Raw genomic sequence first — 139,111 nt, forward strand, 5'->3', positions numbered from 1 at the left:
TGAGAGCATCGGCCTCGAGTTGCTCGTGCTTCTCAACCTCATTGTCGGTCGTGCTAGCCACCAAGTCGGCCATGCACACCACCTTACTCAGCATGCACCTGCAACAGTCGAAGGTACTGGGATCCGTGCAGGACAGACATCCTCGCCGCGCCAGCACCGGAGCCGGCACGACACCACACGAGCAGCGGTGTGGGTGGTGGTCGGTGCTGGCGACCAAGTCGAGAGTCAGGACCAACATGCCAATATCCATCAATCCCTTCGCCTGATGGTGCATGCTCATCGCAATGGCTGCACTGCTTAAACTGGATGGGAGCTGGTAGCCATGGTCGGCCGACGTTGGCGTTGTGTGGGGCGGGCTCTTTTAGGTCTTGCTTTGGTGAGCCTTTCTCATGGTGTTTGGCTATTTAGATTTACTGAATGTTTGATGAATATTTTTGCTCATGTCTAGTGAGATGAGCACATTTGTGCTACTCAAGAAGCAAGGAAAAGAGAGCTTGTCTATGTGAAAACGAATACGCGATCAACCTCCGTGTCGTGTACGTTTGACGAAAACGAATACATGGCCATCCGATTGTGATTTCCCTAGCTGATTTTAGTTGGGACTAGTTTTCTGCCTGTGTGTTGCAACATGAGTTAAAAATTTGTTAAACAAAAATTTGTAGAATTACCACGACCAATGGACAGAACTAGAACATGCCGTAGTCTAGCAAGTTCAGTTCGGCAAGTTTATCATAGCTTGCATATTCATTCCAACCTCAATTTCTACATTGCATTGCACAAGCAAATTAATAGCCCAAGTTACTAAGTAGTCTTATACATCAAATTAGGAAAAAAAATATTTCCACATATTCAAAAGTCTTACACATCAACATACAATTATTTCATCATTTCGAAATGTATAGCTAGGCAGACATCGAGGGAAATGATTGTGGGCGAGGTGAATATATGTACAAATCCATGATCTAACTGAAGCACAATGATGGTAATAACACTACCAGTCGTATGTTCATGAAAAATAAAAGCTACAGGTCACCCCTACCATTTAGACTTGGAACAATACTTCTAAAATTGACCAAACATTCATTAAATCTGTTTTACACTAACATTCACTAATTATTTTCAAATCAGCACAATATTAAATGAGAGCCATCCTCAATTTGAAGCTAATGAGACTTGTTCACAAGCATTTATAGAGAAAGAATGGTATACTTGATCCTCAAGGGAGAAAATGGAGATTCAGCCTTAGAAGTCAAATCTCTCGGTAACAATGAAGTCCATATATGAATAAAGAAAGATGAGACACCAATATAGTAAGATAATATCATCTTTTCAGATATCTACTAACTATTTTCATTCTACTTTTCGTAATTGATTAGTATAGGACAGCAAGCATCAAGTATTCAAAATCCAACAATTAGAACCATTATCAATGGAACAACTTTTAACAGGAGCCTTATTTAATTTTTTATTTGACCATTAGCTTATGCATGTGCTTAGCCAAATTTGCACCAGTTGATCAACAAAACGTATAATATTTTATACTATCACACATACTTTGTTTCCATACATGAAAAAAAACACATGATCCTAAGTCACCTTTTTTTACTCTCACCCTGCACTTTAGCTGAGACTTAATCACAAAGCAAAGTGAGCGTTAGCCGTGGCACGCATATACAATATTCAGATATAGCAGAGGAAATATAGAGAAACAGTGCAAAAGGTGCAATTATGGACAGAAACTTGAGCACAACTAAAGGCTCAATAAGGATGTGACAAGGGTGCACATATACATTGTTGAGACACGTCAAGGAACACATATATGCACATCAGATAAGTTAACTATAGACTACGTACATTACAATTGTAACTTGGAAATAACATGAACAAAATATCATTTACTGTAAACAGAAGGAGGAAAATAAAATAAGCAGTGCCACATGCATGTCCATATAAAATTCAAGCTTGTAAATATGTCAAAAATTAAAGAAGACATGCATATGAACATAACAAAATGGTATCAAGCACTCACACAACCGAGACCAAACATGTACTGAAGAATTTTAGAATTAACAAATCAGAAAACGTATATGTGAAATTAAGAACCTAAACAACATGGAAGAAACAAATCACCACTCATCGGGAAATGCAAGCTCCAAATCAACAGATCTGCAACAATGCCTCGAAATGCTACCAAATACCTGCATGAAGAACAAGAAGAACAACAAAAAAAAAACAGACAAAAATGGGGATTCGACAAAAAATATTCCAAAAATATGGAAGTGCTACTCACTTGAACAAGAAACCCAACAGGAGAAGCAGAGTCTAGGTTCAGGACTTCCCATCACTATGTGACTTATATCCAATCTATATTTTCTAAGAAACATTGAACCAACACACCTAGCAGTAGATAGATGGTAGCTGAAACTGGCAACTCAAACAAATCGAAGTAACGAACCTCGTAGGAGCCTGTGATGAAGGCACGCCATTGCCATTGATGTCTGAAAGTGCATCTAGGCCCCCTAAGTGGGTTTTAGTTTATTGATGACAAAACGATTAAGGAACTAACATGCTTTTCTAAGTTATGAATATGTTTAAGCATTAGTTGTAAAGATAAGTGACGTTTGACGCCCGTCGAAACAAATGGAGAATCAACGAAGAGTACTCAATAGGATTTAAATTCTTTTATTTTTGAAATTGAGTCTAGAATAGCCGCTCTATTAAGAGGGTTGCATTTGATTGCTTGGTTAGTGTCTCAATGCTCAAGATATCTCTTAGAACCAACTAGTTGAGAGACACAATCACTCACGGACACCGAGTTCATTCTGAAAAAATTCACTGAGTCCGGATACTCAGGTGTTCACCGGATACTCCGGTACTCAGTATTTAGCCCGGAGTCTCCGAGGTAGACTCCGGCAGAGAGTCTCGGTTACGGTTTATTTTTATTTGGAAAAAGACCGGAGTCTCCGGTGTTCACCGGACACTCCAGTAATTTATGGGTCAACAGATAGGAGTCTCCGAGGGAGACTCCGCCAGAGAGTCTCGGTTAGGTGTTTATTTTAATTAAAAGGGGACCGGAGTCTCCGGTGTTCACCGGATACTCCGGTAAGTAATTTAGTGTTAACCGGAGTCTCCGAGGGAGACTCCGGCAGAGACTCCTGGTTAGCTTTTAATCTTTTTGATAAAAAGAAAAGAGAGACCGGAGTCTCCGGTGTGCACCGGATACTCCGGTACCTGGAGAGGCCGAAGGGTCCGGCTAGTCTCCGGACTTAATGTTTTTGGAAGCCCTGTCAGGACTGGAGACTCCGGTGTTCATCGGAGACTCCGGTAATTTAATAGAACTGTAACGGCTAGTTCTGACACGTTCTGTGACCGTTCTGACGCCGTTTTTGGATTTAGAGCCGGATACTCCGGTGTACACCGGATACTCCGGTCAGTTCTGACAAAACAGTAACGGCTAGTTTTTGAGAGAGGGCTATAAATGCTCCCACACCCCATGGCATTTAGAGCTTGCTGTTGCTGGTGAACTTTAGACCTCTTGAGCACTTTAAGAGCATTCAAAGACCCTCCAACCACCTCTAGTGCAAAGTTTACAAATTTTTAGAGAGTTTGTGTTTGGAGAGAGTTCAAGCCACTTGAGCATTGAGTTCTTCATCAAGCATTCGCTGCGATCATTTCTCTTGAAGCTTTGTGCTTCTAGACGGCAAGGCGTCGCCCGTAGAGCACCCAAAACTTGTGGAGTGCTACGGGAAGTTTGTAAACATCCTAAAATTGAGTAAGAATTTCTAGCTTGATCTTGGTGGTCGCTAGAAGAGGATAGGGTTGGAAAAGACCCGGCTCTTTGTGAGCTCCTCAACGGAGACGTAGGCACTTCTTTGTGAGGTGGCCGAACTCCGGGATAATCTCTCGTGTTCGTATTTGTGCTATTTGCTTTATTGTGTAAATTTTGTGATTAGTCATATAAATTGCTCTAGTGATCATCTTGCTAGTGTTAAGTGTTATTCTAGCTCTGTGATATCCAGTAGACCTAGCTTCAACATTAGATTCTAGCTATTAGCTTTAATTCGTAGTTGTTCTAAAATTCCTGTATAGACCGGATACTCCGGATCATACCGGAGTATCTGACCTTCACCGAAGTATCCGGCAAATTTAATCCTCTGTTTTAGTTTTAATTTTCAGAAAAGCCTATTCACCCCCCCCCCCTCTAGGCACTTTGAATGTCAAGGTTATTAAGTCGAAGGAAGGTACTCTTGTTGGCTGGCATGGACGCCAATGCCGACAGCCCTGCCACCACCCTAGTCACCCCCTTGCCAACACTGTCGGGGGCGTGCTACTCGTTGCGACTAGACGGTGAGCTAGCGCTCCCACCGCTGGTGGACGTGGAGTGTGCACCGCAAGAGGTCGTCAGCGTGCCTTGGCGATGGTCGATGATGGTCTAGATTACCTTGGTGTAAGCATCCTCGGCAATGGAGTCCGCCTTCATTTTGATCTCCTTGGGCTGCTGTGCTCGCGAGGGCGCATGCAGCATGCAACATTGGGTGGTGTGGACACATCACCTCAGCTGAGGGGGAAAAGCCATGGAAGGCTCAAATCGACCTCGTTGGCCTCCTCTGTCAACTCGTCCGCCTTGAATCGACCTCGTCGACCTCCTTTGTTAACCTCGTCGGCCTCAAATTGAGCTGTATCGAGGTCCTCCCCGTTAGATTGATCAACTTGTGGCACAGACCAAACTTCTCCTTGTCGAAATCGACCCTCACGCCTGAACTACCACCATCCCCTACTGGATCGAGCGCGCCGCAAGGGGGGACCGCAGTGGTGCTGTGCGGCTGAGGAGGCAGATGTCGTGACGGGGTAAAGGATGCCATGAGGCGCGGAGGCGTGGTCTGGAGGGTTAGGGTTTAGCGATTGGCCGATGAAGAGCGGGGGAGCCCGGCCCACGACGGGGCGGGGGCGGAGGTGGCGAGAAAGGCGTGAGGGAGTGGTTGGGATGCTGCAAACCGATTTTGTTGTAGCTCGGCTCGTCCTGGTAGCTTGAATTGAGTGAGCGGCATCCTAGGGTTAGGGGCGAGAATAGCGAGGGAGGTTTGGAGATGGGGGCCAAACGAGAGGAGTCGAGAGATGGGAAGCGAACGAATGACACATATGCTCGCTAGCTTGGTCCCACATGTTGGTGCATGTGGACGGACAAAAGGAATTGACAGAGGATTGGTAGAGGATAGATGCGGATGAAACATGCCTTACGGCTTTTTAATGTAGGGAGATACATACATGCATTTGTACCTGCGGCCATACACGATGGTGCAAGTGCAGCTGATGACGTAGAGGCCATGTATTGGAGACAAGCTGTCGCTGTGCAGGGTCTCCAGATAAGCATGCATACGGATGTAATATGCTAACCGATAGAGTTCAATACGTTGAGGGAAATAAACAAAACTGGTTTAAACAGTGTCGAGGGCTCTATCTCAACCAGCGTTGGGGCTTCCTTGGCCTATATAAAGGACTGAATACACAAACGCAGGGAGAGATCAGAGGAAGCCGCCAGAGACGATGCCGCAACTCATACACGCACACGCTAATTAGAACAGTCGCCCAAGCCTTGTTGCTAGCTTTTCTCATCTACAAGCACGCACAATGGAGCAGAGAAGCGCACGCTCACACAAGGCCAGAAAGGAGGACATGGTTTCTTCCTTCGGTTGAAGTAATGGTTATACTGGTCTGTATTTCCGGTTTAAATTATCAGTTCACAATCGATACCTGTTTGGATTAGTTCGTTTTTTATTTCTCAACATTCTCGAGTTTGTAACTGTTTTCGATTTTCCTATTTTTAGAAAAAAATGAAACTAAAAATAGTTAAGAGGATTTTTCGACCGTTCCGGTCTATTTTCAACTCTATACTCAATACTTTTTTAGAACAATTAATTTTTTTAATGTGAATCAATATATACAGATAGAAGGCAGACACAATTGCAATGGAAGCTCCTCCTTTTTCTTGAAAGTAAATTTTATAGAATTCTATTCAGAAAGACACTTGTAAGACATATACATGCTATTAATTCTGTGATCTAATAGCTAGTTAAAAAGAAAATAAAGAAAATAAATATTTATAATTATTAAAAAAAACTTTTATCAAATCAGATACTATAAAATTTATTCAACTCTTCTTTTCCTTTCTGTAGCCCAGCACAGTCCAGACCAACAACTGCCGGGCCGAAAGGGTCCGACCCCTCCTCGAAGGAAGAAGAAGAAGAATCGCCGAGCCGAGACTAATCCAACCCCGTGTCCCCTCTTTCTTTCCCCTCCACGAACCCAACCCCCTTCTCTCTTCCGCCGCAAGCCATAGCAATTGGATTCCTCGCTCGCCGGGAGAGGAAGGAGGGAGGGGTACCACCATGAGGTCTTCCGAGTCGTCGTCGCGGTTCCTGCAGGAGCTCATGCTCTACGCTGCCAGCGCCGCGCTCAGCTGCCTCGTCCTCTTCGCCGGCCTCCGCCAGCTCGACCCTAACCGCGCCGCCTCCCAGAAGGCGCTCCAGCAGAAGAAGGAGATCGCAAAGCGACTCGGCCGACCCCTCGTCTCCACCACGCCCTACGAGGTTCACTACTTTCCCCAATCCCCCCCATCCAATCCACATCTCCGCTTCGTTGGCCTCTCCTCTCCTCACCGAGCCCCCAAACCCCAATCAATGCTTTGCAGGATGTGATTGCGTGCGACGTCATCAACCCCGATCACATCGACGTCGAGTTCGACTCCATCGGCGGCCTCGACCACATCAAGCAGGCGCTCTACGAGCTCGTCATCCTGCCCCTGCGCCGCCCCGAGCTATTCACCTTCGGCAAGCTCCTCAGCCCGCAGAAGGGCGTGCTCCTCTATGGCCCGCCCGGCACCGGCAAGACCATGCTCGCCAAGGCCATCGCCAACGAGTCCGGTGCCGTCTTCATCAATGTCAGGATATCCAATCTCATGAGCAAGTGGTTCGGGGATGCTCAGAAGCTCGGTAAGGGACCTTTTTGATGCTAATCCTTTTGCTAATTGTCCATTACATATCTCAAATTTACAATCCATGCCGATTCTAATTTCTAATCTAATGAGCAAGTGTATGATGCATTGATGCTGATGTTATTGCTGCTGCAGTGGCGGCTGTATTTAGTCTTGCTCACAAGCTCCAGCCTGCTATTATCTTCATCGATGAGGTTGACAGTTTCTTGGGGCAACGACGGACAACAGACCATGAAGCCATGACTAATATGAAGACTGAGTTCATGTCCCTTTGGGATGGTTTTACCACTGATCGTGAGTGCTCTTCGTCTTTGGTGCTGGAATGATAGATGATGTATGGCATTTGTTAATTAGGATGCAAAAATCATTGCTTAGGCTAACAGTATGGATATAGAGCTCAACACTTGCCCCATGAACATCCATTATGAATGCATAACCCTACTTTAGTAAGCGCCCCATAAAAACCAGTGGTAACATGGATAATATTTGATCTGCAACACCATCTAAAGTTATTTCCTTTTAAAATAAAAAATGAATTATGCCCACTTGTTGCATCAGTTACAGGCCTCTCGCTGGTGTTCACCCACATTTGTAATGCCATATATTCATATAGCAGTTCGCTTGTCATCGACAAATTCAACTTCTGTCTATGTATAGTGCTGCTAAACGATGCAACGCATCTTGCATTTTTAAAGTTATAAAATAGATGTGCTTAGAATGTTTAATTGAATCCACCACATTCCGAAACTAATGCTTTAGCAGCCAATAACAATGATCCCATAACAGCATACCTGTTTCAATACTTTGAATAAACTCTTATGGTACTGCCTGGAGTTTGTTTGTGTTTTTAAGTTGGTATATCTGATACTTCATAATATCAAACATATTTGGAGATGTGTAAATGTGTTTTCTGTAATTTCATGACTTTTTCTGATTTTGTGTATCTGATTGAACTTTTTAGCCTTGACATTCAGCAGAGAATATCTCTAGTTAAAATTATATAGTAAAGGAACTTTATGTTTCTTTGCAAATCCAGGATAAAAGTTATGTTACAATGGAATAACTTTGCAAAGAAAATGAGGAGAATATAGTGTGACACTACTTACTTTACTAATATGGATTTAAGAACTGGTTCAGGGAAAATATTAGCCCATCAATGACCGGTTCCTGATACGCTTTTCTAATTCTTCACCTGTTGCTGACTGGTTTTGCTGTTCATCGATTTGAATTCGTTTTTATTATTATTTTGGCTTATTTTATTTTCCTGGGTCTAGCAAGGATGTCTGATTGCAAGTGTTGACCGTCTGGTTACTGTGGGGATTCTTTTATCCCTTGTTATGCATCATAGTTTACTTCATTTTATGTGGTAGGCACCTATGCCCTTGCTAGGACTCGCATGGATGGTCATTATGGCTGGTCATGTGAGATGCCTTCAATGAACAGGGAGCAACTAACGTGCTGTCATTGATGAGCTAGCTTACATGAGAATAACATGTTCATAATCTGCTTTTTTCCACACCATTTTTTAGGAACTCTCTTGATGTGATTAAAATTATTATTGAAATCAAGATATCCGTATGGCGTATGTTGCACACATGTACAAGCACGTTTTAATAAGGTTTAGATGCTGAAAGGATGTAACTTCAGATAAACTAAACTAATAACTGGATAGCCTTTACCATACAGTTATAGTTTTTTTTAAACTTCTACATGAAGTTATATTATGTCTAAGGCGGACATGGGAAATCAGTTTACCTTTGCCATGATGTGTTATTCATTACCACGTGAAATTTTCCTTGCAGTCTGATGCCATTTCTGAAAGTGATTGTTATTCCATATGGATATGGAAACTATTTACAGTACAAATTGACTTCGCTAGATATTACTGAGCAATACTTGATTACAACATATATATCTTTGCAGAGAATGCTCGTGTGATGGTCCTTGCTGCTACAAACAGGCCTTCTGAGCTAGATGAGGCCATCCTCAGGCGCTTTACTCAGATATTTGAAATTGGAATTCCTGTTCAGAGTGAAAGGAGCAAGATACTTCAGGTTGTATTGAAGGGAGAAAATGTTGAGCCTAATATTGATTATGATCGCATTGCCAGTTTGTGTGAGGGCTTTACTGGATCGGACATCCTAGAACTGTGCAAGCAGGCAGCATTCTACCCTATCAGGGAGCTATTGGATAATGAGAAAAACGGGAGAAGAGCAGATGTGAGTATTCCTTTTATTTCCACTCAGTTTTGAGTTATACAAGATCGCACGTTGTTGTTTACAACATTCATTTCCACTCAGTGCTAGACTAGACTACACATTGCTGTTTACGACATTCACTTCTGACAATTCAATAGTATATGCTACACTCGGCTAACATCTCTTCAGTAGCGTTTACCTTCAATGCTAATTATTAACATTCCCTGAACAAGGTTGTTGATTATTATCCTCATGCATGAATCTATTTGTGTCTCGAATCTGCTAATCGTATATGTTAAATTCATGGACAAAATTGAAAAGTACTGTTGTGGACTTTTGATTATCTGCTCGCCAATTGGGAGTCATGCTGTTTATAACTCACATTGGTTTTAATTCTTGTCTTCCCACTTGCTGTTTCAGAAACCTAGACCCTTGAGACAATCAGACCTGGAGAGAGCTTTATCAACATCTAGAAAGGGCAAGAAGGCTGCAAGTACGGGACTACAGTCACCCTTGTGGCTTCGGCCGTCAGATTCAGAAGATGATCAGGTACAGGGTGCAATTTTTGAGATATCTAAGCTGATGTCCCGAATAGTTCAGAACAGTCAGTCAGAAGCGCAAGAGCCTTCTTCACCTTAATTTAATCCTTTTGCTAGATCTCGTGAAAATCTGCAGTGGAGTAAACGCAAGCATTACCTCGATATCGCTAGGTTTTCTTATGCAGCTTGCACAGGTTCAGCATATGTATTAATTCCTCTTGCGCGGCGTGGCTGCACTGGTTTTTGAAGCTAATTGCAGCTGGCAAAGTGGCAAGCTTTCGCTGATGTTTAAGTTTACGTAAAATTCTATGTTTGTGTGGCAAAAAATTCAGAACTCCATGGTTCTCTGGGTAAAATATTGGTCTGGTTGCCTTGTATTTTTAATTTAAATACTTTAGGGCAGAGGCTATACATAATGAAGAAAGGGTCCCTTCCATTCCAGGATCACAAACGTGCTTCGTTTTTGGCCCCTTTTTTTATCTCTGTTAAGAAAAATTCTTTCAGAGCACAACTGTTGAGAGTTGAAATCAATACTATGGTAGTTACTCTTGTTTTCACTCTGGATATTGTTGAAACTTTTCTTTTCATACCTTTACCCACGCAAGTTTTCAACGGTTGATCCGATCGAAGCAGTTTGCTGTGGAACATTTCCAATCACCTATGCCTATCAGATATGCGGCACCATCAAGACGATCACGAGCAGCTCATGGCGCTCGTCTCCATGAGCCCTTGAGCATCTCTTCAGACGAAGACTTCCTGGACGTGGATCTCCTCGAGGAGCCTGAGGAAGGCGCGCTCGACGTTCTCCCCGCTGAGCGTGGACGCCTTTGAGAAGAAGAGCCCCTGCTCCTCGGAGGCCTTGTTGCCGATAGGCACCAGCATGGCTCCCAGCGCGCCCCTGTAGTAACAGCCTGATTACGTCTCACTAGCTCTCATCTTCTTAACGACTCCAGAGTCTACGTAGCATGATGAGATTGTCGTTATGCATAAGTGTGGCTAGTGCATCACGTAATTCAATATTTATTTTGGTTGCAAGCAGCAGTTGATCTGAGTTCTGACCTCATTTAGATACTCAAATTCCAGGGCATGATTAGTTAAACTGCTAAGAAGAAACTTGTCTGGTCTCGCCACTAGCTTGAGTTGCAGATTGGGCTCTGATAGATAGTATTGCTGAGCAGTGAGTATAGCAGGTTTGCAGGTAGAAAGCGGGATTTTTTTTGTTCATATAATAGAAGAAATACTAATAGTGTAGAAAGCAAGATTTTTTCATATAATCAAGAAGGACAATTACAAAATGCAGTAGCACCAAACATGCATGACGAGCATGATGAACGAGGCAACAACCTTGGAGTGTATCTGAAGAAATACTAGAGCAGAGGCACAGTGCAGAGTAGCAGACACTACTGAACTACTAGTCGGCGTGGGCGCGCGCGGGCAGGGGCAAGAGCTGGTCGCAGATGGCGGCGAACTCGGCCATGACCTCGGCCACCATCCCGGCCTTGCCCTTGCCAACGAGCATCCTCACCATCGCCGCCACCCGCGCGTCCAACCGCCCCGCGGTCTCCTCCTCCTCTGATGACGATGATGATGACTGGTGCCGGAAAAGGAGGGCGCGCGCGTGGCGGGAGGCCCGGCGAAGCGTGCCCGCGCGGATGCACGCGTCGGCCAGCGCGGCCGCGTACCCCGTGGTGGCTCGGGTGGATGAGTGAGCGGCGACAGCGGCTGGGACCGCGGGAGCCGAGCGCGCGGGCGACGTGGGCCGCGCGGCTACAGTTAGACGTGCTGCGGGAGCCTTGGACGAGGAGGAGGAGATGGAGGGGCGTCTCGGCTGGAGCGGGAGCGCACGGTGGTGGTGGTGGGGCGGCGGGAGGGAGGCGAGGAGCGGGAGCGCCCCGTGGTGGTGCAGGGAGACGGCCGCGTCCATTGGGGCGCCCAGGAGGCCGGAACGTGTGGCTGGCGCGCTGTTTTGTTGGGTTTTTTTGGTCGTGCGCCGCGCGTGCTCCTCGTCCACGGAGTTTCAACTTATCGTGAAAAAATATCCTCGTCCACGGAGTTTCAACTTACGGATCTTACCGACCGCACCGTATTTATAATTCGAATGGTTTTTAAATTTAAATTTAAAAAATTCAGAAATTAAAATTAAAATTAAAATTTTAAAAAAACTAGATAATTTTAAGATCTTCTGTGAAAAAAATAGTATCGTTTGCATCATATTCTATAGTGAGAAAGTTTAAAAAAAAGTTGAAGCATGCAACTCATTTATTAACTTATATTAACAAAATAATTTAACATGTAAACACATTTTTTTTCTGATGTATCTTAAGATGGTCTTAAAAATTGGTTTCACTTCAATTAGAGTTTTATTAATTTTTTCATAATTTTTACAAAATTCATAAGCATAAAGTGAATATGTTAAGAAGCAACACTGTAATTAACTTTTTCAGGTCTATTATTATTTTTTTACATAAAGAATAGTATAAATAAACTAATAAAAGTGATTTCACTAATTTTAGAGGTGTGATGGATTAGTTATGAATTAATCTATTTGTAACACATTCACATAAGCCTGCATGTTACAATAACTATTTCATGAGTTCATGTATTTTTAAAAGATATAGGATCATGTAAGAAGACTAACAAAATTAGTTTCATGATTTTTGGATTAGCAAAGAGTAAACTATGCATTTAACTTGTTTTAGAAAATATATTTTCTCACATAAAATATTCAACTTTTTTATGAGTATAAATGCTTTTATCATGTATATCATGTTACAAGAAAACCAACAAAATTTGTTTCACTTGATTTGAAGCTCAGATGAATTAGTTATTGATTTTACAAGATTAAACCATTTTTTAGTTTTTTTTAACTTCACTTAATTTCAAGAAACCCGTTCGATAAATCGTTAAAACCGAACTGTTACCGACAAATTCGAACGGTTACTGATAATGCAAAAAATACGAAAAATTCGGACGATAAATCATCGAATGTGCTCGGTAACCGGTGTAATTCGATCGGTTACCGAATATCGATTTAGTCAATTTTTTCTCTGAATTTTAAAATTGACCGAGTGAATTTTGAGTAATTTTCACGAAAACCATGAATTTCTGATTACCGATGAGACCGATTTTTGAGCTCCAAACGGTTTTGTGAACTTGCCACGGACACGGATAGGATAGGGAGGGTGTGGTGGATGAGGCAGACACGCGCGAGGTGGACTAGACGGACCCTCCGCGGTGAGCAAGCGTGACAAGATGACGTCTGACGCGAGCTGCGCGTGCAGGCGGCAATGGCCAATTATGTGGGCTCTTTAGTGGGCTTTTCGGGAGTGTTACCCGCCGTGCTAGCGAGTTTTTTTATTCCAAAAATTGCAGAAATATGCATCTATTTTGGAAATTTATAAAAAATAGGTGTTTGCAAGGATTGTCCATTCACTGGGATTTATTTAAAATCATACAAATATTGTGTTTTAATGCTCTCAACCTTTATAACACTATCTAAATATTTATGAAAAATTATAAAAAATTCATATTTTGCAATTTTTTTTAAAACGGATTCATATTTCTGTAATTTTTTAATTAAAAAATCCGCGCTAGCTGCCTGCCTTGTGAAGCACGCGCGCTGGTCGGAGAGAGAGGATAGCCCACCGAAACGCAGCTGCACCTCAACCGGATATTTATTTTTTAAAATAAATAAATAATTTTTTAAAAAAAATAGTGTAATTGATTGAATCAAAGATGAACGATGATATACTTAGGTTAACTAATTTGCATCCCTAATTAAGCTGCACCTCAACCGGTTGCGGTATAAAATAATCAACTCCAGTTCACTGCACGTTTTCAGGGACAAGCATGGAGCTCAAGTGTTAGTGACCCTGGGCTGGGTATCTGAGCATGCAGACATGTCCAGAACAGTACACTAATAATCAAATGTTTATCGATGATTAATTATATCCCTTGTCCCTTTCAAAGAAGGATGGATCTGATTATCGAGGCATACAATACATACAAATCAACTTGCCGCTGCAGCTTCGACTAGATTAATCCCCCCAACCACACCCAGCCAACAGGTTCCATGACACTGCCCAAGCTCTGCTACCCTACCACCCATGGTTTTGCGTCCGGCCTACACGAATCGAATCAGCGTGGCAGTGAGCGCATGTGCAGACAAGCCAGACACGCACATATATAGATAGCTAGTCGTCCTTGGATGGACAGTTCCGTCTACCAAACTGGAGGTGAAGGAGAAGAGCACCAGAGCACGCCCGAGGCGGCGGAGGCGGCAGTGCCGGAGATGGACGAGGAGGAGCGGTACGTCAAGGTGGCGTCGAGGTTCTTCCGAGTGAAGGCTTGCGGTGGTGCCGCCATGGCACGTCTCCACTACCTCCAGTCCTGCTTCCTCTGCAAGAAGAACATCGCCTGCAACCGCGACATCTTCATGTACAAGTAGGTGCATATATCTGTCTCGATTCTTTCCCTTCCACGAGCCCCACAGTTTCCATGCATATCTATCTATATATCTATCTACCTTGGTTGTGACGCGGCGAGCTGATTTGCGTGTGCATGGAGATGGTGCAGAGGGGACGCGGCGTTCTGCAGCGAGGACTGCAGGCAGGAGCAGATGGACATAGACGAGGCGCTCGACGCGGTGGCGCGACGGCACCGCCTCCTGCGCATGCCATCCTCCTCGCAGGAAGCTGCCACCGTGCGGGCCGAGGCGGCGTCGAGGCCACCGATGATGCGCCGCCGGCCGACCATCGCCAACCTCGCAGCTCGCAACCCCCCCGTGGCCGCCAGCTAATGCTAATAATCAACTTCGCAGCTGGCGTGCAGCCCGCAGCACCGCACGCATCGATGATCAATCCGTGCGTGCGTCGCAGGAATCAGTAGGCGATTCTTTGCCCGGGATGAGTTGCAGTCAAGAGTAGCAGTTACCAAGCAAGGAGCACTTAGGGATCGATTACTTGGCCTTGTAGGCATGTAGTATTGTTCTCTGGGGATCTTGTTGCTGCATGCATGGTACTGGTATCCTTTGCATGCAGCATGATCTCCTCTCTCTCCTCTAGGAGAGGAGGTGAGAGAACTGAACTGATGAGCAAGCTCACTAGCTAGCTGCTTAGCTAGAGAGAGGGTATGAATAATCGAAGCTGTGGGCATGGTAGCTTTGTGATGGATGATCCATCGACATGCATGTACAAACCAAAAGATTATCAGAACGCGCGTATGTACAGATTGCTGTGATGTGCAGTGACCAGTGAGTGTCTGATTCTCAATTAGTTTTTTCCTGTCGTTCTTGCGCTTTCCCACTTCATTTCCTCTTCGTTCTTGCATTTTTTTTCCGTGAGATATGACTTCAGATATGGATGGATGGGAAATTGATAACAAATTGAAGGATTGAGGTGGCACGACATGCACACTTGTCCTTCAACTAGGCTGCAAGGCGATGCTAAACTTTATCATAAATCAGTTGTACTACCTGCCTACTAGGCTAATTTATTCCCGGGCTAAGGCTGAAGATTTCAGCCTTCACTTTTGATGTTCTATGTATCTTTACTTTCAGATAACTCATCTTACAGGCCTTCTCTATTTCTGTGATCAAGAGGCTAAAACAATTCATTTTTTGCCTGCTCAAAAAATCATGCTCCTTCACTTTGCAGCAATCACAAGCACAGGAAAACTGCTAACCAGCCATTTCTGTTCTGAAAAAAAAATGGTAGGCCTCCTTTGGTTCATGGGAATTTCAAGGAAAATTGTAGGATTCTCATTCCTGTAGGAATAAGCACTGTAGCTTCCTTTGGTTCGTAGGATTCAGCGTAGTAAATTTGGAGGAAATATTCCTTTGCAACTGATTTCACAGGAAAAATCACGGGAAAACAAACATCCACTCCGACCTCAGCCTGCAGCTCGCCGTGCGCGCTTGCCGCCGCTTGTACTGGGATGGATGGATAGGAACGGACTGAAACAGGATAAGATACTAGAGGAAGATGATTGTTTGATACATCTCTGACGGTGGGACATATGGTTTGATTAATCCAATGTCAGTTAGCTCATATGATGATTAACAGTGTGATTATCGTTCACTTCCACATATCTTATAAAAATTCCTACATTTTTCCTGTGCCTCATCCAAATGACAACCTTGAAAAATTTTCTCTGTTTTTCAATCCTCTATTCTTATTCCTGTATTTTCTAATTCCTACGTTCTAGAGGAGCCCGTAGTGTTTTGCTGACAATCAAGGACCTTAGCAAAAGTGAGCATGTTTTCCAGATGCACTTTTTCTTTCCTTTGAAATCATGTGATAATTAGACTAGCACATATGTCCAGTTTTCACAAATTAAAGAAAATACTAAAATCAAATTTTCATTGATTTGACGGTCAACATGATATATCATCGTGCCAGATGTTACATTTTACAAAAAATAACACACACCCACTTTTGACCAGTATGATCCATGTTGAATATTCTGAGCAAATGAGCAGCCATATATCAGCAAGAGTGGTAGTAACTATCATAGACACCCAAGCACACCCATTGGCACTAATTTTTCTGGGATCCAAATTTACAAATGAATCACAGGCAATCCAAAAACCAGTTTCTAGACTCCAAGAGATATATTCTAGCGACTGATGAGTGTAGCCAATGAATGCTTAACACAAGAACAGAAAAAAAAAACCATAATTATAACAGGCCTTGGATTCAAGTCGATACAATATATGTACGAGAATCCGTCATGATCATGGATGCTTCGAGGTATGTGACGTTAACTTAACATGCAAATAATACGATAATATCGTGCCACTAGAGATATTCCAAGAGCTGGAGAGTGACTGCAACTCTGCAAGAAGGACAAGAGGTCCTATCAAGCTTGGAACAAGTGCTTGCAAAAGAGAGGAGTGCACATCATGAGAGAGAGAGATACAGATGGAAAGGCAAGTGATTCCTATAGTCGATAGCAATGTGCTCTTTATTCTAACCTTCTCCAACTCCAATGAAGTGTGTTGATCTTTGGTTGGTTTTGCTCCATCATCACCTCAAGAGAGGGACATACGAGGAGCTTTTTAAAAAAAATATTATTATTTTATTGGAAAATTGCAAAAACAATATTTAAAATCTGATATTTACAGAAATAGATACATACCGACACGCAGAGTGCCGACGAGACCTGTCAGCACTCCACGTGCCGACATGTCTTTTGTTCCGTAGAAAAATTCATAATTTTTTCATATGATCTCAAATGGAGATGACATTCATATAAAAAATTATACCTATCGATTGAATTGTTTAGATACCCAAAAGTGGCTAGAAATTCCAATCTAATTTTTCAGATATCGGATTTTGGTATTATTTTTGCAATTTTCTAATAAAATAATATTATGAAAAAAATTGACATTTGAGAGCCCTCAATCTGGTACCAGTCCCATTCTGAGGTCTACTACTACTACTAGGGCTATGTGGAGGAGCTACAGGTTTTTTGTATCTCCTTACCCCTTCTCTACAAACAAAAGTTCAGTGAGGATCCTTCTTACCATTCCTCAACCTTTTAGATACATGACATATAAACTCTTCGCAGAGTACTTAACAAAAGAAGTCTGAGGGGACGCTCATGTTATGTACAAGATTTTCCGAACTATGAGGTAATATGGTATATACAGATCGAACAAAAACACATATTGATAACAGAGGAAGAGAAGAAAAAATAATATCAGATCAAGAGGATCAGATGCATTTGGAACAGCGTTGGTAATATCAAGTAACTCTGCGCCCAACTAGGAACAGGATAGGGCATGTTAGAAACAAAAAGGTAAAAGTAAGAAAGGAACACAAAATTGCTATACTCTGTAGCAATCTAATCCTATTATGACCCAGTTTTAGTCCTGCCCAACCCCAGAGTGAAAGATGGCGATGAGCACGTCAGTCAGAGTGGTCGCTTTCAGGCAAGTCAAATTGTCTGATTTTGTTCAAAAAGTGCACCTAAACAAACTACTGAATTATCCGAGAAGCGTAAAGCAAACTGAGTTTATGTAGTCAGGATTACTCAATATGGCCCCTTTTCCTTGAAATGTTGTTATGAGTCATGAGACCAAAGTGAACAAACAATATAGAAGCATCTCAACACACAATAACACTACATATTGTGCTTCCTATTTCTAGCACGTTATATATGTAACTGCAAAGATCTGCTTGGAAGAAGAAAAAAACTTTTAAAGGACTAGGTTTCTTTTCCCCACTAAATTCATCAGGAATTGTTGTTTTTCAGGTGGGTCCAGGAGGTTTCAATGGAGGACAGCAAATAGAAGACTAAAAAACGCAAGACAGCTCAGCATAAAAGATACCAAAAGCCAAATAAGTATTAAAACGAAACTTCGAAGCTCAGCCAGCTACAGAGAAAACTAACAGACAAGAATGAATTATTGTGCTCAGGAAGACAGATGCATTTCAAAGGCATCTATTGACAGGATACAGAAAAGGACAGCTTATATTTCCAAGTTCCAAGATATCTTTCAACCTACAGATAGTTTGTTCATAGTTTCATACTATAGTCATCCTAGCTTGTGCAGGCAATAAAAAAAATCCAACGTGCAGGAGAACTGCGCATTATTATATTAAGAAGCGGGAAAAAGTCCAAAGTGGACCAAGAACAAAAGCACAAACACGCAACTCAAACACAACACAGCACACAAAGACAGAAAGGAAACCAAACCACCACGCCTCTACAGGGTGGTTAGAACGGCATGATCTCATTACCAGCTGGAGAAAGACAACCCAAACTACTTTGGCAAGGCATCAAGGCCAGATACCACTCAGCCTTTTGCACCAGCCATACACCACAACTTGGCCTTGTCTTGAGTATCTTGTAGGATGGAACGGGTACTAGGAGAAACTCCCTCTAACACACACCCATTCCTATGCTTTCACAACCACCAAGCAACCAAAATGACTAACGGGTTAAAACCCTTTCGGTTTTATTTGGTTTGGAAATGGACATTAGCTTCGCTAGGAGTGAGGTGTTGCAAGCCAACAAGAGAGAGCTGAGAACCACACTTCCCTAGCAAACACACATGAAGTCAACAGATGTTTTATCGTCTCATTATCTTGATCCCAATGCGGACAACAATCGGGGTGGTCGAGTCCTAGTCATGCCAGCCTATCAGCTGTCCAGCAGCGATTCAAGACCACCAATGTGCAGGCAATCACAAACAAAAGGAATTTCAAAGAAACAAAAAAACTCACCATGGTAGCATAATTTCTTTAAGTTATTCAGAAGACGTAATGATACGAGCTCAACAATTCATAAACTGAAAAACCTGAACACATATCAGCTTGATAATTTTGATATGCCCAAAGATTGATGGGTAACATTATTATTCAGGGAAAGAAAAGTTATTGACACCACAGATCAAATGTATCATCTTTCATTTTAATTCAAAAGGTAGCCTCAGTAAAACAGAAACCTACCAAACATTAGTCTAATTGCCTTGACCTTCCTCTGACAATCTTCCATCTTGGTGAACTATTCTAATAGCTAACCTTGTCATTTACGATGAACATCCATTCTTGTTCTTGACATTGCAGAGATGGATCTGTAAATACATATACAAAAAAAAAAAACATGTCACATAAGTTTCTATGTAAATTCTTGTTAACTCAACTGATCTGTGCTACTTGTGCGAGAAAACATCACGGCGATATGAATAAGATCAAACGGAACCTAACATGATGAACATCAAATGTCCTTAGTAAGTTCTAGGATTAGGACACTGGCCCAATGCTCATCACCACTAGCCACATTAGTTCTTTGGTTTCCATACATGTTATTGGTAACTAGAGGCTTTCAGAACTTATCCTCCTGGTTCCTAATAAATTATTCCCATGCTTGCCCTAACAACACTGATCTGCCAAACTTAATTTTCCATGCATTTGACATTGTGAACAAAGTCTAGTTTTTTGTTCAAAATAAAGAACAATGTTATCTTTACAACCGGTAGCCTCCTCAGTTCTTTAAGATTCTACCGACAGTTCGTTAAAATCAGTGTGAAATCATCTATTGATTGATGGCAAATACCAGGTTCGAACCAATCACCAACCATAACTGATTGGTCACTGAATAGGCAATGTCAGTGAATCCTACCAGCCATGGCTTCATAAAAAAACAGGGTAATGGGCTAACCATAAATTGGTTTATCACGGATCTCACTAGAAATAAATTTTAGCCTTTTTCCCTTCATCTGAAACAATACCATAAACAATGTGTCTACATCCACACATATTGTTGAATAAAGAAATCAAGCAAAATTGGTCTGAGTGTCTGATTGCATTTACCATGGCAAAAAGGCACCAATATCATATCCCCTTAACCAATCAACTGCATCTTTAACTTGTTTTCTCTGTCTAAATAGATGTTAAAGCTGTATACACATTACAGAAATAACTAGTAGTCAATAAAAATATCTCTAAGACTAGTTATTCCATCTACCTATCAGATCCACAAACCACATTTAGTACAAGGAAACATTATACTCCTCTCTCACAGAGACAGAGACAGAAGGGGGGGGGGGCGGATAGCTTACTGTACTATGGTTTGGAACGAGCGTCGGGTCCAGAGGGAGCGGTAGAGGTGGTGATGGACCTGTTGCTGCGGAGGTCGTCTATGATGCCACCAAGCTCACGCCGAGCTGACTCCCTCCCAAACATGAAGCCATACCTGCAGCATAAGAGGGGTGGGAAATCTAAAACGCTCTGAACAAAGTGTTTGCAGGAGATACTCAATTATATCAGGTTATGTTACCAGAAGGAGACGGCAGAGAAGACTCCTGCAGCTGCCACAGTCTGCAGCAGTGTTAGCTTCTTCGCCTGCATCTTCCGCTGAGATTTGGGAGGGCTAGGAGTTGGTCAGCAGCTAGCTGCGGTTCAGAACCCCCCCCCCCCCCAGTCCCATTCAGTAAAGTAGTATAGGAGTGTGCATTCAATTATAAGATGAATTATACTTTGAGTACTTCAATCATTAACAAGACATTTATTTTGGTTCGGTTACTTGGTGTTTGCATTATACGTAAAGGATACGCTTCGCTCATATAATTCAAAGACCAAGCGCAATTTATTTTCTAATAGCTACCTAAGATGTTGTACTCACAACAGCAGAAACGAATTAGTGCGGCACCAGCACATATCATCATGTGATCATTTTCCAAGACTAATATAATGATTGTTGCAACTGACACACATGGATTCTTTCTTTCTTTTTTTGGTTTTGAAACCATCAGAAGACTGCATAGGTGCAGAAGCAAAAGGAAGACGAAAATGCATATGTGCTAGATGGCACCAGTGAGCATCGACGCGCCTCCTTGCGCGCTAAATCAAATCCATACTAGCACCGCAGGCATCCTCCAAAATCACGCAGAGATGAACAAGAGAAGGCTAAGCGATCTCACCACCGTTCGCTGTGCGACGCCCACACGAGCTCTCCCCACCCGACGCTCACGCAAAATTCCTGCAAAAACAGTAGGGGAAGATGAGGGGACGGGAGCGTCGATGCCGGGAGAGCGAGAGCGAGAAGGAGGGGGGAGTCGGCCGGCCACCTTCGCCGGCACGGCAGATTAGGGTCCGGCTCTAGGGAGCGGCCGCCGACGAGGGGTGGATCTTGCTTGCGGTTCGTAGCCAAGGCCCACGGCCCACGAGAATGCGACCAGGACGAAAGGTTGGGCCTTTTACTGGCCTTAGGCCTTTAATTCTCAAATTTGTGTCCATACAATTTGCTTTTTTAATAATAGAATAAAACATATTTCAGCTAGGCTGGTTAAGGAACCGTCTAAATTATATTTAAATTAAGAGCACTGTAATTTAAATTGATCTTACCTTTTATAGGATAAATCTTTAGCCACACGGCTCGAGTCTATCCATTTAGCCTTTCAGACAACATTTCTCATACACGAAACTACATATTTACGCTTACCCCTATGACACAGAGGTTACCACAAACGTGTATCGGACACCTTTGGCTCCCATCATCTTACTTCTTCTTATCATTTTCTCTTACGTGTTATAGTGCTACAAGTCTAGTGTTAGAACGACGTATAATAATTGATCAATTCATACATTTAGTGAATATATGGTAGTACGAAAAGTACTTAAGCTAACGACAAACAACGGTTGATACTTAATCGATAAATTAATCTATAGTATATATGTTCCTCTCTTGATCTATCTCTAGCTTCAAAGACGTCCTATCTCATTCTCATCAACTCATTCTCTTAAGATCATTTGTATTATGAAATATATTAAGGCAGAGGAAGTTAAACCTGAACATGTTCCATTATGAATTGTCCTCTCTATAGCATACATATACAAACGTGGAAAATGCTCAGCGGACCGCATGCTGGAAACTACTCGGTCGTCGTCACCTCTTGGCCGACGACGGCGGCTTGCCGTCGGCTCCTTTCTTGTCTACGGGCGGCGGCGGGGGCTCCATCTGTAGCACCCGCTCGAGCTCCTCGACGACGTCCCTCATCGTCGGCCGCTCCTTGGCGTTCTTGCCGAGGCATCGGTCGGCGAGCCTGGCCACCTCGCGCGCGGCGGCCATCCGGTACCGCCCGCCCAGCCGCGGGTCCATGATGGCCCGGAATCCCTCGCTGTCCGGCGGGTGCCGACGCACCCACTCCAGCAGCTTCTGCTCCTCCGCCGGCCGGCTCCGCTCCAGCGACCGCCGCCCCGTCAGGATCTCGTACAGCACCACGCCGAAGCTCCACACGTCGCTCTTCGCCGTCAGGTGCCCTGTCTCGATGTAGTCCGGCGCCGCGTACCCGTGCGTCCCCACCACCTGATCCACCCACCATCAGCAGCCAGTGAGCTCAAATGCAATGCAGGAAACAATGCAGTGAAACGCCACGACATTCCTTGCAAGATTCCTGGATGCGTGCGTGCTGAACCGCATTCCTCACTCGCCTACTTACCGCGGTGGAGACGTGTGTTTTCCCTTCCGTTGGCCCCTCCCTTGCCAGCCCAAAGTCCGACAGTTTCGGCTTGAAATCGGCGTCGAGAAGAATATTGGATGCTTTAAAGTCCCTGTAGATTACCTGCCACACTAAAAGGGCGTGGATCAGTTCTTGATCATCTTTTAGTCTTTGCATCTTTCAAACTCTGAGCAGACAAATGCAGCTAAAAAGGCCGTGTGTGTTAACGCAGGGTTTACATGGTTCATTTCAGAGTTTCAGAGAATGCAATTATCCGGCAGACTACAGTTGAATCGGTTCAGTTCAGAGTTTCAAAGGGTGCATATTTTTTTGGGTTCAGAAAGAACAATGCGTTCGAGGAAACCTGAACTTCTGGCACTCCTTCATGGAGATAATCCAGGCCACGCGCGGCACCTATCATGATCTGCAATCTCATTCTCCAGGAAAGAGGAGGATGGGCTCGGTTGAACAGGTGGTCATCCAAGCTCTTGTTGGGCATGAACTCGTAGACCAGCAGCCTGTGCTTGCTTTCTTCTGAATCCACTGCGCAGTAGCCGATGAGCTTCACGAGATTCGGGTGCTCAAGAACGCCCAGGAATTGGACTTCAGCCAGCCACTGCTTGTGCCCCTGAAATCAGATAAGAAAACTCTTGAACCGCATTCAAGATTTTTTTTTTCTTTTGGGAAAAAAGAGATGAGCACTTGAAAATTGCATGAAGTTCTTCTATGTACTTGCATCTAATTTTTGGGCGGATTGGACTCGGCACGTTGTCTATACCGTGATGCTGATTTATATGATTTACTCGTAATAGGTTGACTTGTGACGTTGGCTTGACAAATATTCACGTGGTTCGTTCAACGATTCTCACTGAAGTTGACATCAGTGGATGTCCTTGTCATATTGGTTGGACCAATATTTCATTGAAGCTGTCTGGACAAATATTTATGTGTTTAGTCCCTTTCAAAAAAAATTATATGTTTAGAACTTTAGATTGTCATGGAGCTCAAACTGTCTAATGGTTTCACTGCAAAACAACGATTTTCTGAGTTCTGTTTTAGGCCATGATCCAAATGATGGCACCTAAAGTCATGGATGTTGTTACTTCTCGGTTGTGCACACACACAAAAAAAACTGATTTAAAATATGTAATGTTCATACACCAGAAATGACAAATCCACGGAGATATGGTTATCTTGTGGCTACAGGCCTTGAGGAAATTCAGCTAAAATACAGCTCTTGGAAAATGAAAAGTCTGATGAAACTGCCAGTTCTCTGAAACAAGATGAGCTGCAAATCATTGCAAATTTGTAGGGATTCCACAAAAGTGCAAATTTGTAGGGATTCCACAAAAGTGCTACTCTGCTTAAGTGTGATTAACTACTCTGTGTTAATCCTTAAAAAATTCAAGCTTTCTGATGGACAAACGATATGTCATGAGAAATCTAAGCCCAAATGCAGCATGGCATGACAGATTTTGAGACCTATGAACAAGAGAACAGGGGAGATTTTCCTCTGAAAAAGAGAGAACAGAGGAGATGTATGGAAGCAACTGACCTGTAGGCTGCGCTGGTTGAGGCGCTTGACGGCGAGGACAACGCGGCCGCCGCCGGCGGAGCGGAAGAAGGCGCGGTAGACGTAGCCGAATCCGCCCTCGCCGACCTTGAGCGCGCGGCTGAAGCCGTTGGTGGCGCTGCTGAGCTCCTCCAGGTCGAACACCCGCAGCCGCTGCGCGCCCCTCTCCTCTGATAGCTCCTGTATGCTCCTCGACGGCGTCGACGCCGACGCAGAGGAGGCCTTGCTCTTCTGCCCGCTGGAATCGGAGGCCTTGCTCTTCTGCCCGCTGGAATCGGAGGCCTTGCTATTCTGCCCGCTGGAATCGGAGGCCTTGCTCTTCTGCCCGCTGGAATCGGAGGCCTGGGGCGACTTGGCCGGCGGCGTCTTGGTGCCAACCTTCTGCTGGTGCTTGGACCTGTTCTTGCAGCTCTTGAAGGCGAAGCACCCCATCTGATCACAATAATACAAGATGGGTTACAGATTAAGCCGGAGAAAAGAAGCAGACACCGATCCAAATGGAGCATGCAAATTTCATCGAGAAAAGGGGAAATAAAAGGGACAAGCGAATCTCTGTACCAGCAGTTGTTGAAAAATCAGAATGGCACGCTTGGCCTAATTCTGAAGAGCCCTTGCAGAGGAAAGATCAAGAACTCAAGAGAAAATGAGAGATTTTTTTGGGGGAGGAATAGGAAATGTTACAACTGTCCACGGGGAAGAAACAAGATCACGTTCGCAAGAAACTGATTACGGACACAGCAAAGGGGTCGAGATTGGTTAATTCTCGTACTCTTTCTGCGACAGAGGAAGGAGAAGGACGCATCGGATTGAATCGAAAGGAAGCAGAGCAAGTGAAGAGAATTAGAGAAGGAAGAGGCGGTCGGAGCGGAATTGAACGGGAAGGAAGAAACTACTTAGCTTTGACGAAGAGACTTGCCCGACCGGCAAGTGCGAGGAAATGAGCACGGAGTTGGCTCAGGTGCCCATATTTAACTAACCAACCAGAGTCATTTCTCGTTAATCACGAGTTAATTTCATAAAATTAACAGGACACGCGGCTGGAGATGGTTGGACCTGCACGTGGGCGCCCTGCACCGAGGCAAACGCAATGAGCACCGTAAAATAAGATGACGGATACGGAAACTAGGTTTCGGTCTTACCCTATCAATCTCCATGATCTTGCACTGTACCGTCACCTGTAGCTAGGGTTTACGCTGTGAATTACATTGGTTGGTCATCTTAGGGAGACTTTTTTTTCTTATCTATCGAACGGTTTTTCTCTCTTCTCTTACCAATGGTTTAATCAGATATTCCTTTTTAGATATGCTGATCATAGATCGGTTTGCACCGCTCACTCTCGAACGTTATCCTGGTGCATTTTTACTCCAACATTGGCGTTGACTACATCGGATGACTCCTCATCTCCAACCGTGTGGGGTGCGGCAAGATCAGGCGCGTGATGCCCCAATGGTCACCTTCATGAGCCGTTGCCCCGTACGCACGCCTTCGATACAATCACCTTCAACATCAACCTCGTCCTTCACGATTGCCTTGATCGTGTCATCATATTTTTCGATACATCCTTGGCTCCATAGCACCTCCTTTCATCTACAACTTCACATGCCACTACCTTGTTAACGGCAATCTCTCGTCTACATTGAGAGATTGCCGTTAACATATGTGATACAACAGCGCTCCTGTTATGATTTCAGGTCGTCGGTTCCCCACCTTTGACTTCCTCTCTAATTTGACCATACGTGACGCTTCCGCTATGACTAAGAGGATGTTATAGTATATTGTTATATATGTGTATTCGGTAGTTTATATTTTTATAATCTCGTGATACTTGTCTTATCTTTAAGAGAGGTTTCTGATTCTCTAAGGCTTGTACTCTATATAATACTCTCTCAAGGCTAAGCAGTTCATATACCGAATTATGCCAATTCCTCTAGTTTACAAACCTCTCTTGTTCCGGTCTAATTCCAAAGTTTCGCGATTGGTGGTTGTATCTAGCATATCAAATAAAAAAAACTAGACAAATCTATAAAGAACAAGACGGCTTTAAATTAAGAAAAACGAACACCCAAATTTATGCCGTAGAGGACTCGAAATCGAGCAGGGTAGACTCGTACACCCAAGGCATGGTCAAGAGGGTGGTGTCTAGGTGAGGACACGAGAGAATGGGAAAGCTGAGCTGATGGGATGAGCATAGGCCTAGGACTAGTCTGCTCCCATCTTGCGTCGACGAGGACTCGGCGGAATCCAATAATCCTCGCTGACCTCCGGGGCAGAATTCCATCCTCTCTCCCATCGTGCCGGCACCACAGCATCGAGCTTGTTGCAAGGTCCATGCCGTGGTTCTGCTTCTGCTTCTGCTTCTGGTTCCCACTGCTACATCAAAGCTGATTAATCAGCTACGAGGTTGCAGGTAGTCGCTACTCGGGGAAGGAAGTCAGCAAGTGGCTCGCTTGGAGCACCAGACAAGTCACATCCAGATGCCCCTGCCTGTCATGCATGGGAATATAATCGTCCTCCACCGATGCCCTGCGTACTGCGGTTCTTCTTCTTCTTCGTAGACAAATTCAGAGCTCCAAGTTGTAAAATTGTGAGTTCCTACCAGAAGCAGCAGGAAACAGTCATCATCGATCTGACCGTCTATCTTTTTTCAAGGTGCGTGAGATGTTTTTGACCCTCTAGCTCACATACAGTAGTACTTGTTTAGTGAAAAGATTAGTGTTGGTGGTGCATTAGGAGTAGAAAGTGGTCAAAGAAGCAGACGGCGGGCAGCCTCAATTCAGACGGTGGAGAATATTGCAAACAGAGGAACCGACATGTTGACTTGTAGCCTTGGCACGACTACTAATTAAACGTTGTGATGATCAGATGGGGACTCATGTGAAGCGGGGCACTGATTAAACAAGGGAAATGTAATGGAGATTACGTGGTGGGTACCAATTCCAACGAGGACAATGACTGAGCTGTCGTCATTTGTGTTCCGTGCTAATCCTCTGGAAGCTAAGAGAGCATGCATGGTGACAATTCTCTCTTCAAAGGTTGGCACTCTCCATGTCCTATCCATCGTTTGACTCTCTGTCTTCTCTCTCTCTCTCTCTCTCTGCAACAGTATAGTTGTGAACTTGTGATTATATAGTATAGTTGTAGGTTGCAGTGTCTAACCTACATCTAATACAAACAGCAACAGAAAGTCCGATGACTTAGCGAAAAATTCAATTCCAGCACGATTAGGGAAAAAAATCGCATTCTAAATGGGGCCTATAAAATGTGTAGCATTACTACTTACTTTGTTTGGAGGTTTGACTAGAATGGTAGCAGACTACTTGTCCAGAAGCTCACACTATGGATAAGCGACTGTTAAGTGTCCACTGCTTAATACTTTTACCGGCAAACGGGTACTAGGGGAAGAAGAGGGACGTGGATAAGGTAACCATACGTGATCATAAATTTCATGTAAGATCAAATGAGCCATCTTGATTCTTGAGTCAGTGTTAAGATCAACTACATCACTAAAACTTAATGATATAGAAATCCCATCGCAAAACAGTATTACTCAAGTAAATATTTGTTGTTACAAAGTTGCAATTCAAGTATGTATTATTTTGAGTAATCCATCTGATGTAGTCACTCTTAGTCTTAGAGGATTGATAACTTGTGTACATATTTGAAGGTTTACAGGGAACATGGTTGCTGGTTCTTGCAAAACATAAAGGCCTGTCAGAAGAATAAGAACATACACACATACTGCAGACGACGGATGTATATGTGACAAGATCATAACACTATACCACATGAAGAGTAATAGAAGGTTGAAAATATAATAACTGTTGGAGATAAAAAATAAAGAATATTATAATAATATTAAACGATGCTGTAATAATATTATAAAAAATGAATTTTTAAAGTATCTATTAGAGATTGATCATACCGGACTCTAGCTCATTAGTGAATTGAGAGTTCAAACTCTTTTTTTTACTGGAAGGCAGAGCGAACAAACATGTATCTGGGATAAAAAACTATTTTTATTGTAAAATTTTGATCAGTGGTGATCTGAACGGTTAAAAATCGGCATGGGAATATGAGATGGCCGATCCACGGCCGTCGCACTCGCAGCCACCCAAACCTCATCAACAAAACGGCGCCAAAAACCAGAGACCTGCCGACGGCCATCTCCGCCATGAAGCACCTCCTCCTCCCCTCCCCTCTCCCGCTCCTCCTCCACCGTCCCTCCAAACCCCTCCTCCTCCATCACCGCCGCCACCTCAGCTGCATCCCCAGCGCCGCATCCGACGGCAGCTCCGGCGACCCGTCCCCCGCCACCTCCAAGCCGCCCTCCACCGACACCACACCCTCCAACTCCAAACCCGCCGGCATCAAGAACCGCCTCCGGGAGAGGAACCAGGCCCGCAGGGTCCAGTTGGATGCCCCGCCAGCGCCGGTGACGCCGAAGAAGAAGGCTCGTTCGGCGGCGGCGCCGCGGATGGAGAGGCAGAGGGGGCGGAAGGAATGGGAAGAGATGAGCCTGGCCGATAAGGCCGTGGAGCTGTACGTCGGGGAGAAGGGGCTGCTCTTCTGGCTCAACAAGTTCGCCTACGCCTCCATCTTCATCATGGTCGGCGCCTGGGTCCTGTTCCGCTTCATCGGGCCGTCGCTCGGACTCTACCAGCTCGACGCGCCGCCGCTGCAGCCCTCCGCCGTATTAGGCGGCTAGCTGCGAGGGCCGCCGGCACTGATCTTGATGAGTTGAGCATTCGGTCTAGATAGCTAGCGTAGCGGATAAGGAAAAGATTGAGAGAGAAAAGGATACAAATTTAAGTAAGTGTGTTGCTTAATTGCTCCAGTGAGCTGCTTTGATGTGTGTTTTGTTACAACCAATGGAGGAATGGATTGCACTGCGCAGTTTTGGAGTAAAAGTTTCGATCTTTGCTGGCCATTGTGAATTGTGGCCACGTAGTTTTTGAGCTTCAAGCCACATTGTATAATTACTACTGCACCCTAACTTCCTGATTTATCTGTGCAAACCTGATTGGTTTTGTATAAACAAGTAGTTAATTTTGATATGCTTTGGGTGCAATGCTTCATGATTGAGTTTTGAGAAATTGAGATCAAGAGGTCATGCTGCTGTCCTGTCGTTCCTTTCAGGAAAACAGAGAAATCTTATAGAAGCAATTTTGAAATTTAAACAGACCATTATGGACAGCAAATGGACAACTAAATGTCATTCCTGGTGATTCCTATTCTCATATACAAATCTCTGAATGCTTGCATGATAATACAACACCCTAACACTCATTGGTCAGTTTGTGCTCAGCACTAGGATGCCATCTAATGAGTAATGGCTGATCCGTCAGAAGAGAAAAGATATATCAGTTGTAGTTGCATCACATCCACAAGGAACTGATCAGTTAGAAAGAAATCTAGCAAGATCGGATTACGACAAGGACTGCGCCACATTGGAAGAGGAGATGAGGCTGGAGAGCAAGCCGACGATGAGCGCGCTGTTGTATGTCGTCGCCTCGTTCTGCCTCACATTTTCTCCCTGTCGTCGATGAACGAGTCATTCCTGAACGGCCCGCCCGCCCGCCAGCGCGCCCGTGGCGGCGTTTGGGTTTGGCTTGGATCACTTGAGCCACTCCTATACATCAATATATGTTATAATGCACGAGTACTTAGCTATATCCCTCAATCATGCCCATAGATGCAAGCGCAACCTATAAATACCCTCTTAACAGTTGTTTTCATGATGATTATACAAGATAAGATGGCACATCTCTATGGTTGGGGTGGGATCTAGGTTCCTTTCTTTTCGTAGATTTCCCATGCCCATCGCTATGATTTTCTGTTTGTAGTGATTTTTTTTTCTTTTTCGAGAGCACAAATTTCACGAGGGCCAAAGGCCGACGTACACACCTAACCTAACCAAGGATAGCCAATTTCCTAAAAAAATGAAAAATAAAATAACATTTCGTTTGAAGAGAAAAAGAGAAAAGGGGAGAGGATGGGTAGGGTAAGTGGGGAAGAAAGGGGAAAGGCGAGGAGGATGAGAAGCAACTAGCGACGCGAAGCCGAAGCACCTCCGATCCGCCGCCGGCCCTCCGATCGGAAGGTACAGCTCTCCGAATCCCCTCCATTCCTCGCTCAAATCCGGCCATTTTCTCGTTCGCCCGGTCAAGTAGATCCATTCGTAGCCGACTCGATTCGAATGCATCCCTGTTTGCTTCCCCCCAATCGCAGGGGTTCCATGGAGCAGGGTGCCGCCCCCGATCGGAGCGACGTCCCGGTCGGGGAGTGCGAATGGCGGGAGGAGCTGCGGCAGCAGCAGTCCCAGGTCGACGCGCTGCGCGAGAGGCTCGTGGAGGTGAAGGTCGGGATGCGGTGCTCCGAGGGCGACTCCCGGAGGGAGCTGGAGCACCTGTGCCGCAGGGTGAAGACCATCGCCACGCTGCTGGCGTACCTCAAGTCCAAGGCACGGATCATGGCGATACCGCACCTCGCGCACACCTCCTGCGGGATAAGGCACCAAGACGGCGTGGGATACGTCGACCGGCATGGGGTGCCACTGGCGGATTGGCCCAAGGGCGCCGAGCCCGCGTCCTGTGGAGGTTCGGATGACAGGATGGTTGTGGAGAGTAGTGGTGCTCCTGAACATGGTGATGCCAGCGAGGGGGATGTGGATGTGGACGACATTCTCAAGTCCATCCGCATGGTGACGGATGTGATGGAGTCACTTGTGAAGAGAGTGATTGTGGCTGAATCCGAAGTTGCTAATGAGAAAGACAAGGTGAGGATGGGGTTGGAGGAGGTCAGGAGGAAGACTTTGCAGGTTGAGACCATGTCCTCGAAAGTCGAGGAGATGGAGAAATTTGCAGTGGGTACAAATGGGATGCTAAATGAGATGAGGCAAAGGGTTGAAGATATGGTGCTGGAGACCACTCGGCAGCGGCAGCGTGCTGCTGAAAATGAGCAGGAGCTTAGTCGGGTGAAGCAGGATTTCGAGTCGCTGAGAACTTATGTTAGCACTCTTGTTAGTGTTAGAGAAACTCTTCTCTCATCAGAGAAGCAATTCGAAACAATGGAGAAGCTTTTCGACAGGTACTTTTGCAACTATTCTTCTGTGTTTAGTTATTGTTCTTTTTATGAGTGCGCCGCCAAGGTCAATTTGCTTGTGAAACCATCTATATTCTGGGGTAAAGAGAACTTGAAGAAATGGTCTGGTGATGGAAGACTTATAAGTATTTAATTTCATCTTCCCAATTTTGAACAAAGAAGCAGGACAACTCATTCATTACATAAAATTCCGGCAACATTGCCATGATAGGATATGCAGCTGGTGCTACACAGAATTCTTTTCATTTTTTGTTCTTTGATGCATTAGTGATTCTAAAGGCTTGATGTAGTTCGGGAAAACCCACAAAATGTTGTTAAAAGTCAGCTACTATCCTAACACTGTATTCATGAGTCCGATTGTCTTTACTGGGGCATATGCTTATCTCCCTCTGAATTCCCTTAATGACACTGCATCAACAGTAGTTTCTTCCAAACACACAATGCTAATGGTTTGTAGTTCGTACTGTCTTGTACTATGTGTTGGCATGAGTTCTGATTGCTGCACAGAATGCTGTCTTCTGGTAAAACTTCACCCTAGTATTGGCTAAGTAGGCTCTACCGCAGTATCTGTATTCTATAGGGCTCTGAACTACATCTAGTATTCAAGTTATATCTTCAGCAGGCTTCTCTATCACATATCTTCATCATTTTCTTCACTCTTGATAATTTCTAAAGGTGTTTTGTGAGATTTGCTCAACGCTGATGCTTGCTTTGAATCCGGTTAACTGTCATGCAATCAACGCTGATGCTTGCTTTGAATCCGGTTAACTATCATGCAATGTTTGAGTAAAATTAATACTCCTTGATCTGATTGAGACTGTTATCAGCACTCAGAAAATATGGTGTTAAAATAATGTATTGCGGTAGCACATCCAATTCGGTTGCTCCAACTTCTCACTTGAGAAGTTTGTGTTTTCGATTGTGTCCAAAATGTAATGGATATTCAATGGTCAAGAAGATGCACACGTGAACGGATATATAATTGAATGATTGAGTCTAACAGCCTGCTATTACTGGCTGCATCTGGTAAAGAATGCCAGGTGATGCTGCTTTTTGAATCTGATAGGTCTTTTAGTTTCGGATCTAACATTTAATAAGCTTCCTGCTATTTGTTTACTCTAGAAACTGGACATCTAGTTGACAAAATGCCCCTGAGAGATTGAGAGGTAAAAAACATGGGAAATCACATTCTAGGGGAGAAGAGGAAAAATCATATGATATGTCCATTGTTTTCTTTCTACTTTCTTCTTTTGTCCACCTGATAGTTGATACAGGTGTAATCAGTTCGTAGTGGTGAAATCCTCCTCCTACAACCACATGAAAGAAAGGTCCACGGTCATGTTGCATGTGAATGAACAAACTTGTAAATATAACAGATAGCATGCATTGGTACTTACTTGATAGTCTTCCCAGTATCGGTCTTTACTGCATACGTATACTAGTAATGGCAGATAATTTAGTAATTGTGCCAGGCAAGTCTCTTTATATACTTTTATTTAGTATCAGTATTCGAATCGTTTATCTGTAATCAATTCAATATTGAGCTCCTTGTATTTGCGAACAGGCTAGTTGCCAAGACTAACCAGCTTGAGAGTGAGAAAGCTCAGAAGGAAGCCGAAGTGCAGCAGGTGATGGAGGAGAATGTGAGGCTACGTGGCATGCTTGATAGGAAGGAGGCGCAGCTCCAGGCAATGAGTGAGCAGTGCAAGTTCATGGCGCTGAATCGCCACAACTAGCAGGCGATGGACCTGAGGCGGCTGCACTTACCCTACCGATGTACCTTACAAACTACATTGTTGTGACAGAGGAAAGAAAAACAAGAACAGATGCCGTGGGATGACTCATGCTGCTGTCTGAGTTCCAGGGCTGTGATTCTTGATGTAAACAGTTGTTTCTTTAGGTGTGCTGGTCTGCTGGAGCTGTAACTCTGACATATTGTTTGCTGAAAAATGTGTGTAAGATACTGGAAGCAATCTTTCCAATTTCGTATGTTCACTTAAGGTATAGCTGCCGCATCGTTGTGCTTGTACGTTGCTTTAGCCAGCTACTCCACTTTTTATCCAGGGCGCTGTGAAGATGATATTGCTGGACATGCCACAGTAAAGCTGAACATTCGCTGTAGTGTTTTACTGAAGTTGGTTTCAGCAGCGACGTTGTACAGATGCATATATCACTTATCATTTTTTACTCTTACTCTTTTCATATCTAATAAAAAATCTTTATATTTAAATATTTTATCTATTTTTATCGTTGACTCTCGTCATCTAGAAATATAGAATCCAATTTACTAATAAAAATAAAAAAAATTAAAAGAAAAATTAATAAATAATCTTCAAATTATATTTTAGATTCTACTGAAATCAAACTAGACATCGTTCGATATCGTTCCTGACGTATTCGTTCAATGACACTCTCATAACATATACACATTTTCATATCTTAAATTTATACTTAACATTACTATATCTAATATTTATATTTTTTTCAACGTACATAAACTTAAGTAGTCTTATTTAGCTACGGCCTATGTAATTACCACAAGAATCTAATGCGCAGACTGTAGTGGGCCCCACCTGTCAGGGGGTTTACGCTTTACAGCCAAAGCCAGCAGCTGCGACGGCTTCCTTATTACTGCGTGGACCTCGTGGTGCTCACGCGGCGACTGCTAGCTGCTACTTGTACCCGCACACCCGGTCCTCTCCTCCCGCAGAAACCCACACACAGACACAGAAGCGCGCGAGCCCCTCCGATCCGATCCGGGCCGGACAGCCATGGCGATTAGGGTTTGGCTCCCTGCCCTCCTCCTCGCCTTACTCCTCGCCGCCTCCCCCTTCCTCCGAGGTAACAACAGCCGCGTGCACACCCTCGTATCTCCCCCCACCTTCTCTCTCGCTTCCCGCCGCTCAGATCCGCTCCGGGGACCTCGCGCTCTCGGGAATTCAGCGCCGTGGCAGCGCTAGATCTGCGCGCGTGGCTTCTCCTTGACGTGGAGGTTGAGCTGATCGGGCTCCGTGGGGCTGCGCCGGTGCAGATTGGGGTTAGGGGCGAGCTTGGTTGGTTTAGATCGGTGGTTTTGAGGGTTTTTTGGCAGCGTTGGTGGGATGCATAAGTGGGGTCCTTGATGCGACGGGTCGGGGTCTTGGAGAAGGGTTGGTTGGGAGGGTTTTGGGCGAAATTTGCACTAGGGAACTATGTAAAGCGCATGCATCTGCACTTGCATGTTGAGCTACTGAGTCCATCCGAGGAATCAGCTGCTACTCGAATGGCTAGAATTTTCATTTTAATTTATGTTGGTGTAACAATTCTGCATGGCTAGAATTCAGTGCGTGAAGTTTTGGAACTGCGACCTTTAAGATCGGTTCATTGGTCAAAAATTGTGAACATTATACTGCTCCAACAAGTGGTTAAAAGTCGGGCATTAAGAGCTCAGTTATTTGTTCCCGATAGGCAAATAAAGTGAGTAGCATGGGTTCTTAATTTGAAGTACTCATAACGATGTAGTGCCCACATCGCATGCCTTTTAATCATCTAGGACAAGTTTTCTCAAAGTGGATTTTGTTGCTAATGTTCAAGCATTTAAAGGCTATTTTTATTGTGTTAAAGATGCCTTATCCTGTTGCACGACCTAAGATTGCTAGTGTAGCATTTTCATGCTGAAATTTTGGGGACCTATTGGGTTGACTAATAGAATAGGTTTTATTGTGAATTTTGTTCAACTAATTATTTCCTATTCTTCATTGCCACATTTGATATGACTCCACATACACTATTCTTTTCTAGCATGTCTGTTTGAACTGAATTGAGTTTATCTTGCCTTCCTACAGTTGCTAGAGCTCAGTCAGAGGAAGATGCTGCTACAGCTGAGGTTGTTGAAGGGGCTGATCTAGGAATCGTGGGTGATGATACACAGGTTTCCAGTGATGGACCTTTAAGCCCTGCTCCTGGTGTAGACACAGTATGCATCTTCCCCAAAAATGCTGGCAAAAGTGAGTGTATCATTTTATATTATCCATTGTTTATCTTATAGCTCAACATGGATCTGTATATTTATCACCTACGATAAACTCTAAATTGAATTTGTTCATTTTGCTCACCGGGAAAGAGTTCCATGAATATCTGCAGGATGCGAATTATCTTTAATATTTGCATGTTCTAGGGTAGTATTTTTCGTTCAAAACCTGCATCTTATCTTTCACGAGTTCTGTAACCAATAATGTATTCCGCTTTTGCTTGGTTGCAGTTGTACCAGCAGGTGAAGAAACTGAATTACTGGTTGGTCTGCAAAATGAGGGTAACCTATGATGTTTCCTTCAATTTCTTTCTTTTTCTCTAGCACATCGGTGTAAGCTAGGATTAGTAGTGGGCTTGGGCTACCTCTATTTACTTGGAATTTGGTAAGTGGATGTTCCATGCTCATTTGTTCTGTGAGTTGTTTGCTTTATGTGTAGTAACTTGCTGCAAGTTCATGTTTATTTGGGGTGGTGTGCAGTCTCTGAAATTGTCCCATTTGTTCAATCTTCTGTCCGGCTGGGCTTTTATATAACTGCTTTTGTGTAACCATCATGTTTGTTATCATATCATTAGAAAAACTGGGTTTAAATTGGACCAAATGGAGAACATAGATTGAAAGACATGCTTGGCCCTTGACAGCACTAGTTTGAAGTTTCTTTGGCGATGGATGCTTGTAAAGTGTTAATCTCAAATCAAATTATAGGTTTAATGCATGTTCTTTTGCGGCTAGAAGAAAAACCAAAACGTATGCACTAGAGAATAGAGGCATGGTTATGTGATTGTTCACAGTTCATGTGGCACGTGTACATGAGCAATTTCTCCCCATTTTGGGGCTGTGGGTTCACTGTTTTTTCGCCTTCAATATTTCAGTATCATGCTATTTCCTGTGGATGGTTGTCTTACACCCTTCGTTTACATTGTGTTTACAGGTGAATCAACTTTGAATGTTGTTGCTGTCCATTCAACTCTCCATCTTCCTTATGACCATAGGATGTATAGCCAAAACCTTACTGTTCAGGTGAGGAATGAAATATAGGCTCCTCAATCTTATATACTACCTGAAGTAATTGAAATTGACACTGGTATATATATCATCCAACCATACTCATATATTTAATTTTGGTTGCTCGAGAGATATTTTTATTCTGTTGTAATGGTGAGACGTGATAGTTGGGAGTTTGCTCTTGTTTTGTTGATTTTTCTTTGAGCACCGCTGAATTGGGTTGACCGGGTGAGCCAGGGTTTGGTAGAGGGTGGATGGGTGTGTTTTGGGAGTGTGGGGAGCTGGAGGTGGAAGATGTGGGAGATTACAGGGTGGGGAGTGAAAGTTGGTGAAAGTATGTGAATCCTTCTAGGATTTACCAATATTAAACTAAGAAGGCGCGTGATGATAGGATAAGTCCTTGTGCAGTCTTTGTGGGGCTGCCACATGGTGGTCTTGCTGCCCATATGCTTTAGGACAGCATCTAGGACACTAGGACAGCATCTAGGACACTAGGACAGCATCTAGGACACTAGGACAGCATCTAGGACAGCATCTTAGACTAGAGGACAGCATCTTAGACTAGAGGACAGCATCTAGGACAGCATCTAGGACAGCATCTTAGACTAGAGGACAGCATCTAGGACAGCATCTTAGACTAGCATCTTAGACTAGCATCTTGGCATATGCTTGGCTGGCCATGGGCCTATAAATATGTATCCCCAACCCCTCAGGTTGGTATGGCATTTGTCTGAGAAATAGAAAAAAATTGCCCCAACTCCTAATGTCATCCTCTCTCAATGAGAGTAAGAATTCTTCTACTACCAAGAGTAAGAATTCAGCGACTAACAAGTGGTATCAGAGCCTGTTTATCCTGTAGCCTGAGCATCTCCTGCTCATCTCCCCCCTCAGCCTCACAGCAGCCCCAGCTAAGAGCAGCAGCAGCCCCGGTTGCTCCTGCTCACCCCTCTCCCTCTGCGCAGAGCAGCAGTAGCTCGTCTGAAGCAGTCCTCTCCCCACGCAGCAGCCCTTCCCCGGTAGCGCGTCATGTCCGCAGGGCAGTCTCAGCGCTCGGTCGCCTCGAGCATGCGGCGCCGGCAGGAGGCCGAACTTGCCGCGGCAGAGGAACGCGAGCGAGCGGCGGCAGAGACCGCTGCGGCGGCGGCAAGGGCGTCGAGGCTGGCAGCGGCGGAGCTAGCAGCAGCCAGAGCGGAGGCAGAAGCAGCGGCGGCGGCGGTTGCAGCGCGTGCGGCGGCAGCGGAGGTCGAGGCTCTGCGCGGCAGCACCGGCAGCTCCATTTCTGCTGACGACAGCGCCGACGCGGACCTCGAGCTGCCGGAGGCAGAGGCAGCGCGAGAGCGGGCGGCGCAGTAGGCAGCGGCGCACGCCCACGAGCGGGGCGGCAGCCCAGACAGGCGCGGACGCGCCGGCGGCGCTCCTGGAGGAGGCGCGCACGCCGGCGGCGCTCCTGGAGGAGGCGCGCACGGCAACGGTGGCGGACGGGTCGATGGAGAGCGCGGCCTTTACAGGCGGCGTGGCTCTCTCTCCCCGGATCGGTACCGTGGTCACCACGGGTTCCAGGCTGTTGTCAGGGACGTCGGCCCCGGCGGTGGGTGGCCTACCCTCACTAAGACCAACTACGTCGAGTGGGCTGCGGTGATGAGGGTAAAGCTCCAGGTGCGGCACATGTGGGAGGCAGTCCGGTACGGCGACGTCGACTACGACCAGGATCGACGGGCGCTGGATGCCCTCATCGCAGCAGTCCCGTCCGAGATGCAGTTCTCGCTTACCAATAAGCGGACTGCCAAGGAGGCTTGAAACGCCATCGCTGCGGCACGCATCGGCAGCGACCGCGCCCGCAAGTCCACACTGCAGGCACTTCGCAAGGAGTGGGAGAACCTGGCCTTCAAGCCAGGTGAGGACGTTGATGACTTTGCTCTCCGTCTCAACACTCTGTTGCAGAAGATGGTGCAGTTCGGCGATGACACCTACGGCGAGGAGAGAGCTGTCGAAAAGCTCTTCCGTTGCGTCCCCGAGAAGTACAAGCAGATGGCTCGCTCGATCGAGTCTCTGCTGGATCTCTCCACGATGTCGATCGAGGAGGCAATAGGTCGCCTCAAAGTTGTCGACAGCGATGAGCCACAGTCTCTCTCGGGGCCCATCACCACTGGCGGGAAGCTCCTTCTCACTCGGGAGCAGTGGGATGCCTGCCAGGGTGACCGGAGGAAGGGGGAGCCTTCTTCCACGACAGGCGGCCGCAAGCGTGGCAAGCCGCGCAAGGCGCGCAGAGACGCCTAGGCCGGGGCGCGAGGACGTGCCGAGGGTGATGCCCGCGGAGGCGCCCAGGGCGGCGTCGCCGGCAAGCACAAGCCGGCACGAGACGACACCTGCCGCAACTGCGGCCGGCTTGGCCATTGGGCCAAGGACTGTCGTCAGCCACGACGCGGCCAGGCCCACGTCGCACAGGCGGAGGAGGAGGAGCCGGCTCTGTTCATGGCTCATGCGAGCATAGAGCTACCTCCAGCGGCACCGGCCGCAGCGGCTCTCCTCCACCTTGACGAGCCAAAAGCACACGCCCTCCTCGGCGACGGCTCCGGCAACGACAAGACTGACGGGTGGTGCCTCGACACCGGCGCCACCCATCACATGACCGGTCGCCGGGAGTTCTTCACCGAGCTTGACTCTAGCGTCCGAGGCTCCGTCAAATTTGGGGATGCCTCCGGCGTGGAGATCAAGGGCGTTGGTTCCGTCATCTTCACCGCCGTGTCTGGTGAGCACAGGCTGCTCACCGGAGTCTACTACATTCCCGCGTTGAGGAACTCTATCATCAGCTTGGGACAGCTGGATGAGAACGGTTCGCGCGTGGTTGTTGAGGATGGAGTCATGAGGATTTGGGATCGCCGTCGTCGCCTTCTTGCCAAGGTAACCAGAGGCACAAATCGACTCTACGTCCTTAACGTGCAGGTGGCACAACCCCTCTGTCTCGCCGCTCGTCGGGACGATGAGGCGTGGCAGTGGCACGAGCGCTTCGGACACCTTCACTTCGAGGCCCTGAAGCGGCTCAGTGCCGCAGAGATGGTGCGAGGCCTGCCGTGCCTCGACCATGTGGAGCAGCTCTGCGACGTCTGCGTGTTGACGAAGCAGAGGCGACTCCCCTTTCCCCAGCGGACGAGCTTCCGAGCCAAGGAGAGGCTCGAGCTTGTGCACGGGGACTTGTGTGGCCCGGTGACACCGGCCACACCGGGAGGACGACGCTACTTCCTGCTGCTCGTCGACGACCTCTCCCGCTACATGTGGGTGATGGTCCTCGGCAGCAAGGGAGAGGCTGCGGACGCCATCAGACGCGCGCAGGCTGCTGCGGAGGCGGAGTGCGGCCGCAAGCTGCGCGTGCTGCGCACCGACAACGGCGGCGAATTCACGGCGGCTGAATTCGCGTCGTACTGCGCTGATAAGGGCATTCAGCGCCACTACTCCGCGCCGTACAGCCCGCAGCAGAACGGCGTCGTCGAGCGGCGCAACCAGACGGTTGTGGGGATGGCTCGGGCCCTCCTCAAGCAGAGGGGGATGCCGGCTGTCTTCTGGGGAGAGGTGGTGGTGACGGCCGTCTACATCCTCAACCGCTCGCCTACCAAGGCGCTCGACGGCAGGACGCCGTACGAGGCTTGGCACGGGCGCAAGCCGGCGGTCTCCCACTTGCGGGTCTTCGGCTGCCTCGCGTTCGCCAAGGAGCTTGGCCACATCAGCAAGCTCGACGACAGGAGCACTCCGGGAGTGTTCATAGGCTACGCGGAGGGCTCGAAGGCCTACCGCATCCTCGACCCGAAGACACAGCGTGTGCACACGGCGCGCGACGTTGTGTTCAACGAAGGGCGAGGATGGGCGTGGGACAAGGCGATGGACGACAGATCGGCTCCGACGTACGACGACTTCACTGTCGAGTACGCCCACTTCGAGGGAGCTGGGGGAGTAGGCAGCTCTTCTTCGACGAGCGTGTCTACCCCAGTCCCCGAGCCTCCACCGACCCCGGCGCCTGCTACTTCGACAGCACCACGTTCTCCGGCCAGGACCTCGGCTGCGATGAGTTCTTCGCCGGCTCCACCACAGCCGGCAACGCCACGCACTCCAGCACCGACAGGCACCTCTCCGGGCACGTCTACTCCAACACCAGCTCGTGTCGAGCACAGCCCGGTTGAGCTCGCTACTCCGCTCTCTCACGACGAGGAGCGCATCGACGCGTACCACGACGGCGAGCCGTTGCGGTACCGTACGATGGAGAACCTTCTCAGCGACCAGCCGGTGCCGGGACTGGTGCCTCACGATCTGGAGGCGCAGTTGCACCTTGCGTGTGACGACGGCGAGCCTCGGTCGTTTGCAGAGGCCGAGAGACACGCGGCATGGCGCGCCGCGATGCAGTTGGAGATGGATGCGGTTGAGAAGAACCGCACCTGGGAGCTTGCTGACCTCCCTCGTGGTCACCGAGCGATCACCCTTAAGTGGGTGTTCAAGCTGAAGAGGGATGAAGCCGGCGCCATCGTCAAGCACAAGGCTCGCTTGGTGGCACGAGGTTTCGTGCAGCAGGAGGGGGTCGACTTCGACGACGCCTTCGCTCCCGTGGCACGGATGGAGTCCGTGCGACTCCTCCTTGCGCTAGCTGCCCAGGAGGGCTGGCGTGTTCATCACATGGACGTCAAGTCGGCGTTCCTTAACGACGACTTGAAGGAGGAGGTCTACGTGCACCAGCCGCCGGGATTTACGATCCCCGGCAAGGAGGGCAAGGTGCTCCGCCTGCGCAAGGCCCTCTATGGCTTGCGGCAGGCACCGAGGGCGTGGAATGCCAAGTTGGATTCCACGCTAAAAGGGATGGGCTTCGAGCAAAGCCCGCACGAGGCGGCCATCTACCGACGGGGCAGTGGAGGAACTGCTCTGCTGGTGGATGTCTACGTTGACGACTTGGTGATCACCGGCATCAAGGATGCGGAGGTGGCGGCATTCAAGGAAGAGATGAAGGCCACCTTCCAGATGAGTGACCTGGGACCTCTCTCCTTCTACCTGGGGATCGAGGTGCACCAGGATGACTCCGGGATCACGCTTCGACAGACCGCCTACGCCAAGCGCGTCGTTGAGCTAGCTGGGCTCACCGACTGCAACCCAGCTCTCACTCCGATGGAGGAGAGGCTGAAGCTGAGCCGCGACAGCACGACGGAGGAGGTGGACGCTACGCAGTACCGGCGTCTTGTGGGGAGCCTTCGCTACCTCGCCCACACACGGCCGGACTTGGCATTCTCCGTCGGCTACGTTAGTCGGTTCATGCAGCGACCGACGACGGAGCACCAGCAGGCTGTGAAGAGGATCATCCGCTACGTTGCGGGGACTCTCGACCACGGCCTCTACTACCCTAGGTGCCCTGGGGCGGCACACTTCGTCGGGTACAGCGACAGCGACCACGCCGGCGACATCGACACCAGCAAGAGCACGAGCGGGATCCTCTTCTTCCTCGGCAAGTGCCTCGTTAGCTGGCAGTCGGTCAAGCTGCGAGGCCGAGTACATAGCGGCCTCCACCGCTTCAACTCAGGCGCTCTGGCTCGCTCGACTGCTTGGTGATCTCCTCGGCAGAGACACTAGAGCGGTGGAGCTCAGGGTGGACAGCAAGTCCGCTCTAGCCCTGGCAAAGAACCCTGTTTTCCATGAACGGAGCAAGCACATCCGGGTGAGGTACCACTTCATCCGAGGCTGTTTGGAGGAAGGGAGCATCATGGCGAGCTACATCAACACCAAGGATCAGCTTGCGGACCTGCTCACCAAGCCTCTTGGGAGGCTCAAGTTCCTTGAGCTCTGCTCCAGGACCGGGATGGTTCAATCTTCCCACAAGACGACGCACAAGACTTAGGGGGAGAATGATAGGATAAGTCCTTGTGCAGTCTTTGTGGGGCTGCCACATGGTGGTCTTGCTGTCCATATGCTTTAGGACAGCATCTAGGACACTAGGACAGCATCTAGGACACTAGGACAGCATCTAGGACAGCATCTTAGACTAGAGGACAGCATCTAGGACAGCATCTTAGACTAGAGGACAGCATCTAGGACAGCATCTTAGACTAGCATCTTGACATATGCTTGGCTGGCCATGGGCCTATAAATATGTATCCCCAACCCCTCAGGTTGGTATGGCATTTGTGTGAGAAATAGAAAAAAATTGTCTCAACTCCTAGTGTCATCCTCTCTCAATAAGAGTAAGAATTCTTCTACTACCAAGAGTAAGAATTCAGCGACTAACACGTGAGAGGAATGGAGGTGCAGGAGTAATAGAGCTGGTGCTTGGGAATCAGGGGGAGTGAGGTGAACAAGTTAAGGGATCATATAATTTTTGAAAGACTACTAATAACTTCATTATTTTATGGCTTCTTTCTACAGAATTTCTTCAATGCATCAGTTCCTGTCTCTGTGCAAGCAACCTTCCCATATACATTCGTTGTGAGCAAGTTCTTGCAGGTACGTCATTCACTATTTTAATTTTTCTGTTACCTTTGAAACAATCTGTCAGTCCACAGTACTAATGTTTCTTTTACCTTGAAACAACTAATGTAAATGATGATGCTCGCTTCTTTATATCCTTGCAGTCTGGAGCCTATGATCTAGTTGGTTACATAGTGTATGAGATCGATCAGCACCCTTACCAGAATGTATTCTACAATGGCACCGTCGAAGTTGTTGAGGTTGGAGGCTTACTCAGTGTTGAGTCTGTGTTCCTTATTACCCTTGGAATTGCACTTCTTGGTCTCTTCGGATTGTGGGCATATGGCCAAGTTCAGCAGCTCTCAAAGGTAATCACTTCGTCTTACTTCTAAATTTCCGTAGTGGCATTTGTCTCCTTTCTTCTGGAAATATGAGTTGTTTGGCATTCAGTAAACCATAAACCATCGGAAACCGGTAATCCAGGTTGTTTCTTAGTGATTTAACTGAATCCCAGTAAGTTCAAGTAGCTGAAAAAAACTCGACTAGGGGGAGAGACATCCACCCTAGCATTAATATGTAGGAGGTGAGATTGGAATCCTGGTTAGCTGGGTGACATCCAACCCCACTAGCCAATATATCTCAGGGTGATTCTCAAGTTCAATTATCTGAGAGGCTACTGTTAATGCTTTCTAGTTTCTTGAACTCTGGTGTTGCTGGATGTTCATTATAGAAGGGGGACTAATACACAAACTCACACAGATGCTGTGTGGCGCATAATATATTTTTAGCCTCAGCCTAGAGTCATATGCTCCCTCCGGTCACAATTACAAATACATGACCTTTTGGACAAGGTCCCGTCAAACTTTTGAAACTTTGACCATCAATACTTTTTGAAATATTTAGTTTCAAAACATGAAAAATTCTGTGTGGGGTTGTCTTCAAAAATACTTTCATAATATCATAAACTTATTGGATTGTATAAATATATTCTAGTTGAAAATAGTGGCCAAAGATATGCATCAAAGACCGTGCTATATCCAAAACGTCAAGTATTTTTGATTGGAGGGAGTATATTTTTATCATCAACCTGTTTCTGTGCTGACTAATACACAAACTCACACATGCTGTGTTCATTTGTTTAGCGCTCGTCTTAGAGTCATGTATATTTCTCTCACCAACTTGTTTCTTGGCTGTAGAAAACAAAGAAGGCCCCCAAGGTTGAACTGGGTACTGGAACAACTGATGCCAACATGGATGAATGGCTCGAGGTGTGTTTCTGCTCAGCAAATATCATCTGGAAATGAGACCCACGCCAAGGACTAACATGCATTCCCTTTTTACCTTGCAGGGCACTTCGTTTGCACAGGGAAGCAAATCCAAGAAGAAGAAATAGATCTGACGCTCCTGATATTAGTAAATCATTTTGGGATCTAGAATGAGGCAATTGAGGGTAGCCCTTCACAAGTGACTTTTGCAGAAGATAGAACGGAGGTGTTCAGATTGTAGTTTCGTGCCTGCACATCTTTGTTGACACCATTTTCGACCTTGTTGTGTACTTTACATGGAAGTTTTCTTGAAACAAAATTTTGTTAAAAAGGTATATGCTATCGCTGGTGGGATTTCTGGTCTTATTTGAAATTTGAACTGGGAGCTGACAAACTTCACATTCATCTATCATTATGGCCCTAGAATTTCCTTTGCATCACCGTGTTTGCGTTTGCTCCTTTCCGTCAGTGGCCGCTTATTCCATTAATTACAGCGCATTTTTTTTGCGAAATTAATTACAGCGTATTTATGCGTGACAGAAAGTTGGACAGGCAAAAACTCAGGCCAATAAGTGGGCCCCACCTTGTCCTCCATCCAGCCTGACTGCACCTCCAAATCCAATCCCGCTCGCCTCTCTCTCTCATGGCCGTACACCGCATCCATCCTTTCTACCCACGCCCCTAGCGCCCGGGCCCTAGCCAGGGGAGCGGCGGAACCCTCGTCGCCGCCGACGCCTCCCTCTGCCGCCGCGCGCCGCTTCATCGAACCGCCGCCGCGCGGGTCCTCCTCTTCCCTCGGGGTTCCAAACCCTAACGAAGGGGCCATGGGGAAGGAACGCGAAGACCTCTCCGCAGGGGAGCGCCTCGCCGTGGTCGCGGCGCAGCAACTGGCGGGCCAGAGCGATGGCGTGTGACGCTCCCGCCGCCTCCCTCCCCAAACCCCAAGCGAGCGATCGGGAAGGAGACCACGCTGACGTCGAGTCCACCTCTCCGCGCTGCTTCTCCGTACGCCGCCAACCCTAACGGAGGGTCCATGTGGGAAGGCGCCGACCTCTCCGCCGCCTTGCCGTGACGTCTCGCCATGGGTACGTTTTGGAATCCCGTGTTTGTTTTTGTTGAGGTCATGCAATTTGAGGTGGTGAATTCGTTACGGCCGTGTTCAGTTAGGCTCAAAACCATGCTTGAATTCGATGCCTGTGATGTGATCTGTATAACCTGCTGTTGTGATGGGCTGCCCAATGGGCTATGGTTATGTTAGGGTTCGAATTGGTAAGGACAGTGTTAGGGTTTCCATGAGGCGGTATGCTAGGCCAATCTTCTGCTCCCATTCCATGTTTGTATGCAAAGTTTTTTCCATGTTTGTATGCAAAGTTTTGTAATGTTGTTCTCGTGAGTCCATATTGACGTTGGGCTGCTGATTTTGTTGTGGGTACTTTTGTGTTGCCGTACTACTGTGTTTCGTTGCTCGCTGCTATTGTTTTCTGGATTGGAATAGGTTGGTTGTCTGTTGGGATGGGTTATGGAAATTTTGTGGTGCATTTACTTTTGTTTTTCGCTGGTATTATTTTGGATTTTGTATATATTCGGATAAATTTGGAGATTCATACAACTTGTACGTACATTGTATATATTGGAAAAATTCTGGAGATTCATGCGATTTGTATGTATTTGGACAAGCATAGAGATTCATAAACTTTTGCACGTGATTGTATATATATGTGTGGATGATCGTGCACTTTTTATGCTGTCTTGTTTATTCTTTGGGCTGATTTATGGAGATTCGTGCACTTTGTATGCTGTCTTGTTTATTCTTTTGTTTGATTTATTCTCTGCATTTATAGATCATGGATCTTAAGTATCTTTCATATGGACCTATGGTTTTGCTGCTTGCCATTTAGTTTAATGATTTTATATCAGCCCTGGATTGCGTGATAGATGAATGGTGAAGGCTGGGTGGAGCAGAGAAACAGATCTTGTAATCATTAGTTCCGATGCTATAGTGATGTTGCAGTACACATTCCACAAATTAAACCTAGAATGGATGTATAAACCATTTAATGAGAAGAGCCAAGTGTTGCTGAGAAATAGCCTGTTTTCTATAGGTTTATGAGAATATACCACCACCTCTAGTGCTTCTGTTGGTTAATGGTCATCATGCGTGGTGGCTTGGCTACCTTGAACGCACAAGCACCTCTGAGTGAATGGTAGGCTGTAGGTTTTGGTATATGTGGTCCTTGTGGCATTACAGTAGTTATATTTGTGTGGTTGAATAATATCTGAAGAATTAGGCTGCAGTGAAAGGATACTTGGTACTGTGATCTGTAAGAATTGACAGTGTTCTGCCTGTCAGAATATTGAGATTTGTAGTGCTTAAAAGTTTCTATATTGAGATTTGTAGTGCTAAATGGTTCATTTAGAACCTATTGGGATTTAATTTATAGAATATGAAGGTTTTATGAGTTTAAGTAAGGGTACATTTTTTCCCTTCCTGTGATTCAAATGTTTTTTTGATACATCCAGGAGCATTTTCATGCTTTAACAATGTCTCCAGCTCTGTCATGTGCGTTATGTTATGTGTGTTGATGCCTTTACATTTCTGTCAAAATTAACAAAAGGAATTGGCATTACACATCCAGAGGGCAAAATTACACTGTTGGAGTGGCACCATTTATGGAGTGCCACCCATTTCGGAATGTTATAGCAAGACAACTCTCACTGATGTCATATTTTCATTCCATGTTCTTTTATTGCAAAATGAGTTTTTCAGAGTGCATGTATTTGAAGTGAGTTTGGCAGCAAGTATGTCTGTATCATGCTTCTCAGAAAGTGACGCATCATTTCCTAGTGTACTTCCATGTAAAGTATACAACAGAATTGTGTCTTATGAAAACTTTGATGTAAAGGGCACTTAAATGAACCATGTATTGATGGCTTCGCTGGTAATAATTTCTTTTTTTCTTTGTTTTTTTGCTATTTATTCTGCTGACATAACAATAAGTTTTTAATGCACTATTTTCTTGCTTTTCCGCCATTGGATGCTGGTTTCTTCATAGAAAGGATGATAGATGGACCCTTCCTTGGTTGTTTTAGCCTTTTAGGTATAAGAACTATTCTGCCTATTTGTAATTTTGCATTTTGCAGCTTATGTTATTCAAAGCGTTGTGGACATCAACCCGAGACGAATTTTAGCAACTCTAGAGGTTTTAGTCAATAGACGGTCATTTTTTGAAGTTTGCAAAACTTTTCTTAACTGCGAATATCATTTTTTCTGTATGTAGCAGCAGACTGATGTTATCAGTTGAGTGGAGGGTGGTGACTGGTGGCCAGTTGTGCAGGTATCAATCGCCCATCCCTATGTTCTGGCATGGTAAAAATTTTGTTGCCTTTTGATCTGGTATTTCATATTTTAGTTTGATCCACAGTACATTCACGTGGAACATTTCCTGTCATGCTTTCACAGTGTCTACAGCTCTGTTGATGCCTTTATACTTCTGAGAAAATGAACAAAAAAATTGACATTATATGTTTAGGAGGCAAAATTATCTAACTTAATAGATGATCTGTAGATTATCATTTAACTCCGCATTTTATACCCATGTTCAGATAGCTAATAGAATATGGATAATGTGACCTCGCGCTTGGGGTCATGACGCAGCCAGCGAGGTAATACCGAGGCGCGTCAATTTCTGGAATTTGGGTAGTGTGCATGAAATGCTTATAAATGCAAAACCTGTTAGTCTTTTATCTTGCAAACTTACAAAGTTGCAAGTACTTGCCTATCTGAGTTTCCTTTGTGCTGTGAATCTTGTGGGTCTAAATTCTGCTATCGACTCTAGCATAAACTGCATTTCTTTTAACTGGCGTAAACTCATGTGATCCAGCGTGTTTTTAAACGTTTTCTGTATTACACAGGGAAGGCTGGTTGATTGCAACATTCGGCCTCAATGGCACCGCATTGAGGCCTCAGAAGTGTTAAGCGTTCCTATTCACGCTCCATAACCGTCGTTAGTGAACCTAATGATACGGACCGTTCTTAGCCGTATTACGGGACACCAACAATCTAACGTCGAGGTCCACGCCCATTTATAGAACAAACTAACAAACTAATGATAAAGAATCCTAATATGGATAAACCAATTTGTCGGCCCATTTAGAACGCAATGACGTACCTGGCCCATATCGTCGGCCCATATAGAATGCAATGACAATCCTGGCCCATTTTATCGGCCCATAACGGCCCACAAACATAATAATGGGCCTAAAGAATCCTAATATGGATAAAGCAATTTGTCGGCCCATTTAGAATGCAATGACGTACCTGGCCCATATCGTGGGCCCATTAAGCATGCAATAACATATTAATGGGCCCATAATGTCGGTCCTAAACGGCCCATTTAGAATGCAAATGGCGTTTGTCCATTTCGTCGGCCCATGACGGCCCACTAAGCACGTTAATTCGGTCCAATAAAGGGCTTTAAGGCCGACAGAATAGTGGCCCAATTTTCCGGCCCATTTAGGATGGAAAAAACCTGGTCCGTTTCGTCGGCCCATGACGGCCCACTGAGCATACAGGCCCGTTCAGTCGGCCCATAGACGCCTAGTTCTTATCGGTCGTCCTGGAGGCCCATTTAGCTGGCCCATCAAGAACCAGATCTGAACTTACTGGTTTGGTCTGCCTAAGTAATTGGTAATGGTCCAGTGTTGAAGAACCGGTTTTGGAAAACGTTGTCACTTTGGAGGACATGTTTGGGCCCATTGATAGCCATATATTTTGAAACTACACTCGAGAAGCGAAAACATACTTTGCTGGATTATCTACTAAGTTATTCGTGGCATGGGCCAACTATCGCAAGTTTATGCTTAACACTAATAAAAACAAAAGCACAACAAGCACTGCCCCGCGGAACCACGAGCAGTAGTTAAAGGCCCATTACAAACCGATTACGGACCAAGGATGGCCTAATAAAATTAAGGTGCAGCCATTTTAAACTCCTGGAAAAAGCATTCCTGCAAGCATCACACCGTTATAAGGTTAAAATCTGCTGGAAAAGGAAACCAGGTAAATGCAGAAAGCAGAATACAGGGTTAAAGACGAAAAGAAAAGTATGCAACAAATCAGAAGGATAATTTTACACTAGAAGGAAAACATGCAAAGAGAGAAAAACTCTGATATCAGTACCTCAACATATAAGATCAGAACCAGGACAGTGTACCTCAACCAACTCATGTAAAGATCAGCTTAACTTACGCAAATTAAACACGAGATCAGGAACTCAGTGCTCCGCATGCATTCCATCTTTGCTGATAATGGTACCTTAAGACTTTAATGAATAAATAATATGCAAATGCATGGGCTAAGATAAGAGGTTGTCTTGTTTGTCTTCATCAAACAGTAATTTGACGCTGAAACTCAAGCGCAAACTCGATTGTGCAATTGACCAGTTGATTACAGTAATAAATGTCATTAAAACAACATTGATTGCAGTAATACAATACAAGCCCCAATCAATGTAAAATTTGTGTTCCATAATCACTTGATTTTTTCCCCGAACGGAATAGTCACTAGATTGAGACTGGAGCAATTTGGGCATGCATCAAAACAATGTCAATTACAGCAATTTACCCTAGTGGTTTCCCAAGGCCCATCCCCAAAATTATACTGACGCCCCAAAACCCTAGTTTCTCTGTTAGCCCTAAAAATCCTAGTTCCTCTCTATTTTCCCAAAAGGCAAGTCAAGGCAAACCAACTGAGAATAACACTGGTTGACAGGATGTTCCCATCTCAGTACAGGTTTGAAATAAAAGCAGTAACTCAGATTCAAACTTCAGAATTCAGAAGTGATGTTTTGCAGTATTAGAGTAGGTGTAAAAATCATGTGTTCAGCACAATAATTTTTTCACTCCAAATCAAAATTAAATAATCAGAGGCATATGAACAGAAAAGATGATTTTCATCCTTTCAGAAACCAATAATTTTCAGAAAACAATCTTAAAATCGGATTTTAACACTGAAAAATTAAAAATATATAGGAAAATGGCTGCAGACTCTAACCGGATTTTAAAAAGTTTGCATAGGAATTAATGGTAGCAACCAATCTTTCTACATAAATTTCAATCTTTGTTCAATCCAGATACACACGACAATTGAATCCTTCTTTATTAGAGGTAATGCACCTACTAATGACTGCAGGATGAACACGCTTAGCATTGTTATTTCAGCCACGAACCCAGTTTAGCATGTTATCAATAAAAATTACCTAAGACATATAAAGATTGATATGGAACATGCATTCTCTTTAAATAGTTTCTGCCTGCAATGCACCTGACTTGACATAGTGTAGCTGTATTACAGGTTAAAACCTGGCAGTACATAAGCAAACAGGTCATTTGAATAGACTTTCGAACTAGGCGTCCAAGTTAACAGACAATCAATGCTATCATTTTTTTTAAGACATGAAAGCTTGTTTGGTCGAGGAGCGAAAGACAAATCAGGACCGAGGGGCATGAATGAAGCACAGATTAAACAACAAGCACATTCGACATCAAATCTAATCAACATTGAATGATCGCATATTAAACACCATTATGTGTGATCCAAGTAGACCTATGATACCAGCGGGTAGGACAAACAAAAAAGGAAGAAAAGAAGCTAAAAGCAATTGTTTATCGTAGGCGTTTGATATACCTGAAACTAAAAAAAATGAATTTATCACACAGTGAAAACATCAGAATACCTGTTCACTTATAGGTTCTTATTAAAGGAGGATGATCAGCTCACTACCACACATGCTGATCCCTCCAGATGTTCCTGCATAGGAATTCAACATGCATTATGGTTTCCGATACACGTACAAGATAGCATATCTCAACGATTAGGAAAATTTTAACTAGTCATCTTCCGTAAAACGGAAAAAAAAAATGCAACAAAAGGGAGTTTGCATATGTATATTCATAAACATATTACGAGCATGAGACAAAACAAAAGTAAGTTAAACAAAGGACCCGGTTATCTCTCCCTATTCTAAGCTCCCATAGGTGAAGATTCTAAAATCGTTAATTCTTTAGAGAAATAAATGATCAGGGTCGCTAAAATAAGGTGCTGAGAACACTGTTCACAAAAGGCCTCTATTATATCATAAAAGGATTACAATCACGTGCAAGAGAAAAACTATAAACTGGGGCAAGAGGACATGGCTGCAAGAGGATTAGGGTATCAGAAGAGGAAGATAAGCTCAAGAGAACTTTAGAGATCAATTGAATTAAAGAGGTATCGAAGAACTACACATCTGCTCTCATGTTTGTCATCACACCTACATGTGTCGCAGGCTATTCTGCAGACGCATCTACCATAGAGGCCTAGGACAACAGCAATGGGTTTACATGTTTCTCTGTCTCTGCCCTCCCGTCCTTTCCTCTATCCTGCCGAGAACTACTTTTTCCTGGTCTTCTTGCTGCTTCCTGACCAATCTACTCTATTTTGCAATTCCTACCTCACCTACCCTTCACAAAGTTAGACCATGACACCACAACAAAAACCAACATCGGCATTGGCAAACTCACCACCTATCACCACCCACCACTCAACTGATAACATCAGTCTGCTTGAACAGCAAAAAGAAGCTGATATCGTCAGTCAACAAAACATGGCCATATTTGGTGGACATCTAGAGTTTCTAAATTTTGTCTTGTTTCACTAAGATCAGCTATGCTTTGAATAACACAAAAGCTGCAACATACAATATTAAAAATAGGCAGAACCGCAGAATCATACAGAAAACATCCAAAGAGGGGTCTTATATCACCCCATTTATGAAAAACCAATCATCTAATAGCAGAGAAGCGTGGATATAGTGCAAGATCAACATAAGAAAGGTTAACTAATGGTAAATTCATCAAGGCATGGTCATTTGAGTTACAAGCAAGTTTTCATAAAAGTAAGACAAAATTTTGTTGTGTACTTTACATGGAAGTACACAAGTGCTGCAGTACTTCCGATGAAGTGTGATATACACATTCTGCCAAACTCAATTGCACTGCATGCATGCTGCTACATTCGTTTTGCAACAAAAGTAAGCAGGAATAAAAATAATTAAGATTCCTAAGTGACACAACTCCAACAATTAAACACAACTAGTATTATCTCCTAGAACCTTAAATATTCTATCAATGAAAACCCAAAAAGTTGTAAATGGGACATTTTAGAAATCTCTGGTCTCAAGAACTTTCAGCAAGTAAGACAACTTCTACTGTAGCACATGGAACAGATGTCTTTCATTATAGCTCAGTTCTTCAGATATTATTCAGACACACAATAGATGTTACTGTAATGCCACAAGTCCCAAATACATCATAGCCTACAGCCTACCACAACATGTGAATGGTTTATACCACAACTTGAGAGGGGGGGGGGGGGGGAGGGTGTTCAAGGTAGCCCAGCCATCGGCCACCGCATATGAAAACAGCTAATCGGCAGAAGCACTAGAGGTGGTGTGATCAGCCTATAGAAAAGAGGTTGCTGCTCAGCTACACTCAGTTGTGCTTGTTAAAAGTTTTATGCATCCATTCTAGGCTTAATTTGTGGCATACAGATTTCTATGTGCTACTGCTACAGTACAGTTTACACAACTTGGGCGGGGGGGGGGGGGGGGGTGTTCAAGGTAGCCCAGCCATCGGCCACCGCATATGAAAACAGCTAATCGGCAGAAACACTAGAGGTGGTGTGATCAGCCTATAGAAAAGAGGTTGCTGCTCAGCTACACTCAGTTGTGCTCCTTAAAAGTTTTATGCATCCATTCTAGGCTTAATTTGTGGCATACAGATTTCTATGTGCTACTGCTACAGTATGGTATCATATCCGGGTTCACAATCAGAATTACATGATCTGGCTCTCTCCTCCATCTAGCCTTCATCATTCATCTAATTCGCACTCCAAGGCTAATATGAAATTATAAAGTTAAATGGCAAGCGGCAAAGTCAGACGTCCAGATATAAGATACTCCAAATCAAAGAACTATAAACGCAGAAATAACAACGTACCTAGTAACCTGCCTCATGGAAACCCTAACACCATCCTCAACGATTCGAACCCTAACACCACAACAGATGATTTGCAGAGTACACAAATCACAGCACAGACATCAAATCGAAACATGATCCGGAGTCAAACAGCCCGCCGTACTGGAAACCTAACGCCATCACAACAATTTCACCACCATCGCATGGGCTTGGCAATTAGGGCTTGAAGCAGACGTACCTGCGGAGATCGAGAGACCTCACGGCAAGGCGGTGGAGGCATCGCAAGTCCTCGCCACAGCCCCTCAGTTGCATCGCGACGCATCTGAAGTCCGCGAGGTCGCGTCACCGTGGTTCCCCAGTTGCGCCGCGACCACGCATGCCGAGGCCTCCCTCGGCGGAGAGGTCCCCATGGCCAGGGGCGGATCTACCAGAGGTAGCCGGCGGAGCAACAACACCCCGAGCAAGCGGCGGCGACGCCGGCGAGTCGGCGAGGGAGAAAACCAACAGAAACGAAGTCTCTCACGAGCAGCATCAGCGGCGGCGCCACGGAGAAGCGAAGTTGGGCGAACTTCGGTGGCGAGCGGCAGCCTAGCATGGAGCCATCGTCGGCGGCGTGATTTCCTTCCCGATTCGATTACGACGCTCCATTGCTAGGGCCCAGGCCGAAGGCTCTGGCAGGTGGCCCTGTACGGCCGAGAGAAAAATGGTTTGGGTAAAAATTTTAAAAATAGCTAACATACGATTGTACTTATAAAATAGATAGTATATTATTGTATTTATAAAATTAATTTATTCGGTGAATAAAATGTCGAATATATATACTAAATTTATAAAATATAATAATATATTATTTATTTTAATAATACAACCGCGTATGTTAGGTATTTTTAGATTTTTGCCGATGATTTGCATACTAGCAAGCTTCGATCCGATTTGCTAATTTGGAGCGTGGGTAGAGGATCGGGCTGTGGGCCTCCTTGACTTGGTTTGAGATTTTCTTCTGACTCATTTCGATTAATTTTTAGAGAAATTTGTTCAATTAAATTTTGGTCCGCACATAAACGCGTCGTTACTCGTTACAAATCTCTCTCGGACTAAACCTATGGGACAGGCTTCCAGCCAGTACAGCAAGAACCCGTGATCCCAAATCATACATGCTTGGACACCCAATTTATTTTTTGATTTCTCTTTACAACGAGGCTAATTCGTCTTAAGGTGCAAGTAGTCAGTTGATAACTATAATTATTTCAAAACACAATTTTCACTACCACATTTTACTGTAATCTATTATTTACAAATCATAGTAAAAGTATATTATGAAGATAGTTTTCAAAACAAATCTAATTGTATTATTTTCAAGGTTAAATTTCTTATATGTTATTGAACCTATACTTTTCCCTTATGTACCATTCAAAATCTACGCTTAACTTCTCTACCGCTAGATCAACAAGTGATGGGAGTGGCATATAAGAGATGTTATATTTGATCCAGTGGTGACACATAAGGAGAGTATAGATTTTAATGGCATACAAGAAATTATTTTCATTTGTAAATATTCAAACCCAATACATAAACATTAATTCGTAACTACAGATCAAAATGGTTGCCCGTACTCAAAACAAAATATGCTTATTTGTGACCTGAGGGGATATTTATTATCAGCACTACATGATTGAATCTTGTGAGTGTGTGACTCTTCGCATATACAGTACTCTCTCCGTTCAGAATAAAAGACGTGTTTTTTTTTCGGTTTTCAAATTTGTATTTTGACTAAGATTTTCTCACAAAATATATCATTTATAGCTACAAAACCTATATAGCGTGAAATTATTTTGAATTGTGAAATTGGTTATATAATTTTTCTACACTAGATTTTTTTAGAATTTGATTAAATATTAGTCAAAATATAATTTTTTTTTACTTTTCTAAAACAAAATACATCTATTATTTCTGAATGGAAAGAATATATGATGTTCTAAATTCCAACACAAATTCTGCATGTGTGCGCCATACTGCTGAGCTTATTTATGACCACAGCCTGCATTATGATCTCTTCAGTTGGCCTCGGTTCTGCTTCATGTTTCTAGTTAATTCATTAATTTTTACTACTACCTGGACTCTTCTTCAATTCAACATTTCTTCTAGACATCAAGGTATTTTATACACACATGGCTGGTATGTTTCACGGCCTGCGGATTGTTTGATTCAATCTGAACTCAACATGGCTGTACCAAGAACAAGGCTCAGACGTCTTTCAGCTTTCTCTGTCATGAATTCTCAGATACAGAACTGACATTGTAAGCTTAAAAGTTGCATCATCACAGCAAGTCACGCATGGAAAAAAAAAAGATACCTATGAGGGAAGGATAAGGAGTGAAAAGAATAATTTCTGAAGGCATGACTTATATTAAGAAATTCAACCATTTTTTCCCCTTTGCTTCACGGGTTAGATCAGAAGCGCGGGTAAGGTCATATCACTGCCATCGACCAACCACAAGATGCTTTCATGGCCTGCAACACTGAATGGCGTGGCTGGTGTAGCACAGGCATTGGGGCTTCCATCTTCAGGGTGCAGTGATGATCCGACAAGCCCGGGGTTAGCACCGTGCAAAAACTGATTCATATGAAGGTATTGATTCATATGAAACCGATTATTTTCTTAATTCATTCATAGGTTCGGTGTTTACTCGTTTTTTTTTGCGATTAAACATGAGCTTTGTTACTTAATTTGTGAAAGTGTTAGGCTCGGAAAGCACCATGTTATGGATACAGTTTGGCATACTTGCCAACCACACTACAGAAGTACATTGTCGACGATTTGATCCCGCTTCAGTTTAAACACTCTTACTTCTCCTAGTCTTTCCATGAGATCTAGACGATTCTGAATTATTGCAACATACCCTTTTTTTTTTCTTTTTTTAAGGACCACATCCCCTTGCTCTGAGATCTTCTTTGGAGACTTTTTAATAGTATGCAAACCCGAGGTTAGAACCTGGACCAGTGAAGACGCGCCTTTATGTCTTACCGGTGAGCCAGGTGCTCGTTTGCATTGCAACATACCTTGATCGGTTGTGAGAATTGGTCAGGAATAATAAAAGTACATGTAGCTGAATCAGTTTCAAGGATTATTGGTTGGTGCGTCCATTGTATTGCCAAGGATAAACCTTCCTTACGGGCTAGTTATTCTGCCTCTAGTCTAGAGCTAAAGTGCAATTGAACAAGAGACGGTAGGAAGATAGAAGGATCTAACCTCCACCGTTCCGTATGACAACTCCTGCACTAGCTTGTTCGGTGTTTACTCGTTTTTACTACTGCCAGCACCCGAAATTCAACATTTCTTTCAGACATCAAGGTATTGATTCAGAAATTCAACATTTATTTCAGTGTTTGCTGTTCATCGGGTTTCTTTTCAAGTTATTTTCAATTTCAGTGTAAAATTCTAAGAAACTCGAAAAATGAGCAAAATTTCCACTAATATCAGTAAAGAAAGAGAGACAGATTCTAGAGCCTCCAGGACTAGCAAGGTGGGCAGGCAGAGGGGGACTAAGGGTGTATTTGGTAGAGCTCTTCTAATCTAATTTTTTAGAAAGCGATTATCTAGAGAAAGTGACTCTCTAGTAATTCTCTAGTGTAAATTTTATAAAGAAAATGATTCTGCGAGAGAAGTGAATCATGGAGAAGTTGATTTTTTCAGCTCGTAACATCTAGTTCATTTCAGATAATCACTCCTACAAAATCAACCTGAGAGCTAAAAAATTGTAAGCTGCCTGTTTGAAAGAGCTCTATATAATTTCACTCTGAGAACTAATATAAAAACTCCTTCAAACATGCTCTAAATTAGAGCATCAGAGTCATAAAAGACGAGCAACACGGCTTTGCCTCAGCCCCCCTCCCCCACTAGAACCAACAAATCATGTCAAATCAACACAAGATCGGATCACATAATAAGTCCGCAAGAGTGCACTAAAAGAAGCCGCAAATTGAACTAAAAAGGATGGTTGGGGCTTGGGGCAGAGAGGAGATAAACATTTGAATATATGTAGGAATGTGATGTTTGAAGTGTCTCTTTTCGGTAGAATAGGTCTTTCTATCATATCCGATCGGCGCTCCGGTTGAATCTTTTTTTGTTTCTTTTTTCTATCGATTTTGTAAACATTACTTCATCTTATTAATATAACGGACAGTTCTCCTACCGGTTCGTTTCGAAAAAGAACTAAAAAGCACGTAAGTGGGTGTGTAAAAGAGAGGGGAAACAGAGACGCAGGTCGGTGATTACTACCTAGTATAATACTGTAGTAGCGACATAAAACATTCGAGCTCTCCGAAGAAGAAAACATAAAGAATGGAGGGAAGGTGGAATGAGGATAGCCGGCGGCGGAGCGGAGGTATTTGTGGAGAGTGCTGGGGTTGAGTGCCCAGAGAGAGATTGGTTGTTCAGGGTGGCATCTAGATCCCTACCAGCCGTCTGATCCGCAAGGCTGAACGGCTGAGACTGTGCATCGGTTGTGTGCTCCGTCCGTTCCGTTTCACACAGCGTAACATCGAAGGTGCCATTTGGAGAGAGAGAGAGAGAGAGAGAGAGAGAGAGAGAGAGAGAGAGAGAGAGTCGAATCGTAAGCACGGAAAAGCAAAATGTTTCCAACTTTCCACTGACACTGTCAGATGCATACTTACATAGTATGTACAGTAGCCATCATCCACATCTACAAGGTGAAGAAGAAACTGGATTGCATTCATCACAAACAATCACCATGACTATAAACAGATCTACAGGGCTGGAAATTGGAATCAACCAACAGTGCTGCTTCGCTTTGCTTTAGTGTACACGTCTTACTTGCCAAAGAGAAGCGCAGAGATGTTCTGCTTCGCTTTGCTTTAGTGTACACGTCTTACTTGCCAAAGAGAAGCGCAGAGATGTTCTGCTTCGCTTTGCTTTCGTGTACATGTCTTACTTGCCAAAGAGAAGCGCAGAGATGTTCCTGATAGAGCAGCAGATGGGCACCGGTGGTCAGTCAACGATTGCAGTGCACAAGTGGACACAGAGGCACCTGTTGCTGAGAAGGAAAACTAACTTCTTCAGAAATCACCTCAGCAACTACTTCTGCTGAGTGATAGCATCACTGCAGACCTTCTTGAAATTCTGGCACTCGTCGGTCACGAAGTCGCTGCAAATTTTGGCAGGAGCAGAGCTTAAAAAAAGATTCTTGAAAGGTGCGCCATGGAAACACTACGGGTCAACCATAGACTTACTAGATCCGTTCCACCATTTCAGTTGGATCCCATCTAGGACTCCAGGGATAGCCATTCATCGGAGGTGACATAATGGGTAACCCATCGGCTTTACAGTGCTGCAGAGGAATAAAGAAAAACTTATTGCACAGTGGCCGTGCCTAACTCAAAACTACATGTTTACTTCTGTAGTCACTTTCAGAACAACAATCAAACAAAACCACGGAGGAGGGTGACATGGAATAGGGTAAACCCTGAAACAGATGCTGGCTACAATAAAACGAATAGTGTCTGTTCGCTATGCAATTTTTAATTTTATAATAAGTTAACTCTACCGCCCAATTCTATATAAAGAAGCAATATCAACAAAAAAGAACGAGACCACTGCTCAACCATGTAAATTACAAATAAGCATAAGCAATGAGGAGCCAAGTAACTACCTGACAACTCTGCAATGTGAGGACAGGTTGTTGCTTTGGAAATTGAAGGGGGATGGCAAAGTGAACCTGCAGCATCACATTGCGTTCCTCATCACTTATTAATTCAACCTTGCAAGTCTAGTAGAGAGGAAATGTACGAAAAACATACTCCACAGTCTACTGCTTTTGTTTGTTTCAGTATAAGAACTATGGGAGATACATCCTCACCAATTAGCGAATTGGCGACAGGACACCATATAGAGCATTACGGTGCAGTTCCATGAGAATTAACGCGTTCCTGGATGCATGATCCTTTTATTTTCAGATGCTTGGTTTTGTTTTCTTTGATATCTCTGTGCATTAATGTGGTTGGTTTGATGTGCTTGAAAATTAATGAAGATGTAACACAGATTTGCAGACAGCTATGTGCAAAGGGAGAACACACGTCCAGAACAATAAATGCATTTTTTTCCTTTTTCCTGATCAACACCAGGGAGTGGAAAATCTAGATAAAATTCAAGATTCAGTCATTCCGTGGCATACCAGAAATGTGAAAATCCCTGAAATAGAAAGAACTGTAGCTCTCCTGCAAAAAGTCTGATGCATAGACGTATCATTAGGAAACTTGGCAAAATGCAAAATTAAGTAAGAAAAACAATGTCATAAAAGTACCGGATCAGCCTCTAATGGTCGCCCGAAAGTAGGAGCCAATGCCTCAATAAAACGTCTTCTGGAACCAATTGAAGCTGATGCTTCCACAATCTTCAGTATAGTTCACCCAAAAAAAAAAGGTATGCATGCCATTAGAATTGTGCCAAAGATAATCCCCTGTTTCATGGTTGTCACAGTAATGTGCAGCCGTCAGCTACAGAACAACTAGGTGGCAAGTCAGCCAGTGGTGGTCATCATAAGGCAGAGGAAGGAGTTTAAAGGAGAGACTTAGAGAATCAGCAGCAGTGGGAGGACGTCATTAGGTTAGGGTCGCCACCGGTTCATCATCGTATGACTTTTTCATGTCCTTGAGGCAAGGAGCATATTGGGTAGCTGTGGTAGGTTGCCAGCTGTTCCTTCATTATCATTGTAATCGTCTTTTCCTAAGATTAATCAAGGTAGCCCAGGACACGGGACTATTATTCTAAGGAGGCCTGAACCTATGTAAAATCTTGTGTCCTCTTCAATAAGCACAATTGATGAACATGAAACCCTACTTTAAATAAGTATTTCCATAATCGACTTTACTAATCGTCGACAATAATAAATGCTTGAACAACAAGCTTTGATAATGCAAGAAGTGGAAAACGGGAAAAGCTCTCACACAGATACAGCCATGCTTACAGCTATCATCCAAATAATAGTATAAGACCTACTGCACTTTCCTGCTTCACTGTTCCTTATTTTGCGGTTTTCCCCCATTTTCCAAAAGAACATTGCCAGAACAAATCTTGAAGACACAGATTTAATGCAACAGAACCAGACAACCAGTAAACATTATGCAATCCCCAACTCCCATATCATACCTAATATGAATGGCATGGACGTGAAAACTACATGATGATGCAAAAGAACAACATCAGCAATAACCAGAAAAGATCAAACAACTGCCAGTAAACACAAACAAAGACTTACCTGCATTTTAAGATTTTCTTCTAAGGAAGGAAGATACTCTGCCAAGCACCTTCATATGATAAACGAAGGAGAGTACATCAGTTACAAAGTTATGAGGGCATAACATGTGTTTGCTATTTTTCAAAGTATGATATGCAACAAGATAATACAGAAGGAGAGACAAAGTCACATCGCTTCTTTTTGTAAATGCTGTAATAGATGAGGACATAACATGTGTGTGCTATTGTTTAAAGTATAACATGCAACAAGATAATACAGAAGGAGAGAAAAATCTTCATCTAGCAGTGTAGCAAGTTGACTTACATCCCATTTAACCATGGAGGGAGCTTCACATCCTCCACTGAGAAAAGTGACTTTAAATCTGCTGTAGAGATTAGTTTGAGTCGTGGAGCAGAAGGAACAGAAGTTACTCTTCTGCAGATTGGAAATATGACCTGCATAACAAACAGGCAATATATTTTCAAATACACAATAGAATCTCCTATATTCCATGGGTTGTCCAAAGTATAGAAAGACAAATACTGACAAGAGATATCCAACACGAAATACAGTATATATGTGCACCAGGATGTGTCTACCACTAATTGGAAAGTTCTGCTAGAGGTTTCTCATTTTGTTTGCATGCAAAAATCACATAAATACTTCTAACTAAACATATGATTGAAATCCGACAGCAATGCAAGGGACTTGTGTCTGAAGAGAATATCTAAATGCAACCATGGGATTGTTGCGTGTGAAATTTCTGATCCTTTGGTTTCCCTTAATTTGTTGGCTTGTTGCAAGTTGTGGTTAATGATACAGTGCTCTCATAGTCAGTCTAACATGCAACAAGTGGAATGTTCAGTGTAAAATATGCAACAACCAGAATGTTCTGAATCTGCCAGTAACAACAGTAGGATAATCCTCACGATTCTACTATGCATATATCTCGGTTGGAGAAGGTGCAGATTAAGATGTAGCCTTTCTGACAATCTATAATTTAGTTATAATTTCAAGTTTCAACAGGGCAACCGCATAACTAGCTGAGAATTTGCTGATATGATATTTATCATAATCATTTCTGCTGCTATTATTAAATTTTCATGTTTGCATCCATGGAAGCAGTGGATCTAGAGGTTAACCTGTAGATGGATCTTTTGAGGTAATCTCCAAGGACATCCTGGCACCAGTTTGGCAAAGTCCAAGTCCAGAAGTGGGACAGCAAATTTCACCTCATCTGGCTACAAAATATAACATGCAGACTTCAGTCTGCTATTCAATGTGATCATTTCAGAAGAACAAAAAGGTTGTGGAAATTTGTAGAGTTACCCTATCAGTGGGTGGTACCATGCAGACTTCGATTCCCTGTTCAATGTGGTAATTTTGAAATGTCATTTCTCAACCAATTAGTAAATGCAATTTGTAATAAGCCACTCTAGTATCTCAATTAGATATGTGGTGCATTAATCTAATATCTCAATGCCACTGAATGTGCAAATGTGGTAGTGCATTACCTCCTTAGAGAGAACTGTGCTCAATTCAAACGTTAGTCTTGCATCATCCACTTCGGCAACCCGCTTCTTTTGGTATGCAATGTACAATTCCCTGCAGGAAACAAAGTCAGAACCAATTGTTTTAAAGAAGGTTTAGCACCAAAAGTGCCAGTAAATATGCTTCCGGCATCAACAAGAACACCTCATGATATCTTTTTTTTTTTTTGCCAACCATGAGTCGGACCGAAATCCTATTGTTCAAAAAACAAAATTACACAAAGAACACATTCAATCCAGACGCTGACAGCAAGCAACAATACTAACACACATCTTCCCATGTCTAGCATAGATAAGTTAAACCATCTTCCCATGTTTGCAATCCTCAGTTAGTACGACTAACTCCAACCAGAAACACGTAATGATGATCACATCATTAGCATAGATAACCAGAGAAGCAAGAAGAACCTCACCGGAGCTCCTCTACGAGGGCGAGGAGTCCCCCGGGGTCGCGGCAATCCCAACGCGCCAAGCAACTCTTATCACCATTTCCAGCCTCAACATAATCGACCAGCGGCTGGAACCCCTCGTCCTCCGGCCCGAACACCACGTCGGGCGCCACCTTGGGGTACAGTGCATTGTACACGAAATCCCCTGCGGTAGAAGAATCAGAAGCACGAAACCCAAGCCCGAACCCTAGAACCATTAGAGCGAGCGAGGGTGCGTTACAGTGGACGTAGTCGAGGCAGAAGGGGATCCCGAGCGTGAAGCGATCGGCGTAGCGGCCGTCGCGGCAGCCGGACCAGATCTGCCCCACCTGCAAGCGAGCACGGTGAGGCGGGGAGCGAAAAGGCGAGGGAAGGAGGGGAGGTGGAGTGGAATACCCTGAAGGGGAGCTTGGAGTGGGAGAGGAGGTAGTTGAGCTGCGCGGCGATGAGAGGCGCGAGCGGGGCGCCGGAGGTGGAGGCCGGCGCGGCGGCGGTGACGGACACAGACATCACGCCGCGGCGGGTGTGGTGGCGATGGCTTCCGAAGGCCTCTCTGTTAGATGAAGAAAAAGGTCACTCCTGATATTTAAGGGCTCGTTTGGCAAGGCTCCAGATTCTCTCAGAAACGTTTCGGTTTCAGATTTTCCCTGAAAACGTTTCTCTGGTGAATCACCCTTAATTTTCTGAAAACGTTTGGCAGGGATTCTGGATTCGGATTCTTGAAGAAAAATGACCTGAGTGATTCTAGAAACGGGTGAAACACCATTTTAGGTGATTCTCCTCGTAGTATTAAAAATGAGAAACGTTTCAGGTGATTCAAGGTGAAACGTTTCACGTTTTGATACGTTTGGTAGGGATTTTAGAGAATCACCAGAGAATCTGAAACGTTTCTTGCAACCAAACGGGGCCTATAGTTATGAATTGCTATCATTTAAATGGCATCCACATCACGCTTCTTCTCTTCGCATATATTTATCATTTTCTTCGCTCCTGATAGTTTCTGACGATATTTTGTGAGAATTTTGCTGACACTTGCTTCGGATCCCGAGCTACGAAATAGAGAATCTATCTTTCTATTCTTTCTTCTTTTTCTGTTTGGCCTACTCCTCTTATTTCCCTCTCATACCTATAAATTGAAGAGGCTTAGAGTGAGGGAATCGATTCCTCTAACATAACATCACAGGTGACATCGTCGTTGACATATAAACTTTAAGTGTTAGCGGTTACGTCACTATTAATATTATGTCAGAGGATCTCTTCGTGGAAATAGGGGCTTCAAGTGCTCCGAGAGTAGGGTAACCGTCGTACAATCTTTGATTAAAATTGATCATATGCAAAAATCATGTATTCACCCTATTTATATTATACAAACATTTTTAAAAAAAATATTTATTATTTTGTTACTCCTTGATCACTCAGCAGAAAATGGTATCGGATTAATGTTATACTGTGGCACGTCCAATTCTTGTTGGTCCAACTTCTCACTAAGAAGTTTGTGTTATGATTTTTTTTTTCCAAATTGTAATGGATATTCAGTGCTCAAGATTCAAGAATATGTAAACCAAAATACATGTAGAATTGAATGATTTAAGTCTTACAGCCTCTTTTGTACTGGTCTGCATCTAGCTAGTCCAAAATGCCAGTTCTTGCTGCTTCATGAAATCATACTCATAACCCCGAAAAAGAAGGTCCTGGTCTTGTTGCGTGCGAATCAATAAATCTGTAGATATAATGGATAGGCTCCCCACACTTGGTCCTTACCGTACGACTTGTTAGGAATCAAAGTAGTTGGACAGAAGGGAATCGAAAATAGAGAATGATTTGATGTTTTCCATTGCACTGTCATTGTATATTTATACAGACCGAAGGGATACAAGTTGCTGTTGAAGAGACATCCCTCTCCAACAGACAACAGTAACTGCAAAGGGCAGTTGCTTGCAATTGATTAACTGCAACGCTACTTACCGTCTAGTGATAATAGTTGTGGTAGATAATGTTAGATATTGGCATGGCAAGTCTTTTATACTATACTGTTATGTATACCCGGCCCTTTACCTGTAATCGATGTGGTTTTGAGTTCCTTGTGTTTGTGAACAGGTTACTCGCCACCAATTGCTAGCTTGCGAGCGAGGCAGCTCAGAAAGCAGCCGAAGTGCAGGAGGTGAAAGCACAGAAAGAAGCAGAGGTGAAGAAGGTGAAAGCTCGGAAAGAAGCCCAAGTGCAGAAGGTGATGGAGGAGAATGTGAAGCTATGTCGCATGGTTGATAAGGAGGAGATGCTTCAGACGATGAATGAGCAGTGCAAGTTCCTGGCGTTGAAGCACCCCAATTACTGAGACGGCTGCACTATCCAACTAATGTCACTAACAGATTGCTTTTGCATTGTCGAAACCACAGGGAAACACTTGAAGCCCTCCTTCGCGCCTAGCCGCCGCCTGATCCGACTGCCGGAAGCCCGTGCAGTCGTCCTTGCAAGGACGACGGCGGCGGGGTTTCCCCATCCGGGTTGCTCCTCTCGTGGTGGCGGACCTTGTGGCCACCAGCCCGTTCTCCAACGGGGCTCGCTTCGACAGGCAGATCCGGGTGGTCGCCGCCACGACCACTCCGATGGTGGGGGTGTTCTGGATCTGCGTGGTGCCATCGGATTTTTCAGGCGAATGGTGTGGTGGCAGTGGCGTGGGTGCAGTGGCTCGACTGGTGTGGGGCAGCGACTTGGTGGTGTGATGCAGCGGCTTGGCCGTTGTGGCTGTGGTGCAGTGCCAGCGTGGCTAGGGTGCAAGCGGTGGTGGAGTACTGCCGGCGTGGCCGTGGTGCAGTGGCTCAGGTGCGAGCAGTCAAATCCGGTAGGGCGCCAATCGGATCTACGCGTCCGGTTGCTCTTCTTGCGGGTTTCGGTGTATGGCGGCTCGATTCCACGCATGGCTGGGTTGTATGTCTCGGTCATGCTACTCTTGTTGGCCGTGGCTGAGTCGGCCTGTGGTGCGCGCCGAGGCAGTTGTGGTGGCAGAGGTGTGCAACACCTGTGCGCTTAGTGGCCCATGCAGTATAGGTGGCAGTCCCACTGTGGAGGTGCCACAACGCAGAGGCGACTGTTGTGGTCCTGTGCGATCGTGTGTTGTGGTGAAGTCGGTGCTGCTGCGTCGAATGCGACGAGCTTAGCAACAATAACACTCAACACCTTTTGTATTGGCTACACGTGGTGGTGCTAGTGGAAGTCATGGTCGGTAGGATGTGGGAGCCTTAGGCGAAAGCCTTGTCCGGTTTTCGGCTGGTACGGTGATGTCGATGCCTTTGAGCACATTTCCCTCTTTGGAGGCGTCGTTGTGGTGTTTCTCACATTATCTTTCAGGTGAAAACCTAGTTCTGATGTTTCGGACAGGCATCGATGACGTCTTTGACGTTGTGTCCTCCTTAGAGGTATCGCCTAGGAGGTCCTTCCCCATGTTTGGGTGGCTGCCAACATCTTTTGTCAACTGTTGAGACTGAGGGCCGCCATGAGATGTAGAAACTGTTTGGTCGTTGTTGTGATGAGTTTGACAACGATGATTTGTGACGGATCTCGATAGTTGTACGTTGTTGGTGTGTGGTGGTATGCCACTAAGGCAGTTGTCCTGTGTAGGGTTTCGCCGATTTTTCTCTAATTAAACATGCAGTTGTTTAGTTTTATAATTCGATTTTTCTCGTAAACTAGATCACTCTCTTTTTCTATAGTTGAACTGCACAAACTTTCTGCACTTTTTTGAAGGTTCTTAAAACAAACTCGTAAGAGGGGAAAAGAGGAACATATGCCGTGAGATAACTCATTTTGCTGTCTGAGTTCCCGGGGCTGTGATTGTTGCAAAAATGCATCGTTTCCTTAGATGTGCTGGAATTATAACTGAAAATAATGTGCATATTTTGGCCGCCTTGTCCGGCTTCCCCTCCGCGGTCAGCTCGAAGCCGAGCGTGCCGCGCCTGCCAGAGAGGGCGGCGCCGTGGTCGTCAGCCGGTGCTCGTACAAACCAGATGCACCGTGCTCGTAAAAATCAGAGGTGCCGGACTCCATCGCTGCGGCTGCCCGTCCTCTCCACTGCTGGTAGTTGATATGCAAGCACCTGCATCTCTCTCTCTCTCTCTCTCTCTCTCTCTCTCTCTCACACACACACACACACACACACACACACACACACACAGAGTTGTGAGGTAAGGTGAATCTGTTGTTTTCTTGTAGTATTTACACATGTTAGATTCAATTTTTGCGCTAATTAGGTCTAGATCTACATGCTACTACTATGATGAACTGGGTGGTGCTGGGGGCCAATGCTGTAAACTGTGCTGTGATGCTGTGAAATTGAGATAACTTGGTAGCATTTATTCTGAATTTTTATGATGCTAGTGATGAGGTTCACAAATCTGATGCCACATGCATTATTTCAGCAACTGCAAATGGTATGAGGCACTCCATGTTGCAAATGATGATATGTGGCTATCTTTGAGGCTACTGAGTGTGGATTACAGCCAGTGGTGTTAATGACAATATAGGAACTAATGATATATTCTTGTGAGCTAAGAGCATGTAGAAGGCTTTTGCTGTGACATATCTGCAGAATTTTGATTTCTCATGTAACAACTATTATCTCAACATGTACGCATGTATGTCTATCTATCTGGTTGCCTTCTTTTGCGACGACATCTGGTTGCTTCTGTGGTCACCTAAACCCAACCGATCACAAAGTGATGGCTGGCATTTTTTGGTTTTTGTTGTTTCCACCTCTTCGATTTTGCTTTGAGCCGGCTGGTTGGAGATTATGCTACTATGTCATATTCAGTCATATTTGGTTTCTATCAATCTGCATACTCTACTTATGCTCACAGGAATGAGATCAATTGATGTTACTTTGTCAAGGACTGAGGCTAAACTAAAAATCATTATTCATGTTCCATGATACTTACAGTGTGTTTGTTAAGTCATACAACACAGAGGTTTCTTGCATGTCGTGAAATGTAAAAACACTGCAATTGAATTTCACTTGTTGAGAATGGACAGATGTGCTTATCATTGTTCAGTTCTTTGTTACTGTAATTTGCAGGTGCTTGCATGTCCCATGGTTTCTATAGCATCATGCTTCTTTTGCGAGGCTTGAGCTGGCAGCTTTGAGTTGATTTAAGCAGTTGAACTCATGCTTGTGCTGGGACAGAGTTTGCATTTTGTCCAACGCCTTCACGTAGTTCTTTCCTCTTTGTTATTGTAATCCAACACTTATATGAACTGGATGCTTACTTAAACTGACGAGCACTTATAATTGCAGTTCACATTCATTGCAATCCTTCTAAACAAACTGTATCTTAACTAGAGTAACCTGCCTGTAATGCGACCATCTGCAATCTGTGTGCTCAGCTTCAACCATCCATCACAAGTGCTAGGACTTCGACAAAATCACTGAAACTACACCAAAACATGGTGTAACCCCACCTCCGACACGCCTAAGGTGACCACACCATTTGTCGGCTAGCCAAACCAAACACTTTGAAATGCACCCAACAATGTAGCTTTTTCCCAAAACACAGGCAACCAAACACGAACGAACCAAATCATGCTTAACTTGTACAGGCAAACCAGATGAAACCTATGTTGGACTGGCCTGGGTTAGGGATACAGATTATTATTTTTGAATGTAGAAAGTGGCTACTATTCTGATAAAAAAAAAACTACGGTCAAGAGGAAGCCTTTGAAAATCAATATTTTAGAGTTATAATTTCAAGTTTCAACAGGGAATGACCAGCTGAAAATTTGCTGATATGATATTTATCATCATCATCACTGATACTAATTTTAAGTGTCCATGGAGGCAGTACAGTGGCTTTAAAGTTTAACCTGTAGATGGATATTTTGACGAAATTTCGAAGGACATCCTCACATCAGTTTGGCAAAGTCCAAGTCCAAAAAAGGGACAGCAAATTTCACCTAATCTGGCTAAACAGGAATATAACAATTACAAGATGAGAGTAAGCATCGATTTTCCTGAAAAATAATGGTTGTGGAAATCGGCAAACTTACCCTATCAGTGGATGGTACCAGGCAGGCTTCCCCTGTTCAATATGATGACTTAACAAATCATTTCTCAACCAACAAACTCCATAAAACAATCTAATTGGAAAAGGCAGTAGGTAATAACTTAATAAGCCAGTCAAATGGATATGCAGTGCATGAAATCAATCCCTCAATGCCACAGAATTGGCACATGCAGCAGTGTATTACCTTCCTTCTGAGCTTTACACTGAAACCAGTCAATTTGAATGCATATGTGATACTAATGCAGAACACAGCTGGGATACATCAATCTTCACTCCTGAGATTAAGTTAAAGAAGAAACATTTATGCAAACTACAACATGTGACTAGAAATTCAACTTGCCTTCGAACAAACAATGGATGACAAGTCCTATCTTGTCTCAGGTATCCAAAAATCCACAAATTTACAGGTTCCTATGTACAATCTGAAAAATGGCAGATGAAATCTCCTCAACCAAAACTGCCAGAATGTTGGCACTGTTAAGATTCCTCCGCGATTTGCATGATTTTTACAAATTCTATCGTTTCTTCTACGGCCAAAGTAGAGGAGATGTATCGTCATACTGGGGCAGGTGAACTTTGCAGAGCCGCGAAGTAGTCCTCTTCAACATTCTTCAGTAGATTGTCACTGCTTAAGCAGATACACCACGATATGGACCCTTTATCCAAAGGCCAAGACAACAAAGCTGAAATTAATAGGAAAGTTTTGCTCAGTTCAAAAAGTGTCTTAACAATTGCTGCAGACACAAGTATAACCAAAATATGCCAACTCTAACAACTTTTAAAAGTTTTTCTTCAAAAAGAAGCCATCCGTTCAAATTAGCTTCTGGGTCAGAAAAGGAGCCAAACATGTTTATCTTATAGAATTTCCGAGGGAACTGAATGCTAACTTAGGGCTGGCATTAATTAATCAATATTATTATAACAATATTAACTGATAAAGCACATTGCTTAGCAAATTTTGGGGTGGCATAAAGTTTTGAGGCCTCGTAGAAAAGCTTTATTGCTTCTTTCATGAAATTGGAGGTATTAGGAGTCCTTGAAAAAGAAATAGGAGGTATTAGCAATTCAGCAGAGCATGATGTATTTCAAAGAAAAAAATACCACACATAGGTAAAACAAGAAAATTGAGTTAAATGACTATACCTGCAGAATTGGTGGCTCCCTCCTCTGCTGTGTGCAACAAAATTGTCCCAGACAGGATTGTTATTAGGCCACATAATTCAGAAGCAATACTACTTAAGCTTTGGCCAGCCCAGTCCTGCATTTCATAGTTTCATAGTAAGCACAATAAGTTGTGAACGCGGCCCATAGGATCAGTAAGTTTGGCCTAATTAACTAAACAACTAAGATTGGTTTCTACCTTGAACATAATTCCACTCGCCACTATTGTAAGGGTCGTAAACATTACGTAATAAATAGGAGAAACAATAGCTAAATTAAAGGTATCCAGTGCCTGCAAAAGTAGAAGGAAGTCAGCATAACCTGAAACTGATAAATACTACAAGTTTCCTTAATAGCTGCGGTGAAGAATTAAAATAAGCTTATTGCAGATAACAAATCCTTTTAAGTTGCCAATATTCTGAAGTACAAGCTCTAGGTGCAATCAAGCAAAACACCTTGCAGGTGAAGCAAGTAACAGGAAAAGCACGCTTACCTTGTTGAGGTAATTTATTTGAGAAACCCCACAGATAATTGCAACCATAACAAAAAGCCATGTGTATGGATAAGCAACCTGATTCATTCCATCCAATGTAAGCTTTATGGCAACACCAATGGCTTTGATGCTAACGACCTGCAGAGTATTGAAAGTTCAGTAACTACATTTTCCTGCGGTAAGACTGTGTATCTGCTAGTCAAAGCATGCTTACGGTTAGTGATCCCATTGAAGAGCAGATACCCAGATATATCAGGATATTAGTCTGACCATATCGAGGTTCAAAGAAGACTACAAGTGTTGCCACTAGTAACAATGTTGCCATTGCATATGTTAGGAATCCTGCCCATGGTTGACACCACAGAATGGAGAAAGTCTGTAAGACATGAAGCTGCAACTAAAATTGAAGTGTTAAAGTGTATGATTGGACGTCAGTGACTCACCTGGTTGAGTAGCTAGGTTCCAAATTTCTTCGACAGAACTAGGCATATGCTCTTCAGGAGCATGCATAACAACGACAACTGAACCTACTATGCACGATACACAGCCAAGGATGCCGAGCTTCTCAAGCCTCTCCTTCAGCACAAAGTGTGCCAACACTGAACTGAGCAATTTCCGAAAATTTGTATGTCAAGCATAAGAGAATCAAAGACAGTGTTCAAACTACCAGTTTTGGTTTGAAAAATTCACCTCACTATTATGCTCAATGCTCCGAGTGGGGTCACGAGTACAGCTGGTGCAAAGACATAAGCAACGAAGTTTGCAACCTCCCCAAGCAACACTTGTCAAGGTCAACAATAAGGAAATTCAGTTGCACAGTCAAATTTAATTTCACAGTAAAAATGTCAGTGTGGATAGAGCATACTTGTGGTCATTCCAGCCCACCACAGAGGCTCCCCAAGGTAAGTGTATCCTCCACCACCTGTAATGTAGAACGAATGATCCTCATAAGCTGGAATGGGAGGACAATTGCTTGCGAAAAAATAAGTATGCCTGGAAAAAAAATATAGAACTAATGAAGTTTAACACGACATGAGCTGAAATCTCAGAGCAATCGAATTGACCCCATCTTCGAAATTCAACCAGCACGAGCTTTGATCACGCCGAGAAGATAGCGACAACCCAACGACTGAAACGTTCATCATATGCACAGGTTTCTGAGTTGACTAACGAAGCGCAGCGTTGTCAAGATCTAGAATCGCAGCAGCCGCCCCCAATCGCACAAAAAAAAAAAAAAATCACGACCAAAGAATCCTTGGCCGGAGCATCAAATCCGGGGAATGTACAATCAGAGTGACCGAGGTTACGAACAAATCAGAGGATTCGTTCAAGAGCCCACATTGCCCTCGGATCCCAGGAAGCGCGTAAAATAATCAATTATTCGCGTAGAAATATACAAGCATTCGAGCAATTAAGCGTGTGTGCACCTGCGCGCACGCCGCCCTTGCCGGCGCGCAAGAGGCCGATCTTCTTGAGGATGAAGCTGACGCCGATGAAGGAGCTGGACGCCACCGCGAGCGCCAGCCCCTTGGTGTTGTCCGACACCGCCATCCTCTTCCTTCCCTCCGAATCAAAGCCAAGAAATCGAGACAGAAAACCAAAACATCCAAAATTTGAAGGAAACAGGAGGGAAATGGGGCAAGGATTTGGGACCCGGCCGGCGCTTATCCCCGTCTCCTTCCTTTGTGTCCCGTCCCTCGTCGCTACGGATGGCTGCGGGCGGCCTCGGTTGCCGGCCGGCCGGTCGTTGGTTGGTTGGGTTTGGCTCCTTCCTCACTTCCGCTCGCTCGGGGAACGAACCAACTCAACGGATTGCTCGTTCTTGAGGGGGAGGTGAGGAGAACAAAGGGAAGGAAGGCGCACGGCACGGGTGCTTCGGATGGCGTGCGGGCCAGGAGGAAGTTGCCAGTCTGCGGGAGTGGTGGTGGACGGGAACGGCCGGCGCTGGATCCGCGGTGGCGGGGGCACTCCATTGGGTTGTGTCCGTGTTCCCTGGCGGAAAGAACCGCAAGTAATGGATAGATAGATAGATCATAAAAATGCAAAAGGACACAAAACACACATAATTCAACAAAAAATTTGTCCTTGGATAGATCAAACAGTATACTAATATATTGCATTGTGCGAGATGAATAAGTTAACAAACGACGTCTTTGATGCTAATGCGCTGCCTAAACAAATCACCAACAATTGGCAGGATCTATGGATAATGGATTTCAAGCCACAACTAGCACGAAACATAATTTACATGCTCCATCGTTGAATTAGGCTATAAAGCTTGGACATAAAAAAAAATTACTAAGTATATAAACACATAGTTTATCAGTACCATTCATTTACATTCAAATATATGTTAATACGGTAGAAGAGATAAACAATTTATGTATGCAAGACTATGTGAAGCTATATTTCCCTACATTGTTCCATACCACGCACGAAGTAACGACACAACCACCCTGCCACCCACCCTCAATCAGTCGACGCCAAAACTCATGCCGATGCATCACCAAGCTGAAAAGTTTCAGGGAACAAAAGATTGAAAACTAATTAACCTTCGCATGCATTACGAACTTAAAGGCGCCACTATCCTTTAGTTTGAAGAATGAATGACCAACTCAATAAAAATATTGTTCTTTGTCAACTCAATTTTCAGTAACATCACACTGAATCTACTGCTGCAATGACAGAATATACAAATGCAAAAGAACAGCTAGCAAAGGGGTTTGAAGAAAAGCACTGTTCTAGTTTGAAGATTTTTCATGACCTCCTATTCCTGAGCATGTTCCAAATGAATGTCTCTACCAAGTGATCCACTATCAGCTAGAGGTCTCTATTTTTTATGGCCACCATTAGCTACATCATTAAGAATTAGGGGCACTAACGGCGGTCACTAGCAGTCAAGTTGTGATATATGATATAATCGTGTGCTGATTGGTGAGACCATGCATAATCGGTAGCTTGCTAGTTTTTGAAAATGGTTGTTAACATCACTTTGGTCATGGCAAGTTTGTCGGTTCAAAAAAATATGCCATCCCTTTTCAAGCAAGTCTCTAGCTAGTGACTACTGACCACTGAGTTTATCTCATAACATTAGCTATTTAGATTATCTTTAGTAGATACTTTAAAAATTCGTCATTTATAATACTATTAAAATATCTTCTAATATTATTACAATATTTCTATTTTTTTATCTCCAACAGCTACTATATTTCTTATATTCTACTACTCTACTCCTCTCTTCGGACCTACGGTCATTCACATATGAACAATAATACAACATCTCTTACCTGCCGTATTTTTAATTTGCCACTTGCAGTCTCCTCCCCATTTTCCTGTAGCACACGATGCCAGAGCTAGTGGAGAGCAATACGGGGCGCTGGAGGAAGCAAATGATGTGTGAATAGAGATATGGCAGGCTTTACGGTCTCTGTTGGAGCTGCCCTTAGATCCCAGAACCCACTAAAATTTGGCAAGTATGATTAATTCATATTAACAGGCAACAAATAATTTTAAGAAGGGATTGCAAGAAATAAGATTTAATAGGAGATTACCTCAAGTTGTCAATTAAATGTCATCTCGTCATCCCAATAAATTTGACAGCTATGTTTTCAGAGTAGTGTCTGAAACGTTTGAAAGCAATTCAATATGTAGTTAAACACAAAAAAATTGAGGACACCTTTCACTCTTGGGCCTGCGTAGACAACCAAGCAAATTAAAGTTAATTTGAACGGTAGAAATATAGAACTGAACAACCAAAGCAGACCATTAGTTTTGAAAAGACTAGCTCATGCATTGCTAATTAAGACCTAATTCATCTAAAAGAAGTCCTAACCGAAGAATGCACAAGTTCCTAACTGCTATGTTACCACTCTCCTCATAAGCTGCTTTCATCAACATTTAGCTCATCATTGTTAACTGCATGTACATTCTCAAGGATTGAGTCACCCATTTGTTAGGAATATTCAGCAAAGAGCTTCCTAATTGTCCTCTGCATTATCGAAACCACTAAGTAAGTTACTTCCTAGTCATGTAAGAGTTTATGAACTTAGTACTGTGAACTTGCCAAGGAAACTGTAATTGTCCCAGTGTCATGGCAGAGTGGCACACACATATTCAGACGACAATATTCAGAGACAGGCTAATCAAATCTGTTCGAAGTAGTACATGCTAATCAAATCATGGTGCTTTTTTCTTCCCTAAGATTATAGTATTTTTTGCATTCATACGAGGATAAGTGGAAGAAATGAGGAATGCACCGCGCGCGAGGTAGATAGCTAGGAAAGCAACGTGAACCTTGGAAAACTCTTGGCTCTCGTCTTTGTCGGCAACGACGACGTCGCATCATCCGTCGATGTCCAAACGGCGAAGCAAACGACGATCGATCGAGCTGGGCGTGTTGCTTGTGCATGCGGCTCAGCGGTCAGGATCGCACAAACCGGACCTAGACAGACTACTACATCGTATCAAGAATATCAATCAGGCTTGTCCTAGTTTTATCCTAGTCTGTACTTTCGAAGTACATATTTTATACTATAATATATCATATAAATAAATTAGATATACTCTTTTATCACTATAAGTATATTTATATACTTATTTTAAAATACTTCAATGTAAATTATATGAAAAAATTGAAAAGAAGTCCATCAATTTTAATAGATTTTTATAATACCTTCATATTTGTACATAAAATGTAATACACTAAAAAAATATATACAAACCAAAAAAATATACATACCACTTGAATGATCTTATATACTCACATGCTCTATATACATACTATTTATCACATGAGATACTCTATATGTTATATCTGAGTTTATAATATTTATCTTACATACAATAGAACTTTTATCATAGCGTTTCATTGATATTTCTCCAATTATTTAGATATCTTTTAATCTTTGTATAATCTTCTCTGTATCTTTTTTAGAATTTATGTCTCTATACTTAATTTGGTACGAATGATTGTAATCCAATGCATTCTATATAAGAATTTGCTATGTAATATCCTTCTATGCTTGCATTAGGCTCGTTTTCTTTATGTTTGTCTGAGAACTCATTGTTTATACTACATTCAAGATTACCATTTTCAAGATCAAGATTGGCATTTTTTTTTTGTGTTGCTTTCCACAACGCTTTCGTACTTCTAAGATATATGGGACATTGTCTTGATATGGAATAAATGTAATACCTTATTCATGTATAATTGTGGTTTGTAAAAAAATATTGTAAAAACCTTAATCCAACTATCATGTCATTGTTTATCATAGATATGTCTCGTATTGTAATTTCATCTATTATGTATTTTGTGCTATTTATTAATACATAAATATTGTATGCTAACTGATTATGGATCTTCTTTATTCCTGACATATCAATGGATGTCTCTGCTTTATTATCATCTATTGTATCTACTATTTTAGGATATTTTACAAAATATTTATCATGAATAATATTTTTTTGCATTCGTGTCTACTAATGCCAATATTTTATAGGTAATATTTAGTCTTAGTTTTATTTTTACTGAAATTATTATTCCTAATATTTCTTTAGATGGTAACTTAACTATATACTTATTTTAAAGTTTGTTATGGCATCTTTTAACTATATTATCTTGTCTAGCATCTTTTAACTGTATTATCTTGTCACCTCTACTATATTTTAACGTTATAGTTTGCTCTAGCATTCACTATTTTCTATAAACTCATCTTTTTTAAAATATATGTTATCAATTTTGGTTTTTAGTCCTCTACTTCTACTTCTACTCTATTTTCTAATATTCTTACTCTGCTGGACCTTATTCTTTCATCTAGTTCTAGTTCTAGTTCCTTTCTCCATCTTTGTTTTTTTGCTTTCAAACATTCAGAGCATGTTTGTTTGAGACATATGTTTCATGTAGCTCTATTTTTTTATTTGGATAGTATATAAAAAAGCACATTTTATATTATAATCCCTCTTTTCCTCTAATCCATTTATGATCATAAATTGCTTGATCCATCATTTCTATTGTTAGACCCGTTAATTCGTCTATTAAGTCTATTTTATCATTACTTGACTCATAGTCAGTCTCATTATTTTCAATCTCATCAGTTTCTATGATTGAATATATTGATTCATCGTCTTTGATTTCATCATCGCAAATTAATATATTTTCATTTACACTATCTATTATTAAAACTTTTTTTTGTTCTTCATATTTGCTAGAATATCTTTTCTGATCCTTATTAGGGCAAATCCTACTTAGGTGGTCAGGTGAATTGCATATGAAACATCTATGTCTTATCCTAATTTTTCTTAGGATTATAATGTCTTGCATTCCTCTTATATAAAAATAGATCTTTATTATATGATCTTCTTAGAAAGTATCTTTTTTTAGTTTTATAACTATTATTACTCTTTCGTTGAGGTCTATAATATCTTGTATTCTTGTGTCTTTCTTCTCCATAGGTTAATGGTATTTGAACCATTTTATTGTAAAAATTATAATCCGAGTGTTTCATGGATCTCTGAGCTTGTATGTTTGTATATATTTTCTTCAGTTGTTTGAATACAAAAGTTATAGCTTGAGATATATTAATGATTGTCCCTTCAATTTCTTTCTTATACTCTTCAAATATCATACTTCTTAAGGGGTCAGGTAGTTTATTTTTGGTCTGAAAGTCAAAGCTTTTTTTTTCTATAAATTCTTTTATAGGCATCATCAAGTCTGAAGTTATGTAAGTTATTAAACTATTTTCGTTCATATCTCCTTCTAAGAATCCTAATATGGTTTTATTTACTGTATCTCATCTTTTATCTAATAATGTTATTTGAACCTTTGTTCCTAATTTCTTCCTTGTCATACCCTTAATTCCTATAATATACATTCCTTGGTAAATATATTTGTACCCTAAATACTTTAGATCATTTTTAAATTGCTTACCTACAACTCTTAAATCTACTGGTTATGTTAAAATACTTAATTCTACTTCTTTAGATATCCTATATATTTCATTCCCACTTTCAAACATATCTATTTGATAGAACTGTTGATGCTTTATTTTTCTTAAAGTATCCTTCTGATATCCCTCAAGTCCTTTTCTACATCTATGTTCATGACTAGGGATATCTAGGGAAGTAAAGCGTGGTTGAATGTATATGATAAGTTTTTATCATTATCTTAGATAGTTCTACAAAAAATGAACACTTCTTTACGGATACAGAGTCCTCCTTACCGATTACCTCAGAACTATCGAAGAGATTTCTCCTATAGTGTACATAGCGTAAAAACTCGTCTCATATAGACAAATTAGAAGATCAAAAGATTTTCAAAGACAACACTACTTTATTTTCACAAACATAGCTTACAAATGGTTCTCTTTTGAGAACCCAAATACTTACACACATGAAAGATTACCTTACAACGGTAATAACACAAATCATTCCTTCAATATAACTATTTTACAAGGTGAACTTAATACTAGGAGTGAAAGAGGAAAGTGGATAAGTTGTTGAAGTATATTATAATATTATATTCTTACATTATCGCATGCTAATAGTAAATAGTAACTCAAATTTGCATAGTAAAATCTATATATTTATAATTTGGTTTTATAATCCGGTGTCTGATGAGGTCCTCCCTTCTGCTAACTGTTGGAACCGATGTTCCGAATAAGGAGAACCTTCGCTTATAGGGAAAGTCGAAGGATTCTAGGTGTGACACTGTTTGGGGTAAATTGTCTCAATTGATTTCGCCCGTCTCGAATACAGTATGACCCTATTTATAGCCTGCACTCAACCACTCCACACGGGGTTTACAGTTTTTACTCCTTTACCTGCTACATTCTTGGAATATTCGGGGGCATTATGGTACAATCAAGCGTATTTACATAATTACAACTTTGCCCCGGGCAGTTAAGTGAGCCCCGACATCCAGTCATGGTCTTCAGTTGACCCCAAGATTCCGCCGAAGGCTTCTCAGCTATCAGCATGAGGTTCACCATGGGCTTCGCTTCTCCCCTTTGGCGCCATGAGTCGATCCTCGGTCCCAGTCCGAAGACGCGCTGCTACCTTTGTCCATTTCGGTCAGCAAAACTGCCGGTGTAGTCTTCGGCTTCCGACTGAAGACCCGTTGTTACCTTCATCAATGCGGGTAGCTGGGACCGCGGGCATGCCTCCGGTCTTCGACCAAAAGATCATCCGGGTCTTCGCCGCACGGATGAAGGACTTAGGCCAACCTCTGGGTTGCGACTGAAGATACCTCGTGATCTTCGTCTGCACTCCTTGAAACACCAATGTAATCACCCAAATACGTAGCCTCCGGTAGACTTCAAGTTATCCTATGAAGGGGGAGGACGAGAGATCATCCCCAACACTGTTAAAGCCTCTTTTATAACCGCGAGATGAATTCCTTTCTCTTATATTTAATTTAGTTTAAGTACTTGAATAATAGCTTGGAATTTCAAAATACAAAATATATTCTCTGCCGACAGAACATAAATAAAACCACGTAAAATCGTTTGCTAATTATCTTCTTTTTATGATAGAACACGTATTTCGGCCTTTTCAGAAGTGAGTATGCAATCTCCGATTAGCGATCACATTTGTGTTTGTTTGTCGATCCATGATTGATCACATATTCACATTATCTTCAACGTTGCATATGCGTTGGATAATGTCCGTTCATGATTCGCGAATGTGCAGGAAAGTTTTTGTATAGTAGCTACCTAACCATGGCACACGTGCACGTTTTTGAAGTGTTGATATATAGCTCTCCAACCTTGACCGCATGCCTTCGATTGAATATATGATGCATTATCTGCTTGGTGACCAACAGTGTGTGGAAACAAGAAAATTGGACCAGCCAAAAATGCACTGTATATTGCTCGGAGCAATCAATTATGGTAGATTTGGCAGAGCTATATTCTAGTTTTAAAAATTTGTAGTACTAGAGTTATAGATATACTGAAACTATTTGGTATACTATTTTATTTCTATTCAGTCTAAAAGTAGAGAGTTAAATAACTTATCTTAGTTACAAATTTAAGATTTAATGTGAAGCTAGGAGCTAACCCTTACATGGTACTTAACAAGTGTTGAAGCCTCAAGTCTATGCATGCTTTTGAATAAAACACACGTACGTACATGCTTGATCTGTTCTAAGTCTATTGAACTCTATATTTTCGTTTGTTGCTACCTTTTCTATCGTCTTTCTTTTCGGCTCTGAAGAATGAAGGCAAAGATATATACCAGTTCAATTCACGTTGGGTCGTTCAGTTGCCAACCAGTTTAATTTTTGAGATGGTTTAGTAGCTAATCTGGTGAGATCATCAGAGCATAAAAATCATCGAGAGAGAAAAAACCACGTCGGTCGGTCACCGCCATGCGGCATCTGGTCGCTGCCACGTCGGCCCCAGAGACCAAGCTGACCAGTTAGGGTGTGACTGGTTACTTACACCGAAGGTATCAGTTTAAGTTATATTTAATGAAAATAAAAGTGTTTAGTTGGTTGTATTTATTTAGATAAGTTGAATTAAATTTTTATTTAATTGATTGAGTTTAAAATTGAATGTAAGAATTGAGATTGTAATTAATAATTTACATGAAAAATATTTTTATAATACTAATAAGTAAGTTCACCTATATAAATAAATGTAAAAATTGTATCTATCGAACTAAACTACGAGCATATATTGATATCTATCTAAACAGATTAAAATAGTATGTAAAAAATCTAAACATATTTTTTAAAAAAATTATACATTTATGTCGGACCATATTACTCTCGTGGAGCAACGAGCAACCAGAAAACCCTCGACGCGCTTGAGCTTGACCAAACATTCCCTGCCCCGATCGCGGTGACGGTCGCTGCGGTCGCTTTCGCCGCGACTCGCACGGCGGGGCAAGCCTGTAAATTTACGCGTCCCGCCAACTAACAAGGCGCCTCCTGCCGCTGTGCACGTTCCTACTTTCACACTGACGTTCCGCACTACTTGCATTGAATTTAATATTTTATTCACCACTTCTCCTTTAGGAATATAATTATTTACAGAGATTAATATTATTACTCTCGGTTACAATTAGGACAATTTGTTAGGTAATATTGTAAAAATTATAAAAGTTGAAAAATACTATCGGTGTAAGAATGATATATGGGCGTAAGGATGATATGTGGGCCTTGAGCCTGTATGTTATCCTCACAGCTGATCATATTTTTTAATATGAACTCTTTTATAATAGCATCCATATAATTTTGCCTTTCATTAATAATTAAGATGATTGATCTAATCTTAACACTAGGAGGCACCCCTCGATTGATTTTTAGATGAACAAATCTTTATTCCGAGATGAAATAATGTTCATATCTCTGCACTTAAAAGGTGTACGTAGCCATTACATAGATTAAAAAAAGGAAAGAAAAAAGCTGAAACGCGATATGCAGAAAGCAATACTGAATTTCACACCAAGATCTTCAGCTACTAACGAGTAAAAAGTATAAATCCATGATATGCTTGCTTCCTATACTGCTCCTAAGGGATAAAACAATCTCAAATATCTTCAGCCCTAGATTGAAGGAATCTCGAAAACTCCAAAAAACAATACAATGTTCGCTCGCAAATAGGAGGCAAATAACAGATGCATCTTAAGCAATTCACAAGCATCCAAAGCCAAACTTCATCATCAACCGATGCCGTAGAGATAGAGGCATGTATATTTACAGAGACGCCTCAGAGGAGAAAAATGGCATTAGTAATGATGTCGTCGCTTGATCCAGTGAAAATCAGCCAAAAGATTTCCATCCCAAAAATATCAGGATCTCGAATGCCAAAGCCCCCAGATAGTGCCTGTAAGGAGAAAGACGATGCATGCGCGGATGTCGTCATTGTCTGATAGTAGATCAAGAGTTTTCACCCAAGGATGGCATTGTACTGCCTTCAAAGAAAGTTCGTTGTCATGAAGGAGCACATCGATCGAACTCGGTTGAGGCCCCAAACAACCTCACGCTTGGAGGATATCACAGCCAACAGTCGAGCCAGGTGCCACAATGTCGACTAGAAGTTCGCCCACGCCATAGTGTAGGAGGATGACGGCCTGATCCATCGAATTGAGATCTCAAATGACCTTGCACCAGAGCTTCAGATTGTTAATAATAATACTCAATTATCCTGTAATTAGATGATTAACTGCCTTGAGCAGTTATCCATATGAACATGTGCCTGTTGGTGAAAAGACACTCATTCATCGCCTATATATTGTAAACAATCTCATCAACAAGAGTTCATTTCTTCCTACTCTACTATGTTCTACTTTCTACCGTAATAGGTTATCAGCACCTATTGCTCTATGTGCTAATCAGCCAATCTACGAAGAACAGAAGGCCAGAAGAGAGGCTAATCGGCCTTGACACTAGGAAGACGTCATCCTCGTTGCAACAACAACACTCTTCACCACGACAAATCCATGGCATCTTACATCGGTGAAGCTCTTACATCTTTGATGGCAGTCGAAGGTGTCATCCGTCGTTTTATTCCTCGACCGAGACAACCATTGCACCACTGTCATCTTCATCGAGGTTCTTGTCGTCGCCTTCGTTGTGGCAACCACCCATGCTTCCCTGGTGCATGTAATGGCACGGAGCCCCTCATCGGTGCCCACTATGGTACCATGGCAGCACCCACAGGTGCGGTGCCTCACTGGAATGCACACCATAGGCGCCGTTGGCATTATGTCCACCAACGGCACCGAACTCTTCTCCTCGAGCATCTACGACACCGGTACCACCAGCTTCCAACGCACCTCCATGCGCTCCTCCTCGGATATGAGATAAAAGGGGCGCCCCTAGTGGCATCAGCTGTCACACGTAGCCCTTGCGCGTCTATGGTGGGGAGCCCTAACGGCCCCTTCAAAGACATATCTATTGTTCTCTAAACTCTCATATATTTTTTCTTTTAAATATTTTCTCATATGAGTTTACAAAGAGACAATGATCACTCTATGATGTACTATTTTTCTTCTTATTTTCTCACTAGATTTTAAAGGAGTTTTAACATCATATCATCATCATCCCTCCTATTTTTCAAGAGGTTTTTGAGGTATTAATATGATCCATAGATCCTAGTTATTGTTCTCTATGCTCACCAATGAGTTTTTCCTATTTAGGTTTCTCATATGAGCTTCAATGAAGAAATAACCAATATATGTCATATAATTTTCTCCTTATATTTTCCTATTGAGTTTATGAGGAGTTTTCATAACATATCAACATACTATTTTCTCCTTATAGGGTTTTTGAGGAGTTTTTAACAAGATGTTTACAACTAAAAATAATTGATCAAGGGAGAGTGTTGTAATAAATAATAACACTCAATTATCCTATAATTAGATGATTAACTGCCTTAAGCAGTTATCCATATAAACATGTGCATGTTGGTGAAAAAACACTCATTCATCACCTATATATTGTAAACAATCTCATCAATGAATAGAAGAGTTTATTTCTTTCTATTCTACTATGTTCTACTTTCTACCTGTAATATAGATAAAAAAACAAAGACCCCAGGATAAGTTGAATCATGAGCCACCACTTTCGCCGTCACAACAGCGGGCGCCCACTGGATCGATTGGGCGGAGCACCATCGCGCTCCCGGAAAGCATCGTCTTGATGGGGCACCATACCCGAGCCACTAAGGGAAGGCTGACCAAGGGTTGAAGAGACGGTCTGTCATGCCACCGGTAGCGACCAACTCTAATGTCGCCCTGACTGCCAGCACCCATCGCGACGCCATCCTGAATTGACGGTCAGTCGCCAGCGTTTACTGTGACACTGTTAGACACACATTAGATTCGGACTAGATCGCTGCAAATATTAAAGGGGATGAAAGGGAAAGAAATGAGGAAAGTGGAAGGTAGCAACGTACCTAGCTTTGGCACCACCGTCACCGCCCGCTGGCCGATAGTGACGGCCGTCAATGGGTAGGGGGCGGTGGTTTTGGTCGCTCGTCCCTTCCTCCGGAGAGACCTACACGGAGGGGTAACCGTGTTCGTTTGATTTGACTGTTCATATAGGAATGCAAATAGGTATTCAATAGGTAATTCTAGATCACTAGTTAGTTTATTTTTTTTTAACTTAATTAGATGTGAGTGAATCTTTAATTTATTTTTTAAATTTTTGAATCCATCACATAACTCAAAAAATACAAAACTTACCTCCCTAGTCCATATCTTCAAACCGGGGCGAAATATATACATTTTGCAAACACTGAACCGAGGCAGCTGTCCTTTCTCCATTGCTTTTGTTCTCGTCATGGGCAAGGTTGCCAGCTACAGCCTACAGCTAGGAGGGCACGCAGGGAGCGCCAGATTTTTCACTATGTTGAGATAAACCTTGGGCGTGCAATGTTGAATTTGAGACGGTGCCTCATGGTGTCTGTCTGTCTGTCAGCAAGCTGTGTTGCTGGGGACGTGACATGCATGCAGGAGATCGATCGAGCTGGAAGAGTTGGTAGTCAACACATGGTTACGCATGCAATGTTTGACCGGAAACAAAGAAAGGAACATCCTTAAGACTATCCCCAATCATAATCTTTTTATTTTGTTCTTTTCTCGATTCTCTTTCTCATTTTCATTCTCTTTATTTACTCTTATCTTTAATAGCTTTCCTTCAAGAGGAATCGTGAAAGAAAAGGAGAGAGAATCTCGTCCTAGAGGGAATGACTCTGAAAATCCTTTTACGACAAGAACCGTGAAGGAAAACCGTTGGAGCGCTGAAGAGAACGAAAATCCCGTCGTGAAAAGCTTCTAAACCCTGAAGGGAAACCGTTGAAGATGATCTAATAGAGCATGTACAATAAAATACTTAGAGAAAGTGTTTATAAAAAAACCGATTTTTTTTTCTCAACTGTAATAGCACATGTGCTTAGATAGAGAATACTATACTTATTTAAACACCGTTGTTTATATTAGTGCTAATGAGATAGTTAATTATATTTCCATATAGATGTTTAACACTCTCATTGCTTAGACCATGAACAATGTTACACGCTTATAACTAGGTGCTTAAGGAAATAGAGTGTTAAACACCTATATAAAAATTGTAATTTTTAATGTAAATAAAGACTATACATGCATAAATATAGTTAACTATTTTGTTAGTACTAATATAAGCAACGATGTTTAAGTAAGCATATTATCATCTGTCTAAACACATATGCTACTATAGTTAAAAAAAACAATTTTTTCCTATAAACATATCCTTTAAACATCTCATTATATATTCTCTTAAGTAACTAGCCATAAGCACTAGCATACGTGGTGCCAGTACGTTCACGGGAGAATCTGTAGTCCATAACGCTTGTTACTAGATTTTGGTCAAATTCTGCTCTCTTTTATAAAAATTGTTGAATGACTGTGTGTCCCGTTGGACTGATATCAAGATGTACGATTCTTCGCCTTCAACATTTTCAATTTACTAGCGACTAATAGTCGTCGTGCTTTGAACCATAATATGGATCGAGTCTATTGCAACCAGTCAGGTAATTGCATAACTATTAATTCAGGATTAGCATGTGCCTGTCAAAGACCACGTACATGGTATATGGTGTTGTCATTGATTGAACAAAAAAAAAATCTGTCTTCTTGTGAGGCCATTAAGATCCGTCTTATGTCTCGGACCTCTCGGTCACATTTGCAACCGTAAAAGCCTATTACGACAACCATAAAACCCTATTGTTTTTTACAATCATGCATAAATTTGGTGTAACTTTTACAGTCACAAGTCAGTGGATAGGTTCCTGACTATAAGATTTTACCGTTATGGGCAATTGCATATGAGCTAGGTAAAAGGGCTCATACACATTTCACCCTCTTTTTCTTTTTTTTATTACTCTCTCTCTCTCTCTTTCCCTTCATCTCCTTTATCCATGATAAAATTTTTTTGGGGGGCTTAGGCCGTTGGATCTGCCTCTGATTACGGAGACAACGTTTTTACTATCATAAATATGACTGAGGCATAGATAAAATCTTATACGACTAAGGACTAGCAAAACTGAATTTATTTTTGACGCACTGGGTCAAAGTTTACAGTTTTGTTTTCAGGAAGCCAAATCCAATTCCAGCATCGCCGTGTGTAGTTACTTAACATTTTTCTTGAAGACTAGTGCCAGCCCGATAATCTACCATTACAAAGACTAAAGGCTGCAATAAGATAATACTCCACTCTCTTAGTTAAGGTGAAAAATACAGATAAAAATGCTAACTTTACACCCGTGCAGTAGTAAAATTATAAAAACAACTGACTCTAAATAGGGAGCGAAAGAGAAATAGTGAAAGCTAAAAAGAAGAGGAAGTGGAAGTGTAAAATGGGTTGGAGGTGCGGGTGAAAGAAGCGAGAGAGAGAAAAGGAAAGGCGAGCAAGGACTACGACAAAAGGAGGACTGGGCGGTAACTCCATTAATCCACTTTGGTGGTAGGCTAGTCGCGGGTTTGATTCTAGAATCAACATAAAAATCTCGTCAAGGTTTTTCTCTAGTAACTAAAGGTATGTATATATGTGTATATTGAGCGAGAATTTATTTATAATGTGTGTTTGAATATATATTTGAGTATATGTTATATATGAATATAATATGAATGGATTTTGTGCGTTCTAAAGTGTACCCCACTTAGGGAAAAAAAGGACGACTACAAGAGAGGACAGGAGTCAGGAGAGGGAGGGACGAAGTCAAAGGTTGCCAACGGCGACGACCATTGGAGCAGCGAGCCAAGGAAAGACGGAAAGACCCCCCCTCTCCCCTCCCCTCCCCTCCCTTCCCGTCGTCAATTAATCCCACCACCGCCTCGACCACGGCTCCCTCTCCATTCTCAGTTGAGACTTCAAACTTGGAGACCCACCAACTCCGACTCCGACGACGAGGAGGCCGAGGTGTTGAGCTGGTTCGCGTTTGGATATCTGTCCGTCTACCAGTCCGCCGCTGAGCCAGCCATGGGTTGCGTCTGCTCGAGGCGGTTCAGGGAAGAGGCGGTGCCGCGGTCGGTCGCCGCCGCCTACGACGCGCGCCGCGGCAGATACGGGCCCGGGGACTTCGACTCCGGCGAGCTGGCAATCCCGCCGCCCAAGCCGCCACAGTCGCACAAGGTACTTAATTTTACTACCGCCTCTCTCAGTCTCCACCTTTGTCGCCCGCTCGCTCCCTCCCTCCCTCCGCCCATCCCCTCTTCGCTCTGTGCATGTCTTGTTGCGCCCAAGCGCGAGCGCGGGCTTCAGTTGCGCTCTCTCTTCGCCGGTTGACTGCAAAAGTCTGTCAGCTCCGAGAGACAGCACGATGCCATGCTCCGGCTCGTTTGCGGAGACAGTGTTGTGATTCGTTAGGTGGCCAGCTCGTGCGAATTCTCAACTAATCGACGCAGAGCACGTGTTGCTGGAAGGTTTGGTTCGAAATCTCAGTCCAGCTACAACCATAGCTTTCTCTGCTCATCGAGTTGCTGCGTTTTAGTTGCCGTGGTCAGAGGAGACTTGATACTGGTCACTGCGAAGCCTAATCTCTCTTCTGCGTTATTCACTTGACGCCGCGGCGCAATCTAGATGAGGCGACGAAGTTCATTACTCTAGTTAACTATCAGACTATCATCTATCAGTATCTGATGAAAGATCTGCATCTGTTCTTTAAGCGGGACATAGAAAGGTGAGGGGAACAGATACAACAAGTAAAGCCAAAAAATAAAAAAGAAATCACAAATCTGCATGTCGGCATACAATGTGAAGTCAAGCTTGGCGGCCTTTGTTTTGGATATTCTAAGCTCTCTCCTAGGATGATTCTGTTCTTTTTACTGGGATAAGTGATGGACAGCCGTGCTTAACTTACATTCAGGTTGCTGTCAGCGAAAGTCTACTCTCTGGACTGGTCAAGCTTGCGACCCAAACACAAACTTGTATCTTCATTGCTACTGACCGTTCTTCCGTGCCACTTATGGAGTCTGACAAATTCTTCCGTCACATCTCTTGCAAAGGCATGAACATGGCAGTTTTTATTCGCAACTAAAAGAATGCTCTGGATTTGCAAGAAGTTTGCCAAAGTAAATACTGCATGACAAGGGAGAGCCAGTCTTAATCTATGTTACTGTCAACATGTTTGGTGAAGATTTGATAAGCAGTGAACAGGCAACAGAACATGACTGAAATCTCATAGCTGAAAATGGCAAATCGAGGCTACAGGATACTGAAGTATCTGCCCAAGGAAATTCACCGTCGTTAGTTGTCCATGATCACATTTTCGTTGATCTGCTACCACTTCTTCCAACTCTACTTTGATCAGGCCAACTAACATCAGGGATAATCTTCTGCTCCACAAAAGATTCAGAAATCAGAATAGCTATAAAAGAGTGATATATCCGTTTATGTTTTGATATATCTATATCCTTCATGTTTCTATTGAGTTGCTTGCACTTCAGTTTGGAAAAATCATACTTTAGAATATAGAAACAATATTTGTACCCTTTTATTAAACAAAAAGAGTGTTGTTTCATAATTTTGAACATTATTGACCGGAATGACATCATTAGTTCGATATATATATATATAACTTTATTTGTTATGAGCTAACAGCTTATGTTATGTTTCTTAAAGTGATAGTATATTCTGTCTCCTTTTTTCTTCCCTTTGCTTTGTGCTACAACTGGTTATCATTCTATTGGTAGCTGAAATCATAAAAATAAGAGATTATTACCTGAGAAGATAGCAGTAGTTTTTTTCACATGAACTCTGACATGCTAAGTTATGCCAGGTATCAGAAACAGGTACACTTCTAGGAAGGGCTAGCATTGCTGGTCTGGAAAAGGCTGTTGAGGTGTTAGATACCCTCGGGAGTAGCATGACAAGTTTGAATCATGGCAGTGGATTTCTCTCTGGGGGGACGAATCGAGGAAATAAAGTCTGTATTTTAGCATTTGAAGTCGCAAATACAATAGCTAAAGCTTCTAGTTTATGGAGATCATGCTCTGATGAGAGTATAAAAGAACTGAAGGAAGAGATTTTGCATTCAGATGGAGTTCGGATACTGGTTTCCTCAAATTCCAGTGAGCTGTTGCATATTGCTGCAGTTGATAAAAGGTGCGACTATGATTTTGGAAGTTTCTTTGAAACTTTTTGGTTGATAATAGTCATAACTGTGGCTGATGTGGACTTGAAATGGAATTCAACAGGGAAGAACTTGCCATCTTTTCAAGAGAAGTAATTCGGTTTGGTGGCCTCTGTAAAGATCCTATATGGCATAACTTGGGACGATATTTCGACAAGTATACCTCTGAAAAGTATGCTTTTCATTTAAGATGTCGATATGTACAATTGTATTAGCACTTCATGTTCTCTGAATTACTCTGACATGCAGGTTAACGACAGATTTTACGCCTCAGGATCATTCAAAAGAGAGTATGGGCGTTACTGTCCAGCAATTGATAAATTTGGCTCAAAACACTTCTGTAAGTGTGCTGTAAAAAAACTAAGTATCTTACATGTCAGCAGGCTATACCTACATTTTCAAGCATGGTGTGCTACAACCAAGCTATCTTTTGACAACAATACATTGACTGTGAAACTTGTGCTTATTAGCTAGTTTTGCAATTGCAGGAGCTCTACCATGAATTGCACGCTCTGGACAGGTTTGAGCAGGATTTTCAAAGGAAATTTCACGAAGAGGAGTCCGTGCCAGCGGCTAGACGAGGTACAATCAGACTGATGCCATTTTTTGAAATAGTACCAGTAGATGCTAGAATGCAAGCACACGGTATTTTTCATTATCTTGCCTGGAAATAATGATTCTATTACGGTGAACAAAGACTTTAGTGAAGACATATTTAAGTTATAAAACAAGCTATTGCAGTTTTCAATTAAAAACAGTGTAAAAGAAGCTTATGTTGATTGTTTTGCACACTTTTTCCTGAACCTCTCTTAGTAAATTGATCAAATAAACCATTACAAGTTCTCTTCTAGTTTCTTTATCATACACCTTTTTCATTCTATGTTAGCAATTTTTGACAGTCACCGATTAAGACTGGTAAAGCAAGCATGACTGGCTTGACAAATAAGACTCTTACAGAAGGAACCAGGGAATAAATCCAAATTTTTTTAGAGAATGAGCTACAAGAAATGTCAATCAACCTCCCAACCAAGTTTTGATGGAGGGATTCTGAAAAGTTCTTAAAATGAATAAATAGATACAAGAAATTCTATCACAGTATTAGTTACTAACTTACTATTTTATATGGCCTTTTAGTTGCTATTACTTTTTACAAAAATTAGACCAACTTAGGAGGAACTAGGTGGCTTTATATTAAGAAAAAATAAGCACCCAAATCTGCGTTGAAGAAGACTCGAACTTGGGTGGTTTGGGCGTACATCCACACCCTCAGCCAACTGAGCTAGACTCAGTTTCCATGCTATTACTTTTATGCACCATGTACAACTAAAACTTCTATTTGGGATGTTAATATATTTTTTTCTTCAGAAAGTGTTATGATATTGCACAGTGAATTAAAGCGCCAAAGGAAGCTCGTGAAAAATCTGAAAAAGAAATCCTTGTGGTCTAAAACTTTGGAAGAGGTAATTATCTTCAGGCATTTCTCTTCGTTATTTTGTACTAGTTTATACCATAACTTTGTATCTGTTAGGTTATATCTGGTAGCATGTTGTTGTGGAGAATGTTGACATTGCATTTTTTAATCCTCTATTCAGATTGTGGAGAAGCTTGTTGATATTGTAATTTTTTTACATAAACAAATCCGGGATGCATTCAATGAAGCTGGTAAATATTAGTACTTGATTGGATGTTTTTATTGCTCCCACAAAATGTATCTTATAATATCCTAACATCTCTCAAAATAAACAGTTTCTGCAGGAACCGACTTCTTCGATTCTGAGCAAGCCCAGAACAAAAGGCTAGGTCCCTGTGGTCTGGCACTACATTATGCTAACATTATCAATCAGATTGAAAATATAGTAAGTTCTTTTGATAACTCCACATACTTTGTCTGTTTGATGTCTCACCTTCATTATGCGGACTTGCCGAAATTTCATATACATTCTCTTGTCATTTCAGAAATCAGTTTCTGTTATGTTGATGAGTCATGCATTTATCCATTTTCCTTTCCTTATGGTGAACCGTAATTGTGGATTGTAATGAATATTTATGGTCACCCAGCTTGAATATTTTGCTGTCTTTTTAGTTAAAAACCAACACTACAGTGCATATATTTGTATCACCGCAGTATTATACATTTTCAATCTCTAGACTGCTATTGATGTTGCTTCATTGATTACGAAAAAAGCCACTAAATTCTGAATATATCATGTGTGCCTATGCAGGTTTCTCGGCCACTCTCTCTTCCTCCTAGTGCTAGGGACAATTTATACCATGGTCTGCCAATAACAGTAAAGTCAGCTCTGCGATCACGATTGCAATCATTTAATACCGATGAAGAGGTTTGTGTTTTATACAACCCTGCAGTGTTTAAATGGTCCATTTCCTTAGTATTTTTGTGTACATGGAATCTATTAAACTGATCGTGAGGCAAGCTTTAAGGTTTTGTTTTATGTCTGTCTCCATAACATGCTTCGATTTTGAAGCACTGAAACTTGAACAGTCCATGTGGACATAAACTATGATAAGACTTTTTGCATCTGTTTTCTTGAGTAGAATCAGAACCAGATTTTGTTTCGAGAGAAGTACCGGATATGTTTTGACTGCTGATTTTGTGTGTCAATGTTTGGGCACTAATAAATGTGTTCCATTTTATTCCCTGCAGCGAACTGTAGCTCAAATTAAAGCAGAAATGCAGAAAACTCTTCGCTGGATTCTGCCAATAGCAGAAAATACAATAAGGTGGGTATAGCTTTAAAATGTTTCAAGTCCTTCTGATTGAGCGTAGAATTACTGATGTCCTAAAAATTCGCTGTTTTGATTCTTTTACCAGAGCACACCAAGGTTTTGGATGGGTCGGTGAATGGGCAAACCTTGGGTTAGTACCGAATCTTGATTTCGTTGTATACCTTCCCATCGACAATATAGCATAAAATATTTTTCTTTGCAGCATCACCTAACATATAGCTGTCTTACAGGAGCGACATGAGCAAGAAATCAGGCTCCCAACACAGCGTCACCCGAATCCAGACACTTCATCACGCAGACAAGGCAAAGACAGAGCACTACATTCTCGAACTGGTGGTGCAGCTCCACCATCTGGTGGTCCAGGTGAAGAACAGAGGCTACAGAAACAAATCCACAAAGCATGACCTGTCTCGATCGCGCAAGGGGTTGGATCTACAGGCAGAGACCAAGCACAACGCATCTCCAGTGAACAACGGCACAGTTTCAAGCCCGTTGTCGGACTGCGAACGCGAAACGCTGGACCAACTGAGCTTCAAGAGGACGAGCTACGGGAGAAGCAAGAGCTGCGAGCCTCCACCTGATAGAGGGAACAAGGCGCACCGGAGCTGGGACTTTTGCCGGAGCCAAGGCAACTCGCCGGCGAGGGAGTTGGGGAGGAACTCGGCTCCGGACCGTGACAAGACGAGGGATCTTGATGTAATAGATGGCTTGGATAGACTCATTTCGTACTCGCACCCCTCATCCCCAACGTTTTGTTAGATATGCTGCACAGATAGGAATTCTTTTGCTGCTTCTCCCCGTTCAACGATCGGCCGTGCATCTTGTATATGTGTGATCTACCTGTATATTGTCGTAGTTTATGTGCATCTATAATTTCGTGTTATAGTCTGCGATCGAGTGGAAATATATATAGCGAGATCAGAAGTGAAGTTCCGTGCCTCGTTCTCATCTTTGTTAGTCTCCTCGCTTCTTATATTCCTGTGTTCAGAAGGGAAATCATTATCTCCTGCCCTTGAAAAAACATTTTTTTTTCGAATTTAACAGTTAAAAACTACGTATCAGTTATGCAAAAGATTTTTTTTCCCGGCTAGTGAGAAAGGAACAGTCAATTGTCGACCATAACTGTAAAACAAAGACGGGTGTTACCAGCACTGCATCCATGTTTGCTTCTGAACCTACAGATCTCACTGTACTGTGGTGGGAGAATTACGCATCTCTTGTTCAGGAATTCTTTTAAATAACCATTTATTTTTCTCTTTTTGCAGAAATAATATGCGATTAAAAAACTCAGAAATAATTATCTCGTGCCACCACAGCTCAACTGTCGTATGACAATAGTCTAATATGTGTCATGTGGCTTTGTCGCGCTGCAGTACGTGCAAAATCAATTTTTGCACTCACAATTCACGACAACATTATGCATGCAGATTCTTTTTGCACTTAAAGGTTCCGCGCACACGCATACAACACTGAATCCACTCAGCGTGTGTGTAAATCATGGACGAAAGATAAGCTTATGGTGAGTCTTGTCTTTGTAGCTTGATGGCTCAAGAGTCGTGATCGGGTGTCGCCTGAGAACATCATCGATACCACGGAATAAAAATCTTTTGTGCCGAGTTTGCTCTCTCTACTATCTTTACGTTTCCGCATTTACACACTTGCAACTTACTCCCTCTGATTGCAAATGTAGGTCGTTTTAGTCTCCTCAACTATTCTCTAAATATAAGTCATTCTCGAACTTCTATGCATTTTTTTCTCTTTTGTTCACTTTTTATCCTTGTTTAATAAATACTACCATTCTCACAAATGAATGAGTTATCTTTTCAATGCAGAATAAATAAAGGGTAACAAGGTCATTTAATCTACTTTCTTAATCTCTGTGCACAAGTCTAAAACGATATACATTTGCAATCGGAGGGGTACCTTTGTGTATTTACCTTCCTAGACTAGTTTGTTAGGATTTTCTATATATTACAAACCTTTTTGAACGGTAGAGTAGACACAATAGATAAATCTACGTCACTTTTAGATAAAAATTGGTATAAGTTTATCTTATAAAGTTTTTAGAGTCAATTAGTTTTAAATGTCCTAATTTACTCACTCTTATAATGTCACCAATCCCTTCAAGTGGTATCTTAGGCATGTCTCACACCTTTCACAAGGACATAGCAATTCAAGTGGTATTTGAGTCGTGTTCTTATTTTGATCAGTTGGGCTTCATCGTCTAGTAAGTTGTGACGCCTGGGGTAGGGATGGATACATGTAGTGCTCAATATTTTGATGGCGCTCACTTCTCTCGTTGGAAATTTTTAATGATTTGTTATTTGCATGTCAACGGTTTAGATGTTTGGATAGTCATCGAGGAGGGAATGAAGAAACGTCTCACAAACAAGGAGAGATAATTTGATGATTTTGTGAAGAGTATATGTTTCGCGGATACGAAATTCGCGTCGTCGAGTTATTTTATAACTTTGAATGTAATATTGCAAGCGTGCAGTATACAAAGTATACAAAAGATGAGATGATGTAATAATCGAAAACATGTTAACTTTATTTATTCATGCCAAAATCATAAATACAAAATTCTCATATTATACATGTCACTCCACAGCGTACACGCTATCTGACTATCTCATATAATTTAGTGATTGCTTTGTCTTGATTCTTGTGGCTTCGTAAAGCAACTCCGGTTAAGTACGCATGTCTCTTCGGGCTACCTCTGATTAAGCTGTGCTGGCGGTCGTCATATCGTGGTCATCTCCAAGTCTTCAAGGCTATAGTCACACGCAACAAAGATCAACCGATGTAAGCGTTAGAAATAAAAGCAGTAAAGAAACATGATAACAGTTTAGCATGAGTTTTTGGGACTGTTTATATATCCCGAATCATCATCGGCCATGTATAGCCTCATAATTATGTATGCATGAAGAGGTGAGCTGGGAGCACGGCACGACACGTAGCTACAACCGGTGCGGTAGCTTGACCACAACTAGGAGCTCCAATGTTGTGCTTGACTCACTAACTCCTTCTTCGGGGCCTCGGATGTATCCTCATCAACCGACCGAAGGCAACAAGTAACGCGCCATGAAGGTGAAAGCCACATAGGCATGGGTGATCACTTTTGGGCCACAAAGGCTCCTGTCGCAATGGCACATATATTTTCTACAATCCGCCTGATCATACAAACACATAGGCACTACGCCACAAAGGTGGGATAATCATAGTGAGCAGACACAAAGGCATTAGCATCACATTAGGCAACAAAAAGGGCATGATCAAATATCAGAGCCAACCCTCCCTCATCCTGCAGAGCCATATCAGAGTCAACAGCAGCAGGCCACAAGCATATACATCAAAACCAATAACATAGCATTGTATATTCCTTAACATCGGAGTAAAAGGGGCAGCATATACGAATTGGGAAGCCACCCACATAGCTGATTCCATGGTCAATATCAAATTAACAAATGCAGGGGCCCTGATCCTGGCCAACTCAAAGATAGCTAATCAGCCTCACTATTCTTTGATCAATCACAGCAGTAGGGGACTAACAGCAACATGTAAAAGGCCATGACGCAGCTATTGTAAGCAGCCCACACCACCAAGAGGAAGCATCAATGTATTGAACCATCATGCTATTGATAGAACGACAATCCAATAAATTTACCAGGGCCATGCATTCGGCCATCAGTATCGTGATAAGCAGAAAAATCAGAGCCATAATCAGGACCTCAGTGCAAGGTGCTAATAGAAAGAGCCACATCAGTCAAGTGCCACCGAAAAAGGAAGAAAGAATGAGGGCTTAGCTGGCAGCGCACAACATTGACCGAACTCCAGAAATCATCATCGACTAGCGGGCGGGCGGCACCACCACAAGAGCATACCAGCAAGCTGCAGTCTCATCAATGGGATAGAATATCTAAGGCAACATCCTAGTGACAAAAAGGGAAACACCAACACCACAGCGATCAGCCAGACAGGAAGGAGGCGATCGAGCCATCAGGACAACGGTGACCACCTAGGGAGAGAACCGCCAATCGGCCTCACATACCAGCACAATGGTACGTGTATAAACGGCACGGCAACAAAGCTATCACAACTCACGGCTAGAGCTCGGACTTCACTAGCGCATGGCTGGAGTACATGACTTTCACGGTACATGGTTGGAACCCGGAGCTTCTTACAGCACACGGCTTGAGCTCAAGCGTCCACGGCACGAAGGCCGGTCATCACAAAGAGGCCGCATCAGTGGCATGACACAACACAAATAGAGAGATAGCGGCAGCCAGGCCTCAGTAGGCGCAACGATAAGCATAGACATAAGCAGCAGCGACCGGGCTCATACATAAGCATAACGATGACATGCATCCAGAGAGCACGACAACACGATGACTAGGCATCAACACAGAGCAGAAAGGGAGAGAGCACGTGGCACAACCAGAGCACCAGCTACAATGGCACAGTCGGGCTAAACATGATGGTGTGATGGTATTACCTTGCTGATAGTGGTGAAGGGCTATGGCAACGTCTCGGTACCGCAGGAGTTTGGCCGGTCTCCATGGCGGCAAGGCCACCATGGCTTCAACGCAGCAACAGGGGCTTTGCCCTTCCTCTGTGAGTGGCGGCTGTAGGCCTGGGCGGCTCCCAGGACTCCAGCGGAGCGCGGCACGGCTCGGTTACTTGGGCAGGGGCGCACACAAAGTAACAACGGGCGGCAATCAATGGGTGGCGCAGCTCAAGGCCACCGGTCGGACGATGCGGCTCAGAGCCACGGCCAGTAGGGCTCCAGCCCGGTCTTCAGGTGTGGTCATGAGCACGCGATAGGGCTCGATAGCGCGCGACCAAGGCTTCAGTTCCTCTTCTTTTTTGATGTGTGTAACTTGTTGCACGAAGAGAGGCATTTTTAACATCTCTTGTTTATTCGGTCAGCTTGTAAATACATGCTGTGATCTCGGTTATATTGAAACCACAGAGTCACTGAGATTTCTGTGAAAATGTCCAAGGAAGTTAAGCACTCATTCATCCTGGCAGGATACATGCACTGAAGAAGTAGAACTACGAGCATGCAAAAGGTTCAGGGACGAAGGACAAGGCAGATCTTTTGAAAGGAAAAAAAAATTGTATACGCATTGATGAGAGCAGATCATTCAAAAAAAAATGTATACGCGGCCTCACATGACTCTGCCGATGGAGAATAAAGAAGATAAATGCAGATGGGGGGCGGTTGTTACGCACTAAGAGCATGTATGCTTAGAGGGGTGCTTATATAAAAATTTGGTTTTTTTCTCAATTTCACTAGCACAAGTACTTATGTAGAGAATAATGTGCTTATTTAAACATCGCTATTTATATTAATACTAACAAGATAGTTAAATATGTTTAAGCACATGTTATCTTTATTTATATTAAAAAATTATAATTTTTATATAGGTGTTTGACACTCTCTTTCCTTAAACACAGAGTATTCTTCATGCCTTAATGCATCTGCTTTGGATTGGTTTGAAGACAACACGTCAGAATATATATCGATCTCCTTTATCGAAAAAATATATATCTATCTCATTCTGAGCAGAAAGTAGCTGTAGGAGGAGGTTGTGTGCCTTGGATTCTGAATGCCAGACAGTCTCCAACTCGTCGTCCTCTCCTGATCAACTAGCTAAATGTGTGCTACTGGCTAGCTGAATGCAGGGCAGCTGGGAAGGACCCCAGTGAGCTTGTTCAATTTTTCGCTAGCCGGTGCGTCGGAAGACAAGCATCATCGGGACGGGGTAACAGTATGTTTGCGAATTTCTTATCTTTAGATTTACACATCCAATTGAACTAAATCTTATCGCGTTGGTTGTGTATTGATGTCTAGTATCTACGGTTAATATTTGAGAGCAATCCAACAGACGAATCTTTCTGTAAGTCAATTTTAGTGACATAAGACCGATTTATCCAAAACTTTGAAAAATAGATTTTTAACTTTCGCACCATCATTCACCCCTCTGATTGAACTTTTTTTAGAGTTACGATCCTCCATGGAGGAAACAGGGGAAAATATTGGAGCTAATCTTGATATTATGTATCTGCATGTTTATTTTCGTCTTGCATGTAGTTAGTATATTTGTGTAGGCCGCTGTGGCTCAGAAGGAAGAGCACACATGGACATGGAGAGGTGTCGACGTGCCGTGTGAAACGGATGTTGCCGCGTGAAGCGGTGCTGCATGCGAGAGCAATGGAGCCAACAGGCTATATGAATTAGTCTCTGAGTTAGGTGGTGTCGCAGGTCGATAGATTTATCTAGTGGTTGTATGTATAAGTTAGTACCAAGATAGTTAGTACATGCATGTCATTATCTAGTGGAGTAGTTGCACACGTTTTGGGCGTGGTATAGCACGTTTTGGCATCCACTACTATACTGGAGCTGTCATCATCAACTAGGGACCACTTCTCAGCATTCCTCCGTCCCTCAAGGAAATATTATAAAAAATTAAAGAGTTATCTATTTTGAAACTAAAGTAGTAGAAATTTACAGCGTCAATCTAGAAGTCCTATCAGGCCAGCTGGATACATTTATTACACTAGTTAAGATCCCTGGAATCATGCTTGGGAGAGCTCCCAACGCTGGAACACAAAGAATCTTGGGGAATGTGAAAGCCTGACATCATTGCCCGATTGGCTACCAGCATACTCATCTCTTTGTGATCTTACAATTAAAGATTGTCCTAGTATAAATTGCTTCCTTCCTACTTGCATCAACGTCTGGACAGCATCAAGAAGAAAAGTCTAGATGCTCCTTACGAAGGTACCCACCGAACTCAGGTCACGTTGTTTCAGCTGAAAATTATAAAAATCAACTTATAGATTATAAAAAATTAGATTAGTATTATAAAAGTTGTGAAAGACGGATTGTTGAATTGTTACAATTTGAAGCTGTTTATTTTAGTTTGCAGATTATGACTATAATTCAGCTTTTACAATTAGAAACAAACAGGCATCAATCTTTGCAGTTTCAGCAACAATTGCATAAACTTTCATATGTATTATCCTCTTCGAGCTACGTCAACATCTGTGATATAGGATTTAATCATTATTACATCAAGAAGATTATGCGTCTTCTGCATGTCCTTTCCTATTATGCTTTGATACTCCGATTTTGAGTATCTCTGATCAATCTGCTCCTCTATTTCAGTTAGTAGTCTACCTAATGCTATGTTTGTAAAAGCAACAGAAATGAAAATTCCAGAGTATGCTTTGCAAAATAGAATGGCTTACCAGTGCTGACGTCACTATAAATACTATATCAAATCTACTTTTGGTTATGGACTTTGATTTCTTACCAAATCTTATGTAAGTTATTTTTTTTTATAGTACAGGTAGCTGCAATACTCCACACACACGTTTACTTTTCATGGTTATCACAAGACTGATATTCTTGCTATCCTTCATAAGACTGATGTAGCAAATGCTTCAAGCTATCATTTAACATCTCCAAGATAAGTTCCTGCAATTGTCAGCCTTAACTGGTGTTTGCTAAAACTAAGATTTTTCTGAGTGATGTATCATTTTAATAGTTCTACATCCATATTCCCCATTAAGATAATGACTTGAATCTAAATAAGATTTTGAACCGAGAGAAATGCTCCTATCATCTTTGCTGATACTGTTCCGAATAAACTCTTTTGCATCATTTTTAGGGATGGCAATTGGCCCCATCAGATCGGGTCCTCGTAGGTTTCAGACCCGACGGGACCGGGTTCGAGTCTATTTTTCCACCCACGGGTGACACCCGAAACCCGAAGAGGGCAACGCGGACGAGCGTGATCGCGGGAGGGCACAGGCGGGCACTGGGGCGCAGGTTTGGGTGGCGTGTGGAGGGAGCGTGTGGCCACGTGGGCTAGACGGGGACACGTGTCAGCCCGGGAGCGGAGGGCCCGGGCACAGAAGAGGGAGGGTGCAAGCGCGGGCGGCACGTGGCAGGAGGGCGCGACCGCGTGGGCGATTGAAAATCCTTGATGTCGACTAGAGCGGGGTAAATATTCATTTCTTAAATTTAAAACTCTACATCGGATCAGACAGTGTCCGGAGACTCCGGCTCAATCCGGATACTCCGGGTTCCGGGTTCCGGAGTGTCCGAGTTCACCCGGATTATCCGGACTATACAGGAACTCGAAATCAAAGTAAATCTATATAGTCTACGAGTTACCACTGTCTCTATAAGATGGATAAGCTCCTTTCAATAATAATCTGCACTCAAATACTTGCAAGCAACAATATTGAGGCAAATCCTCAAATAACAATTTGGACGAATAAATTGCAAGAAATTAAATGGAGACAAGATTTGTTCCCGAAGTTTGGCCACCTCACAAAGAAAATGCCTACGTCTCCGTTGAGGAGCTCACAAAGAGCCGAGCCTTTTTCAACCTTATCCTCACACAAGCGACCACAAAGATCGAGCTAGGGTTCTTACTCAATTCGCGGGTAATACAAACTTTCCGTGACATTCCACAATGATTGTTTGCTCTACGGGTGACCTTTTGCTATCTAGAAGTACAAAGCTTCAAGAGAAAAGAACGCAAATTGCAGCTTGGCAAGAACTCAAAATGCTCAAAGATTTTCTTGTTGCTCTCTTGCTCCAAACTCACTCCCCAAACCTAACTCTCAAATATTTGCAAAGATCAAGCACTATAAGGGTTTGGGAGGGCTATTGAATACTCTAGAGAGAGTTTATTTACTAGTGGTTCAGCATCAATAAATGAAAGGGGGTGAAGAGGTATTTATACCCTTCTCCCAAAAACTAGCTGTTACTGTGCTATTCAGACAGACTCAGAGTATCCAGGTTAATCCGGAGTCTTCGGGTAGCACAGAAACTCACACACCTAACCTGTCAGAACTAGCCGTTACACTGACCCGGAGACTCCGGGTAACACTTGAAAAACCGGCTAGAACACTAGTTCGGAGGATGCCCAGAAGGTCCAGAAGCATTAGTACTCCGAGACTCTAGACCAACTCGGAGACTCCGGCTAAAGCACCTTGGCTAACCGATACTCTTTCTCGGAGTCTCACTCGGAGACTCCGGGACACTAACAGCATCCGAAGTATCCAAGTTCATCCGGAGACTCCGGGATCAGGTTTTAAAGTGAGACCGAGACTCTCTCTCTCAGAGTCTCACTCGGAGACTCCGGAACACTTGCACAGTCCAGAGTATTCGGACTAACCCGGAGACTCCGAGCTCAGAATTAAAGTCAAACCGATAGCTTTTCTCAGAGTCTCACTCGGAGACTCCGGGACACCTAACAGAATCCGGAGTTTCCGGACCAACCCGGAGACTCCAGGCTCAGACAACTCTGCCTTTTTTCCCGGTGTCCGTGAGTGATGATGTCTCTCAAAATATGGTTTTCACAAAAATACTTTGAGCACTAAGACACTAGCAAGACTTAAAAAAATATTCCTCTTTATAGTACAACATTCCTAAATTCAAATTCAAAAATAAAATGAATTGAACCCTATGAGTTTCTTCATGCCGCTTCTCTTTTCTTTTTGAGGGACGTTGACTTCTTTTAACCTTTTTTAATGGGACTAAAACTTGTTCATAAACTCGATAAACTCATTAGTCCCTTAATCGTTTGTCATCAATAGCCAAAACCCACAAGGGGCCTAGATGCACTTTCAGCGACGCCTGTCGGCGTTGGAGTGGGAGGGCCCGGGCAACGCGTGGAGGGAAAGTGCAGGTGAGTGGGTGATGCGAGCAATGCGTGTCGGTGCGGGTGTGCGCGGGGCGAGCGGGTTGGCCGTCAGCGTGCAGCCGAGTGCGGGTGTGCGCAGAACAGGTGATAGAGAGGTGGGCCGGGATGACTTGGGTCCCCAATGGGGTCGGGGGCAGGGGCTATTTTGCACCCAATATCTATTTGGGGGTCAGGTTGGGTTTGTGAAATTAGGTTTTGGGTCGGATGCGAGCAGGCCAAATCTGACGGGGGCAGACTCGTTGCCACCCTTAATTATTCCTATGTGCCCCTATCATAATGAGAAAATAAATATTTAAAATTAAATAAATATAATAGTGAGAATTTCTACATATCTACTCAAACAGATCATGATTTAGTTATCAAAATATTGTTTTAGCTCTCTGGACAAGTAACAGTTTGGGAATCCACGACAACGTCATGAAAACTTTATGATAGATATATTTTGCAACTATTCAGGTTGGTCTTATCTAGGTACGCATGTCACCACTAAGAAAAGAATTCTCCGTAACCAGTTTCAGCTTAAGGAAGATTGTTATGCATATATACCACTAAAATATTTTAGACTATGGATTTGAATTTAAAATAGATGTTAGTGATTGCCCTATATCTTGATATGAAATACTGTATTACAACCAATTCACATCTAAAACGATACTTACATTGTCTCAATGAATAAACATGTGTTTTGATATTTACAGGTCGAAGATAAAGGTGCCTCATCGCAATCAGGATGCTCTCAGGAAATGCTATTTTACTAAACATGGCTAATTACTTTTCATCTTAATGGGTAATATTACAATTTGCAACTTCTAAGTTGCATTGTAATAATCGTACTTTAAGTATGAACATTATAGCATTAACTATGTCGTACCTGTATATAAAACTTCTTGTAACTATGTCCATTATCTTTATAACTAAGTATGTGACTACTAATTTCAAGTGGTCTTCGAGTTTAATCGCCTCTTTTCATTACTGACCAACGTTTACTACTAAATAACCACTGCGTTTACCTCCACGCAAAATATCAATGACGCTGTATATAAACAACAGAAAAAAGCCATCTAACAGGTCAAATTAGGCATACATAGGATCAAAAAATTACATATGAAAATAAGCGAAGAAGAACGACCTTTCATAGCCCACCGAACGGGCTACCAGGTGTGGCATTCTTTTTTACACCAGTTCTGTTAGTACTCGCATATAGTTTGATCATTTTGTTCAGTTTAATATAACATTTTGTAATACTATAAAATCGAGATTCCCTTGCTGTTCAGCTGTTAACGTCATATGTTAAAATTTATCGGCTAAATGTCTCCACTATTTGCTAAATATATACTCTGTCCGTCCAAAAAGAATGACAAGTCCTGAGCTGTTAGATTCCCTTGCTGTTCGGGCCAAGCGCATTTTGTAACCAATAATTGCTCAGCGTCCATCCCCATTTTACTCCAAAGCACTTCTCCACTCTGCAATTGTGTTCCCTGTGTGTTCTTGTGAGTTCTGACTGCAGCTTCAATGGCTGAGCTGGTGGCTAGCATGGTGGTCGGGCCACTGGTGTCCATGGTGAAGGAGAAGGCGTCCAGCTACATCCTGAACCGGTACAAGGTGATGGAGGGCATGGAGGAGGAGCACGAGATCCTGAATCGCAAGCTTCCTGCCATCCTCGACGTCATCGCCGATGCCGAGGAGCAGGCAACCCACCGTGAAGGGGCAAAAGCATGGCTTGAGAAGCTCAAAACTGTGGCATACGAGGCAAATGAAGTCTTCGACGAGTTCAACTACGAGGCGCTCCGCCGCGAAGCCAAGAAGAAGGGGCACATCACCAAGCTCGGCATGGGTGCAGTAACGCTCTTTCCTACTCACAACCGTATTGCGTTCCGTTACAGGATGGGCAACAAGCTTCGCAGGATTGTGCAGACCATCGAGGTACTTGTGGTTGAAATGAATTCTTTTGGATTCAAATATCAACGGCAAGCACCAGCATCTAAGCTGTGGCGTCAGACGGATTCCATCATTGTTGATCCAGAGAATATTGTCAGTAGATCCAGAGACGAGGAGAGGCAGAAGATTGTTAACATCATAACTGATAAGGCCAACACTTCAGATCTCACTGTCGTTCCCATCGTTGGGATGGGTGGGCTGGGCAAAACCACCCTCACTCAGCTCATCTACAATGACCCTGATGTCAAGAAGCATTTCCAACTTCGGAATTGGGTCTGCGTGTCAGATGATTTCGATGTTTGTAATCTTGCTAACAAGATCTGCAACACCTCTGGTGAGAACAACCTAGAGAAGGCACTGCAGAAACTTCAGCAAGAAATCCACAGAAAGAGGTAATGGTAGACAAAATTCAGTCAACGTACACTCTTTTTGTGTCACACATAAACATATACATTTTTCTTCTCTTTATTCATCCTCAACTTACATTATAAGGGTGTTTCCATTAATATAGCTAGATTAGTATATATAAGAGTTATCCATGTCACCTATTGATAGCACAATAGATAACATCGTCAATGGATTAGCTAGAGTATACTCTCTAAACTTCATATGGGTCCACGTGTAATAGTATGCTAAATTATGTATTCGTCTTGGAGTACATGAATAGACCGTGTACTAACTAGTAGTTGACTTTTATCTCTCCTCTAAGTAGTTAAAAATCTGATGTTGATATATAACCTTATAGCTAGCTAACGTGTATTGTTAAAGTCTTAAAGATGCCTTAAAAGCCATTAGGCTCAAAGACAGCTTAAATACGAAAGATAACAACGCTACCAACTAACAGCCCAATAAGGAATAAGGACACGAGCACCCAAACTAACCATTTGCTTAACTCTCCTGCATTTCTGCATTGGACCGACAACCTGCCAACGACTTGGAATTGGGCACCACACACCAAAATACTAACTTGCAAGTTGCCCTCTTGGACATTGCACATCTCATATATATGAAAAAATTATTTCTAACAGGTACCTTCTTGTACTGGATGACGTTTGGAATAAGAATATCGACAAGTGGGAGAAGCTGGAGGCCTGTCTTAAACATGGGGATGTCGGCAGTGTCGTATTAACGACAACTCGTGATAAAGAAATAGCTAAACTCATGGGTACAGTTCAAGACCATGACATCACAGTTTTGGACAAGAAATTCATACATGAAATTATTGAAAGAAGAGCATTCAGTGTGCAAAACAGCAAGCCAGCTGAGCTAGTTAAGTTGGTTGATCAGATTGCAGAGAGATGTGCTGGGTCTCCACTAGCAGCAAAAGCATTGGGATCTGTATTACGTAACAAGACTACTGTGGAAGAATGGGAAGCCGTATTACAAGGAAGCAGCATAAGCAATGATGAGACTGGAATTTTACCTATACTCAAGCTCAGCTACGATGACTTGCCAGCTGACATGAAGCAATGCTTTTCTTTTTGTGCTATGTTTCCCAAGGATTATGAGATTGACGTGGACATGCTTATTCGACTATGGATGGCCAATGGTTTTATCTCAAAGCAAAAAGGAGTACGTGCTGAAATCGTTGGTAAACGGATTTTCAACGAGTTGGTTTCAAGGTCATTCTTCCAGGATGTGAAGGAAGTCACGGTTGACGAAGATAAAAGAAGGCGTGGGTATTGTTCAAGAATTATATGTAAGATCCATGACCTCATGCATGATGTTGCATTGTCTGCTATGGAAACAGAGTGTGCTGCTATAACTAGTCAAAGTATTGAGTTGCTTCCAAATACTGCTCGCCATTTACATTTTTCATGTTGTGGATCAGAGATTATTTTAAATCATTCTATGAAGAAAATGTCTCTAGCTATCCAAACACTGATGGCTGGTGAATATATGGTTAGAAATTTGCAGCATTCATCAAAATACAGTTCTTTGCGAGCATTACAACTCCGTGCTTCGAGTCTGCCAATGAAACCAAAGCATCTGCATCACCTAAGGTATCTTGATCTGTCAGGAAGTTCTATCATAGCACTTCCGGAAGATATAAGCATCCTATATAATCTTCAGACGCTAAACCTCTGTGGCTGCAAAAATCTTGATCGACTTCCCAAGCAAATGAAGTACATGACTGCCCTCCGTCACCTCTACACTCATGGATGTGAGAAGTTGAAGTGCATGCCTCCGAAGCTTGGACGACTCACTTCCCTTCAGACACTTACATATTTTGCAGTGGGTAGTGGCTCTAAATCTAATTGCAGTAAGCTTGGAGAGCTGCAGCATTTAAACATTGGTGGTTCACTACTGCTAAGTCAGCTCGAGAATGTGACACAAGCAGATTCAAAAGCATCCAATCTTGGAAATAAGAAGGAACTGAGAGAACTGTCATTAAGGTGGACAAGTGGTAAGGAGGAGGAACAACAATGTCATACAGTGCTAGAGGATCTCAAGGCTCATGATGGCTTGAAGGCTCTAATGATATATTCCTACCAAGGCACCACTTTTCCAACATGGATAGGTATGTTGCAAAACTTGGTTGAGCTTCGACTGCTTGATTGTAGGAAATCCAAGCAGCTTCCTCCATTGTGCCAGCTACAAGAGCTAGGACTTCTTCATTTGGAAGGATTACAAAATTTGCAGTACTTGTGCATCGGTGGTACGTCCTCCACTTTCCGAAAACTGAAGGAGCTTAAGATAGTTAGTCTACCAGAATTTGATAGATGTTGTGAGGCAAACTTGGTGGCAGGAGAGCAAATAACATTTCCTCAGCTTGAAAAGTTGTTTATTGAGCGCTGTGAAAAGTTCACTGCATTACCAGAAGCGGCATTGCTGAAAGAATCATATGGTGGAGGAGATTATACAATGGCCCGCTCAGCATTTCCAGAATTGAAGGAGCTCCAATTGATAGAATTAAGCAGCTTTCAAAGCTGGGATGCAATACAAGTAGGACAGCTAATATTCCCTCTACTTGAGACTGTCCGTATTTCGAAATGCCCACAGTTAACAAATCTACCTAAAGCACCAAAGCTCAGAGTATTAGAGATAACTGAAGGCAACCCACATATGTACCAAAGCTCAGAGTATATGACGTCATTATCCACTTTGAAATTGGGCATCCAAGAAGGAGAAACAACAAGTGTGATTGATCTGGTGGACGGCAAGGAGAAATGGAATCGTAAATACCCTCTGACAGGTATGGAGCTAATCGGCTGCAACTTGTTCTTCCACTCAAGTGCACTTGTGCTATGGACTTGTTTTGTGCAGCTCCAAAGTCTAGAAATTCGGAGTTGCGATGCGCTTGTCTGCTGGCCGGAGAAAGAGTTTCAAAGCTTGGTATCCTTGAGGAGTCTGACTATTAAGAACTGCAATTGTCTGATTGGATACGCACAAGGTCCTGACCAGCCAGCATCATCAGAAAGAAGCCAACGTTTGCCCCATCTCGAGTATCTACGGATACATGAGTGTGCAAGTCTGGTAGAGGTCTTCGACCTCCCAGCGTCTCTCAAGGAAATGCATATTTGGCGGTGCCGTAAGCTTGAGCGCATATTCGGCGAGCAACAGGACAAGCCAGCATTAACTCAAGGGCCTAGCACTGACGTCATGGCATCCACAGCTGTACCGGAGCTGTCATCATCGGCCAGGGACCACTTCCTTCCGTGTCTTGAAAGGCTAGCAGTTGAATTGTGTGACAGCTTGTCAGGGGTTCTCAGGCTTCCCCCGTCCCTCAAGGATATAGATATTAGCTATTGCGGCAATCTAGAAGTCCTATCAGGCCAGCTGGATGCACTCATTACACTAGACATTTATGAGTGCCCGAGGTTGAGGTCCCTGGAATCCTGCTTGGGAGAGCTCCCAACGCTGGAATGCCTTTCTCTTCGGAAATGTGCAAGCCTGACATCCTTGCCCAATGGGCTACCAGCATACTCATCTCTTTCTCATCTTGAAATTCAAGGTTGTCCTGGTATAAAGTTGCTTCCTTCATCCCTGCGTCAACGTCTGGACAGCATCGCGTATAAAAATCTCGATGCTCGTTACGAAGGTACCCACCAAACTCAATCTTTGCAGTTTCAGCAACAATTGCATAAATCTGTTCATATGTATTATCCTCTTCGAGCTGCGTCAATGTCTAGATTGTATTCATTGTTTCTCTGCCTAAACGACGAAATTTGGACTAGCTGATATTGAGGGAACCAATAGATTTTTCAAAGCTGTTCCTTGCAAACTTCACGGCGGATGCACAAACTACAAAGTTTACATTTTTGTGTTTTTGTTTCAGAAAGAATTTGGCAAAACAATTTCAGTTTAGTAACCATTGTGTCATATACTTTAAGACGCTATAATAGATTCTGTTTGCAGTACAAGTTTTCATGGTACTCTTAATTTGTATGAATAAATCTTAACATCGGTTATGACCAGGTGCCAAGCTATTGAAACCAAAGACGTGGAAATATGCCATCTCTAGAAATTAGTAAGCCAACAATAACCCAAAGTATCAGGAAAGTTACTAAGCAGGTTTGTAACATCGACATTTATCTAAATCCCTCCGTTTTATATTTGAATCATTTCAATTGCTGCTTCTGATGCTCTGTGTATCCTATCTATTGTAGGAGGTGGTTTATTACACATATATTTCCCTCTTACGGTGCACAGGGCCTGAATAATAGAGGCTCTGATGTAAGTTGTTGAATTTCTCTTTGATATATCACTATTTATTCTTTCATGTTTCTTCTGTTGACTGTTGATTGTGTATGTCTCTCTTGCAGAATTGTTCCAAGACTAACAAATGGCGATGGGATCAAATGGAATGGAGATGTAGAATATATTGCTCACTGGCATAGAGAGAACATCTCGACAAAGATTTCCCCCATCCCGAGACATAATCAGACAAATTTAAAACATATAACATGTAAATTACAGTCAAAAGACCACTAGAAATTTATTTGTGCAAAACAAGTGCATCCAAAAGAAACATATTTAGATATCTGCCACGAATTTTGAACCAGTTAGCTATATATGTTGTTTTATCCCCATGATTTGGAGCGTTGTTATGCATTTTGCATATGTGCTGTGCTGTAAGTATCATGATGTTTCTTTGTAACTGAGCTTGGAGAAAGATTATAGTATCATATTTGTGGCTATTTACTTCTATTATGTTATTCCCTATTATTTGACTCCTTGTTTGTCCTTCCTAAGCGAACCGAATTGTGGCACCTGACTTTATTCTCTCGAACAGCTATTTTCCTTTTCTGACAACACCTCAGCCGCTATTTTCAACTGTGCGATAGTTTTCCCTTAACATGATTGGAAGCATAAGAACATGCCTTCCTTTCGTTTTGAAAAGGAGGCTGGAGTGCTGCCAATCGATCAAAGAACATGCCTTTCCAGGTTCAGTATAACTTACCTTGGTTTTAGTTGTAGTTGCTTTGCTGCAATTTTCAATTAGTCTTCTATGCAATTTTTAGTGGATCTAATGTTGGTTTCTATTGATCAATTAGTACTGTATGCAATTTAAGTGGCTCAAAGGCCAAAGCATTTTGTGGTGAAGGCAATCAAATTGTGCTGATTAATTCCCTTCCGAGCACGCGGTGTTGTTTAACATGGAAATTTTAGTACTGTAAAAGTGTCCGTTTGAACTACCCAGCTAAGTGAAAAACGTAAAAGATTATGAACGAATAATACTAATGAAACAAAGTTTACTTTGGAGTAAAACGATGACAAAGTGCGACGCTTTGTACAGAGAAGATGGCCTACTTCCAGGTAACTGAGATGCCCTGCAGATGCCTTTCAAATTCCATGGAACATGCCCTGTGATTAATAGTTCATGGCAGTACGTCATATGATGAGCATTGTAGTGTACTAAAGTGCAGCCACTGCATTCTGCTCAAGAACAGAACGCATCCATAAAAAGAAAAATATCATTCCCTCATGATGAAATGTACTGTCAAGAACAACTTTACCTGAATACTTCATCAAAGGTAAACAAACAAATTAAACAATTCAGAAAGCACAAAAGAAAATCTAGACCAAATTAAAATTACAGAAATTACTTGATCATAAGATGATGTAAATCTGGAGAGAGATGTCTCTACTCTCTACAACAGGTTTAAATAGTGGGGTCTTTTACGGGTAAGAGGTGTAATAAATCTAGGCTGTTGATTTTTTTTTTGAGACATAAATTAATTAAGAGATTAAATAATCTATTAACCGGCTATTTCCGGTTAGCATTGGATCCCAAAATCTCGTGTTTTGCTACGCCGGGCGCTCGCTTCGACCCCCTTCCCTGGCCGAGCGACCGAGCCGATTTCTCTTTCCAATTTTGTTGCCTCTTCTGGAAATCATGGGATACCATCCCATGGCAGCCTTATTGGAATGTTGTTTCCATCTCGCGCACTTGGTGCCCAAGAGATTGATTGGGGCAATCTCGTGCACCTCGCGATCACTGCAGCAGCCGTGGGAGTCCTTGTCCGGCCTCGGCATCCGGTCCTTACGCTCGCCGCAACAGCCCCAGTCGCCCAGTGCCGCACCAGAGCCCGGAGGCGCGACCCTTGTGTGCGAGGCAGGCAGGGCAGCGCTCCATGCTTGTGCGGCAGTAGGATGGCGCAGTTTGCGTGCGGGTCCGTACAGGGAGGGGAGTGGAGGAAGGGGTGGCCGCTGCGATCTGGCGGCTTCGCCCTTCTCTGCGACAAGTGCGGGTACGGATCCTCTGTCCGCTATGCTTGTTCTATGCGTCTTTCGTCGGATTCGTAACTTCCTGTGTTCCGAATGGAGTGGTTGGATGGATGAATTACTTGATGCCTTCTTCTTCTCTTTGCGTTTTGATGCTTTGTCACCTTGTCCCTTTTTTAAAAAAGATAATTTTACCCCTTAAAAGTGCGGCGATTTGTGGATGATTCTTCATATGGTTCCAATAAAGATGCCCAAGTGGGCTGATTTATGCGGAAGCACCGAGGCGAGGTGAAGCGTGTAGAAAATTTAGAAAGTTGCATTGAATCTGTTGTGTCTCGAGTTTCGACTGCTGCTTGTGTGGGTATCAGTTAGATAGAGCAATTTGGTGGCAATTGATCGAGGAGAGTTCGCCTACGCTCAAGCTCATTTGAGATTTCGGTTAACGTCCAGTTACTTAGAGCTCTACAGCGTATCACCGAAAATCTGAAGTACAGTGACATGAACAAATGTGCAGGTCATGTCGGAATTTGCCCCAATGAGCTCTGACCGGATTGATGTCAGGGATGATTGGATCAAAATTCCTGCACGGTAAAAGTGTGTGTATGTCAAATCTGTATGTGCTATATGATTGGATCAAAATTGCTGCTTGGTAGTGAAAGTTTAGCTTTAATGATAAACTGGTTTTGAGCATCAGCCAGGGTGTTTCTCGAGTTTCTTTGCGCTATCTCAAAATGCTAGATTTCCATGAGTTCTTACTGATGTAAAATTCCTTGAGATTCTTAAATTGATTTGTTTTCTTAGAATTCTGTAAAAGGAATCGATGTGTCTGAAACAGGTAGAGTACTGCATACCTATTGATAGTTGATATTTTGGTTCCTATGAAATTATCACATTACAAACCGGGCTACATTAGATAGTTGTGTTGTTCACCTAAATTCTTTGCAAAAGGAGAATTATCGTTTCGATGCAATGAAATAGGCTAAATAATTGGAGCAGTAGACTAAATGAAGAGTTCAGCTTAGAATTTGCCCTATGCGGTCGCCCACCATGCACTTGCTCATCTACAGCCCTGCTTGGCACTCCACACCTACAATCTCAATTTGTGCCGTGCATTGAGAAGTTGAGTAGCAGCAAGAGTGCTCAAAGGTAGCATTATCTTATTTCACTATGTCCTGACTAGGAACATAAGAGTATAAATTATCTTATTTGACTATGTCAGTACAAATTATGACAATGTTTAGATCTTTAACTTATAGGCTTTACCGATGAACTGAAAGTATGATTTAATAAACTTGAAGTACATAAGCTGCACACAAACTAAAGTGTTATCTTCGTTTCAAATTATTCAAACATTCGAAGAATTGGTGAACTGTAGGGTTGTGCTGTTAAAAGATGGTATTTTCTTGAATTTATTATGTTGTGTGCAAGGCTTATAGAGGGAGAATTTTTTTTAATTTGATATGTTTTCCTTTTCTGATCTATTTATAACTAGGCCCCCACCGTGTGTATGCTTGGAAAAATTGCTGCACTGTGCAGCAAGTTGAATGAGGTACCCTCCATATTGCTGCTCCATAACATCCATAATTTGATATTTCCTAAGACCCGCAGTCCGGTACGCTATGATTTCTTTTTTCTGATGATCTGTGATTTTACAGTGCGAAAACAAAAACCCTACTTCATTTGATGTTGCCATCTCATGAATCTGTGTATCGATGTACTTGTGTATGTACCACAAGTTCATTTGAGGGTTATGTTTAATTACTATCTCATTAGGACATCTGAATCCTATCAATGGGCGTGGCCTCCTTATCTTATTTGCCATATTGAAGAAATATGGTTGTCTGTTATCTTGTTTCGAACAGACAAATTGGCGATATGTTATATCATCTTTGTTTCCTAAGACAATGAGGGAAACTACATGTACGCCATATTGCCATCAGTTCATTTGCAACAAACAAATTAACTAAGAACACACATGGGTTCAACGGGTTGCACGTCCTTCCAACAACAGATCAACTGGAAATCACCAAAAAAAACAACACATCAAAGGGGGCCGAGCTCACCTTGCCACGGGGAGGAGCAGTAGGGATGTCGCAGCGCTGAGGGGCAGGGATGACGTCTTGAGGAGGACTAGTAGGGACCGGGCCGTTAGGGAGGACCAGCACGGACGGGCTTGTTGGGGAGGCAGTTGCGGTGAGCCCACATCACGACTAGAGGACCGGCAACGAGCCGCAATAACTGCCCGAGTCACACGAAGACCTAGTGTTACGGCATAAGGAAAAACAGAGAGGATTTAGATGAAATTCCTAGCGCAATGTGAAACAATGGGTAAAATAGATCGATTTACTACAGTTCCTCACTCCGTCGCCGGTTCCAGAGCCCGTCTGCCGATGGTGTCGTTGTTGTCGCCTGCCTCGCAGTGAGGAAGAACGCGCCGATTCCTAGGGCCGGCGGGGAGGCCGTCGTGCCGCGCGGGTGGCGGCGCTGTGTGGGGAGGGGAGGGAGGGCTGGCGGAGGGTGGCGTCGTGCTACGCGGGCGGCGGTGGCGCGTGAGGCGGGGAGGGATGGTAGGCGGGGGTGGCTCGTGGGGCTGGGTGGGAGGGCCGGTGGGGGGACGTCGTGCTGCGCGGGTGGTGGCGGCACGTGGGGCGGGAAGGGATGGCAAGCGAGGAACCACACCATACGCATCCTAAAACAATTGTTACATTCACATGATGTGTGGTACACTATTATATGGGGTACAAATCGTTGGATTAAGCTATGTTAAATGTGTGGTAACACTAAAATTTCGTACATGCTATCATATGTGGTGTACACCCTATGAATCATCATATGTTATCTTATCACATGTGTACATCCTATCACGTGTGTATGCTCATACGAACCTTTCTCACATGCACATGTGCGAGTGGTACAAATGAATCAGCATGTGTTTCTTCTTTTTTTTACTGAACCATGTGTTGTACACACGTATCAATGGTACACATGAACATGCACACGTAACAGCACTATACATGAACATGCACATGTACGTTGGCACACATGAAGCTGCACACGTGATTTTCTGGTACAAGTGGTACATGTTGGAGCAAAATCCGGTGGGAGCAACCGTACGTACAAAAACTTTTCAAAGGAAAAAACAACTAATTAATAGACATTAATTGACTTTCCAAAACAAAAACATAAAAAATATATAATAATTATGGGTGACCTATTACCTAGTCATCGCGGTCTAACAAAATGGACGGTTCACGGTTATTTGAGTGTATCATAAAATTTGCCTTAAATAGTACTAATTTAAAAGGTTATATTGCAACGAGGAATATCAGTGCAAACTCAAACAAGGGGAAATTGCAATGCAGAATAACAATGCTCTATGTTCTCATCGAGTTTCTGCTACAGCAAAACAGAGGAAAATTACTGTACTTTATGATGCTGAGCTTGATACCCTTACCCTTGGGGAGACTCACCCAAGCTTTGTTGCCCTTGCCAATTGTGAACACATTGCCCAGACGGGTGGCAAAGACATGACGCAAGGCATCCTCCACATGGATGGTCTCAAAGCTGCACTCATGCTTCTCCCTGTTCTTTCTCACAAACTTGATGAAATCAAGAATCTTGTTGGTCTCCAGATCAATCATGATTGTGTCATTTGCCTTGATAAGAGGATCGGGTAGCAAATAGTGCGGCCATTGTATGTGTTCAAATAAGGAGTGCCCCTCTGACCAAACTGGACAGACCGGACCTTGCAAAGCTTGAACGGCACAAAGAAATAGTGGTAAACAGACAGCACAACCCAAATAATATTGAATTAAGAACTAAATTAAGAAAGACAATAGATTGTATGATAGAGGAATCAAACATCATCGTACTATTGTTGTATTCAAAAGCAAAAGTTTAATATCAAAACAGAATGTAAACTGCATATCATATCGAAATTAATCACTTGGCATCATCCTTACAAAACTGAGCTCACGAGAACAAGACTGCTCAAACAACAAAGCAGCATTGAGCCACTAAGATAGCACATCATTAACAACCTTATATTCCGGTGTGTATTAATTTAAAAAGAATTAAAATTTGGTAACATTGTATGCTCCATTGAAATAGTAAAGAGATGTTACAAGAATAAATAGTTCTGACCTTTGCATCCCATCAAGATAAATAGTTCTGACCTTTGCATCCTCATCCTTGATGGGATGAAGGCAGAAGTAACCCTTGTGTTTTAGGTCATCTTCAGCAGCTACCTCAAATTTTCATCCTCAAAAACATTATTACAGCATACTTTATCACTATTATAACATCCCTTATTTTTTCATCTCCAGTAGCTACCCTATTTCTCGCCTTCTACTACTCTTTTTCTCCCTCCGGTCCTGCTGTCGACCTCTGTAAACAGTACTGCTACAGCGTTTCCCTTCTGAACCCACTGTTAGTCACTATGAACAGTACTGCTACAGTATTGATAGGCAGAAGTAACCCTTGGTGTCTTAGGCCATCTCCAGCAGCTACCTCAAATTTTCATCCTCAAAAATATTATTACAGCATCCCTTATCACTATTATAGCATCTCTTATTTTTTCATCTCCAGCAGCTACCATATTTCCCACCTTCTACTACTCTTTTTCTCCCTTCGATCCCGTTGTCGACCTCTGTAAACAGTACTGCTACAGTGTTCCTCTTCTGAACCAATGTCAATCACTATGAACATCACTGCTACAGCATCGATACAGTGTTGCGTGCTGCTACAGTAACTCGGAGAAATACAGCTCCTGCTCTCTCTCCACAACACTGTAGCAGTACTGTGCGGCACTGTAGCACCAGATGGGGTATCTGCTGGAGCACTCTCCGCAACACTGTAATAGTAAAGAGATGGGATGAAGGCGGAAGCAACCCTTGGTGTCTTAGAGAAGCCTGTAGTTCTCACCAGTCTTTGGAATGGAAATGACATCTGCCAAATAGAGCACATAATTACATAAGGAGCGATATATTGAAAAATAAAAACTGACATATCACAGGCTGACTAACGAAAAACCTTGTTAAGAAAAGCACTCCCTGGACTTATGAGGCCCAGATGAAGGCTTGGGAGCCTGATAAGCACAGCAAAGCAGCACCAAGCATTACAATACTAAGCAGCAGCGAGTATTTGTTGGAAGCTGGAAACCATTTCAAGCAAAAAGAAGAAAAATGTGTAAACTTACAAAAGCTCATTGCTATACATTTTTATGTGTTTTTCTCAAACCTGGATCTTGCCTATACATTTATATGATGTTTCTGTTTTTCGTTGCTCTTGTGTCTCTTGTCCTGCTTTCTAGACAAGCTTTAGAGTACATTTCATTCAATCATTTTTTTCTTTGAGAATAACTTCTCTTCGAACATATACCAAAAGGCATCTAACAATATTTTTTGTATAGAAAAAAAACATCCAGCATTTTAAGAATAAAGAAAGGGGAAGAAATACTTTCATCCGAAGGACTAGAGAAACAACCGCCTCACCATGCTCTTCTCCATTGGAAACCATAATGGAGACTGCTAAAGCAGCTGCAACTACAACTCTCCGACCCGACCTCTCCCGCCTCTCATGTGGTAGCGCAATCCACAACCACACTCTCTAAACATTTCCCTTCCTTTTCTCCCTTATCTCCTTCGTTGTCACCGGAGGAGACGAGATGGTGCCAATGGCGGTGTCAAAGTTGCATAGCCAGTTATTACTACTGGAGCTCATGCCATCTCTTTATGCTAGTTGCTCACCTTGAATACTTTGTTTTAGAATCCATTTTACAACTATTAGCGTTTTCTCAATCCTATGCTTTGCACATGCATTTTTTCTCTTTTCCTATTTTTCATGTCATAAGGTCCAAGAGTAATACTCCTCAGAGAGTGCAATTTCCAAACCATCCATTTACATTGACCGTGGAGCATGCTTTATGAGAGAAAGTAAGGGCTGTTTTGTAGGATTCCGGATTCTCCAGAAATGTTTCGGTTCTAGTTCTTTTCCATTTGGTTGGAGTTGGTTCGGTGGAATGGAAACTGGTCGCTGCACCGCATCAGCAAACGACATTTGCTAACTGACATCTCCAGTTTCCATTTCAAGTTCAGGAATCCGGCATGCTCATGAATATGCTTCAGTAGTTCAACTAGGGAGCTTGTCAAGTTACTTACCTGAACGACCCTGCACACAGCACGCATAGTCCACGTCCTCTCAAGCCCTGTTCTGTGTTCTCCCAGTAGAAGGTTTCTTCAACAAGGCACACACACAAAGTTTTATTATGGAAATTTGTTTTTCCCTATAAATTCATACTGAAGTCTACACCTTAGCAAGTGTATGGTAAAACTTTGAGTATTCTTCTTCAGTAACCTCCTTGGGGCTACGAAGCCATACAGCCTTCACATCATTCAGAAGCTCCCATTCAGAAGTAGTCTCCTTTATTGTCTTTGTCTTGGGCTTTTTATCTTCATTTTCTTCTGACTCTTCCTCCTCCGTGGTTTCTGGGGCTATTAAAAGACACATGGTGTGTTAGCACTCCGCATACACATAATATGGCTGTCATCTAAGAAAAATGAACAACATTGACTGAAGACTTACTCTATTCCGCTTCTTCACTTGATTCGTCCTCATCAGCTGGCACTTCAACATCAACCTACTTGGTTGTCCACGAATAAATGGGGAAATTGATGAACTCTTATTCTCACGGCCCACATGGAAATCTAATCCCCACTATTCTACGCGATCTACCTAGCCCACCAGGGTGATCGCGGTTATTCCCTGCAACCCGTCCTGTCCATGAGTTGGATCATGGAAGCTACCTTAGTAGGTGCATACGAATTTGGAGGCGCTTTGTAAAGACCATGTAGTGAGATCCCGACTCTACACCCCGGAAGTGTGAAGCAAAACAGGAATCACGACTCGTGGGTAAAGTGTGTAAACTCTGCAGAGTATAAAACCGATCGATCAGCCGTGCTCATGGTTAAGAGTGGCTTGGACTTCTTCTTAATTAGTTGGGATCAGGGTTCGGGTATGGATGGTCGGGTAATCAGGTAATGGGATTATGTGGTGAGTTATGGTAGACAGATAAGGAATATCTGGTGAGTTTGATAGTCGGATGGAATCCGATAAGCTGTTCCTCTTGTTTAAGTTGTGTCTTCACACTTAGTAAATAGGATGCCGGATTCAGAGAGTTATAAGTTAAGGTTGCTTAGTGCAGTAAACCAGTGTCTAACCTTTTCTTTACTTAAGCTCTCATTCTGAGCAGAAAGCAGCTGTAGGAGGAGGTTGTGTGCCTTGGGTTCTGAATGCCAAACAGTCTCCAACTCGTCGTCCTCTCCTGATCAACTAGCTAAATGTGTGCTACTGGCTAGCTGAATGCAGGGCAGTTGGGAAGGAGCCCAGTGAGCTTGTTCAATTGTTCGCTAGCCGGCGCGTCGGAAGACAAGCAAAATCAGGACGGGGTACCACTCTCGCCGGACGGGCGCATCTTCTAGATCGAGCATGCCGCCAAGGCCATCGACTATCCGTTGTCGGCATCAGATGCAATGCCAGGTCGGGGTTTCATGACCAGTTGCTTCCTACTTCCCATCCCATTGCCCCCGGCATGACGCAATCGGATTGCCGATGGTCCCGTACATGGGAGCCGGCGAATCGCGCTCTTCCGGTGCTCCAGTGACTTAGTCCACCCCTGTTTCTAGCTCCCCTGTGATGCTTGAATTTGTTGCGGCCCAGCCCAAAACCTCAGCCGCAGCCCAGCTTCCAGCCCACCCGCGACCTCAGCTCAGCCGGCCCATCTCCCGCTCGTTCTCTTGCTGACAGTCGGGCCCCGCCTGTCAGCATCTTCCTCGCGCCAGCACTCGAGCCCGTGCCCACAACCGCCATGCGCACCTCGCCTGAATTTGCCGGCACGTATAGCCCGCCCGCGCCCACGATCTTCGCAACGGCTTGCACGTCCCGAGGTTTTAAGATGCGCCGCAGCCTTGCGCTTTCTCCACCCCGCACTCCCTCTCCAGTTCCCGAGCGCCATTGCTACCATTGAGCACCGTCCGCCTCGTCCGAGCTTCCCCCTTCACGTTTGAGGCCGTTGCCAGCTTCGCCGAAGCACGAGAGACCCATTTCACCTCTCGTCGATGCCTCTCTGCTGCCGGAGTCACCATTTCACCGAGCACCGGTAAGGGTCGCCGCCACTTCGCCGTCGATATCGCTAACCGAAGCTCCCCGCAGCAAATTGACCCCCTTTCCAGCACCACGTGTTCCCTAAGAAGCTTCCCCGGCCATCATTTTTGTTCCTACGTCACCGTAGCCACTTCTCTCCGAGCTCCGACCTCCGCCACCATTCTTCTCCATCGCCGACCACCACAGAAGCGCCGCCGACCATCAAGAACCCCCTAGAGGGACTCCCCGTCGCCGTCTCGTTCTATTGCGCCAAAAATCGCCGAGTTTGGTAGCCCGTAGTGATAGATCAAGCCTCGTCGGAGATGCTCCGGCGAAACCCGCGGCGGCGCCGCTGTCCGCTGGCCCCTGTCGCCGCCCCTCCCTCCCCAAATGACGAGAGCCATTGCATCTCCCATCGGCAACCCAGATTAGATCAGCCGAACCCCATACCCCTTCGGTCCACCGTAGATCCGTGGACCTAGTCCATGGTACTGGTCCACCGTCCCGGTCAGCAGCCTCGTAGGCGCCATGTCAGCATCTGCGCTGAGTCAGCAGCCGCGTAAGCCGCCACATCAGCCCAGCGAGCCCAGTCAGCCTTCTGACGCAATAAATAGGTTTTTCAGTACAAAAATAATTCCCTTATTCCCAGAAAATATGTAATTTTACATTTAGGCCCCCAAACTTTTATGTTTCATAAATATGCCCCTAGTTAGTTCTGTATTATGCTTTTAACCCCCTGAACTTTTGTATAATTACAAGGTCCTTGAATTTTACATATAGGTCCCTAGAGCTTTCTATTTTTTATAATTTAGTCCCTATATTTTTTTTAGAAAAGCCCCTGTATATTAAAACTATCATAACTTTTTCATACAATCTCCGATTTAGGCGATTCTTGCGCTCACGCGATCATAGAAGTGTGTACTGTCCATTAGTAGCCTTTTTAGAGTGCTTTCCCTCTATTTTGTGTGTTGTACTTAGCTGTTGTGTTTGTTTGCTTTCCGGTGTGCGCAATTGCTTTAGGAGACGAGCAGTGTGTCAGCTTGTAAGGCTAGGCATTCGAGGACTTTGAGCAACCTGCATTCGAAGGAAAGTGTTCTTGACCACTTTGACACCACTGTAGTATATTGTAGCTTTCCATTTTTTCCCCTAGATGCATGCTTGTTTAACATGGAATCCCATGATTAGGGTTTTACTAGGATTTGTGTGATATTTTCTTGTAGCCTTTGAAGAGTTATGGGAAATAAAAAGGGTAGTTGTGCTAGTGCTATCATGGTTGGAGTAAATATTAATCCTGACTAATGTTTATGTAACAAGAATTTAGGTACGGTAATCTTGTAGTAACATGGTATAGGGATCCCAACTGGATGACTAGTTTGAGGTGGAGCTGCACAGCAGGGTTATGTTTGTTCCTGAGTGGGATCCTAAGGACTGGATTGTGAAGCCTGTTACCCGGCATAACAGCACAACCACGAGGCCTATATGGGTACGGCCTAGCCAAATAATTAGTTGTCCTTAATATTCTGTACGCACTAGTGGACGGTTAAGTGGCATAAGAGGGGGTCTCTGCAGTGGATGGAATCCCTGTTAGCGGTAAAATCTTAGTGGGTGCATATAGATTTGGAGGCGCTTTGTAACGGCCTTGTAGTGAGACCTCAGCTCTACACCTCGGAAGTGTAAAGCAAAACGGGAATCACGACTCGTGGGTAAAGTGTGCAAACTCTGCAGAGTAATAAAACTAATCGATCAGCCATGCTCACTGTTAAGAGCGGACTTGATCTTCTTCATAATTAGTGGGGATCTTGAATGGTTGGTCTGGGTAGTCGGGTGGTGGAACCCCCGATGAGTCGGTAGTCGGATATGGGATATCTGGTGAGTCTGGTAGTCGGATAGAATCTGATGAGTTTTTTCCTTTAATGTTGGAGTCATAACCTAGTAAATAGGCTGCTAGGTTCTTTTGAGTCATAGGTTAGGATGGCATAGATGCAGTAAACCTAAGTCAAGCCTTTTTGTCCTAAGCCCTTATGTCATATCTTTCCTACACTTGCGGAGTACGATATGTACTCACACTTGTTGTTTTCAATAATAAATGCTGTTCAGTAGGAGAAGACTACACGAAAATCAAGGAAGCTGAAGACTACAATGAAGTCGGAGCATCCTAGGTCGCGTTGTCCCCAGTCGATTACCTGTGGTGTGTCCTGAAGCTTTCGTTGGAGTTTCCTCTTGTTCTTCCGCCGCGATCTAAAAACTCTAGTATTTATTGCAATAAAGTTATTTTTATTTGATATAGAACTGTATATCACTGATATGTCATCGCATGTATGATGAAACTGATCCTGACATACATATGGAATACATCTTATTGTTCTTTTAAAAAACCGGACGTGACATCCCGCGCTCTCCACCAGCGCTGGAGCTGGTGCCGCTCCTCCCTGCCACTTCCTCCTCTGCCATGGCTAGCCACCCCCATGCCTTGATCGCTGCTTCGTCTCCATCCCCGGATGCTCGAGATCCAACTCTGTAAGCTCAAATATGACAATCAACCAACAATCCACGTCTAGTGGTCACTGATCGTGGTCACTAGACGTGGTCACTGGTCGTGGTCAGGCTGCGGTCTGACTAGATGAAGATGTCGTCGTTCGAGTACATGGCATGATGAGGCTAAGGTCCGATCAGATGTGTGTGTGACATGTGGAAGTCACAGAGTCCTGTTCCATAAAGAGTCGAGGTCGAGTCCGGGAAGGACTCGGATCGGTTTGGATTCGGTTATGGAAAGGACATTGGTTGTTTGGTAATTCATGTCCCGTTGGGATACGATTAGGAAAAGGACTAGGCCTGGTGTTGGGCCTGGTAGTATAAATTTGAAAGGGTTGTGGCTTATGAAATGTTAACAACACGGAGAACAGCTTAGAGGAGAACCTAGAGTTTGCATCTAGGTTTTGGAATTTCATGGAAATCATTGTAAGGGTGCTATGTATGCACCTTTTAAACTCATCTACAAAATAAAGGTCATATTTGGTAAGATGATGAGTTGAAATTTTGATCTTGATCGCCGTTCTTCATTCGTGTTTCGCTGTCACTTTCGGATTTCATGGATCTTCTACTCCATCATGGTAAGACTTGATTGAATCCATCTAAAGTCATCCTAGAGCATCTTGGTAAGTCTCTGAAAGTTTTGATTCGTTAAAAATTCATAATTCTTGATTAATAACGGGTTAGGGTTTAATCAATTCGTGTTTTGTGTTACTGTGTAGAACAGTATGTTTGCGAATTTCAAATCTTTAGATCTACACATCCAATTGAACTGATTCTTGTCACGTTGGTTGTGTATTGACGTCTAGTATCTACAGTTAAGAATTTAGGGCAATGCAATAGATGGATCTTTGTTAGGTCAATTTTAGTGACATAAGACCAATTTATCCAGAGCTTAAAAAATTAGGTTATTAGCTTCCGCACAATCATTCACTCCCATCTAATTGATCTTTCTTTATAGAGTTATCAATCCTACATCAAGGAAATAGGAGAAAAAATATTGGAGCTAATCTTGATATTATGTATCTTTATATTTATTTTCGTCTTGCATGTAGTTAGTATATTTGTGTAGGCCGGTGTGGCTCAGCATGAAGAGCATTCATGGACATGGAGAGATGCCGATGTGCAGTGGGAGGCATGAATCGATGCTGCCGCGTGAATCGATGCTGCATACGAGAGCAATGGAGCCAACATATTGCATGAATTAGTCTCTGAGTCAGGTAATTTATCTAGTGGTTGCATGCATAAGCTAGTATCAAGTGATTTGGTTAAGATAGTTAGTACATGCATGTTATTATCTAGTGGAGTAGTTGCACACGTTTTGGACGTGGTATGACACGTTTGAGTTCGTGGCTGAAGAGTCGGGCTAACAGCCCATGTAATCCTCGCGTCGTTTGCCTATTTAATCAACAAAGAAAAGCCCGCTGCCGTGTGTGAGAGGCAGCACTAAAAATCATCTCTGTGTATGTTGACATTGCATTTTTAATCCTCTATTCAGATTGTGGAGAAGCTTGTTGATATTGTAATTTTTTTTACATAAACAAATCCGGGATGCAGTCAATGAAGCTGGTAAATATTAGTACTCGATTGGATGTTTTTATTGCTCCCACAAAATGTATCTTATAATATCCTAACATCTCTCAAAATAAACAGTTTCTGCAGGAACCGACTTCTTCGATTCTGAGCAAGCCCAGAACAAAAGGCTGGGTCCCTGTGGTCTGGCACTACATTATGCTAACATTATCAATCAGATTGAAAATATAGTAAGTTCTTTTGATAACTCCACATATACTTTGTCTGTTTGATGTCCCACCTTCATTATGTGGACTTGCCGAAATTTCATATACATTCTCTTGTCATTTTAGAAATCAGTTTCTGTTATGTTGACGAGTCATGCATTTATCCATTTTCCTTTCCTTATGGTGAACCGTAATTGTGGATTGTAATGAATATTTATGGTCACCCAGCTTGAATATTTTGCTGTCTTTTTAGATAAAACCAACACTACAGTGCATATATTTGTATCACCACAGTATTATACATTTTCAATCTCTATACTGCTATTGATGTTGCTTCATTGATTACAAAAAAAAGCCACTAAATTCTGAATATATCATGTGTGCCTATGCAGGTTTCTCGGCCACTCTCTCTTTCTCCTAGTGCTAGGGACAATTTATACCATGGTCTGCCAATAACAGTAAAGTCAGCTCTGCGATCACGATTGCAATCATTTAATACCGATGAAGAGGTTTGTGTTTTATACAACCCTGCAGTGTTTAAATGGTCCATTTCCTTAGTATTCTTGTGTACATGGAATCTATTAAACTGATCGTGAGGCAAGCTTTAAGGTTTTGTTTTATGTCTGTCTCCATAACATGCTTCGATTTTGAAGCACTGAAACTTGAACAGTCCATGTGGATGTTCTGTTGAATTGAAAAATACTACCTCTATTTTTATTTACTTGTCACCAATTTTTTACTGTAGCAATTTTTACTGTAGCAATTTTGACCTTACTTTTTTTCTACAAAAGATTTATAAAAAACTAAAACTTTCGTATCATTAGATTCATTGTGAAATATACTTAATTAGTATTAGATACTTTTAAGTATTCGCAAATTTTTCGTAGGAAAAAATGTAAGGTCAAAGTTGCTACAGTAAAAAATTGATGACAAGTAAACGAAAACAGAGGTAGTACGACTACCTCAAGTACCATGATGGCTCTCGCTTCATTTCTACGAAGTGCTTTCCACTTGGAACAACTGTTTCGCGGATTCGAAACGTCTCGCGTTCAAATTTGTATTGTAGCTTTGTATGTATGTGGTATTGCGGGCGTGCCAGTATACAGAGTATACGAAAGACAGAAGAATGTAATAATTGAAACATGTAACTTTATTCATTCATATTGAAATCATAAAGTACAGCTTCTCTCATATATATTTTTACTCCACAACGCACACGCTATCTGACTATCTTCACGATCTGGCGATTGCTTTGTCTTGGTTCCCGTGGCCTCGTGAGGCTTTCTGGTTAATTACGCCCGTCTTCAGGCTACCTCCGATTAAGTGTGCTGGCGGTCGTCATACCGATGTCGTCTCCGAGTCTGCAAGGTTGTAGTCACACACAACAAAGACCAAGCAAAGTAAGCGTTAGCAATAAAATATGGTAAAGTATGGGACAACAGTCTAGCATAAGCTTTTTTTGACTGTATATGTGTCCCGGGTCATCATCGGCCACGTAGGCCTCAGAATCGTGTATGTTCTACGAAGAGGTGAGCTAGGAGCGCGGCACGACGCGTAGCTTCTACCCAAAGCGACGGCATGGCCACAACTAGGAGCTCCGACGTCGTGCTTGACTCACTAACTCACTCTTCGGGCCTCAGATTTGTCCTCATCGGTCATCTCCGAAGGCAACAGGCAACGTGCCACAAAGGCGGGGTGATCACTTGTGGGCCACGAAGGCTCCTGCCCCAATGGCACATATATTTTCGGCGATCCGTATTATCCAACAGCCACTTAGGCACAATGCCACATAGGCGAAGCCACACAGGCAGGGGTAATCACTGTGATGGGCCACAAAGGCTCCTGCCACAATGACAATATATTTTCTCATTAGGCCACAGTAGAGGCAAGCATCGGCAAGCCACAACAGTAGCATCACAAATTAACCAATAAGAGGCAACAGAAGGGGCATGATCAAGGAACAAAGCCAACACTTCATCATCCTGCACACATACTGGAGCTAACAACAATAGGCCTCAAACATCTGTATCAAACCGGCCACAGAGAGAGAGTAGCATAGTGTCATCTTTGATATCGAAATAGAAGGGGGCAGCATCTATGTATTGGGAAGCTGCTCACATGCACATTAGAACAGGAGGGCTACCATAGGATAAGCAACTACAAGCCATCACAGCATCATCACCGCATCAGGCTCAATGCCCAGTGATTGCAACCACAACATGGCATCATACGGCAATAGGAAACCATCGACAGGATTGCAACAGCAGGAAGGCGACTGTCATGGACAGAAGCTGCCGCACTTAACATAGCAGCCACCAAGCCATCAAGACCGGGGCCTCAGTTTTATCATCAATGGCCACGAGAAGGGTTACACTCTGTGGCTCAAGTGGTAAAGGCTCTAGGTCATTGGGCTCCTCCTTCCTTGGTATAATTGGATTCTTCAAAACTTCATCCATGTGCCTACCAGTTGGTTTATCCAGCTCTTCCCACAGAGCATCAAACTTCCTCCTTTGGTTCTGTTTGCACAACTTCTTAAAAAGATCCATCAACCTCTCACTCCTGAATTGTTTATAGAAGTTTGCTCTAAGATGCCGTATGCACCAACGACTATGCAAATTTGGCCACAACAATACCTCGACCGCACCACTCTGCAATGTGTTGATAGCGTTCAGCAAGCCTGCATGGCGATCATGGAGGACACACATGTTAAGTCTATTACCAACAACACCTCTCTTTACACACTGTAAGAATCACATCCAACAATCCGTAGACTCACGTTCGACGAATGCAAAAGCCAAAGGCATGTAAATCCTAGTTTTTACCAAAATTTGAATTTCAAAAAAATCTTTGCAAAAGAAATCAAATCAAAACCTTTTCTCTTTTCCCTATGCACGTGCATGATATGGCACGGCGAGATAGACGGGTGGCGCGACGGCACACACACAGGACAGACAGAGAAAACGCTGCAACCAAGCCTCAGTTTTAGCATCACCGGCCCATGGCAAGCATAGACATACGGCAACGCGCACATCACGATGTCCGACGATCACAGAGCATCAGCATGAAGGCTGGGCACACAGGGTGGCAATAATACGCGCGCGCATCACACTGGACTGCCTCTCCCGATTTGCAAGTAGGGATCGGACTCGGGCCAGCAGCGATGCTGCATACGCACGACACGATGGGCGACAGCGAGGGTGATGACGACGAGGTTGCACCGGCCAGAACTCATCTTTGGCGGTGGCTGGTTGATGGATGAGGAGGCCGGCGAGTTCTGGGCAGCGATGGGTAGCAACAAGTCCCGGCCTTCCTCCTCAAAGACTTCTCCTTCCTTGGTGATGGCGGCAGCACGAGCTCGACGTAGCAGGGCTTCGGTCAGAGCCCAAAAATCGATCCCCCTCAAGGGGTCCCCTCCCTGCTCTTATATAGGCGGCCGGGGTTCCCTCCGGAGAGATCGGATCGAAGGGATAGAGGCAGGGTGGTTAGGATTTGGGAATCGAATTCGAATCTGGTTGTTTAGGGATAGAGATGAGCCCGATTTGAAGGGGATAGGAAGAGAGGAAGGCGGCATGGCTCGAGCGACGTGAGTGGTGCAACCCGTGGACCAGGGGGCAAGGCGGCGCAGCACAACAGCTTGGTGCGGGGCGGCTTGATTGCGTGGGAGAGCGGCGTAGGCCCAGGGAGCAGGGAGGGGGAAAGGAGTGAGCCGGCTTGGCCGGCGGCGTGACGTGGGAGCGCCAGCGTGGCTCGAGTGAGGCGGCGGCGCGCGTGAGGGAGAGAGGTGGCCGCTCGGGCATGTGGGGAATTGGAACAGCGCCCAGGCGCCCTAGGGCAGCCGGTGCGTGAGGATAAGGTGGCGCGGGATGGGTCGGACCGGCCTGATGAAGAAAGGAGGAGGGGGAGGGAGCCGGGCTGGGCCGGCTAAGGACCCATTTCCCTTTTTTTGTCTTTTCTTTTCCTTTTTTTACGTATATGTGCATGTACATGGGTGCAAATACATGACAAAATGATATCGTACAACAACCAATTCGGAACGCCATGATTGATCTGAAACAGTGCACTGAGCCACTGATTGAGGCATCCAACTACATGTAATCTGAACTTGGAGGAGCAAACAAGGTCACATGCGGAGGTGGAGACCACATGAATGTGGTGGTGGTATTCCTTAGGAGGCCACATCAATGTCTTAATGCTTTTTTAAGTTAGCTTATATATATGAATGATGTGGATGTGCAGGATTATGTTAGAGTATGTTAAAATAGCCAATATTGCCATTAGACTTGTTTAGCCATATTTTTTCTTGACGTTGATAGTCTGTTTCATTTTTAGTTTCTATTTAAAGATAATTGTTATCAACTATGGTTAAATAGTTCGTTAAAGCAAATTCGCTTGCTAAGGTTTTCGAATCTCACATTTGCTTTCTTTCTAGGTACATTTTTATGTGATGGTGCGTGTGTAGGATGGATAGCTGCACGTCGCTTGCATTTTCACCTTTCTTTTTTGGTTAAGCTTGTTATGTTGCTAGTTGGCGACACTTTGTCGTGTGATATATATTTTGGACCAGTGGTGGCTTAGTTGTATTATTGAGACTTGTAGTTCTTTTGCTTGGATCTTTATGTTGTTAGTGTGATGATCTATAATCTATTATCTGTTTATGTGTGTTTGTTGTCAGTTATACCTCTAGTTTCAGGAAAAATAATGCTAAAATTTCCTTTAAACTTCAGCTCTTAGTGTAAGTTGATCCGAATGATATTCTAAACTTATGGTGGTCCCCAAGGTGTTACATCAACTTCCCAATGTCTCTCAAGGAAACAAATATTTAAGAGTGCCCTAAGGGTAGCTCTAATGGTTGAGCTAGCTACTAGCTCTTATTTTACAGAGAAAGAAATATGTGGAGGTAGAGATATAGTTAGCTGCTAACTCTTATTTTGTAGATATGGAGAAGAATTTAGATTGCTAGCTCTAAATACAAAACAATTTTCCCTTAACCACTCTCTTCTCTATAATTTATAAAAAATTGAGAATGACTAGACCGTATAACCATTAGAGCTGCCCTAGCTTGGGCGCATATTCGGCAAGCAACAGGACAAGCCATCATTAACTCAAGGGTCTAGCACTGACATCAAGGACCACTTCCTTCCATGTCTTGAAAGACTAGTGGTTGGATGGTGTGACAGCTTGTGACAGGTTCTCGGCCTTCCCCGTCCCTCAGAGTCAGAGGTAATACTCCTGGTGTCTTAGAGTTATATATATACTTCCTCCGTTTTCAAATATTTCATAATTTTAACTAAACAGACATACTTAAGCAATTATTGGTTAAATAAAACTTGATTAAAATACCTCTCAATAATACCTAACGCACATGTAACGAGGTAACATGTGGATAACATGGTAGGGATATTTTGGAAAAGTATAAGAAAATATGCATTAGAAAGCGTGAATTGTCAAGTATTTGCAAACAAAATTTTAGTCAAAAGTATCAATTATTCAAAAATGGAGGGAGTAAGTATTAAAATGAACGATAAAATGATCATTTTATTTTCTTTTAATAGTATTAATTGTGTGGGAAATGAGACTTGTATTGAGAAAAAAAAGTAATTTAATAGAAGGGTAAGATTAGAAAATTTAAGCTAAAGTTATCTTAAAATCGTAGAGAACGTTATGTATATTGAATATGATAAAAAAGTTAAAGAATTATCTATTTTGAAACGAAAGTAGTATAAATTTACAGTTGCGGCAATCTAGAAGTCCTATCAGGCCTTCTCCAGCGGAAGCGCTATCTCCCTCGCGTGCTGTATCCACGTCGAATACGGGTCCTCGCGCACCCGCAAACACGGTCCAGCAGAGTCCGTTTCCAGGTGAATAGCGATGCGGCAAGCGTCTGGGGGCGGCAAAGTTGCGGGGAGGATGCGGCGTCTGCTTCACTATGGGAGGCGCGACTGGCGAGGGGTTCGTTGCTCCGGCGGAGCGGCGGAAGAGGAACTGGCGAGCGGGTGCGGAGGCGAGGCGGGAGGCGTTGGAGGCCGGCGCAAACGAGGAGCTTCCGGAGACCAGGAAGACAACGCGTCCTCCCTGTTGTGCGATGACTGGGCCGTCGCAGATCCGACGGCTGCGGTGCAAGGTTCCCCACCGTCGGTGTGCTCGGCGGCAGTAGGTGGCCCGTGGTCATCACAAAGCCTCTGGTATGTCCTCGGCTCCCAGATCCACGTTGCGCGGCGAGCGGCCGGAGCTAGGGTTCGTCGGCGGCGGTAGTGCAGGATGGGTAGATTGCTAGGTTTGTTTGGCTTGCTGCAGATCCCCATCCGCAGGGGCGGGGAGAAAGGTTTTGGCACCCGATCCCCAGACATAGGAACCTGAAATCGCGTGGAATTGTGGCCGGCAATGACGGAAATGTGGAGGAAATCTCGTGTTTGAGTGGGCATATAGGAACCGAGTAGATGCAGTTCGCAAACAACCTGTTCATGGTACTTTTCTTTGGTCACAATTTAGTTTGTTGCCTAATTTTAGTGTCATTGTTCCTGAAAGAGGTTGAGATTGTAGATTTCTTGTTAGATTTCAGTGGGAAAGAGGTAAAAATTGTTGAACTTTGGACACCCCTCTTTGTTCCTAGACCCGATGCTGGGCTCATTGCTTGGTATGTATTTTGGTGAAGAAAATCTGTTACAATGTTGTAAGTGTTTAACTGGGGAAAGTTATGAATCATTCAATATGTTAGGCACCAACAGCTGGATATGTTTAGCAAATTTGAACCTCACTCCATAGGTTGTAGTTGGATATGTTTAGCACCAACACCTGGAGTTAACAATATGTATAAGAATATGCAGTGAGGCTTGGCAACCTTTAATTGTTGTAGGGCAGGGATGAGTAGGAAGTGTAGGGCATAAAGGAAATGGGATTTTGGACTGGAATTGGTAGATGCAAGCCAAAACGTTTGATGTCTATGAATTGGAGGCATCTGGATAGGAGTAGGAGGTGAACAATACTGCTAGTGGTATGGGAATAAGAATTTTTGTAAGATTTGTATTGCAAGAAATACTGCTTTGTGCTAGTGCAGTAATGATAATGGGCAATATATATATTGTCTATTGTATGTATGTGCTCTATGCTGGGCAAATATGTATGTTGCATGAGGTAGCAATTGGAAATTGTAGAGAACACCTACATTGTTTTAGTTGCTGCAAAGGGCACAATTAAGCACATGTTCAATGATTTCAGAACCTGGTAGTGTGTCAAATGGTTAGCCGTTGTTGAAGTGTACCTCAAAAAATGGTTCGTCCCTTTAGTCATCCGTCACCTGTGGTTGTAGATGGACCGCGCAGCGCTTGTCGCCCTCGTGTCGAAGATGCATGACCATGTCGAGGAGGCGGCTTCTGCTTTGAAGAAGGTGGCCATTGACAACTTGAGTCTGGAAAGCACCCCGGCTGCCGTGGACCTGAACATGGCCCTTCTGTAGGTGGAAAACATAGCGGAGGACTTGGAACAGCTTGTGTTCCAAGTTGAAAACTGTATGAGGGACGTTGGCGTCGACAACCATGGTGATGACGCCGACAGTTCAAGCGCTTCAGTGGTAGAGGAAGCGGCGGGCTCACAGGACATTGACGACGAAGATGTCGTTCACACTGACTGGAGCACTGATGAGCTCCTGTGTTCGGAAGATGCAATGTCCATTGAATCCGATAGGTCGTGGAGGTTGTAGTTGGGTACGGTGTCTATTTTGTTGTTCGGAATGTATGGAGTCACGGTAGCCGGTTCCTATAGGTTTACGGCTAACCTCTAGGTGTGGGTCTTGTAGTCTGGTAGTCAGTCTACATGTGGGTCTTGTAGTCTGGTACTCAGTCTAGATGTTTAAGACATATCCAGAAGCATGGTTAAGAAATGCTATTACATTTGGTGTACTGATATTTGAGGTATGTTGATAAGATTCCTTGGCCATGTACTGTTGAGCAGCAATGTTCATTATGTGTTATTGCCTGCTGCTGTTTCGATTGGTTGAGGATCATGTTGTAGCTGCATGCAGTTTTGATTGTGTTAGCGATTGAATTTCTGTAATGCCTGACAACATACACATATGGTTAAGACATGCAACATTATATGTTTTGAGACATTACAATGCTGCATTTTCAAACATTGTATGGTTAAGAAATGCAGCTTTGTCAGACATTAGTAGAGTTTCTTTGTCTGTAACAGAAAAGCATAGGTTGTTGGCTACTTCTTTTGCCTCTGTCATCTCTAATTTGGTCTATCCTGGGAGGGAAGGATTGCAACTTCGTACTTGTACTGCATTGCTTATTCACTTGTGTGCAGGGACGAAATGGAGTACGCCGGGTTCCTTCATGGGGACACGGAGCGCATGCCCTGGGACGATGTGTTGCCGCTCACTGAAGATGGCATCATCGGGACCCAGATTCCTTTGGCACAGGTGCAGGACATTGACGCACCTGTAGAGGCGGCAGCATTGGGTGGCCGTGGCTGCAGTTACAAGTTGGAGGAGGACCTTCTACTTGTTGCGGCATGGTAGAACGTGAGCCTGGATCCCGTGGTTGGGAGCAACCAGAGCTTAGGTGCGTTCTGGCACAGGATCGAAAGTTACTTCAACGAGAACAAAACCTTCACATCAACCCAAAATAAGAAGTCGTTGCAGGGGAGATGGACATTCATCAACACGATGGTCTAGAAGTTCTGCGGCCATTGCGCTAGGTCCGTGCGCACTAAGAAGAGTGGTACGACTGAGGCGGAGACGGTATGTCACTGAACCCTTAAGCTACGAATGTACCTTTGTTAGCGAAAAGCAATGTATATGTTGTGGACCTTGTTCTTACCTGCTCATCAGGTTATGCATAGAAGGTTCTGCATGCAAGGTTCTGTCACCATATCATAGTACTGGCTTGGAAAAGGCAGTTGTAGTAATCAGTTGCAATAGTTTCTTGCACCTTAGAATCAGTGCCATATGTATTACTTAACTGAGAAGGCAAATTATGGTTTATGTTGGGACTCCCCCCTACTGATGGTTTATGTTTCATTAGGTATCACATATGTTTCATTGTGAAGTTTGTATAAAAATTGCAAGTCGTGGAGGCATGCAAGATGTTTCAAGCCGCGGAGCACAAGGAGTTCACGTTGCTGCCGTGTTGGAGAGAGTTACGGAATCATCCGATGTGGCAATCGGAGTCCTCGCGCAAAAAGCAGAAAACCGCCGCTTCAGGAAGTCCCTCATCGACACAACAGGTAGCGTCTTCAGCCAAGATGAACAACCCTGAAGGAGCGGATGCACCACCTTCCAACTGCAGTCCACGTGCCAAGAGGCCACCAGGTCGCACGCACTCGAAAGAGGTGGCACGGGGTACTTCCTTCTCTAGTTCTGCTTCAGGGCCCATGACGGAGCTATTTGACCAGCAGTTGGCAATGAAAGAGATGATTGAGAAGGAAAGGGCTAAGAGGTTTGCATAGTTGATGGATGTTGAGCGAAAGAAGCTCCGGCTCGAGGAGGAGCGTATGTAAATGGAAAAGGAGAAGGAGGAGAGGCACATAATGAACATGGATATTTCACAAATGGATGAGGACCAGCAAGCCTACTACAAGAGTCTCCGGCAGAGCATCATTGCAGGTCGTCGCGCCTCGTCTGGCCCATCTGGCTAATTTGTTTCGGCCTTTACTTTCTCGAATGGTACTGTATGTAAATGATTGTTCCTACAGTATGTGACTTCATATGTAGTACTGATATTCATTGACTGCAGTATGTGACTTCATATGTACTTCATAATGTCTGTGTCCATCTATATTTCGATATATTGATTGCTGTAAAAGTTACCTAAACCATGCATAGAACATCCACAGCTTGTTAAAATATCGTTTAGATCCATTGATAAAACCTAACATACATAGTACGAAATTACATAGCATATTCGACATACTTTCAAACATAATACGCACTAGCAATGGACAATGTAGTAAACATTTTATTTATTGGACTACTAGAAGTTGGGTCTACTCTCCTCCGTGGAGCTGCCAGAGATGCTCCACAAGATCTTCACGAAGCTGGTGATGACCCTGCCTGCTAGTTATCATCCCATACCTGTGTGTAAATGCTTGAATTGAGGGGGTTGGGGTGTGCAACGGCTCCACATGGTCACCAGTACCGTCGTAGACGTGTTCAACTTCACCATCAGGTCTCTCATTTTCGATTATCATGTTGTACATGATAATGCAGGCGGTCATGATGTTATGAAGGGTTTCCTGATCCCATATCCTTGTAGCCCCCTGGACTATAGGAAACCAAGACTGTAGGACCTCGAAGGCGCGTTCCACATCCTTCTGTACCGCCGCCTGCTGCACGACGAAGTGTTGCCACTTCCGCCCAAGCGGACAAGATATGGGCTTCACGAAGGTGGCCCATTCCGGATAGATACCATCTGCAAGGTAGTACCCCATGTTGTACTGGTGTCCATTGATGGAGTATTGTACATGGGGCGCCACACTAGCGGCAAGGTTGTCGAGGAGATGTGAGCAGTGCAGAACGTTGATGTCGTTCAGCCACCCCGGCATGCCAAAGAAGGCATGCCAAATCCACAGGTCCTGCGACGCCAACGCCTCTAGAATGATCGTAGGAGAGTTGATGTGGCCGGTGAAAGAACCCGACCACGCCGTCGGATAGTTCTTCCACCTCCAATGCATACAGTCGATGCTTCCCAGCATCCCCGGGAACCCTCTTTGCTCGTTTATAGCAATCAAGCGAGCGGTGTCCTCCTCGTTCGGAGAACGGAGATACTCATCGCCAAACACCCTGACGACGGCCCGAACAAACCGCCTCATGCTCTCAATGATGGTGGCCTCCCCTAGACGGAGGCACTCATCCAGAGAATCCGCAGGAGCATCTTATGATAGCATACGAAACGCCGCAGTGACTTTTTGCAACACCGACAGTCCGAGCTCCCCTGCCGCGTTCCTCCTCTGTTGGAACCACGGGTCATAGTCCGCAACTGCCTCCACGATCTTAAGGTACAAGTCACGTTTCATCCTGAACCTGCACAACCATCAACAATAAGACGCCACACACATACATGTGTTCATAATACTTCGCCAAGAGACTTTCTATTCACAATATTACCTGCGGCGGAATATGTAATCGGGGTACACAGGGGGATCGGCGAAGTAGTCATTGAACAACCTTTGATGCCCCTCCAGCCGATTCCGCTGGATACGGCGACGTCCCGGCACTGAACCGCCCCAAGCTCCGCGCTGTGTTACGGACGACTCATGGAACGCGGTCACAGTCGCAAGGAACAAATTATCTTCCTCATCGGAAGAGTCATTGTCGAAACACAACTCTCTCACGGTCTCCTTCCAGGCTTCGCGACGATCCATTTTTCGCTAGCTTGCAAAGTCTGACTACCTCATCATCATATAAATAGGGCTAGGATGAGCCTTGTGACAGAAGCCAACGCTATTCCTTCCCCTATAAGCCACCGCACGTGAGGCTTCAGCAGCAAGACTGGTGGCCTTCTTCCTGTCCATCCATGGCACAGCATTTCCTTCCACTGCAAGCCAATACTCCTCGGTCTTCCGCATCAAGATTGGTGGCCTTCTTATTATCCAAGCTAGATTGAAGTGGAGGCCACGGCATACGTTCATTGCAAACATTCATTTCTATCTCCGTAATTGCAGGGGCCGACACACACATTAGCGCTCATATATTTAATGCAGCAATCTATTGCGCAAAAATTTTTTATTCCGAATAAATAATTTCCGTGACACTAATTTATATTGTACCATTCAATAGCCGTTGCAACGGCAACATGTCAAAAAAAATTGCTAGGGTGGCGGTTATGGCTGTTGGGAAAAAATCAATTTAATATAGGGGAGAGAAGATAGTAGATGAGATATAGAGTAACTGCTGGAGATGACTGGAATGAGGGAAGCTGTAATAATGATAGGGGATACTGTAATAGTATTTTTGAGGATAAAAATTTAAAGTAGCTTCTGGAGATAACCTCAGACCAGCTGGATGTACTCATTACACTAATTATTTATGAGTGCCCGAGGTTGAGGTCCCTGGGTTGGGAGAGCTCCCAACGCTGGAACACCTTTATCTTCGGGAATGTGAAAGCCTGACATCATTGCCCAATTGGCTACCAGCATACTCATCTCTTTGTGATCTTACAATTAAAGATTGTCCTGGTATAAAGTTGCTTCCTTCCTACTTGCATCAACGTCTGGACAACATCAAGAAGAAAAGTCTAGATGCTCGTTACGAAGGTACCCACCGAACTCAAGTCCCGTTGTTTCAGCTGAAAATTATAAAAATCAGTTTATAGATTATAAATTGTAAAAAATTAGATTGTAAAAATTACATTAATATTATAAATGAAGACAAGATTTGTTCTCAAAATTCGACCATCTCATAAAGAAGTACCTACGTCTCTGTTGAGAAGATCACAGAGCCGGACAAACTAGTGTTCTTACTCTGATTGATCTTATCTAGAGACGCATGTCACCGCTAAGAAAAGAATTCTCCGTAACCAATTTCAGCTTCAAGCAAGATTGTTATGCATGTATACCACTAAAATATTTTAGACTATGGATTTGAATTTTAAGACTACCCCTAACGGATTCCCTTCACGGTCAGATTCCCGTCGTGAAGGGATTTTCGTTCCCTTCAGCGCTCCCAACGGTTTCCCTTCACGGTTCTCTTCACGACGGGATTCCCAGGGTCATTCCCTTCAGGACGAGATTCTCTCTCCTTTCCCTTCGCGATTCCCTTCGAAGGAAAGTTGTTGGAGATGAGAGGAAATAAAGGGAATGAGAACAGAGAAGAGAATCAGGAAGGGAACGAAATGAAGGGAATATGGTTAGGGATAGTCTAAATAGATGTTAGTGATTGCCCTATATCTTAATATGAAATATTGTATTACAACCAATTCACATCTAAAACGATACTTAAATTGTCTCAATGAATAAACATGTGTTTTGATCTTTACAGGTCGAAGATAAAGGTGCCTCATCGCAATCACGATGCTCTCAGGAAATGCTATTTTACTAAACTTGGCTAATTACTTTTCATCTTAATGGGTAATATTAGAATGTCCCCATGCAACTTCTAAGTTGCATTGTAATAATCGTACTTTAAGTATGAACATTATAGCGTTAACTATGTCATACCTGTATATAAAACTTCTTGTAATATGTCCATTATCTTTATAACTAAGTATGGGACTACTAATTTCAAGTGGTCTTTGAGTTTAATCGCCTCTTTTCATTACCGAGCTGGTGAGAGGGGAGCGGGGCGGGAGGTTTGGGATGATCGGACGGTTGTAGAGACGGGCGTCACAAGCAATGGCATCCATAACTGTACTGGAGCTGTCATCATCGGTCAGGGATCACTTCCTTCCGTGTCTTGAAAGACTAAGTAGTTGCATGGTGTGAGAGCTTGTCAGAGATTCTGAGCCTTCCCCGTTCCTCAAGGTAATAGAAATTCGCAGTTGCGGCAATCTACAACTCCTATCAGGCAATCTAGACCAATCAATGCTCAGCGTCCATCCCCATTTTACTCCAAAGCACTTCTCCACTCTGCAATTGTGTTCCCTGTGTGTTCTTGTGAGTTCTGACTGCAGCTCCAATGGCTGAGCTGGTGGCTAGCATGGTGGTCGGGCCACTGGTGTCCATGGTGAAGGAGAAGGCGTCCAGCTACCTCCTGAACCGGTACAAGGTGATGGAGGGCATGGAGGAGCAGCACGAGATCCTGAATCGCAAGCTTCCTGCCATCCTCGACGTCATCGCCGATGCCGAGGAGCAGGCAACCCACCGTGAAGGGGCAAAAGCATGGCTTGAGAAGCTCAAAACTGTGGCATACGAGGCAAATGAAGTCTTCGACGAGTTCAACTACGAGGCGCTCCGCCGCGAAGCCAAGAAGAAGGGGCACATCACCAAGCTCGGCATGGGTGCAGTAAAGCTCTTTCCTACTCACAACCGTATTGCGTTCCGTTACAGGATGGGCAACAAGCTTCGCAGGATTGTGCAGACCATTAAGATACTTGTGGATGAAATGAATTCTTTTGGATTCAAATATCAACGGCAAGCACCAGCATCTAAGCAGTGGCGTCAGACGGATTCCATCATTGTTGATCCAGAGAATATTGTCAATAGATCCAGAGACGAGGAGAGGCAGAAGATTGTTAACATCATAACTGATAAGGCCAACACTTCAGATCTCACGGTCGTTCCCATCGTTGGGATGGGTGGGCTAGGCAAAACCACCCTCACTCAGCTCATCTACAATGACCCTGATGTCAAGAAGCATTTCCAACTTCGGAATTGGGTCTGCGTGTCAGATGATTTCGATGTTTGTAATCTTGCTAACAAGATCTGCAACACCTCTGGTGAGAACAACCTAGAGAAGGCACTGCAGAAACTTCAGCAAGAACTCCACAGAAAGAGGTAATGGTAGACAAAATTCAGTCAACGTACACTCTTTTTGTGTCACACATAAACATATACATTTTTCTTCTCTTTATTCATCCTCAACTTACATTATAAGGGTGTTTCCATTAATATAGCTAATTAGTATATATAAGAGTTATCCATGTCACCTATTGATAGCACAATAGATAACATCGTCAAGGATTAGCTAGAGTATACTCTCTAAACTTCATATGGGTCCACGTGTAATAGTATGCTAAATTATGTATTCGTCTTGGAGTACATGAATAGACCGTGTACTAACTAGTAGTTGACTTTTATCTCTCTTGGTGTTGTCTCTCCTCTAAGTAGTTAAAAATCTGATGTTGATATATAACCTTATAGCTAGCTAACGTGTATTGTTAAAGTCTTAAAGATGCCTTAAAAGCCATTAGGCTCAAAGACAGCTTAAATACGAAAGATAACAACGCTACCAACTAACAACCCAATAAGGAATAAGGACACGAGCACCCAAACTAACCATTTGCTTAACTCTCCTGCATTTCTGCATTGGACCGACAACCTGCCAACGACTTGGAATTGGGCACCACACACCAAAATACTAACTTGCAAGTTGCCCTCTTGGACATTGCACATCTCATATATATGAAAAAATTATTTCTAACAGGTACCTTCTTGTACTGGATGACGTTTGGAATAAGAATATCGACAAGTGGGAGAAGCTGGAGGCCTGTCTTAAACATGGGGATGTCGGCAGTGTCGTATTAACGACAACTCGTGATAAAGAAATAGCTAAACTCATGGGTACAGTTCAAGACCATGACATCACAGTTTTGGACAAGAAATTCATACATGAAATTATTGAAAGAAGAGCATTCAGTGTGCAAAACAGCAAGCCAGCTGAGCTAGTTAAGTTGGTTGATCAGATTGCAGAGAGATGTGCTGGGTCTCCATTAGCAGCAAAAGCATTGGGATCTGTATTACGTAACAAGACTACTGTGGAAGAATGGGAAGCCGTATTACAAGGAAGCAGCATAAGCAATGATGAGACTGGAATTTTACCTATACTCAAGCTCAGCTACGATGACTTGCCAGCTGACATGAAGCAATGCTTTTCTTTTTGTGCTATGTTTCCCAAGGATTATGAGATTGACGTGGACATGCTTATTCGACTATGGATGGCCAATGGTTTTATCTCAGAGCAAAAAGGAGTACGTACTGAAATTATTGGTAAACGGATTTTCAACGAGTTGGTTTCAAGGTCATTCTTCCAGGATGTGAAGGAAGTCACGGTTGACGAAGATAAAAGAAGGCATGGTTACTGTACAAGAAATGTATGTAAGATCCATGACCTCATGCATGATGTTGCATTGTCTGCTATGAAAAAAGAGTGTGTTTTTAGAACTGAGGAAACTAGTCAAAGTATTGAGTTGCTTCCAAATACTGCTCGTCATTTATATTTTTCATGTTATGGATCACAGACACTGGCTATTTTAAATCATTCTATGAAGAAAATGTCTCTAGCTATCCAAACACTGATGGCTGGTGGATATATGGATGAAAATTTGCAGCATTCATCAAAATACAGTTCTTTGCGAGCATTACAACTCTGTGCTTCGAGTCTGCCAATGAAACCAAAGCATCTGCATCATCTAAGGTATCTTGATCTGTCAGGAAGTTCTATCATAGCACTTCCGGAAGATATAAGCATCCTATATAATCTTCAGACGCTAAACCTTTGTGGCTGCGAAAATCTTGATCGACTTCCCAAGCAAATGAAGTACATGACTGCCCTCCGTCACCTCTACACTCATGGATGTGAGAAGTTGAAGTGCATGCCTCCGGAGCTTGGACGACTCACCTCCCTTCAGACACTTACATATTTTGTAGTGGGTAGTGGCTCTAATTGCAGTAATCTTGGAGAGCTGCAGCATTTAAACATTGGTGGTTCACTACTGCTAAGTCAGCTCGAAAATGTGACACAAGCAGACGCAAAAGCATCCAATCTTGGAAATAAGAAGGAACTGAGAGAACTGTCGTTAAGGTGGACAAGTGGTAAGGAGGAGGAACAACAATGTCATACGGTGCTAGAGGACCTCAAAGCTCATGATGGACTGCAGGCTCTAATGATATATTCCTACCAAGGCACCACTTTTCCAACATGGATAGGTATGTTGCAAAACTTGGTTGAGCTTCGACTGCTTGATTGTAGGAAATCCAAGCAGCTTCCTCCATTGTGCCAGCTACAAGAGCTGGGACTTCTTCATTTGGAAGGATTACAAAATTTGCAGTACTTGTGCATCGGTGGTACGTCCTCCACTTTCCGAAAACTGAAGGAGCTTAAGATAGTTCGTCTGCCAGATTTTGATAGATGTTGTGAGGCAAATTTGGTGGCAGGAGAGCAAATAACATTTCCTCAGCTTGAAAAGTTGTTTATTGAGCGCTGTGAAAAGTTCACTGCATTACCAGAAGCGGCATTGCTGAAAGAATCGTATGGTGGAGGAGATTATACAATGGCCCGCTCAGCATTTCCAGAATTGAAGGAGCTCCAATTGATAGAATTAAGCAGCTTTCAAAGCTGGGATGCAGCCCCTGGAATTCAAGTAGGACAGCTAATATTCCCTCTGCTTGAAAAGTTGTTGATTAAGCGTTGTGAAAAGTTCACTGCATTACCAAAAGCGGCATTGCTGAAAGAATCGTATGGTGGAGGAGATTATACAATGGCCCGTTCAGCATTTCCAGAATTGAAGGAGCTCAAATTGATAGAATTAAGCAGCTTTCAAAGCTGGGATGCAGCCCCTGGAGTTCAAGTAGGACAGCTAATATTCCCTCTGCTTGAGACTGTCTGTATTTCGAAATGCCCACAGTTAACAAATCTACCTAAAGCACCAAAGCTCAGAGTATTAGAGATAACTGAAGGCAACCCACATATGTACCAAAGCTCAGAGTATATGACGTCATTATCCACTTTGACATTGGGCATCCAAGAAGGAGAAACAACAAGTGTGATTGATCTGGTGGACGGCAAGGAGAAATGGAATGGTAAATCCCCTCTGACAGGTATGGTGCTAATCGGGTGCAACTTGT

At 43.3% G+C, this 139,111-nt stretch overlaps 14 protein-coding genes, 2 long non-coding RNA genes and 2 other non-coding genes across 30 annotated transcripts in view; 9 read left to right on the forward strand and 9 right to left on the reverse strand.

Annotated features, from left to right (window-relative positions):
• The first annotated feature begins 6,185 nt into the window (after window positions 1–6,185).
• On the forward strand, window positions 6,186–10,285 carry LOC133927389 (uncharacterized). Of its 2 annotated transcripts, XM_062373841.1 has the most exons (6): window positions 6,186–6,587; window positions 6,689–6,989; window positions 7,127–7,285; window positions 8,915–9,210; window positions 9,610–9,738; window positions 9,846–10,285. In XM_062373841.1, the coding sequence occupies exons 1-6, from the start codon at window positions 6,387–6,389 to the stop codon at window positions 9,852–9,854; spliced, it is 1,095 nt and encodes a 364-aa protein (XP_062229825.1). In that variant the 5' UTR covers window positions 6,186–6,386; the 3' UTR covers window positions 9,855–10,285. The 2 variants fall into 2 exon arrangements, with proteins under 2 accessions (XP_062229825.1, XP_062229824.1); XM_062373840.1 differs by having other exon boundaries at window positions 6,187–6,587; window positions 9,610–10,285.
• A 692-nt stretch (window positions 10,286–10,977) lies between these two features.
• LOC133927390 (uncharacterized) lies at window positions 10,978–11,736 on the reverse strand. The gene has a single exon (XM_062373843.1). It carries the CDS (start codon window positions 11,650–11,652, stop codon window positions 11,140–11,142), a length of 513 nt encoding a protein of 170 aa, XP_062229827.1. The 5' UTR covers window positions 11,653–11,736; the 3' UTR covers window positions 10,978–11,139.
• A 1,958-nt stretch (window positions 11,737–13,694) lies between these two features.
• On the forward strand, window positions 13,695–14,998 carry LOC133927391 (FCS-Like Zinc finger 7-like). 2 transcript variants are annotated; one of them, XM_062373844.1, is made up of 2 exons: window positions 13,695–14,171; window positions 14,295–14,998. In XM_062373844.1, exons 1-2 carry the CDS (start codon window positions 13,936–13,938, stop codon window positions 14,524–14,526), a joined length of 468 nt encoding a protein of 155 aa, XP_062229828.1. In that variant the 5' UTR covers window positions 13,695–13,935; the 3' UTR covers window positions 14,527–14,998. The 2 variants fall into 2 exon arrangements, with proteins under 2 accessions (XP_062229828.1, XP_062229829.1); XM_062373845.1 differs by having other exon boundaries at window positions 13,751–14,171; window positions 14,304–14,998.
• Window positions 14,999–19,122: 4,124 nt separating this feature from the next.
• On the reverse strand, window positions 19,123–21,806 carry LOC133927393 (uncharacterized). Of its 5 annotated transcripts, none has more exons than XM_062373852.1 (5): window positions 21,304–21,806; window positions 21,157–21,215; window positions 20,514–20,590; window positions 20,296–20,429; window positions 19,123–19,308 (listed from the first exon to the last, which is right to left on the reverse strand). In XM_062373852.1, exons 3-4 carry the CDS (start codon window positions 20,582–20,584, stop codon window positions 20,300–20,302), a joined length of 201 nt encoding a protein of 66 aa, XP_062229836.1. In that variant the 5' UTR covers window positions 20,585–20,590; window positions 21,157–21,215; window positions 21,304–21,806; the 3' UTR covers window positions 19,123–19,308; window positions 20,296–20,299. The 5 variants fall into 5 exon arrangements, with proteins under 5 accessions (XP_062229836.1, XP_062229834.1, XP_062229832.1 ...); XM_062373850.1 differs by having other exon boundaries at window positions 20,514–20,606; window positions 21,304–21,694; XM_062373848.1 differs by having other exon boundaries at window positions 20,514–20,628; window positions 21,304–21,678.
• A 178-nt stretch (window positions 21,807–21,984) lies between these two features.
• Window positions 21,985–25,196, reverse strand: LOC133927392 (probable serine/threonine-protein kinase PBL19). 2 transcript variants are annotated; one of them, XM_062373847.1, is made up of 6 exons: window positions 24,806–25,196; window positions 24,558–24,679; window positions 24,230–24,467; window positions 23,039–23,302; window positions 22,675–22,797; window positions 21,985–22,541 (listed from the first exon to the last, which is right to left on the reverse strand). In XM_062373847.1, exons 2-6 carry the CDS (start codon window positions 24,677–24,679, stop codon window positions 22,122–22,124), a joined length of 1,167 nt encoding a protein of 388 aa, XP_062229831.1. In that variant the 5' UTR covers window positions 24,806–25,196; the 3' UTR covers window positions 21,985–22,121. The 2 variants fall into 2 exon arrangements, with proteins under 2 accessions (XP_062229831.1, XP_062229830.1); XM_062373846.1 differs by having other exon boundaries at window positions 24,230–24,679.
• Window positions 25,197–28,345: 3,149 nt separating this feature from the next.
• Window positions 28,346–29,301, forward strand: LOC133927396 (uncharacterized). The gene has a single exon (XM_062373854.1). It carries the CDS (start codon window positions 28,419–28,421, stop codon window positions 28,950–28,952), a length of 534 nt encoding a protein of 177 aa, XP_062229838.1. The 5' UTR covers window positions 28,346–28,418; the 3' UTR covers window positions 28,953–29,301.
• Window positions 29,302–30,197: 896 nt separating this feature from the next.
• LOC133927395 (uncharacterized) lies at window positions 30,198–33,337 on the forward strand. Its single transcript, XM_062373853.1, has 3 exons — window positions 30,198–30,347; window positions 30,476–31,333; window positions 32,913–33,337. The coding sequence occupies exons 2-3, from the start codon at window positions 30,483–30,485 to the stop codon at window positions 33,082–33,084; spliced, it is 1,023 nt and encodes a 340-aa protein (XP_062229837.1). The 5' UTR covers window positions 30,198–30,347; window positions 30,476–30,482; the 3' UTR covers window positions 33,085–33,337.
• A 675-nt stretch (window positions 33,338–34,012) lies between these two features.
• On the forward strand, window positions 34,013–44,425 carry LOC133927397 (translocon-associated protein subunit alpha-like). Its single transcript, XM_062373856.1, has 8 exons — window positions 34,013–34,189; window positions 35,173–35,334; window positions 35,589–35,639; window positions 36,289–36,377; window positions 42,753–42,830; window positions 42,959–43,162; window positions 43,991–44,062; window positions 44,143–44,425. Exons 1-8 carry the CDS (start codon window positions 34,120–34,122, stop codon window positions 44,185–44,187), a joined length of 771 nt encoding a protein of 256 aa, XP_062229840.1. The 5' UTR covers window positions 34,013–34,119; the 3' UTR covers window positions 44,188–44,425.
• A 4,421-nt stretch (window positions 44,426–48,846) lies between these two features.
• Window positions 48,847–53,773, reverse strand: LOC133927398 (uncharacterized). Its single transcript, XR_009911331.1, has 3 exons — window positions 53,313–53,773; window positions 50,794–50,867; window positions 48,847–49,066 (listed from the first exon to the last, which is right to left on the reverse strand). It is a non-coding gene; the product is annotated as an uncharacterized LOC133927398 (long non-coding RNA).
• A 1,537-nt stretch (window positions 53,774–55,310) lies between these two features.
• On the reverse strand, window positions 55,311–55,403 carry LOC133927863 (small nucleolar RNA Z223). Its single transcript, XR_009911360.1, has one exon. It is a non-coding gene; the product is annotated as a small nucleolar RNA Z223 (small nucleolar RNA).
• A 69-nt stretch (window positions 55,404–55,472) lies between these two features.
• LOC133927904 (small nucleolar RNA U36a) lies at window positions 55,473–55,557 on the reverse strand. The gene has a single exon (XR_009911395.1). It is a non-coding gene; the product is annotated as a small nucleolar RNA U36a (small nucleolar RNA).
• A 2,131-nt stretch (window positions 55,558–57,688) lies between these two features.
• On the reverse strand, window positions 57,689–62,888 carry LOC133927399 (uncharacterized). 3 transcript variants are annotated; one of them, XM_062373859.1, is made up of 14 exons: window positions 62,702–62,888; window positions 62,547–62,634; window positions 62,291–62,471; window positions 61,842–61,932; window positions 61,657–61,692; window positions 61,470–61,568; window positions 60,652–60,782; window positions 60,349–60,397; window positions 59,395–59,484; window positions 59,266–59,319; window positions 58,744–58,809; window positions 58,325–58,422; window positions 58,162–58,239; window positions 57,689–58,053 (listed from the first exon to the last, which is right to left on the reverse strand). In XM_062373859.1, exons 1-13 carry the CDS (start codon window positions 62,813–62,815, stop codon window positions 58,170–58,172), a joined length of 1,167 nt encoding a protein of 388 aa, XP_062229843.1. In that variant the 5' UTR covers window positions 62,816–62,888; the 3' UTR covers window positions 57,689–58,053; window positions 58,162–58,169. The 3 variants fall into 3 exon arrangements, with proteins under 3 accessions (XP_062229843.1, XP_062229842.1, XP_062229841.1); XM_062373858.1 differs by having other exon boundaries at window positions 58,147–58,239; XM_062373857.1 differs by having other exon boundaries at window positions 57,689–58,239.
• A 5,728-nt stretch (window positions 62,889–68,616) lies between these two features.
• On the reverse strand, window positions 68,617–72,181 carry LOC133927400 (probable magnesium transporter NIPA6). Of its 3 annotated transcripts, none has more exons than XM_062373861.1 (9): window positions 71,440–72,181; window positions 70,878–70,934; window positions 70,703–70,793; window positions 70,456–70,616; window positions 70,227–70,354; window positions 70,013–70,150; window positions 69,719–69,811; window positions 69,502–69,616; window positions 68,617–69,014 (listed from the first exon to the last, which is right to left on the reverse strand). In XM_062373861.1, exons 1-9 carry the CDS (start codon window positions 71,561–71,563, stop codon window positions 68,914–68,916), a joined length of 1,008 nt encoding a protein of 335 aa, XP_062229845.1. In that variant the 5' UTR covers window positions 71,564–72,181; the 3' UTR covers window positions 68,617–68,913. The 3 variants fall into 3 exon arrangements, with proteins under 3 accessions (XP_062229845.1, XP_062229844.1, XP_062229846.1); XM_062373860.1 differs by having other exon boundaries at window positions 68,617–69,041; window positions 71,440–72,172; XM_062373862.1 differs by lacking the exon at window positions 68,617–69,014 and adding an exon at window positions 69,058–69,393.
• A 13,530-nt stretch (window positions 72,182–85,711) lies between these two features.
• Window positions 85,712–91,799, forward strand: LOC133927401 (protein PSK SIMULATOR 1-like). Of its 2 annotated transcripts, none has more exons than XM_062373864.1 (12): window positions 85,712–86,126; window positions 87,772–88,097; window positions 88,190–88,282; window positions 88,375–88,465; window positions 88,614–88,707; window positions 89,491–89,585; window positions 89,718–89,787; window positions 89,872–89,981; window positions 90,348–90,464; window positions 90,788–90,864; window positions 90,956–91,000; window positions 91,101–91,799. In XM_062373864.1, exons 1-12 carry the CDS (start codon window positions 85,974–85,976, stop codon window positions 91,627–91,629), a joined length of 1,800 nt encoding a protein of 599 aa, XP_062229848.1. In that variant the 5' UTR covers window positions 85,712–85,973; the 3' UTR covers window positions 91,630–91,799. The 2 variants fall into 2 exon arrangements, with proteins under 2 accessions (XP_062229848.1, XP_062229847.1); XM_062373863.1 differs by having other exon boundaries at window positions 85,713–86,126; window positions 88,190–88,297.
• A 10,186-nt stretch (window positions 91,800–101,985) lies between these two features.
• LOC133927405 (putative disease resistance protein RGA4) lies at window positions 101,986–107,710 on the forward strand. Its single transcript, XM_062373867.1, has 5 exons — window positions 101,986–102,928; window positions 103,565–106,578; window positions 106,956–107,051; window positions 107,147–107,213; window positions 107,303–107,710. The coding sequence occupies exons 1-3, from the start codon at window positions 102,111–102,113 to the stop codon at window positions 107,006–107,008; spliced, it is 3,885 nt and encodes a 1,294-aa protein (XP_062229851.1). The 5' UTR covers window positions 101,986–102,110; the 3' UTR covers window positions 107,009–107,051; window positions 107,147–107,213; window positions 107,303–107,710.
• Window positions 107,711–120,344: 12,634 nt separating this feature from the next.
• LOC133927406 (uncharacterized) lies at window positions 120,345–122,121 on the forward strand. Its single transcript, XR_009911332.1, has 4 exons — window positions 120,345–121,093; window positions 121,372–121,442; window positions 121,527–121,636; window positions 122,005–122,121. It is a non-coding gene; the product is annotated as an uncharacterized LOC133927406 (long non-coding RNA).
• Window positions 122,122–131,596: 9,475 nt separating this feature from the next.
• On the reverse strand, window positions 131,597–132,973 carry LOC133927809 (uncharacterized). The gene is made up of 3 exons (XM_062374197.1): window positions 132,717–132,973; window positions 132,499–132,632; window positions 131,597–132,444 (listed from the first exon to the last, which is right to left on the reverse strand). Exons 1-3 carry the CDS (start codon window positions 132,971–132,973, stop codon window positions 131,597–131,599), a joined length of 1,239 nt encoding a protein of 412 aa, XP_062230181.1.
• A 2,056-nt stretch (window positions 132,974–135,029) lies between these two features.
• LOC133927404 (putative disease resistance protein RGA4) overlaps window positions 135,030–139,111 on the forward strand; it is a 5,852-nt gene continuing 1,770 nt past the window's right edge. The window contains exons 1-2 of the mRNA XM_062373865.1: window positions 135,030–136,042; window positions 136,692–139,111. The exon at window positions 136,692–139,111 is cut by the window's right edge and continues 810 nt beyond it. Of these exons, the coding sequence (XP_062229849.1) occupies window positions 135,225–136,042; window positions 136,692–139,111 (3,238 nt within the window). The 5' untranslated portion in view covers window positions 135,030–135,224. The remainder of the gene's footprint in view (window positions 136,043–136,691) is intronic.

The sequence above is a fragment of the Phragmites australis genome, chromosome 8 (genome assembly GCF_958298935.1).
Source record: "Phragmites australis chromosome 8, lpPhrAust1.1, whole genome shotgun sequence".
In the NCBI taxonomy this organism is placed as follows: Eukaryota; Viridiplantae; Streptophyta; class Magnoliopsida; order Poales; family Poaceae; genus Phragmites; species Phragmites australis.

Excerpts from the sequence above, each read along its gene's own strand:
- LOC133927389 (XM_062373840.1), top strand. The coding sequence starts at position 6,387 with ATGAGGTCTTCCGAGTCGTCGTCGCGGTTCCTGCAGGAGCTCATGCTC. Across the intron at positions 6,588-6,688 it reads TCTCCACCACGCCCTACGAG|GATGTGATTGCGTGCGACGT; the intron begins GTTCACTACTTT and ends AATGCTTTGCAG. Across the intron at positions 6,990-7,126 it reads CGGGGATGCTCAGAAGCTCG|TGGCGGCTGTATTTAGTCTT; the intron begins GTAAGGGACCTT and ends TTGCTGCTGCAG.
- LOC133927390 (XM_062373843.1), bottom strand. The coding sequence starts at position 11,652 with ATGGACGCGGCCGTCTCCCTGCACCACCACGGGGCGCTCCCGCTCCTC.
- LOC133927391 (XM_062373844.1), top strand. The coding sequence starts at position 13,936 with ATGGACAGTTCCGTCTACCAAACTGGAGGTGAAGGAGAAGAGCACCAG. Across the intron at positions 14,172-14,294 it reads CGCGACATCTTCATGTACAA|ATGGTGCAGAGGGGACGCGG; the intron begins GTAGGTGCATAT and ends GTGTGCATGGAG.
- LOC133927393 (XM_062373852.1), bottom strand. The coding sequence starts at position 20,584 with ATGCAGGCGAAGAAGCTAACACTGCTGCAGACTGTGGCAGCTGCAGGA. Across the intron at positions 20,430-20,513 it reads TTCTCTGCCGTCTCCTTCTG|GTATGGCTTCATGTTTGGGA; the intron begins GTAACATAACCT and ends CTTATGCTGCAG.
- LOC133927392 (XM_062373846.1), bottom strand. The coding sequence starts at position 24,679 with ATGGGGTGCTTCGCCTTCAAGAGCTGCAAGAACAGGTCCAAGCACCAG. Across the intron at positions 23,303-24,229 it reads TCAACCAGCGCAGCCTACAG|GGGCACAAGCAGTGGCTGGC; the intron begins GTCAGTTGCTTC and ends ATCTGATTTCAG. Across the intron at positions 22,798-23,038 it reads AAGGAGTGCCAGAAGTTCAG|GTAATCTACAGGGACTTTAA; the intron begins GTTTCCTCGAAC and ends TTAGTGTGGCAG.
- LOC133927396 (XM_062373854.1), top strand. The coding sequence starts at position 28,419 with ATGAAGCACCTCCTCCTCCCCTCCCCTCTCCCGCTCCTCCTCCACCGT.
- LOC133927395 (XM_062373853.1), top strand. The coding sequence starts at position 30,483 with ATGGAGCAGGGTGCCGCCCCCGATCGGAGCGACGTCCCGGTCGGGGAG. Across the intron at positions 31,334-32,912 it reads ATGGAGAAGCTTTTCGACAG|GCTAGTTGCCAAGACTAACC; the intron begins GTACTTTTGCAA and ends ATTTGCGAACAG.
- LOC133927397 (XM_062373856.1), top strand. The coding sequence starts at position 34,120 with ATGGCGATTAGGGTTTGGCTCCCTGCCCTCCTCCTCGCCTTACTCCTC. Across the intron at positions 35,335-35,588 it reads CCCCAAAAATGCTGGCAAAA|TTGTACCAGCAGGTGAAGAA; the intron begins GTGAGTGTATCA and ends GCTTGGTTGCAG. Across the intron at positions 42,831-42,958 it reads TTGTGAGCAAGTTCTTGCAG|TCTGGAGCCTATGATCTAGT; the intron begins GTACGTCATTCA and ends ATATCCTTGCAG.
- LOC133927399 (XM_062373859.1), bottom strand. The coding sequence starts at position 62,815 with ATGTCTGTGTCCGTCACCGCCGCCGCGCCGGCCTCCACCTCCGGCGCC. Across the intron at positions 61,693-61,841 it reads GCACAGTTCTCTCTAAGGAG|GGAATCGAAGTCTGCATGGT; the intron begins GTAATGCACTAC and ends CACATTGAACAG. Across the intron at positions 61,569-61,656 it reads TGGTACCACCCACTGATAGG|CCAGATGAGGTGAAATTTGC; the intron begins GTAACTCTACAA and ends TATATTTTGTAG.
- LOC133927400 (XM_062373860.1), bottom strand. The coding sequence starts at position 71,563 with ATGGCGGTGTCGGACAACACCAAGGGGCTGGCGCTCGCGGTGGCGTCC. Across the intron at positions 70,794-70,877 it reads GTGGGCTGGAATGACCACAA|TGTTGCTTGGGGAGGTTGCA; the intron begins GTATGCTCTATC and ends GACCTTGACAAG. Across the intron at positions 69,042-69,501 it reads GGGAGCCACCAATTCTGCAG|CTTTGTTGTCTTGGCCTTTG; the intron begins GTATAGTCATTT and ends TATTAATTTCAG.
- LOC133927401 (XM_062373863.1), top strand. The coding sequence starts at position 85,974 with ATGGGTTGCGTCTGCTCGAGGCGGTTCAGGGAAGAGGCGGTGCCGCGG. Across the intron at positions 88,098-88,189 it reads ATTGCTGCAGTTGATAAAAG|GGAAGAACTTGCCATCTTTT; the intron begins GTGCGACTATGA and ends GGAATTCAACAG. Across the intron at positions 90,865-90,955 it reads ATAGCAGAAAATACAATAAG|AGCACACCAAGGTTTTGGAT; the intron begins GTGGGTATAGCT and ends TTCTTTTACCAG.
- LOC133927405 (XM_062373867.1), top strand. The coding sequence starts at position 102,111 with ATGGCTGAGCTGGTGGCTAGCATGGTGGTCGGGCCACTGGTGTCCATG. Across the intron at positions 102,929-103,564 it reads CAAGAAATCCACAGAAAGAG|GTACCTTCTTGTACTGGATG; the intron begins GTAATGGTAGAC and ends TATTTCTAACAG. Across the intron at positions 106,579-106,955 it reads TCTCGATGCTCGTTACGAAG|GTGCCAAGCTATTGAAACCA; the intron begins GTACCCACCAAA and ends GGTTATGACCAG.
- LOC133927809 (XM_062374197.1), bottom strand. The coding sequence starts at position 132,973 with ATGGATCGTCGCGAAGCCTGGAAGGAGACCGTGAGAGAGTTGTGTTTC. Across the intron at positions 132,633-132,716 it reads GATTACATATTCCGCCGCAG|GTTCAGGATGAAACGTGACT; the intron begins GTAATATTGTGA and ends ATGGTTGTGCAG. Across the intron at positions 132,445-132,498 it reads AAAAGTCACTGCGGCGTTTC|GGGAGGCCACCATCATTGAG; the intron begins GTATGCTATCAT and ends GCCTCCGTCTAG.